This window comes from Moschus berezovskii, chromosome 6 (assembly GCF_049115385.1).
Source record: "Moschus berezovskii isolate FMDL1 chromosome 6, NW_MosBer_1.0, whole genome shotgun sequence".
NCBI lineage: Eukaryota > Metazoa > Chordata > Mammalia > Artiodactyla > Moschidae > Moschus > Moschus berezovskii.
The window spans coordinates 4,797,925-4,927,774 of NC_142465.1; the positions used below are offsets into that span (position 1 = coordinate 4,797,925).

General features: G+C 39.3%; 1 protein-coding gene across 3 annotated transcripts; it reads left to right on the top strand.

Annotated features, from left to right (window-relative positions):
* Positions 1 to 33,820: 33,820 nt before the first annotated feature.
* On the top strand, positions 33,821 to 118,551 carry TBC1D15 (TBC1 domain family member 15). 3 transcript variants are annotated; one of them, XM_088836802.1, is made up of 19 exons: positions 33,851 to 33,927; positions 51,857 to 52,053; positions 59,805 to 59,903; positions 60,489 to 60,563; positions 64,365 to 64,503; positions 69,693 to 69,903; positions 79,738 to 79,840; positions 80,800 to 80,850; positions 81,156 to 81,353; positions 82,798 to 82,926; positions 83,450 to 83,553; positions 84,856 to 84,950; positions 101,067 to 101,183; positions 106,427 to 106,527; positions 110,896 to 110,995; positions 111,844 to 111,941; positions 114,204 to 114,320; positions 115,563 to 115,649; positions 117,238 to 118,551. In XM_088836802.1, the coding sequence occupies exons 2-19, from the start codon at positions 51,994 to 51,996 to the stop codon at positions 117,457 to 117,459; spliced, it is 2,106 nt and encodes a 701-aa protein (XP_088692928.1). In that variant the 5' UTR covers positions 33,851 to 33,927; positions 51,857 to 51,993; the 3' UTR covers positions 117,460 to 118,551. The 3 variants fall into 3 exon arrangements, with proteins under 3 accessions (XP_055250088.2, XP_088692928.1, XP_055250089.2); XM_055394113.2 differs by lacking the exon at positions 51,857 to 52,053 and having other exon boundaries at positions 33,821 to 33,927; XM_055394114.2 differs by lacking the exon at positions 80,800 to 80,850 and having other exon boundaries at positions 33,853 to 33,927.
* Positions 118,552 to 129,850: the final 11,299 nt, after the last annotated feature.

The following is a 129,850-nucleotide window of genomic DNA, read 5'->3' on the forward strand; positions in this document are numbered from 1 at the left end:
ATTGAATACTGTACTAAAAGTGAAAAACAGAATGATTGGGTACAGAAAGGTGGTTGTAAGCTTATCAGTTATTTCCCCTTGTGAGTGTGTGCTGACTGGTAGCTGTGGCTCACCCACTTCCCAAAAGAGAATCACATATAGCTAGTCTGGGAAAAGATCACAGTGCACAATTAGTGTGGTTTCTACTGAACGTGTATAGGTTTTGCACTGTCATAACGTTAAATAATCGTAAGGTGAACCATCCTAAGTTGGGGACTGTCTATTCCAGAAAATAAGAGAACTTAGGTGTATAAACAGATCATTTGCTAAAATACTGAATATTTTTGTAAAGAGACATCTTAAGAATGGGACACGAGATCACAAAGTTAAAAATTAGCAAAGATATGCTGAAATATTTAAGAATCTTTAAAGAATACTTGGGAGTAGGTAGTCTTTGCAGTAAACTTTGAAAAAGGAGAGACATGAATTGAGAGTGAAGTAGATATTTTGAGAGGAATATATGTATAAAGGCATGAAAATGGTAAATGGCAAACTTTAGCAAGCAAATTAATTTGACTGGGGCATTGGGCCTTGGAAGGGAAATAAGAAGAAAAAGTTAGATAAAGGAGGGCTTTGCAGAAGAATTAAGACTAACATAAATGTAATTTCATATGGTTCACTCCAATACCCACCCAATCCAAGGCACATATTTGCCTTCACTTATCTTAACTGGTTGACGGATACCTTTAGTGAGTGCCTGCTCTTCACTCGATCCAGTGCTAGGTGTTGCATGTGTATTTAGCTGTGAACCAAATGGACACGATGACTTTTCTGGTAGAGGTTTTAGTCTAGTGGGCACCTCTGGGCTTCAACAAATGAGCAATCCCATGTTCCCCTTTGTTTCAAAGTTCTGGCTACAGATGCAGTCTAACACTCAAAAACCCTAACCCTTTGCCCATTCCTAAATATAACCATTTCGATAAAGATTCAAACCATTACTCAAACCCCTTGACCTCCAGTCTTCCTCCCCTTTCACACTTATCAGTACAGGTTAGGAATGGAAACCAAAGACTCTGAAGCCAAATGTCTGAGTTTGAAATTTCACTTTACATTTCCCTTTGTGATTTGAGCAGTTAACTTTTTGTTCCCCATCTTCCTCAATTATAAAATAATGATAGTAACAGTATGTACCTTGTAAGGTTGCTGAGAATATTAAATGAGTTATCACATATAAAGTGCTTAGAATATCTATATACATTTAAGTTTTAAATAAATATTAGAAATTATACTATTATTAGTAGACAATCTTGCTTTATCACTTCACCCAAGCCTAATACTTCTCACAAACTGTGTCCCACCGTCATAGATGGTTTCATTTTTCCCATAGAATATTGAACATTCTGGCCCTTTCCCCAGAATTATAAATATGCGCAAGAGCTACCCACCTAAAATCCATCCATAATTGTGAGCATCTTTTCTCTGCTGTTTTGTAATCGAATTTACTGAAAGTTCACATTGGCACATCTTTTCTATTCCTTAACCTATTGCAATCTTGTGCCTGACCCCATCACTCCACAAAATTGCTTTTACCAAGATCAAGCACAACTATTTTTAAGATGCTTCCTGTACATTTTCCCATTGTACCCCATGACCTGCCATCCACCTGAAAATTATCATTTTTTTTTAACACTTCCTATTCCCTCTAATGGGTCTTCCTGAGTGGTAAAAGAAAAAGAAAAATCTGTCTGCCAATACAGGAGATGTGCATTCAATCCCCAGGTCAGGAAGATCCCCCGGAGAAGGAAATGACAACCCATTCCAGTATTCTTGCCTGGGAAATTCCATGGACAGAGGAGCCTGGTGGGCTACAGTCCGTGGGATCACGAAAGAGTTGGACACAACTGAGCAATTAAAACAGCAATCCCCTCTAACATAGTATAATTTTTACTTATTTATTTTGTTTTTATCTGTTTTCCTTGGTTAGATTGGACAATCAGGAAGGACAGGGATTTTGTCTGCTTTGTTTACTGCTACACACCCAGCAGCTAGAATAATGCCAGAATATTACAGGTATTCACTAAATATGCTTTGAATGAATGCACACTGAATTGTGGTGATCTATTAATGGCTTCTGCCATTAATAGATCAGGAGGTACTCTGAATACTGAACTTTTTTTTTTTTTTTAATCTCTTCATTAGCCCTATTAGCTTAGCAACTGACCTATAGGTAACAGTGAGTATAACGAATGTACTGGAATCATTGTGTTACCAATACTTTTGGTAAATGCTTCTGAATGATACTCCAGGGCCTGAAAAAGTAATTTTAAATTCTGCAACCCTAGAGCTCCAATGAGCTAATACTAGGATTTTGTAAACAATGGAAATTTAAGTTGCCTAAAGAAACTATTTAACTTAACATGCAGAGTACATCATGCAAAATACCAGGCTGGATGAATTGCAAGCTGGAATCAAGATTGCAGGGAGAAATATCATCAACCTCAGATATACACACATGATACCACTTTAATGGCAGAAAGTGAAGAGAAACTAAAGAGCTTTTTGATGAGGGTCAAAGGAAAGAGTGCAAAAACTGGCTTAAAACTCAGCATTCAGAAAACAAAGATCGTGGCATCCAGTCCCATCACTTATGGCAAATGGGAAAAAGTGAAGCAGTGACAGATTTTATTTTCTTAAGTTCTAGTATCACTGCAGATGGTGACTGCAGTCATGAAATTTTAAAATGCTTGCTCATTTTGGAAGGAAAGCAATGACAAACCTAGACAGTGTATTAAAAAGTAGAGACATCACTTTGCTGACAAAGGTCCATATTGTCAAAGCTATGATTTTTCCAGTAGTCATGTTTGGATGTGAGAGTTGGTCCATAAAGAAGGCTGAGCGCTGAAGAATTGATGCTTTCAAGTTGTGGTGCTGAGAAGACTCTTGAGAGGCTGCTGGACTGCAAGGAGATCAAACCAGTCCATCCTAAAGGAAATCAACCTGACTATTCACTGGCAGGACTGATGCTAAAGCTCCAGTACTTTGGCCACTGATACAAAGAGCCAACTCATTGGAAAAGACCGTGATGCTGGGAAAGATTGAAGGCAGGAGGCGAAGGGGACGACAGAGGCTGAGATGGTCAGATAACAATGACTCAACGGACTTGAGTTTGAGAAGACTCTCAGTGGAGGACAGAGGAGCCTGGCATTCTACAGTTCATGGGGTTGCAAAGAGCGAACGCAGCTTAGCGACTGAACAACAGCAACAAAGAAACAACGTTCAGCAGCAGCCTCCAGAGAAACAGGACCGATGGGAGATTGTCTGTCTGTGCTCATCTGTTTATTATGAGGGATTGCCTCGTGAGTACGGAGGCGGACAAGATCCACAATCTGCCATCTGGAAGTGGAGACCCAGGAAGGCCAGTGATGTCATTCAGTTTGAGTCTGAAGGCCTGAGAACCAGGAGAGCTGATTAAATACCCGATTCGGAACAGAGGATGAAATGAGAAGTTAAAGCAGTAAGACTGGAGAAAAGAGGAATTCTTCCTTCCTCCACCATTTCGTCTATCCAGGCTACTAATGGCTTGGATGATGCCCAGCTGCCGTGGGCGAGGGCCATCTATTAGTAGTTTACTGAGTCCATCAAAGCAAATGCTGATCTCATCCAGAAACACTCACAGACACACTCGGAAACAGTGTTTTATCCAGGCAACTGACACACAAAATTAACTGTCACGCTCTTTATCCCTTTAATTTGTGTAATTTATTAAGATTCCTGAACTTCCCTGGTGGCACAGTAGATAGGAATCTGCCTGCCAGTGCAGGGGCCACATGTTGCTGCAAAGCAACAAAGCTTGCAAGCCACAACTACTGAAGCCCATGCACTTAGAGCCTGTGCTCCGCAATAAAATAAGCCACTGCAACAAGAAGCCCTTGCTTCACAATGAAGAGGAGCCCCTCTCGCCACAGCTAGAGAGAGTCCTTGGGTGGCAACGAAGACCCATTGCCATCAAAAATCAATAAATTTAAAAAAATTAAAAGCTTTTTGAAAATTCCTTGAAAATTGTTCTGTTGCTAAGGAAGTTTGAAAATGGTAGCTTTCTGTCTACGGCCATACCACCCTGAACGCGCCCGATCTCGTCTGAAAATGGTAGCTTTCAACCAAAGATAGAGTAGAGAAAGAAGTATGAAGGAAGGACAGAGTATATGGTTCTCAAACCTAAATCCCCATTCAGATCACTTGGGGAATTTCTATATTGATTTGGACCCTACTCCCAGAAATACTGATCAGGGCGAGGGACTGAGCATAGACGTATTTTTTAATTCTTCAGATGCTTCTAATGTACAGTCAGGATTGAGAACCGCTGAAATAGGTAATCTATAAGAAATGGGCAAGGCTACCAGGGAAGAAGAATGCCTATTAAGAGAAGCAAAATACCCACGATGATTGCTTAGGGTTCTCTCCAGTAACACTGCGCCAGAGGCAGTCCCTGTCACTGATTTTCTGTGCTTATGACCAGTAATTATATCCAGACACTGGAGGGGATATAAGAGCAAGACCAAGTACTGAACAGTTACTTTATGGGCCACTAACAGCCACTAAAAATTAGAAAAAAAAATCCTTCTTCCTTGAAGTTTTCTAAAAGGTTAATTATACACCAGCTCTTTCAACCTTTAAATTACTTTCCGAGGGTGAATTAGAGGAGCGTGATCCATGGGGTCATAAAGAGTCGGATACAATTTAGCGACTGAGCGCATGTGTGCACGTGCTCACACGCAGAGACACACACACGAATGCCATTAGCAGATTGTGGCACTTTAGATTAATTTTTCTTATTAAATGGTATCTTGTTCATTTTTCACCACAAAGAGGCCAACTTAATCTTTGTTTTGAGCTTGCATATTGAGCCATTCTGGATAATTGTATGTAGGCTGATAACCTTGATAACAAGCACACTTCATTGCATAGGAAAATTCGTTCTTAGAATGCAATTTCAATTTCATAAAGTGGAACTTAGTATCTTGAAAAGGGAGTATATGAGTTTCTTGGTGTCATATTATTCCCAAGGGAAATTTCCAATTATTCTGTGACTCCGTGTAGACTCAGGATAAATATATGCTACAGGCTCCACCTGAGGCATACCCACAAATTAACCACATTTGATTTATTAGCAGGTAAGTATGCTTAAACAAAAGTCATATAATTTTGGCTATGAATATCTTGTTTTTCTTAGTATTCTCTTTATGAAAATACATCTCAATGACAGAAAAACTCTCACTGTAAAGAAGGATAAGTTATAATCCAGTCCTTTGTAAAGAGTAAGTTATTTTCATAAAATACAGTAGAAGTTTTTTCCCTTCAGATTAACTGGTTCTAATGAGTAAATTTGATGAAATAGTTTACCACAAGGATTGCCTTTTACATTCCAAAACAAAACCATTAAATGAAAGTTGACTTTAACAGAAATGGATATTGCACTAATTCTTCCTCAAGTGCCTGTATTTTTTATTTTGTAATGATTTGTATTCCCTGATGTGCTTTATCTTATGCATGACTGATTACAAGTGTGAAGCGGGGTTAAATGTATTTGCTGTTGGCCCTTTAGCATTAATTGTAATGCGCTGTAATCCAAATTACAATCTGTCATTTCCAGTCAAATTGTGAAGCACTGTAATTGTATTTTAGAATTCCTCTGCCATTGATTATAGCTACCTCATTTGTGTTTTAATATACCATGACAAATTTGTGAATGGAAATACAATCTTGTAACAAGGCAGGAAACAAGCATTGTTCTTCCTATTATAGCAGCAGGAAAATGATTTCTTAACAAATGAAAAGAGAAGGAGATGGTAAGAAGTAGAGGATTCAATTAAGGATAAAAAAGACAAAAATGACTTTAATTTTCTAGCCGTGCATAAAATAAGTGAGCCATGGATTTTTAGAAAATACTTTTATACCAAACATTACAAAAATATTCTGTAACATTATTTGTAGAATCTACTCATACTAATACAGATGCTCTAGTTTATTCATATGAATTGCCACACAGCATTCCACAGACATTCTCTCCCTGATGATCATTCAGGGTGTTTAGAGGCTTTTACAACTATAAACAATGCTGCAGTACACATTCTTGTATATGACCCTTCATATACATTGAGGATTCACTAGGAAACATACTTAGAAATTAGATTTCTGGGCTGCAGAGTATGCATAGCCTCTATTTTACTTTGTGTTTATGTATGTGTATGTGGTAACAACACAACATGAGATCAACCCTCTTGATAAATTTTGAAGTATATATTATTGTTGATTATAAGTACAGTGTTGTATAACGACATCTCTAGAACTTATTTCTCTTACTTGACTGAAACTTTTATGCCTGTTGATAATTCCCTGTTTACCCCCACCCCACCAGTCCCTGAAAACCATCATTCTACTCTTTGTTTCTATGCATTTCAGTATTTCTGATACTCATATAAGTAGAACAGTGCGGGATTGGTTTTTCTGTGATAGCTTATTTCACTTAGAATAATGTTCTCAAGGTTCATCCATGCTGTCACATATTTCAGATTTACTTCTTTTTTAACGTTGAATAGTGTTCACTGTATGTATATGCAACATTTTCTTTATTGGCTTATCTATCAATGTACATTTAGGTTGTTTCCATATCTTGCCTATTGTGAGTAGTGCTACAGTGAACATCATGAGAAACACTGGGCTGGAAGAAGCACAAGCTGGAATCAAGATTGCTGGGAGAAATAGCAATAACCTCATATATGCAGATGACACCACCCTTATGGCAGAAAGGGAAGAAGAACTAAAGAGCCTCTTGATGAAAGTGAAAGAGGAGAGTGAAAAAGTTGGCTTAAGCTCAACATTCAGAAAACTAAGATCATGGCATCCGGTCCCATCACTTCATGGCAAATAGATGGAGAAACAGTGGAAAAAGTGGCTGACTTTATTTTGGGGGGCTCCAAAAGCACTGCAGATGGTGATTGAAGCCATGAAATTAAAAGACGCTTATTCCTTGGAAGGAAAGTTTTTTTGTTTGTTTGTTTTTATTGGAGGCTAATTATTTTACAATATTATATTGGTTGGTTTTGCCATACATTGACATGAATCCACCCGGGTGTACATGAGTTCCCCCTCCCGAACCCCCCTCCCACCTCCCTCCTTCCCTTATCCTCCCTTTGGGTCATCCCTGCACACCAGCCCCGAGCATCCTGTAACATGCATCAACCCTGAATTGGCGATTCGTTTCACATATGATAATATACATGTTTCAATGCCACTCTTCCAAATCATCCCACCCTCACCCTCTCCCACAGAGTCCCAAAGACTAACCTGCTGCTGCTGCTAAGTCACTTCAGTCGTGTCCGACTCTGTGTGACCCCATAGACGGCAGCCCATCAGGCTCCCCCGTCCCTGGGATTCTCCAGGCAAGAACACTGGAGTGGGTTGCCATTTCCTTCTCCAATGTGTGAAAGTGAAAAGTGAAAGTGAAGTCGCTCAGTCGTGTCCGACCCTTAGCGACCCCACGGACTGCAGGCTACCAGGCTCCTCCATCCATGGGATTTTCTAGGCAGTAGTACTGGACAGCATATTTAAAAGCAGAGACATTGCTTTGCCAGCAAAGGTCCATCTAGTCAAGGCTATGGTTTTTCCAGTAGTCACACAGGCATGTGGGAGTTGGACTATAAAGAAAGCTGAGTGCAGAAGAATTGATGCTTTTGAACTGTGGTGTTGGAGAAGACTCTTGAGAGTCCCTTGGACTGCAAGGAGATCCAACCAGTTCATCCTAAAGGAAATCAGTACTGGGTGTTCATTGGAAGGACTGATGTTGAAGCTGAAACTCCAATACTTCGGCCACCTGATGCAAAGAGCTGACTCATTTGAAAAGACCCTGATGCTGGGAAAGGTTGAGGGCAGGAGGAGAAGAGGAGGATAGAGGATGAGATGGTTGGATGGCATCACTGACTGAGTGGACATGGGTTTGGATGGACTCCGGGAATTGGTGATGGACAGGGAGACCTGGCGTGCTACAGTCCATGGAGTTGCAAAGAGTCGGATGCGACTGAACTGAACTGAACTGAACACTGGAGTGCCAATATTTATTCAAGATGTTGACTGAAATTCTTTGGATGAATACCCAGTGGTGAGGTTGCCGGGTCATGTGATAATTCTATTTTGACAATTTTGAGGACTGTCCATACTGTTTCCCATAGCAGCTCTACCATTTTGCATTCCCATCAACAGTGTGCACGAGTTCCAATTTCTCCAACAACATTTGTTCCCTTTGATTTTGTTTTGTTTTTGATAGTTTGGAAGTGCTCCCTCTTCTGTTTTCTGGAATTGTTTGAGATATATTGACTTGTTTTTTAAATATTGGTAGAAATCATCATTGGAGCCATGTTGTTCTATGTTTTTCCTTGTTGGGAGGTATTTGATTACTGATTCAGTGTTCTCAGTAGTTATAGATCTGTTCAGAATTTCTATTTCTTCAAGATCTAATCTTGGTAGGTTGTATGTTTCCACGAATTTATTCATTTCTTTTATGTTAAACTATTTTTTGGCATATAGTTGCTTCTAATTGTCTTTTGATCTTTTTATTTGTGGCATCAGCTTTACTGTTTCTTCCTTTTTAATTTTATTTGAGTCTTCTTTTTTCTTAGTTTAGCTAAGAAGTTAGCTATTTTGTTGGTCTTTTCAAAAAACTGTCTCCTTGTCTTGTTCATTTTTTTAATTTTATCTTTATTTTTGCCCTGATACGTTTTTTTCTTTCCTTCTACTAACTTTCAGCTTAATTTGTTTTTCTACAAGAGTCTGATGAAAAAAATTGAACAAGATACAAATAAGTGGAAAGACACACTGTGTTCATAGACTGAAAGAATTAACACTGTTAAAATACCCATACAGCCTAAAGCCACCTATAAATTCAGTGCACTCCCTTTCAAAATCCCAAAAGCATTTTTCACAGAAATAGAAAAAAAAATCCTAAAATTTTTATGTAACCACAAGAGAACCCAAATAGAGAAATTCTGAGAAAGCAGAACAAAGTTAGAACCTTTACACTTCCTGATTACAAACTATAGTCTATGGCCATACCATCCTGCATATTCCTGATCTCATCTGATTACAAACTATAATACAAAACTTTAGACAGCAAGACAGTGTTGAATTGGCATTAAAAACGGACATGTAGACAAATGCAATAGAATCAGAGAGCCCAGAAATAAACCCACACATACACAGTCAACTAGTATTTGATAAGTGAGCCAAGAATACTCAATGGAAAAATGAAGTCTATTTAATAAATGATATTGGGGAAATAGGGTAATTATATGCAAAAGAATAAAACTCACAGAAATTAGCTTGACATGGATTAAATGTGTAAAGATAAGACCTGAAACTATAAAACTAGTAGAAGAAAACAGGGAAAATTCTCCTTGTTATTGGTCTTGGCAAGAATTTTTTTGGTCTGGGTCCAAGAGCACAAGCAACAAAAGCAAGAATAAATAAGTGGAACTATATCAAACTAAAAAGCTTGTGCATAGCAAAGGAAACAATGAACACAATTCCCAACATATAGCATGGGATAAAATATTTGTAAGCTATATATTTCATAGAAGGTAATGCCTCTTGAGAAACCTGTATGCAGGTCAGGAAGCAACAGTTAGAACTGAACATGGAACAACAGACTGCTTCCAAATAGGAAAAGGAGTACGTCAAGGTTGTATATTGTCACCCTGCTTATTTAACTCATATGCAGAGTACATCATGAGGAACGCTGGGCTGGAAGAAGCACAAGTTGGAATCAAGATTGCCGGGAGAAATATCAATAACCTCAGATATGCAGATGACACCACCCTTATGGAAGAAAGTGAAGAGGAACTAAAAAGCCTCTTGAGGAAAGTGAAAGAGGAGAGTGAAAAGTTTGGCTTGAAGTTCAACATTCAGAAAACGAAGATCATGGCATCTGGTCCCATCACTTCATGGGAAATAGATGGGAAAACAGTGGAGACAGTGTCAGACTTTATCTTTTTGGGCTCCAGAATCACTGCAGATGCTGATTGCAGCCACGAAATTAAAAGACGCTTACTCCTTGGAAGGAAAGTTATGACCAACCTAGATAGCATATTAAAAAGCAGAGACATTACTTTGCCAACAAAGGTCCGTCTAGTCAAGGCTATGGTTTTTCCCATGGTCATGTATGGATGTGAGAGTTGGACTGTGAAGAAAGCTGATCACCGAAGAATTGATGCTTTTGAACTGTGGTGCTGGAGAAGACTCTTGAGAGTCCCTTGGACTGCAAGGAGATCCAACCAGTCCATTCTAGAGGAGATCAATCCTGGGTGTTCATTGGAAGGACTGATGCTAAAGCTGAAACTCCCATACTTTGGCCACCTCATGCGACAAGTTGACTCACTGGAAAAGACTCTGATGCTGGGAAGGATTGGGGGCGGGAGGAGAAGGGGACGACAGAGGATGAGATGGCTGGATGGCATCACCAACTCGATGGACATGAGTTTGAGTGAACTCCAGGAGTTGGTGATGGACAGGGAGGCCTGGCGTGCTATGATTCTTGGGGTCGCAAAGAGTCAGATACGACTGAGCGACTGAACTGAACTGAACTGAATACCTAATGTATATAAATAACTCATACAACTCTATAGGGAAAAAAAATTCCAATCTGATTAAAAAATGGGCTGAGGAACTAAATTGACATTTTCCAAAGAAAATAAATACATAGCCAGTAAGTACATGAAAAGATAAACAACATCACTGATCAAAAAATGCTCAACATTAGAGAATAGACTTATGGACATGCGGAGAGGGAAGGAGAGGGTGAGATGTAGAGAAAGAGTAACATGGAAACTCACATTACCATATGTAAAATAGATATCCAATGGGAATTTGCTGTATGACTCAGGAAACTCAAGCTGGGGCTCTGTATCAACCTAGAGGTGTGGGATGAGGAGGGAGATGAGAGGGAAGGTCAAAAGTGAGGGGACTGTTTATACCTATGTCTGATTCATGTTGAGGTTTGACAGAAAACAGCAAAATTCTGTAAAACAATTATCCTTAAAAAATAAATTTAAGAAATGCTCAACATTACTAATCACCAGGAAAATGAAAATCAAAAACACAATGAGATATATACCTCATGCCTGTTAGAATAACTGCCGTCAAAATGATAAGAGATAGCAAGTGTTGTTGAGAATATAGATACAAGAACCCTTGTGCATTGCTATTGAAATGTAAATTGGTACAGCTACTATGGAAAACAGTATGGAGGTTCCTCAAAAAATTAATAATAAGCTACATTTGATCCCAAAGTCCTACTTCTGGGTATATATCCAGAGGAAATTATATTAGTATCTTGAAGAGATATTTGCACTTCCATGGCCAACGCAACATTATTCACAGTAGGTAAAATATGGAAACAACCTAAGTGTCCATCTAGAGATTAATGGATAAAAAAAATGTGGGAAAGTAAATATATATCCTTGAGAAAGAAGGATATGCTGCCATTTGTGACAACATGGATGAAACTTGAAGACATTATGCCTAGTGAAATAAGACATATAGAGACATCCAAATTCTAGATAATATCACTTAAATGTGGAATCTAAAATAGCCACACTCTTAGACAGGAATGATTGTTTCTAGGGGCTGAAAGTTGGGGGAACTGAGGAGATTTTTGGTCAATGGGTACAAAGTGAAAGTGAAAGCTGCTCAGTCGTGTCCAACTCTGCAACCCCACGGACTCTAGGCCGCCAGGCTTCTCTGTCCATGGAATTCTCCAGGCAATAATACTGGAGTGGGTAGCCCTTGCCTTCTCCAGGCGATCTTCCCAATCTAGGGATCAAACCTGGGTCTCCCTCATTGTGGGCAGATTCTTTACCAACAAACTTCCTGTTAAAAGATGAATAAATTCCGGGAATCTAACAGGCAGTGAGGTGATTATAGTTAACAATACAGTTAACTATAGTTAATGGTTTTATATAATTGAAAGTTGCTAAGAAAGTAGATCTTAAATATTTTCACTGCCAAAAAGAAATGGCAATTACACGAAGTGATCAGGTATTAACTACTGCTACTGTGGAATAATTTTGCAATTATATATGTACCAAATCAACATGTACATCTTAAACTTACACATGTTTTATGCCAATTATAGCTAAATAATTAGAAGCTGGAAGAAAATATGAATAAAAATAAAATGCCCAACATTATGAAAATTTTTTAAATTTGCAAAATATATAAAATAATTATGAGTCAAAGAAGAAATCATATTGTAAACTAAAAAAATGAATGAATGATAGAGTTGAATGATAAATGAAAAACTATATAAATACATGTATAGCAAAACTCATGAGATGCAGCAGAAGTGGTTCTTTTGGGAATTTATATATTTAAGGTTTGTGTTAGAAAAGAGAAAAGGCTGAATAGTAATAGGAAAAAGTTTTAACTTAAGAAATTAGAAAAAGAAAAATAGAATAAATCCCAAAGCGGGCAGAAGGAAGGAGATAAAAAATATAAAAACAGAATCCACTGAAGCAAAAACTAAGACACCATAAAGAGAAAAAACAAGTTCAGAAATTAGTTCCATGAAAAGCTTAAAATAGAAAAACTTGGAAATGTTTTAAAGGGAAAAGGAAAGCACACATAGATAATATAATGAAAGAGAAAGGAAAACATAAATATAATTACATTAGAAATATAAAAGATAACAAGATAAAAAATAATTTTATTCCCATAAAGTGGAAATGGATTAAAAATTGAGAATCTGTGACAATATGACTTATATAAGACTATAGACCACCTATGCCAAATTGACTTAGTTATTTGAGGAAATTTTGCCTGGAATGTATATTGCTGTAAACAATAAATAATTTCACTTTAGAAGACCCCACAGATGAATTTATCTGAGACAGTAGACTGATCACTTCTGCAATTAGCTTGCAAGTATTTACAAAAATTTATACTTAATGACAAGTGACAAGAATCACTTCAATATCCTCTCTTCTCTTTGTCCACTAAATTTTGAAGAAATACCACAAATCTGTCTGATTTCAGTCAGCTGCTTGCCTTGAAAGACCCATTTTAAAGCACTCGCACTCAGAATCCAAAGTCCTACAAATATTCTGTTTCTGACTTCTCCTCTTCTGTTGTTGTTTAGCGCTCAGTCGTGTCTGACCATTTTGTGACCCCGTGTACTGTAGCCCCGTGTACTTGACGCCTCTGATTTTGCAGGCAAGAATAATGGAGTGGGGTGCCATTTCTTTCTCTCCCTTCTGAGACACTGCTAAGATTCTGTCAGGGAGTGGTCTCCCTTACTGAAGTGGCCAACAGTCATAACTATGCTTTAGTAACAGGTCTGGTGGTGTTCTGGGGAGCTCAGAAGGAAAGATGTCTCTTTTTGATACTCTAGATACACAAGATGAATTTCGAGTGCTCTTCATCCCTTGGCAAAGCAGGTTGCAAGGACAGCTTGGATTCAAGGGGGTGAGGTAAAATATTCCACCTTTTGATTCAAGGAGCTGTAAAGACACTTTGTAAAGAGACATGCATGCAGGAAGGGATAGATGCATGTGGCTACTTTTGCAGACTAACATAGAGATGGAGAAATCATCTGACTCAGTCCCTGCATTTTACTGTAACCCTTAACTTAGAGATTGGTTGATTTCAAAGGCTACATAGCAGTTAGGGCTTCCCTGGCTGCTCAGTGATAAGGAATCTGCCAGCGGTAAAGAATCTCCAGTGCAGGAGATGTGGGTTCAGTCCCTGAGTTGGGAAGATCCCCTGGAGAAGGAAATAGCAAACCACTCCAGTATTCTTGCCTGGGAAATCCCATGGACAGAGGAGCCTGGCAGGCTACAGTCTAAGGGATTGCAAAAGAGTTGGATACAACTCTTGAGTTTGTTCCCGAATGATTATCTTCAGGGATTCTCCCAGGTGTTCCTGATTCCCATGGCTCCTAGCATGGCATGCTGACTGAATAGCCACTCAGAAAATATGGGCAGTGAACATCAGGAGAAATGAACCAGTTATTTGGACATGTTTACTATGACATCTGTGCTTCAAATAAAATGATAAATTTTTTTGTAGGAAATAAAGGGAGTGTTTAGGGTCTTGAATTTCTTGATTCTCCTCATAAAAAAATATACGACAGAATCACCAGGCACAGTGTCTTTAAAATTCTGATTACCTGCTGATGTTAAAAGTAATTTAGAGCCAGTGTTGTGGAGAGATGGTTTTCTCTGGGTTCCCCCAGTCCCCAGCCCTGTGGGAGACTGGTGGGGTTCTTACAGGGAGTCACGGGAAACCACTGTCTATGTCTACAGCCCCCAGAACCTTCACACTCTGCAACTGGCCCATGTGTGGCCACCAGATTTCTAGTGTGGACTTCTACTGTTTTCTGTGGTGTCTGGTGGCTCTGCTCCAGTTAAGTCGCAAGGCTCCTGACTCATAGGGCCACAAGTTCAACATCTTACATACCTTTGGACTGTAAGATTAAACTACTGACAGGCTGAGGGAACAAACCTCAGAAGATTAAATCACATGCTCAGAGTCATATTGCTGGTAAGGATTTACCTGAAGTTAAGTGGAGTGAAGTTGCTCAGTCGTGTCTGATTCTTTGCGACCCTGTGGACTGTAGCCCACCAGGCTCCTCCGTCCATGGGATTCTCCAGACAAGAGTACTGTAGTGGGTTGCCATTTCCTTCTCCAGGGGATCTTCCTGACCCACAGATCGAACCCAGGTCTCCCGCATTGCAGGCAGACGCTTTAACCTCTGAGCCACCAGGGAATACCCTCTTCCAACAACATAAGAGAAGACTACACTTGGACATCACCAGATGGTCAATACTGAAATCAGATTGATTATATTCTTTGCAGCCAAAGATGGAGAAACTCTATACAGTCAGCAAAAAAAGACCGGGAGCTGACTGTGGCTCAGATCATGAACTCCTTATTGCCAAATTCAGACTTAAATTGAAGAAAGTAGGGAAAACCACTAGACCATTCAGGTATGACCTAAGGTAAGGTCATAACCTTATACCTTACGTCATACCTTACGATTATACAGTGGAAGTGAGAAACAGATTCAAGGGATTAGATCTGATAGAGTGCCTGAAGAGCTATGGACGGAGGTTTGTGACATTGTACAGGAGGCAAGGATCAAGACCATCCCCAAGAAAAAGAAATGCAAAAAGGCAAAACAGTTGTCTGAGGAGGCCTTACAAATAGCTGTGCATAGAAGAGAAACTAAAGGCAAAGGAGAAAAGGAAAGATATACCCATCTGAATACAGAGTTCCAAAGAATAGCAAGGAGAGATAAGAAAGTCTTCCTTAGCAATCAGTGCAAAGAAATAGAGGAAAACAATAGAATGGGAAAGTCTAGATATCTCGTCAAGAAAATTAGAGATACTAAGGGAATTTTCATGCAAGGATGGACACAATAAAGGACAGAAATGGTATGGACCTAACAGAAGCAGAAGGTGTTAAGAAGAGGTGGCAAGAATACACAGAAGAACTGTACAAAAAAGATCTTCATGACACAGACAATCACGATGGTGTGATCACCAACCTAGAGCCAGACATCCTGGAACGTGAAGTCAAGTGGGTCCTGGGAAACATCTCTATGAACAAAGCTAGTGCAGGTGATGCAATTCCAGTTGAGCTACTCCAAATTCTAAAAGATGATGCTATGAAAGTGCTGCAACCAATATGCCAACCAATTTGGAAAACTCAGCAGTGGCCACAGGACTGGAAATGGTCAGTTTTTCATTCCAATCCCAAAGAAAGGCAATGCCAAAGAATGCTCAAACTACTGCATGGTTGCACTTATCTCACACACTAGCAAAGTAATGCTAAAAATTCTCCAAGCCAGGCTTCAACAGTACGTGAACGCTGAAATTCCAGATGTTTAAGCTGGATTTAGAAAAGGCAGAGGAACCAGAGATCAAATTGCCAATATCCATTGGATCATCGAAAAAGCAAGATAGTTCCAGAAAAACATCTACTTCTGCCTTATTGACTATGCCAAAGCTTTTGACTGTGTGGATCACAACAAACTGTGGAAAGTTCTTAAAGTGATGGGAATACCAGACCACCTGACCGGCCTCTTGAGAAACCTGTATGCAGGTCAGGAAGCTACAGTTAGAACTGGACATGGAACAACAGACTGGTTCCAAATAGGAAAAGGAGTACGACAAGGTTGTATATTGTCACCTTGCGTATTTAACTTATATGCAGAATACATCATGAGGAACGCTGGGCTGGAAGAAGCACAAGCTGGAATCAAGATTGCCGGGAGAAATACCAGTAACCTCAGATATGCAGATGACACCACCATTATGGCAGAAAGTGAAGAGGAACTAAAGAGCCTCTTGATGAAAGTGAAAGAGGAAAGTGAAAAAGTTGGCTTGAAGCTCAACATTCAGAAAACAAAGATCATGGCATCTGGTCCCATCGCTTCATGGCAAATAGAAGGGGAAAAAGTGGAAGGAGTGACATTTTATTTTCTTGGGCTCCAAAATCACTGCAGATGGTGACTGCAGCCATGAAATTAAAAGACACTTATTCCTTGGAAGAAAAGTCGTGACCAACCTAGACAGCTTATTAAAAAGCAGAGACATTACTTTGCCAAGAATTTCTGTGTAGTCAAAGCTATGGTTTTTCCAGTAGTCATGTTTGGATGTGAGAGTTGGACTATAAAGCAAGCTGAGTGCCGAAGAATTGATGCTTTTGAACTGTGGTGTTGGAGAAGACTCTTGAGAGTCCCTTGGACTGCAAGGAGATCCAACCAGTCCATCCTAAAGGTAATCAGTCCTTAATATTCATTGGAAGGACTGATGCTGAAGCTGAAGCTCCAAAACTTTGGCCCCCTGATGAGAAGAGTTGACTCATTTGAAAAGATCCTGATGCTGGGAAAGATTGAAGGCAGGAAGAGAAGGGGACGACAGAGGATGAGATGGCTGGATGGCATCACCGACTCTATGGACATGAGTTTGAGTAAACTCTGGGAGTTGGTGATGGACAGGGAGGCCTGGCGTGCTGCGGTCCACAGGGTTGCAATGAGTTGCACACGACTGAGTGACTGAACTGAACTGAACTGACAACAAGGAATCCAGTTTCAGTACAGAACAAGAACTTTCTAACAATGAGGAGGAAAAAGTAAACTGGTTTTTAAAATTTTGGACAATACAAATTGCTCAAAGTAGAAAGTGGAATTCCTCTTACGCTCTCAGGAGTGTGGTGTTTCGTTTAGAATCTACACTGCAGACACTTAGGGCCTTTTGTCTGTTCTCATTCACGCCTTAACAGGTAAGGAAGCCAAATAGTTCATTTAAGTAGTGGGCTTTGAAGCATTCTTAAATGCCAGTAACAGTATTTACTGTTATCTATCAGCTAATGAAATCATGTTCCATGTATACTGTATGTCTTTTCTTAATGTTAATATGGAATCAATTATGCATGCACATGCTCTTTGTAGGGAACATTTGCAATAATGCCTTTCAGCTTTTGTAGAGAAATACATCCCCCAAACTGTGGATGGAGTAGTAGACTGTAGCAACTGTTATTTTCAAGGGTTCAATTTATGCAGATATCTGAATTTGCTAGTTTTGTTTTCCATTAGCTTCATCAGAGTACAAAAGATAAATGCTATAGATTCATACCAATATAATTTAAATTATTATTATGTTCATATTCCTTTTTCTCCCCAAATAGCTTATAAATTTTCTGTTTTCCTCCTCCAATTATAGTTTTTTTAAAAAAACATTTAACAACATAAATCTCCATGACACATTAAAAGAGAGAAAAATGTAAGTGGGTAAGCAATGAAGCTGAGAAGGAAACATTTAATATTGGGAAATATGTGTCTTGATAGGAGAAAACAAGAATACCTCCTCAGGCTTCAACAATAACTCCATTTCTCAGTAGTTAGCAATGTTATTCTTCTGAAATAAATGGAAACATTTTATGAATAATCAGCAGTTTGGAAGGCTATTTTTTATTATTTGCCTAACAGGGGTCTTTCATTTCTAAGCATCATAACATCAGAGAAAAAAATATTGTATGTACAGGCTGCCACTGAGAAACTGTTGAGAGTCAAAAACTCCTTATACATAACCATGCCTCGGGTTTGAAGTTTTTGTTTATTAGTTTTTCAATTGCTCTTTATTGCATTTCTAGCTTACTTTTACAATTCTATTAGTAGAGGTTCCTTTGTCTATCACCACTCTGATGAAGAATTGTGGAGAAGCCTTCCAGGAGAAAGATTGATATCCTGGTTGATTCTTAAAGAATAAGGAGCCATTTCCTAGTGGAAATTTTTAGGTTTGGGAATGGAAAGCAAGAGCATGCCAGGCTGAAGAGGCCACATGAGCAAAGGAAGAAATAGCATAGTGTTCAGAGAACCTAAATAGTTGGGGTCATTAGAGTATCAGGTTCTGCAGGAAATGATGGAAAATAGGCTAAAGGGTCAAGGAAGGGTCCTGAATTTCATTCCATCAATGCTGATGAAAAACTGATGGATGATTTAAGGGATTAATGACATTGTGACTTAAGGGGGGGAAAAGGAAAGATTTCAAAGACTACTGAGCCTCATTGTAGGAAAGGGATTAGAAGGGAAAACATTTTAGGCAGGGAGTAGTTGCTGCACTTATTCATGGGGGTGATAACGGTGTCCTCAGATATAAAGGGTAAGGATAGAGCTATTACTTTTCAATCGTATCAAGGGTTAAACAAAACTTTCAATCCCAGTTTTACATATGGTGTGACAGACATACAGGCTGTCTACCCAGTAACCGGTTTTCCCTTTTTCTTTGCTAACTGCTTTCTGGTATTTAGAACCGCATACTCAGGACCATACTACATTTCCAGAGCCATGCTGATTTAGGAATAAGATGCAATTCTGGCCAGTGGTTTTACAGAAAACCTCCTTTCCGTTAGCCTTAAAAAAGGAACCCAGGAAAGAAACGTTCTCCTGGTCCTTGCATGTTTTTATAGAAGGATGTGATTAATGGGGCTGCTGTAGTCATTTTGAGATTCAGTGGATGGTTTTAGGACCAACATTCTGGAGATGAAGAGGGAGAAATACAGCACAAGGCTGCATCTTTGATGACCTAGTTGGAGTGATGAATTAATCAACCCTGACTATCTTCTGAATTTTTGCTTTGTGAGACAAAACAAAATCCACTATAATACATTTTTGGTGACAATTTAAAAAAAATTGTATTGGAGTATATAGTTGATTTACAATGTTGTGTTAGTTTCAGGTGTACCGTGGATATATCTACCCATCTCTAGATTATTTTCCTGTATAGGCCATTACAGAGTATTGAATAGACACACACCACTATATATAAAATAGGGGCTTCCCAGGTGGCTCTAGTGGTAAAGAACCCTCCTGCCAATGCAGGAGAGGTAAGAGGCAGGGTTCGATCCCTGCGTCAAGAAGATCCCCTGGAGGAGCAAATGGCAACCCATTGCAGTACTCTTGCCTGGAGAATCCTCATGGACAGAGGAGCCTGATGGGTACAGTCTGTGAGGTTGCAGAGTTGGACACGACTGAGCGACTTAGCGCAAGTCACAACTAACAAGGGCCTTACTGTATAGCACAGGAATTGTCACAATTTTGACACAAAGTAGCATAAAGTAATATGATACAGCATAATTTTTCAGCATGACTTTCAAACATTTTGCTCTCTAATCTTTCACTTTTGCCCTCACCTACTGACTCTCTTTGGACTGCAAGGAGATCCAACCAGTCCCTTCTAAAGATCAGTCCTGGGTGTTCATTGGAAGGACTGATGCTGAAGCTGAAACTCCAATACTTTGGCCACCTCATGCGAAGAATTGACTCATTGGAAAAGACCCTGATGCTGGGAGGGATTGGGGGCAGGAGGAGAAGGGGAAGGCAGAGGATGAGATGGCTAGATGGTATCACCGACTCAAGGACATGAGTTTGAATAAACTCCGGGAGTTGGTGATGGACAGGGAGGCCTGGCGTGCTGTGATTCACGGGGTCGCAAAGAGTCGGACACGACTGAGCGACTGAACTGAACTGAACTGACTCTTTTAAGCTTCACCAGCCCTATACTCCACGTGCCTCTGGAGCTGCAGCCTCTGCTCTCAGCTTCCTGCTGGCATAGACGGTGGGGCATCTGCCCTTGTGAAGTGTCACCCCTTTCAACTCTGGACCCACCACCTCTCCTCCCAAAGTACTCTGCCTCTGCAGTTACCCTGTCTGCTTCCAGCATAAGGTTCTCCCAGGCAGTGGTCCTTCTTGGCAGACAGGCCTGCTCAGGAGTCTCCCATCCTGGCTCCATGGCCCTCTGACCTTGCAGCCCCTTCTGAGAGTTCCTTCTCCATACACCCTCTCATGACCTTTGTCTGCACTTGGTGTCTCCAGCTACTCACCAGGTACTTTCTGTCTGACCCATCCTGATCTAACCTCCCCCTTTTTTTTCACATTTGGATTGTTTGCTACTTGCAGCCAAAGTTGGCTATCCTGATACACTTTTAAAAATATATAACCGAATTTCAAATATCTAATACACATAAAAACTTTGGAAATTTGCCAAAAAAAAAAGCATGGGCAATTTCCATATACTTTTCACCCACTTTTTCCCAGTAATAATATTATATACAACTGTAGTACAATACCAAAACCAGGCAATTGACTTTGATACAATCCACAGAATTTACTCAGATTTCACCAGTTTTACATACTCTTATTTGTCTGTGTACGTGAACACTGAGTATAGTATGCAATTTTATCCTGTCGATTTATGTAACTATCACTCTGATCAAGATACAGATCTGTTCCATCACCACAAAATTTCCTTCCCTTTATAGCGACTCCCATCCTTTTCCCCTTCCTCCCTAATCCCTAACCCCTGGAAATAATAATCTGTTTTTAATATCTATAATTTTGCTATCTCAAGACATTATATGAATGGAATCATGTAGCATTAACCATTGTGGAACTGATTTTTTTTCATTCAGCATAATTCTCTTCATCCATTCAAGTTGTCGCATGCATCAATTTTCTTGTTCTTCAGTAAATGAGTCCTGTCCAACTCTTTGCAACCCCATAGACAGCAGCATGCCAGCCTCTCTTGTCCTTCACTATCTCCCATAGAGAGTTCACTCAAATTCTGATTCATTGAATTGGTGATGCTATCTCACCATCTCAGACTCTGCTGGCCCCTTATCCTTTTGCCTTCAATCTTTGCCAGCATCAGGGTCTCTTCGTATCAAGTGATCAAAGTATTGCAGCTTCAGCATCAGTTTTTTCAATGAATGTTCAGGGTAGATTTCTTTTGGGATTGACTGGTTTGATCTCCTTGGAGTCCATAGTCCACAGTCCATAGGGACTTGTGCATAGTTTTCATTTTCCTGGGATAAATGACCAAGAGAACAACTGCTAGATCATATGGTAAGTACATTTTATAAGAAACTGACAAAGTACTTTCCAGAGTGATTGTCTTACTTTATATTCCCACAAGCAATGTATTAGTGATCCAGTTTCTCCATATCCTTAAAAGGTTTGGTGTTACCCATATTTTTTATTTTAGCCATTCTAATAAGTAGGTAGTGATACCTCATTATGGCTTTACTTTGCATTTCCCTAATGACTAATGAACTCTCTTGCTTTCTCCATGATCCAGCGGATGTTGGCAATTTGATCTCTGGTTCCTCTGCCTTTTCTAAAACCTGCTTGAACATCTGGAAGTTCATGGTTCACATATTGCTGAAGCCTGGATTGGAGAATTTTGAGCATGACTTTACTAGCTTGTGAGATGAGTGCAACTGTGCGGTAGTTTGAGCATTCTTTGGCATTGCCTTTCTTTGGGATTGGAATGAAGACTGACCTTTTCCAGTCCTGTGGCCACTGTTGACTTTTCAAAATTTGCTGGCATATTGAGTGCAGCACTTTCACAGCATCATCTTTCAGGATTTAAAGAGCTCAACTGGAATTCCATCACCTCCACTAGCTTTGTTCATAGTGATGCTTTCTAAGGCCCACTTGCCTTCCCATTCCAAGATGTCTAGCTCTAGGTCAGTGATCACACCATTGTGATTATCTTGGTCGTGAAGATCTTTTTTGTACAGTTCTTCTGTGTATTCTTGCCACCTCTTCTTAATATCTTCTGCTTCTGTTAGGTCCACACCATTTCTGTCCTTTATCGAGCCCATCTTTGCATGAAATGTTCCCTTGGTATCTCTAATTTTCTTGAAGAGATCTCTTGTTTTTCCTATTCTGTTGTTTTCCTATATTTCTTTGAATTGATTGCTGAGGAAGGCTTTATTATTTCTCCTTGCATCTATTTCTGCTTCATCGACTATGCCAAAGCCTTTGACTGTGTGGATCACAACAAACTGTGGAAAATTCTGAAAGAGATGGGAATACCAGACCACCTGACCTGCCTCTTGAGAAGCCTGTATGCAGGTCAGGAAGCTACAGTTAGAACTGGACATGGAACAACAGACTGGTTTCAAATAGGAAAAGGAGTCCGTCAAGGCTGTATATTGTCACCCTGCTTATTTAACTTCTATGCAGAGTACATCATGAGGAACGCTGGGCTGGAAGAAGCACGAGCTGGAATCAAGATTGCCGGGAGAAATATCAATAACCTCAGATATGCAGATGACACCACCATATGGCAGAAAGTGAAGAGGAACTAAAGACCCTCTTGATGAAAGTGAAAGAGGAGAGTGAAAAGTTTGACTTGAAGCTCAGCATTCAGAAAACAAAGATCATGGCATCTGGTCCCATCACTTCATGGGAAATAGATGGGAAAACAGTGGAGACAGTGTCAGACTTTATTTTTTTGGGCTCCAAAATCACTGCGGATGCTGATTGCAGCCATGAAATTAAAAGACGCTTACTCCTTGGAAGGAAAATTATGACCAGCCTAGATAGCATATTAAAAAGCAGAGACATTACTTTGCCAACCAAGGTCCGTCTAGTCAAGGCTATGGTTTTTCCAGTGGTCATGTGTGGATGTAAGAGTTGGACTGTGAAGAAAGCTGATCACCGAAGAATTGATGCTTTTGAACTGTGGTGCTGGAGAAGATTCTTGAGAGTCCCTTGGACTGCAAGGAGATCCAACCAGTCCATTCTAAAGGAGATCAATACTGGGTGTTCATTGGAAGCACTGATGCTAAAGCTGAAACTCCAATACTTTGGCCACCTCATGCGACAAGTTGACTCATTGGAAAAGACTGATGCTGGGAAGGATTGGGGGCGAGAGGAGAAGGGGACGACAGAGAATGAGATGGCTGGATGGCATCACCGACTCTGTGGACATGAGTTTGAGTGAACTCCAGGAGTTGGTGATGGACAGGGAGGCCTGGAGTGCTGTGATTCTTGGGGTCGCAAGGAGTCAGTCACGACTGAGCGACTCAACTGAACTGAACTGAATGACTAATGAAGGTGAACATCTTTTGGGGGCTCATTTTGCCGCCTTTATGTCTTCAATGAAATGTGTGTTGATGTGTGTGATAGGAAGAACAATTTCCTACCAAACATATTATGCCACTCTCCCCAGAACCTCAAGAAAATGTTACTTTGCACAGCAAAGTGACTTTGCTGATATGATTAAAGGTACGGACTTTGAGATGGGGAGAGTGTCAGGAAATATCTGGGTGGACTTAATCTAGTCTCATGAGCCCTTACATGGAGAACCTTTCACGTGGAAACGTGAATGAGACAAAAATCATTCACTCTATTGTCCTACATCTTCCCATGCTTTTACTAGCAAGTTCAAATATGTATTTATTCTTGTCCTTTTCTTGCAACATGATATTCTTCCCCAACTGTGCAAGGTTTTACAATCTTCCTTTGATTCTCATTGTCCTGAAATGTTACAATTACATCCGTTGCTGTTAGTCTTTCTGTTACACTATGCTGGGTGCTTAATGTGCTTATTCAGTTTGAAAATACACATCTGATATTTCTGAGAAAATTTTTGAATTATTTTGTTCAATCATTTCCTTTCCTCCATATTTTCTGCTTACTGTCGTTTATTTGGATTTAAGATAAATCCTGTTCTACTCCACTAATTTTCTTAAGTTTTCTGTCTTCATCAGTTCAGTTTAGTTCAGTTCAGTCCCTCAGTCGTGTCCGACTCTTTGTGACCCCATGAATCACAGCACGCCAGGCCTCCCTGTCCATCACCAACTCCCGGAGTTCACTCAAGCTCATGTCCATTGAGTCAGTGATGCCATCCAGCCATCTCATTCTCTGTTGTCCTCTTCTCCTCCCGACCCCAATCCCTCCCAGCATCAGAGTCTTTTCCAGTGAGTCAACTCGTCGCAGGAGGTGGCCAAAGTATTGGAGTTTCAGCTTTAGCATCAGTCCTTCCAGTGATCACCCAGGATTGATCTCCTTTAGAATGGACTGGTTGGATCTCTTTGCAGTCCAAGGGACTCTCAAGAGTCTTCTCCAACACCACAGTTCAAAAGCATCAATTCTTCGGTGATCAGCCTTCTTCATAGCTTTCTCTTTTTGTTCTATTTTCTGGGACATTTCCTCAGATTATCTTTTAATCCATTTATATGGCAGAAAGTGAAGAGGAACTCAAAAGCCTCTTGATGAAAGTGAAAGAGGAGAGTGAAAAGGTTGGCTTGAAGCTCAACATTCAGAAAACAAAGATCATGGCATCTGGTCCCATCACTTCATGGGAAATAGATGGGGAAACAGTGGAAACAGTGTCAGACTTTATTTTTTTGGGCTCCAAAATCACTGCAGATGCTGATTGCAGCCATGAAATTAAAAGACGCTTGCTCCTTGGAAGGAAAGTTATGACCAACCTTGATAGTATGTTAAAAAGCAGAGACGTTACTTTGCCAACCAAGGTCCGTCTAGTCAAGGCAATGGTTTTTCCCGTGGGCATGTATGGATGTGAGAGTTGGACTGTGAAGAAAGCTGATCACCGAAGAATCGATGCTTTTGAACTGTGGTGTTGGAGAAGACTCTTGAGAGTCCCTTATACTGCAAGGAGATCCAACCAGTCCATTCTAAAGGAGATCAATCCTGGATGTTCATTGGAGGGACTGATGCTAAAGCTGAAACTGCAATACTTTGGCCACCTCATGCGGCGAGTTGACTCACTGGAAAAGACTCTGATGCTGGGAAAGGTTGGGGGCGGGAGGAGAAGGGGACGACAGAGAATGAGATGGCTGGATGGCATCACCGACTCTGTGGACATGAGTTTGAGTGTACTCCAGGAGTTGGTGATGGACAGGGAGGCCTGACATGCTGTGATTCATGGGGTCGCGGAGAGTCGGACACGACTGAGCGACTGAACTGAACTCATGGACTTTTGAATTTATGTTAGCATATTTTTAATTTCTAAAAGCTTATTTTGGTTCCCTAAATATTCCTTTAGGAGAAGGCAATGGCACCCCACTCCAGTACTCTTGCCTGGGAAATCCCATGGATGGAGGAGCCTGGTAGGCTACAGTCCATGGGGTCTCGAAGAGTCAGACACGACTGAGCAACTTCACTTTCATTTTTCACTTTCATGCATTGGAGAAGGAAATGGCAACCCACTCCAGTGTTCTTGCGTGGAGAATCCCAGGGACAGAGGAGCCTGGTGGGCTGCCGTCTATGGGGTCACACAGAGTCAGACATGACTGAAGTGACTTCAGTTCAATTCAGTTCAGTTCAGTCTCTCAGTTGTGTCCGACTCTTTGAGACCTCATGAATCACAGCACGCCAGGCCTCCCTGTCCATCACCAACTCATGCTGATTTCAGCCATGAAATTAAAAGACGCTTGCTCCTTGGAAGGAAAGTTATGACCAACCTTGATAGTATATTAAAAAGCAGAGACATTACTTTGCCAACCAAGGCCCGTCTAGTCAAGGCTATGGTTTTTCCCGTGGTCATGTATGGATGTGAGAGTTGGACTGTGAAGAAAGCTGATCACCGAAGAAGTGACTTAGCAGCAGCAAACATTCCTTTACATGGACTTTTATTCTTGTTTCATGGATACGAAGTCTTCTCTCATCTCTTAAAGGAATTTATTACAATTAAAACATTTTCTTCTGGGCATTGCCTGTTTGTCTTGAATTGCTTGTTTGTTGGTTTGTTCATTTTGGTCTCTGCCTTTCTGCTTAAAGATCTTCGTCAAATGTGGAGTGATCCATAATTATCTGTTCATATTTAAGAGACTGGAACCAAAAGCTGATTGGAAGTTTTAGGTATAAAGGTGGGGCCTGTTGGTTTTTGTTTTTCATGGTAGAATGATGTGGTTGGGTCATTTCAGTTGAGATTCCCAACTGTCAGTATTTACAGGTCTGACTTTTTCAGCTGGCCAATTTATCCCAAGAGAACTGCAGAAAGCCCTTGCCAGTCACCAAAATCTAAGCTTTCTTCATGGCACCACCTTGTGTGCATGCGTGCACACTACTCAGTCGCTCAGTCGTGTCTGACCCTTTGTGACCCCATGGTCTGTAGCCTGCCAGGGTCCTCTGTCCATGGGATTTTCAAGGCAAGAATACTGGAGTGGGGCCGCCATTTTCAAATCCAATGAACCTTCCTGACCCAGAGATCGAACCCACTTCTCCTGTATCGGCAGGCAGATTCTTTACCCCCGAGCCATGTGGGAAGCCCACTACCTTGTATAGTTAAGCACTAAAACAAAGTTTTTAGTCTGACTGTTATAAGAATTCAGGCAAGGTAGGGATAAATGAATGGTGGCAACATTGGGGAGATCTTAATACATGATGTGTGACAAGGGATAACCCATGAAAGAAACAGGTCAGTCAAACTGAGGTGCGTGAAAATCAAACTGAACAGTTAATTAAATGTTGTAGTTTAGACAGGGGAGTGATCACTTTCAGATGATAAGTGTAGCACAGCCGACTAAGACACATATCTCTAATGAAGTCTCTAGACAGCCATAAAGTACCTCATGATTTTGGCATACCCTTGAGTCATGGGGTTTGCCAAAGAGCCTTGATTTCTTCAACTGAAAAACCTGGGAGATTCTCTCTAAAGTCCCGCCCAGGTCCAAAGATTCTTTAAGTGCTTCTTAAGACTCTTTTGCATTATATGATTTTTTTGAGTGATAATTTATAACTAGTGAATGGCTATGTAGTTTATGAGACTGAATTCAGAAACTATAAAACTACTCAATTCCATGAAGACAGTAATTATTTTAAGTTACAGGAAACACTGACTTTATTTACATTAAATTTATGAATGTTACTTTTTAAAAAAGCTGTACACTTGTTATACATAAAATTACTATGATTTTTTTCCTTCTACTGTAGTAAAATCCTACAAATGAAATAAATTACATTGAAATTTGACATTCTTTCTTCCCCTTTGCATGTAGACAGAGGATATCATTGAAAATGGTCTCTTTCCTCTTGAATGTAAAGTTTCAGTTCAGTTCAGTCACTCAGTTGTGTCTGACTCTTTGTGACCCCATGGACTGCAGGACGCCATGTTTCCCTGTCCATCACCAACTCCTGGAGTTTACCCAACTCATGTGCATCTAGTCAGTGATGCCATCCAACCATCTCATCCTCTGTCGTCCCCTTCTCCTTCCACCTTAAATCTTTCCCAGGAGCAGGGTCTTTTCAACTGAGTCAGCTCTTCGCATCAGGTGGCCAAAGTACTGGAGTTTCAGCTTCAGCTTCAGCATCCGTCCTTCCAATGAACACCCAGGACTGATTTCCTTTAGGATGGACTGGTTGGATCTCCTTGCAGTCCAAGGAACTCTCAAGACTCTTCTCCAACACCACAGTTCAAAAGCATCAATTCTTTGGCACTCAGCTTTCTTTATAGTCCAACTCTCACATCCAAACATGACTATTAGAAAAATCATAGCTTTGACTACACAGACCTTTCTTGGTAAAGTAATGTCTCTATTTTATAATATGCTATCTAGGTTGGTCATAACCTTTCTTCTAAGGAGCAAGCGTCTTTTAATTTCATGGCTGCAGTCACCATCTGCAGTGATTTTGGAGCCCCCAAAAATAAAGTCACTGTTTCCATTGTTTCCCCATCTATTTGCCATGAAGTGATGGGACCAGATGCCATGATCTTAGTTTTCTGAATGTTGACTTTTAAGCCAACTTTTTCATCAAGAGGCTCTTTAGTTCTTCGCTTTCTGCCATAAGGGTGGTGTCATCTGCATATCTGAGGTTATTGATATTTCTCCCGGCAATCTTGATTCCAGCTTGTGCTTCTTCCAGCCCAGCCTTTCTCATGATGTACTCTGCATATAAGTTAAATGAGCAGGGTGACAATATACAGCCTTGACATACTCCTTTCCCTATTTGGAACCAGTCCAGTTCTAACTGTTGCTTCCTGACCTGCATACAGATTTCTCAAGAGGCAGGTCAGGTGGTCTGGTGTTCCCATCTCTTGAAGAATTTTCCACAGTTTGTTGTGATCCACACAGTCAAAAGCTTTGGCATAGTCAATAAGGCAGAAGTAGATGTTTTTCTGGAACTATCTTGCTTTTTCGATGATCCAACGGATGTTGGCAATTTGATCTCTGGTTCCTCTGCCTTTTCTAAATCCAGCTTGAATATCTGAAATTTCACGGTTCACGTACTGAAGCCTGGCTTGGAGAATTTTGAGTATTACTTTACTAGCGTGTGAGATGAGTGCAATTCTGTGGTAGTTTGAGCATTCTTTGGCATTGCCTTTCTTTGAGATTGGTATGAAAACTGACCTTTTCCAGTCCTGTGGCCACTGCTGAGTTTTCCAAATTTGCTGGCATATTGAGTGCAGCACTTTCACAGCATCATCTTTCAGGATTTGAAATAGCTCAACTGGAATTCCATCACCTCCACTAGCTTTGTTTGTAGTGATGCTTCCTAAGGCCCACTTGACTTCGCATTCCAGGAAGTCTGGCTCTAGGTGAGTGATCACACCACTGTGATTATCTTGGTCGTGAAGATCTTTTTCGTACAGTTCTGTGTATTCTTGCCACCTCTTCTTAATATCTTCTGCTTCTGTTAGGTCCATACTATTTCTGTACTTTATCGAGCCCATCTTTGCATGAAATGTTCCCTTGGTATCTCTAATTATCTTGAAGAGATCTCTAGTCTTTCCCATTCTGTTGTTTTCCTCTATTTCTTTGCATTGATCGCTGAGGAAGGCTTTCTTATCTCTCCTTGCTATTCTTTGGAACTCTGCATTCGAATGGGTATAACTTTCATTTTCTTCTTTGCCTTTCACTTCTCTTTTCACAGCTATTTGTAAGGCCTCCTCAGACTACAGTTTTGCCTTTCTGGATTTCTTTTTCTTGGGGATGGTCTTGATCTCTGCCTCCTGTACAATGTCACGAACCTCTGTCCATAGTTCTTCAGGCAATCTGTCTATCAGATATAATCCCTTGAATCTATTTCTCACTTCCACTATATAATCATAAGTGATTTGATGTAGGTCATACCTGAATGGTCTAGTGGTTTTCCCTACTTTCTTCAATTTAAGTCTGAATTTGGCAACAAGGAGTTCACGATCTGAGCCACAGTCAGCTCCCGGTCTTGCTTTTGCTAACTGTATACAGCTTCTCCATCTTTGGCTGCAAAGAATGTAATCAATATGATTTCAGTATTGACCATCTGGTGATGTTCATGTGTAGAGTCTTCTCTTGTTTTGTTGGAAGAGGGTGTTTGCTATGACCAATGCATTCTCTTGGCAAAACTCTATTAGCCTTTGCCCTGCTTCATTCAGTGCTCCAAGGCCAAATTTGCCTGTTACTCCAGGTGTTTCTTGACTTCCTACTTTTGCATTCCAGTCCCCTATAACAAAAAGGACATCTTTATTGGCTGTTAGAATGTAAAGTATAGCTGTGCCATTTCTAAATGGGGAATTAGTTAATATTAATTTGTTAAGCCTTTATTTAATATCTTCTATGAGTCAGGCATTTGTGCCAGGTGCAGTGGTAACACATAAAAAGCATTGTCCCTGCTTTTCAGTAATTTGTAGCCTAGTAAGGAAAGGAAGGCAGAGAAGGCAGTGGCACCCCACTCCAGTACTCTTGCCTAGAAAATCCCATGGACAGAGGAGCCTGGTGGGCTGCAGTCCGTGGGGTCGCTACTAGTCGGACACGACTGAGCGACTTCACTTTCACTTTTCACTTTCACACATTGGAGAAGGAAATGGCAACCCACTCCAGTGTTCTTGCCTGGAGAATCCCAGGGATGGCGGAGCCTGGTCGGCTGCAGAGAGGGGTCGCGCAGAGTTGGACGCGACTGAATCGACTTAGCAGCAGCAGCAGCAAGGAAAAGAAGGAAGTTCATTAAACTACAAAGTATTTTCCAGCATGACACCATGAAAGTGCAGAAATTGAACCTCTTTAGTTGATCTCTGTTAGCAGTCACTAATTTTTTTCTGGAATTGTTCATGGATTTTCTCTGAGAATTATTCTCCTGCTATTTACGTGTACTTTGACTGGAGCTATGGGTATGTGACTCAAATCTGGCCAATCAGAACATTATATATTTTGGGTCACTGTGATCGGCTCAAGGAAATTCCATGATCCAAACCAAGTCAGTCTGCTACAGTGAGAAGCTATCTTGGGATACAGCATGGAACATTTGAGGAACAAGAGTTATTTGGCTGTGATTTGAGAACTGGGTCTGAGTTGGGAAGGTAAAGCTAAAATGGTAGGCAGCAACAATTTGTGAAGGCACTTCTAGCTATGCTGGAGAATTTGGACTTTTTCCTGAAGAGATAGGGAGCCATTAAGAGATTTTAAGCAGGGAGGTCACATGATCATGTTTATGCTTAGAAAGATTAATCTGGTAGGAATACAAATGATGAGATGTGGTAAGATGAAGATGCCAGAATAGATGTTCAAATGAGAGATCTGAACTGCAGGAGTGGTAGTGGGGATAGGAAGGAGAGACATGATGGGGATGTTTCCAAGAAGATACACCAAAAAGGCATACCATGATAGCAATACTTTCCTGGAGAAACTGGATTCTGACTGCATCTCTACTTCAATAAATGGTAGTAATTTTCAAAGAAGAAAAGCAAAATTTAAGTTTCATTTAAGACCATGTTTCTCAAAGTTTAGTATATACACAAATCACCTGGGGATGTGTTAAAATGCAGATTTTTATTTGGTATGTCTGGGGTGGGACATAGGAGTCTGCATTTCTAACAAGCTCCCAGGATATGATGGTATTGCTTGTCTGCAGACAACACTTTTAGTAGTAAAGATTTAGGATTTTTTAAGGTGTGAGTGGGCCATTCAACTTAAAAGTTCCTGCAGGCAGTATATCTAGGGTCTACATTTTACAAAAGGGAGAGAGACTGGGGTTGAGATATTTGGGAATCATCAACATTTAGGAGGTGATGATATCAGAACATCAAGATAATAGTACAGAATTAGCTTTTGGAAAAATGAAGAAGTCCAATGATAATCCAAGGAAGTCCAAGGTAACATCGTAATTTAAGGGGCAGTCGGAGGATGAGGCTTAAGAACATGAAGTAGCAGATGAACCAAATTTTGCCAAATTTTCTATGAAAAAGTTTATTATATAAATATCAATAATAGCTACCATTTATTGAGTACTGGATTCCGAGAACTGTACTAAGTAAGGGCTTCAGTTTTCTCCAAAACACAGGGCATAAGAGATGTCATTAAAATTTTTCTCTAAGGACACCCCATTACTCCAAGCTGATGGAAAACTTAATCTGTGTCCTGATTAGGGCTCAACATCACACCTAGGATTGCATGAAGTTTCCAGGAGTCACACTTAGTCCAGTACTCTTGGAGAAGGCCCTCAAGTCTTGACTCAATGTTGGTTATTGCTAATATGCTCCTTTCCTCAGCTTGTTCATCCTTTGTGGATGAGCTGTTTTGCCAACTGAATACCAAGCTTGGGCATGGGATCTTGGCCATGGGTGGTATCTCTGATGCAGTCCTCCTTGTACTAGGACTGCATCCCTTCCCATCTAAGGTCTTGTGACCTCCCTCACCCATTAGGTTTCCAATATTCCACTCCAGTGTTCTTGCCTGGAGAATCCCAGGGATGGAGGAACCTGGTGGGCTGCCATCTATGGGGTCGCACAGAGTCAGACATGACTGATGCAACTTAGCAGCAGCAGCATTCCCAGAAGTAGCAACCCCCCTCCTCTGTTATTCCCATTGATTACCACTCACTCAACCAACCTCGAAAGCCTCTAACTCTCTCCACTGTGGGAAGAGAGAAGTACCTCAATGCGCACAGGTGTTTTGTGTACAAAGGGAACTTTTATTCAGTCCAGGGGCAAGGGGAGTCCCGTATTGTGTGCCGGAGAGAGTAGGGGTAGGATCCTATCATTCTCTGACACTTTTCTACAACACTGAGAACAAAACAAATTATTACCCTAATATCTCAACAAATCATCTCACCACATATGCACTGTCCCACGAGATCTTTACAACCACTCCATAAGTAATTCTCATTTTCCATCCTGAAGCTTGGATGAGTTTAAAGACTTGTTTCCAGTCAACTGTGTAGGGGTTATGAGATACTGTGCGCTGGACTCTGGAGCAACGAGGGTTTGGTATTATCGCAGTTCCTATCAAAATACCTTGTTCGTGGTCATATGTCAGTGGCAGTCACCAGACTCAAGGTCAGAAACTACACGAAGGCGAAAAGTCTCCGTGTGTGTGCGCCTCGGATAGAGGGCTGGATTACCGTTAACTTCACTACAATCCGATCTCAATTTTACAAATGAGACTGAGGCTGAAGGTGGAAGTGACTTGCCTATCTTGACAAAGCCAAGATCAGGGTTATTGGGTCCCAGTATGGTGTTCTTTAGCATCAGTCCTTCCAATGAACACCCAGGATTGATCTCCTCTAGAATGGACTGGTTGGATCTCCTTGCAGTCCAAGGGACTCTCAAGAGTCTTCTCCAACACCACAGTTCAAAAGCATCAATTCTTCAGCGATCAGCTTTCTTCACAGTCCAACTCTTACATCCACACATGACCACTGGAAAAACCATAGCCTTGACTAGACGGACCTTGGTTGGCAAAGTAATGTCTCTGCTTTTTGATATGTTATCTAGGTTGGCCATAACTTTCCTTCCAAGGAGTAAGCGTCTTTTAATTTCCTGGCTGCAGTCAGCATCTGCAGTGATTTTGGAGCCCCCAAATATAAAGTCTGACACTGTTTCCACTGTTTTCCCATCTATTTCCCATGAAGTGATGGGACCAGATGCCATGATCTTTGTTTTCTGAATGTTGAGCTTCAAGCCAACCTTTTCACTTCCTCTTTCACTTTCATCAAGAGGCTTTTGAGTTCCTCTTCACACCAGTCCTGGGTGTTCATTGGAACCGACTGATACTAAAGCTGAAACTCCAATACTTTGGCCACCTCATGTGACGAGTTGACTCACTGGAAAAGACTCTGATGCTGGGAGGGATTGGGGGTGGGAGGAGACGGGGACGACAGAGAATGAGGTGGCTGGATGGCATCACCAACTCGATGGTCATGAGTTTGAGTGAACTCCGGGAGCTGGTGATGGACAGGGAGGCCTGGCGTGCCTTCATGGGGTCGCAAAGAGTAGGACACGACTGAGTGACTGAAGTGAACTGATGGTATTCTTTCCATCATGCCAAGCTGAAGAGGTCTGCGAACAGCTCACAGCCTCGCTCCCAGACAAACTCCAAAATATGATCACTTCAACTTCCATACTCGCCAAGGAATATTAAACTAGTACTTGTACCAGAGACTCCACCCAAGTAGCCGCCGAGGCCACTCAGCGCGCATGCGTCAGGCTGCTCCTCCCGCCCCCGCCCCTCACTCCTCCGCCTTCCCGCCTCTCCCCGCCCCTTTCCCGCCCGGATGTCAGTCTAGTTTCGCCGGATGTTGTTGTGAGTCCGGGAGACACGTGAGGCGCTGCTACGTCATCACAGGCACGCGCAGGAAACATGGCGGCGGCGGGTGTTGTGAGCGGGAAGGTAGGTAACGGCCCCGGGGGACACTCCTGTTTTTCTCCGGGTGGGGCTGCTTTTGCTGCTTGGAGGCCGGCTGGGGAGGGATGCGAGGGCCTTTCTGGTTCGGGAACAGCGTGTAGAGGATGTCGGAGAAGACGCCTCGTTGTCAGCTGTTTTCTCGAGAATGCCTGCTCAGCCCGGGAATTGACCCGGCTCCTGCTCCAAGACTAGCTAGGCCTTGGCGCTGTTTGGTCCGCGCTGCCCCAGGGCGAGGGACTTTTATCTGTACTGCCTTTTCTAAGAGACAGGTGGTTGCCCTATTCCGTTCTTTTCCTGGCCCCATTTTCTCTGACTGTCGTTCTTTCTGTCACTCTTCGGACTCCAGGAATTTTTCTGTCTTCCTTTGAGGCGTCACTCTGACTCGCCTCTGCCTTCCTCTGCTTCCCTCTGGTAAGGCATCTTTGTCCTCTTCGGGAGGAGCTGAAAACAGGTGCTTTGCAGCTGTGCACTTAGAAGAGCGCATTGGATCCATTTTACCAGATTGCCGAGTTGATTGGTGATGGTGAGCAGTAGGGATGTTTCCTCTCAGGGAGCTGGAGATTTACAACATCCACGCAAAGAGTCGGACACGACTGAGCGACTGAACTGAACGCTTGTTTAGGAAGGCGTTAGTTAGGTTATTTATTTCGGAGGCAAAGCTGTGATGTTCCCGTGGGAGAACCCACAGTTCTCTGTGGTGCCGTTTTACGGAGTTGGTCATTGACAGCCTCCTTTTTCGTTAGGATTAGGTGCGGAGGATATTTCATCGCATATTGCCTATTCATGTTCCAAGGGAACGTCTTAATGCCTGTTAGTACTACGGTGGCATACTACTGGCAACATTTCCAGTTGCGGGAGTATTTCGTAAACAGTTGGGTGGGGTAATGACTCATCTCATACCAAGGACTATTTACTTTTCGCGGGTAGCTTCCTCTGTTCCTTGATTTCACTCATTTTCTTTACGCTGCCCTCTGCATCCCATTTTGAATTGTGTGACAGCGTTTCTGCTTTAGTGTATGAACTACTAGCCAGAATAACACACTACTTTTACTCTGAATTGTGACCTTGCGAAATTGAGCAAGCATGACTTCTCTGTCCTTCAAGGTCTTTATCTACAGAATGGATATGGTGCTAGCCATTATTTCTTGCACTGGAGTTAAGATTTTATGAAATGATATAAGCATTAAGAAAGTACGTCCTTTTGCATACTATTTGAAATGATGGGTTGGTCATCGTTTTCGAATTTTCTCGGTCTTTGGTTTGTCTGTTTTTGTCTTTAGCGTGGTTGCTGATCTTCTCTTTGACTCATTACATATGGTAAGATTTTCTGTCTGTACTGATCCAATCTAGGAAGGGTTTACAGGAAGGGTTCCTTTCTATTTGAACTACACTTCGCTTTTTCAGGTGTGGATTGGTTTTGATAGAACTCTTGAGACGATGAAGTGGAGTTGTGAAATAGGACTTTTTTCGCCCTTTCCTTCCAGGCACTCACTACCTTACATAATCTGACTGCGTCTTTTACTTAACTCTACTTTATCACTGCATTTATTCTCACATGTTGCAAACTTACACCCATTCTCATCACTGCACCTAAATTATTTTTTCATGCCAAAGGCTGCCCGTCTTTCAAATAATTCTGTTGTGACCAGTGAAACCTTCTTACTCCTCCCTCCGCAAGTTCAGATCTAGTTAATGACGTCATCATTTACTTGGTTGCATGTAAAACAAACTTGGAGATGTCCATTTCTGTAACAGCATTTAATCAATAAGATGGTAGGACTAATCAGATCCTACCAGTTTTACCTTAAAGAGATTTCTTAAATTTGCTGCATCCTCTTCATTCTCAGTGCTTAGTTCATTCAGACATTTAGTTGTGAGTTCTCTGCAGATTTTTCTTCTTTTCTGCAGTCTGTCCGGTCTCCTCTCTACACAACCACTAGAGTTATTTTCTAATGCACGAGTCTGATTGTCTCTTGTTTTAAAAAAACAAACAAAAGCCTTCGTTTTCTTATTGTCACCATTAAAATAATACTCAAGGCTGGTTAACATGGCATTAAAAATCTGTGTTGCCTTTCTGGCTTTATCTTATGCTTTTCTACTTCTCAGTCTTGTTTCTTTGGGAAAAGGGGGATAGGAAAGAAAACACACACGTATATCTGTGAAAGAGTGTGTATATGTGTATCTCTCTATTTATTTATTCCCCATCCCAACCCCAAAGGTTCAGCTAAGACCTGTCTGATTAGAAACCTAGGGCAGTGAATGTTAACCGAGACTTTTAGGAATCACGTGTGATACTTTTAAAACTATGGATGCTGGGTCACAGCCCAATTCCATTGCTTAGAACCTCGTGTTGAGATCTAGGTTGCAGAGTAACTTTCCTACTGAGTCTACTTGCTTGAAACTTTGATTCTAGGAAGTCATGTGGTGAGGAAGTTAATCTCTGTCATATGGAGAAGCAGTGTAAGATAACAGCTAACAGCATGGACTCTGGAGAGCCAAGCCAGTTTCAAAAACTAGCTTTACACTTACTAGTGATGTCAGCCAAATTACTTAACGTCTCTTTGTTTCAGTTTCCTTATCTGTAATACAGGGATGATAATAGTATGTACTTCATGGGATTTTTAGGATTGATAAGGAAATGTATTAGAACAAAGCCTGGCATGTAGTGTATAGATCCTGTGTAGGTGTTACTCATCATCTTGATTTCTCTGCAAGTCAGTGGTTAAGTATGGTAGAATTTTGAAGGTTTAGAATATGGTTTTTGGTATGAGTGTGAAATTCATTTTTGAATTTCTGTTCAGTTGCTCAGTTGTGTCCGACTCTTTGTGACCCCATGGACTGCAGCACACCTGGCTTCCCTGTCCATCACCAACTCTTGGGGCTTGCTCAAACTCATGTCCATCAAGTCCATGATGCCATCCAACTATCTCATCCTCTGTCGTCCCCTTCTCCTCCTGCCTTCAATCTTGCCCAGCATCAGGGTCTTTTCAAATGAGTCAGTTCTTTGCATCAGGTGGCAAAGTTTTGGAGCTTCAGGTTCAGCAGCAGTCCTTCCAGTGAATATTCAGGACTGATTTCCTTTAGGATGGACTGGTTGGATCCAAGGGACTCTCAAGAGTCTTCTCCAGAATCACAGTTCAAAAACATCAATTCTTCAGCGTTCAGCTTTCTTTATAGTCCAACTCTCACATCCAAACATGACTATTGGAAAAATCATAGCCTTGACTACACAGACCTTTCTTGGCAAAGTAATGTCTCTGCTTTTTAATATGCTGTCTAGGTTGGTCATAACTTTTCTTCCAAGGAGCAAGCGTATTAATTTCATGGCTGCAGTCACCATCTGCATTGATTTTAGAGCCCAGAAAAATAAAGTGTCACTGTTTCCACTGTTTCCCCCTCTATTTGCCATGAAGTGATGGGACCAGATGCCATGATCTAAGTTTTTTGAATGTTGAGCTTTAAGGTCTAATTTGCAGTGTTTTTTTAGAATTTGAAAAATAGCTTGTTTTAGAAGTCACAGGGAGTTCTCTGGGGGTCAAGTGGTTAGAACTCTGTGCTTCCTCTGCTGGAGAACTAGGATTCTGTGTGTTGCCTGGTGTTGCCAAACCCCCTCCAAAGTCATGTAGTTTTGATGAACGAAAAATCATCCCAGTAGGGTAGTAGTTAAGGAGACGGAGCCTGACTGCTGGAGTTCAGAACCGGGCTCCACTGCTGTATAGCTGTGGTACTTTGGGCAAATGTCTTAACTTTCTGTGCACCAGTTTTCTCATTTGAGAAATGGGAGCTAATGATTTAATGGGAGCTAATAATGTAGGATGGGAGCTAATGATTATTTTCCATCATGGGGTTGTGGAGAGGATTAAATAAGTTAATATTTGCAAGGCATTTAGAATAGTGCCTGGTATCAGATTAGTGCTAGCTGCTGTTATTGTTAAGGAAGATCTTTCAGACTGTGTTAAAGTTGTAAGGTTATTATTTGTTTGGAAATAGTTGAATGTTTGTTTTTTGCTGTCATTTTCTTCAAAGACATTAAAACTGCCCCCAAATACTAAAGCACTATAGTTATGTAAAATAAATTGGAGGGAAAAAAGGCAAAAGGAAAGAAAGTAAATAATTGACATATCACTATATAAGCTTAAGGTGCACAGCCTGATGGTTTGGTTTATATGTATTGTGAGATGATTACCACAGTAGGTTCAGCTAACTCTTCTTCTCATATAGATCCTTCTTTATGAGGATAGATCTTCTCATGTAGATCATCTTGTGAATTTTTAGGGGAGAAATAAGGCCACTCCCTGCAAAAGCTGTCCTGCAGGAGGACACAAAGGAGGCAGGAGAAAAGAGATAGTTAGAAGTAGGTTTTGGCCTTTATACCCAGAGCCTATGAGGGTTGAAGTTTCCTTTTATTCATTTACAGAATATTTATTAAAAAAACACCTTATTTTTTCCAGGTACTATTCTAGGCATTTGGGATACATTAGATAGTCTTTACCTTGGAAATTACAGATTTCAGTTTTTCAGTAGGAAAATATTCACTAAAATCCGCCCCCTTATCTTGTTTAAATAAATTCAGTGAGTTTCAGGTTTTTGAAGTGGTGCTGTTAGTGGTGATGTTTGTTTTCTTGAGGCCTGTAGACTGGACTCATCCTCATGAGGGCAAGGCCTGAAATGTTTCACCTGTATCTGGTGTAGATGCTGTCACATAGTATGTATTCACTGAGGAGGAAAGCAAGAAAAGGGGGGAAAAATGAAAGGGGGGCTAGAGGAAGAGTGATGGGTTCACTGAAAGCACTCTTGTTTTGGAGTTGAAAAGTCCTGTTTTAGTATATTTGCATTTCTTCTAGGCCTGTGTGTTTTACTGTGATTGTGGTAGAATTTGGTTCTGTTGAAAATAGCTTGAAACAATTGGGAAATCACCTGTTATTTTTTTTTTTTTCCCCAAGTTGTTTTTTTAATGGTTTTCTTAGTAAGAATTTATTTTGTAGCTTAAATTTGGCCCCTTCCAGTTCCTTTTAGATTTGTTTATCGTCCTGTGAAATCCTGTGCTTAAGAAAGATTGATATTCTTGTTATCTGGTAGGTTTTCCTGGAGAATTTTCTTAGACTGTGTTAGTTGCTCAGTCTTGTCTGACTCTTTGCGACCCTACGGACTGTAGCCCGCCAAGCTTCTCTGTCCATGGAATTCCCCAGGCAAGAATACTGGAGTGTATTGCCATACCCTTCTCCAGAGGAACTTCCCAACCCAGGGATCGAACCCTGGTCTCCTGCATCGCAGGCAGATTCTTTACCGTTTGAGCTCAGGCACGTCCTTTTCTTAGACTAGGTCTTATTAAATGGTAGTATCTTCCTGGTGGAGGATACAGTGAATATGTCTTCCTTATTTTTCTGGCATTCTTTAACAAACATTTGAGTACTTTCTGTGTGCTGAGTTCTTTATTCTTGACACAGCACAGTAGTTTGCCATTTTAAGAAGTCATTTCAATGTGTGATTTAATAAAAAGCATGACTTGGGGAAAGAATTTAAATATTGTTTGCTTTGATGGGTCTTAGTTGCTGAGACTAAATGAAAGGAAAGAAATCCATTTGAAATTGGTTTGCTGTTTCTTGCAGTCTGGTTTGTCTGTAGTCATTGGCCTAAGAGAAGCCCTTCATTTAATCCTCCTTATGCCTGCTGTCCTGCCTTCCTGTCTGAGATGGTTTGACACACTGATGCTCTTAAGAAGCAATAGTAGTTCTGCCTGCCCTTTATTGAGAGTTATACCATCCTCAGTGTCTCGCTGTCTTTACTCTCAGAAGTTGTGTGGTTTGTTACTCTTAAAACCACCTGTGTTCTACATTTCTTTGAGTTACACAGTCATTACTGACTGACATGCCCCAAATAAAATTCATTGTTTACATTCTTTCTTCTGTATTCTCTCTCTCAGTGAATAACCACATACTCTCAGTTCTGTCCTTGAGTCTTCTCCCTTCACCTCCCACATCTAATCAGTCATGAAGTCCTGTCATTTTGACCTTGTAATTACCATTCTAAGCCATCCGCCTTTCCTCATCCCACCGCCTTGGTTCAAGCCACCATGAATTGCTTCCTTTCTGGATTATTGCAGCTGTTCTTTCTTGGCTCTGCAGCTGGTGTGTTGGTTTTGAATAGGCAGGTTTGACATGGCATTCCTCTGCTAGAACTTTCTTAGGAATTTTAGTGGTAAATAATTGTCTTCAGGGTTAACTCTGGACTCTCAAATTCCTGAGCATGGTTTAAAAACATTGTAGTCACTGGAGGCTTTCCAGATGGCTCAGATAGTAAACAGTCTGCCTGCAGTGTGGGAGACCTGGGTTCGATCCCTGGGTTGGGAGGATCTCCTGGAGAAGGAAATGGCAGCTGACTCCAGTATTCTTGTCTGGAGAATTCCATGGACAGAGGATCCTGGTGGGCTACAATCGGTGCGGTTGCGAAGAGTCAGACACGGCTGATCGACTGACACACATGATCTGATCTGGTTCCTGCTCTCGTGTCGAAACTGTTAGTCACTGTTTGCTGATGCGGGTTGCAGCCATTCATGGAACTACTCTCTGCATAGAACACATACCCTCTGCCAAGAACATATACCCTCTTTGAGGTAACATTGCCATTCTTCAGGTGTCGGGCTGTATGTCACTCTAGTCAAAGTCTTTCTGATTTCTCATCCTGCCTGACCTTTCACGTAGGGTGGAAGTGTTGGTTGCTCAGTCATGTGTGACTGTAGCCCGCCAGGCTGCTGTGTCTATGGAATTCTCCAGGTGAGAATACTAGAGTAGGTAGCCATTCCCTTTAGGGTCTGCTTTGGCAACTGTTTACATCTTTATTAAATCATATGTTGCTTTTATCTGCTTTCTTGTCCTAACCCCCAGTTAGATCGCTATGAAGGCAGTGATTGAATCTTACCTATTTTTACCTGGAAGCTTGCTCTGTGCCTGGCACAGTGCAGGCATTCACTATACAACTATATAACTGTAATTGACATCTCATACAAGATCCTGTGTACATTTCTATCACATTCTTCTATGATCGTTGATGTATATGACATTACTAGTCAGACACTTTTTATGATGTATGTTTTTCCACCAGCACTTTTTATCTCCAAATCTAGTTGGTGCTGAGTAAATGTGAATGAATAAAGAAACTTAAATCAGGTTAGGTGAAATGCAGATGAGTGGATGTGTTTGGATAAGCTACACTTGTTTCCTTTTGAAGGACTTAGAAGTTGTTTGCAGAGAGAAGGTATGAAAGGGTGTTCTAGGTAGAAGGAGCAGAATGCACACAACGCACAAAGGCACAAGGCTTTGAGGAACAGGGAAGTTCAGAGGGGCCCAAGGCATGCAGTATTGCAGAGTGACAGAAGTAAAGGGTGGAGTCAGAAGAATTTTAAGCTCAGGTGTGGTATGGTGAGATGTACATTTTATAAAGGTCATTTTTGTCATTTATTATACACTATACAGTTTACACAGGTTATTGGAAGGTGACTAAATTGGGGAGGAGTGACCAGAATATTATTCTAGTAACCCAGGCTAAAAATGATGAAGGGTCAGTGTCAGTGGGGAAGGTTTGAGGGATTCTGGGAGGTAGCGTGGGGATGGTGAAAGAGACATTTAGGTACTAGGTGGAGGGGTTGTCTTACAGTTGGGAATCTCAGAGGAGCAGATTTAGGATGAAACACACTGAGTGTAAGATGTCTGTGGGCTGTTCAAGTTGAGACATCAAGTGGGTGCTTACATATTGCTCGTTAGAGTTTCTGGGCTTATTCTGCCATTTCCTGCAGATAAGCAGTTAGAATGCTCTAGTTAGTGTAAAGATTTTACTCTTTTTATAAAATTACCAGGTACATACAGGCAAGGAACTTTTGTCTTGGTTATTCTAATCAAAACTTTAAATTACTTATGTGCTGAATAGTTTTAAAGAAACTGAATTTTGTAACTTTCTTATTGTTAAATTTAGCTTAAAAATTCACAGTTGCTAAAGTTCAGAATGTATGTTGTGTATAGTAGGTGTTGAATTTCCAGTTTTGGACAGAGATTTAGGGCAAGGATTTTTATCACTAAAGCCTAAGAGTAAATTTTAACTATTAGTTGAATGTTTTATCTTTAGTTTTTCAAAATAAAGATTATAATAATACAGATAAAAATCCAATTCCAGTAAGTGTATGAACAAAATGAAACATTATCTGCCGTTGTATTGTGCAACTTTATTCTAATTTCTGCTAAATTAAGAGGTCAGTAAGTTTATTCTAAATAATTTGTTGTGGTTCCCAGAGTACTTTTAATGAGTTGTGTTGGACATGGTTTCTTTGGTAAAGGAAAAAAAAATCTGCAGTTTCTGTTGCAGGCTGTCATTGGAAGTTTTATAAATATAATTACCTAGTCAGTCTTCTTAGCAAATATTTACGACCATTTTATTCCAGATAGAGAACCTTTCTCCTTTTTTTAGTACCTTTACACATTCTTTTTTTTTTTTACACCCTCCCAAGAGGGTGGGAAGTCGTTAGAATGCTCTAGTTTGTGTAAATATTTTACTCTTCTTATAAAATTACCAGGTACATACAGGCAAGGAAGTTTTATCTTGTTTATTTTTTCTGCTCTCCATGGTGTCTGGCACATAATAAGTTCCCAATAAAAGTTTGTTGAATTAAGTTTAGATAATTGATTTATCACCAAGTGGCAAGTCTTTGAATGTGCTTGATAGTTTTTGCTCCCTATGGACACTTAATCCCCAAAGAAAAGTAGAGTGTGATTTTGTAAAAATTTTTTGAGGCAGGATCAACTTCTTTTTTTTTTTTTTCCAGTAGGGTATTTCTAGATTTAAGGGACTAGATCTGTTAGATAGAGTGCCTGATGAACTCTGGACGGAGGTTTGTGACATTGTACAGGAGACAGGGACCAAGACCATCCCCATGGAAAAGAAATGCAAAAAAGCAAAATGGCTATCTGAGGAGGCCTTACAAATAGCTGTGAAAAGAAGAGAAGCGAAAAGCAAAGGAGAAAAGGAAAGACATAAGCATCTGAATGCAGAGTTCCAAAGAATAGCAAGGAAAGATAAGAAAGCCTTCCTCAGCGATCAATGCAAAGAAATAGAGGAAAACAACAGAATAGGAAAGACTGGAGATCTCTTCAAGAAAATTAGAGATTCCAAGGGAATATTTCATGCAAAGCTGGGCTCCATAAAGGACAGGAATGGTATGGACCTAACAGAAGCAGAAGATATTAAGAAGAGGTGGCAAGAATACACAGAAGAACTGTACAATAAAGATCTTCACGACCAAGATAATCACGATAACGTGATCACTGACCTAGAGCCAGACATCTTGGAATGTGAAGTCAAGTGGGTCTTAGAAAGCATGACTACGAACAAAGCTAGTGGAGGTGATGGAATTCCAGTTGAGCTATTTCAAATCTTGAAAGATGATGCTGTGAAAGTGCTGCACTCAATATGCCAGCAGATTTGGAAAACTCAGCAGTGGCCACAGGACTGGAAAAGGTCAGTCTTCATTCCAATCCCAAAGAAAGGCAATGCCAAAGAATGCTCAAACTACCGCACAGTTGCACTCATCTCACACGCTAGTAAAGTCATGCTCAAAATTCTCCAAGCCAGGCTTCAGCAATATGTGAACCGTGAACTCCCAGATGTTCAAGCAGGTTTTAGAAAAGGCAGAGGCACCAGAGATCAAATTGCCAACAACCGCTGGATCATGGAGAAAGCAAGAGAGTTCCAGAAAAACATCTATTTCTGCTTCATTGACTATGCCAAAGCCTTTGACTGTGTGGATCACAATAAACTGTGTAAAATTCTGAAAGAAATGGGAATACCAGACCACCCTACCTGCCTCCTGAGAAACCTGTATGCAGGTCAGGAAGCAACAATCAGAACTGTACATGGAACAACAGACTGGTTCCAAATAGGAAAAGGAGTACGTCAAGGCTGTATATTGTCACCCTGCTTATTTAACTTATATGCAGAGTACATCATGAGGAACGCTGGGCTGGACGAAGCACAAGCTGGAATCAGGATTGCTGGGAGAAATATCAATAACCTCAGATATGCAGATGACACCACCCTTATGGCAGAAAGTGAAGAGGAACTCAAAAGCCTCTTGATGAAAGTGAAAGAGGAGAGTGAAAAGGTTGGCTTGAAGCTCAGCATTCAGAAAACAAAGATCATGGCATCTGGTCCCATCACTTCATGGGAAATAGATGTGAAAACAGTGGAGACAGTGTCAGACTTTATTTTTTGGGGCTCCAAAATCACTGCGGATGCTGATTGCAGCCATGAAATTAAAAGACGCTTACTCCTTGGAAGGAAAGCTATGACCAACCTAGATAGCATATTAAAGAGCAGAGACATTACTTTGCCAACAAAGGTCCGTCTAGTCAAGGCTATGGTTTTTCCCGTGGTCATGTATGGATGTGAGAGTTGGACTGTGAAGAAAGCTGATCACCGAAGAATTGATGCTTTTGAACTGTGGTGCTGGAGAAGACTCTTGAGAGTCCCTTGGACTGCAAGGAGATCCAACCAGTCCATTCTAAAAGATATCAATCGTGGTGTTCATTGGAAGGACTGATGCTAAAGCTGAAACTCTAATACTTTGGCCACTTCATGCGACGAGTTGACTCACTGGAAAAGACTCTGATGCTGGGAAGGATTGGGGGCAGGAGGAGAAGGGGACGACAGAGAGTGAGGTGGCTGGATGGCTTCACTGACTCTGTGGACATGAGTTTGAGTGAACCCCCGGGATTTGGTGATGGACAGGGAGGCCTGGCGTGCTGTGATTCATGGGGTTGCAAAGAGTCGGACATGACTGAGCAACTGAACTGAACTTCTGCCATGTGTTCACTTTTATATAGGGTTTTGCGGTGTCAAATAGACTTTTTCTGTAAGTTTTTTATACAGCTTTATTGAGGTACTAATTGACAAACAGTAGCGCATAGTGGGTATAATTTGATAGCTTTTAATACACTATGGACCCATCAATAAAGTCAAAATAATGACATATCTACCACTCAAAAGTTTCCTTTGACATATTGTAATCTGTCACTACCTTCAACCTGTCCACAGGCAACCACTGAGCTGCTTTTTGTGACTAGATTAGTGTGCATTTTCTGCAGTTTTATATAAATGGAGTTATATGGCTTGTACTCTTACTTTTGGCGTGACTTTCCTTATTCATCATAATTATTTTTAGGTTCATTCATGTCGTTGCATGTATCATTAGTTCAGTTCAGTTCAGTCGCTCAGTCGTGTCTGACTCTTTGTGACCCCATGAATCACAGCATGCCAGGCCTCCCTGTCCATCACCAAATCCCGGAGTTCACTCAAACTCATGTCCATCAAGTTGGTGATGCTATCCAGCCATCTCATTCTCTGTCGTCCCCTTCTCCTCCCGCCCCCAATCCTTCCCAGCATGAGAGTCTTTTCCAGTGAGTCAACTCGTCGCATGAAGTGGCCAAAGTATTGGAGTTTCAGCTTTAGCATCAGTCCTTCCAATGAACACCAGGATTGATCTCCTTTAGAATGGACTGGTTGGATCTCCTTGCAGTCCAAGGGACTCGCAAGAGTCTTCTCCAGCACCACAGTTCAAAAGCATAATTCTTCGGCGCTCAGCTTTCTTCACAGTCCAACTCTCACATCCATACATGACCACGGGAAAAACCATAGCCTTGACTAGACGGACCTTTGTTGGCAAAGTAATGTCTCTGCCTTTTAATATGCTATCTAGGTTGGTCATAATCCTTCCGAGGAGTAAGCGTCTTTTAATTTCATGGCTGCAATCGGCATCCGCAGTGAGTTTGGAGCCCAAAAAAATAAAGTCTGACACTGTCTCCACTGTTTTCCCATCTATTTCCCATGAAGTGATGGGACCAGATGCCATGATCTTTGTTTTCTGAATGTTGAGCTTCAAGCCAACCTTTTCACTCTCCTCTTTCACTTTCATCAAGAGGCTTTTGAGTTCCTCTTCACTTTCTGCCATAAGGGTGGTGTCATCTGCATATCTGAGGTTATTGATATTTCTCCCAGCAATCTTGATTCCAGCTTGTGCTTCTTCCAGCCCAGCGTTCCTCATGATGTACTCTGCATATAAGTTAAATAAGCAGGGTGACAATATACAACCTTGACGTACTCCTTTTCCTATCTGGAACCAGTCTGTTGTTCCATGTCCAATTCTAACTTTTGCTTCCTGACCTGCATACAGGTTTCTCAGGAGGCAGGTCAGGTGGTCTGGTATTCCCATTTCTTTCAGAATTTTCCACAGTTTATTGTGATCCACACAGTCAAAGGCTTTGGCATAGTCAATGAAGCAGAAATAGATGTTTTTCTGGAACTCTTGCTTTCTCCATGGTCCAGCGGATGTTGGCATTAGTTAGTAATTCCTTTTTATTGCCAAGTAGTATCCTGTCATATAGGTATATGTATGTTTATTCATTGATCTATTCATGGACTTTTTTTTTCCCCCCACTTTTGGCTTTTCAAATAAATTTTCTGTGAACATTGATGTATAAGTCTTTGTATGAATATATGCTTTGTGTGTTTTGTCGGGCAAATACCTAGGTGCAGAATAGCTGGATCATAATATTAGTTGCGGGCTTCCCCGATAGCTCAGCAGGCAAAGAATCCACCAGCAGTGCAGGAGACACGGGAGTCGCTAGTTTGATCCTTGGGTCAGTAGGATCCCCTGGAGGAGTAAATGGCGACGCACTCCAGTATTCTTGCCTGGAGAATTCCGTGGACAGAGGAGCCTGGTGGGCTACAGTCCATGTGGTCACATAGAATCAGGCTAAGCACATGGCACAATGTAAATTGGATATTTAGGATTTTAAGAAGCTGCCAAACTGTTTTCCAAACCGTTTTACATTCCCACTGGTGGTGTATAAAGGTTCTAGGTACTCCACATCTTTGTTAACATTTGGCATGTTAGTTTTAAAAATTATAGTCATTTTAATAGATGGTTTCAGTTTGTAGGTTCCCTAATGACTTAGCAACTAAAAACAGCAACAACAATGACCTAAGGTGTTGAGCATTTTTTTCATGTGATTTTATGTCATCCCTGTATTTTCTTTGGTGAAGTGTCTGTTTAAACCTTTTGCCCTTTTTTTAATTTTAAAATATTTTGTTCATTTTCTTGTTACTGGATTTTGAGAGTTATTTTTATGTTCTGGATATAAGTCCTTTATTGCACATACAACATGACTTGCATGTATTTTCTCCACCTGAGCTGTGACTTTTCATTTGCTTAATATCTTTTGAAGAGAAGTTTTCAGTTTGATGATTTTCCAGTCTTTTATGCTTTTGGCATCATTTCTAAATTTTTTTTTTTGTTGAACCCAAGGCCACATAAATTTTCTCCTTAAAGCTTTGTAGTTTTAAGTTTTACATCTAAGTCTTGTCCTTTTTGATTTGTGTATGTAGTGTGATGTATGGGTTGAAGTTTTATTTTTTTGCACATGAGTGAGTAAATTCGCTCAGTCGTGTCTGACTCTGCGACCGCATGGACTGTAGCCTACCAGGCTCCTTCGTCCATGGGATTTTCCAGGCAAGAGTACTGGAGTGGGTTGCCATTTGCACATGGGTATCCATTTATTTGAGCACTGTTAAAAAGACTATAAATTTGGTTTTCTTAATTTATACTGTACTACTCAGAGCAGATTAGCTTTTTCATCTTGTGAGTATTGGTGGCTGTGTCTCTTAAATTTGTTTTAAGTTGTCAAATTCATTAGTATAAATTTTTCATAAATATTATTAGTATCTTTTTTACTTGTGTACATCTGTAGTGATATTAAAGTTCTAATTCCTAATATTGGTAGTTTGTGTTGTTTGTTTTTTCCTCATCTGTCTGGCTAGAGTTTTAACCGGTTATACTTTTTTGTATTTTATTGATTTCTACTCTAATCTTTATTTCTTCCTGCCTTCTTTAGGTTTAATTGGCATTTCTTTTTCTAGTTTCTTAAAGTAGATGCTGAGGTCATTAAATTGAGACATTTTTTCCTTTCTGATAAAGGCATATAACCCTATGTGTTTCCCACTAAGCACTGTTTTAGTGGCATTGCAAAGACCATGCACAGGTTTTAATATGATAAGCTTGCATTTTGATTCAGTTCAAATATTTTCTAATTCCCCTTTGATTTCTTCTTGTCCCTTGGGTATTTAGAAGTATGTTATTTATTTCCAGGTATGTGAGAATGTGCCAGAGATATTTCTATTACTGATTCATAATTTAATTCCATTGTGGTCACAGAATGTACTTGAATTCTTTTAAGTTTATTGATATTTATTTTATGGCTCAATTTTTGATCTGTCTTGGCAAATGTTTTGTGTATATTTGAAAGAATGAGTATTCTTTCAGATATTTGAATGAATACTCAAATGAGTATTGATGGGTGGAATGTTTTGTAAGCATAAATTAGGTCCAGTTGGTTGATGGTGTTATCAAATCTTCTATATTACTACTGATTTTCTTTCTATCATTTAATCAGTTATTGAGAAGGGTTTGAAATTTTGCAGTAATTTTGAACTTGTTTATTTCTTCTTGCAGTCCTGTCACTTTATGCTTCATGTGTTTTGAAAGTCTAATTAGGTGCATAAACATTTAGGATTGTTAGATCATCTTGAACCATTGACCATTTTATCATTAGGAAATTATCTTTCTAACCAGTAATATTTTTGCCCTGAAGTTTATTTTTGTCTGATATTAATATAGCCATTCTAGCTTTTTTCTAGTTAGTGTTAGTATATCTTTTCACCTTTTTCTTTTTAACCTATTTGTGTCTTTATATTTAAAATGCTTTTCTTGCAGGTAGCATAGAATTTGGGCTTACTTTTCAATCTGATAACTTTTTAGTTGGAGTGTTTAGGTAATTTGTATTTAATGAGGTATGGTTAAATTTAAGTCTTAGCATCTTGCTAATTTTTATTGTGCCATCTCTTCTTTGTTCCATTTTCTTTTTCTGCCTTTTTTGTGACTAATCAAGTAGTTTTCATTATTCTAAGTTTTATTTCCTTTGTTGACAATTAGCTATTAACTCTTATTTTAGTGATTGCTTTAAGGCCTATAGTATGCATCTTTAGCTTATGACATTTACCTTCAGGAGTTATCCTGCTTCACAGAAGGTATAAGAACCTAGAATAATATATTTTAATTTCTCTTCTCCCGACTTTTGTGCCATTTTTCTTATTTTACTTTTGCATATAGTGCAAACTCCACAAAAACATGTATTCATTTCTTTTAAAAAATTTTGTTTTCGGCCGTTCTGGGTCTTTGTTGCTGACCATGGACTTTGTCTAGTAGTGATGCCTGGACCTGTCATTGCGGGTGGCGTTTCTTGTGGAGCACGGGCTCGGGCACACATGGGCTTCAAGCGGCTGTGGCTTGTGGGCTCTAGAGTGCAGGCTCAGTAGTTGCAGTGCACAGGCTTAGTTGCCCCACAGTTTATGGAATCTTCTCAGACCAGGGATCAAACCTCTGTCCCCTGCATTGGAAGATGAATTCTTAACCACTGGACTATCAGGGAAGTCACGTGTTTATGAAAGTGAAGTGAAAGTGGCTCAGTTGTGTCGGACTCTTTGTGACCCCACGGACTGAGTATACAGTCCATGGAATTCTCCAGGCCAGAATACTGGCGTGGGTAGCCTTTCCCTTCTCCGGGAGATCTTCCCAGTCCAGGGATCAAACCCAGGTATCCCAAATTGCAGGAGGATTCTCGACCAGCCGAGCCCCTAGGGAAGCCCCCGCATGTATTCACTTATTTATATTTATATATTCATTTATATATTTATATATTCATTTGTATTCAATTATATTTAGACTTTAAACAAAGGGATTTGATTAACAAAAAATATATATATTTATTCACATAGTTACCATTTTTGGTGGCTATCATTTCTGTATGGATCCAGATTTCCTTCTAGTGCAATGTATTCTTCCCAAAAAACTTATTTAAACATTTGTAATGTAGGTCTGTTAGTGATGAAATTTTTTAGCTTTTATATGTCTGAAAAAGTCTTTATCTTTCTTTAATTTTTTTTTTTTAATTTAGTTATGACTGCCTTGGGTCTTTGTTGCACTGGGTCTTCCTCCAAGGAGGAAGGAGGAAGCTTTGGGAGGTGATGGATATGTTTGTGGCTTGATGGTGATAGTCTCATGGGTATATACTTATACACAACTTACCAAGATGTGTGTGTTAAATATGTATAGCTTCTTATATGTCGATCAGTCCTCAGTACAGTGATTTAAAAATAGCATTGCTCCATGTTTTTGATCTCCATTGTTTCTTAAAAGGAATCTTCTATAATCATTATACTTTTTTTCCCTTTGCCTGACTAAGATTTTCTGTGTGTTACTGATTTTGCATAATTTGATTACAGTGTGCCTTTAAATGATTTTCTTTGATTCTTGCTTTCATTTTGGAGTTCATTGGTATTTATATCTATGGGTTTACAGTCTTAGTTAAATTTGAATAAACTTTTGCAATTATTTTATCAAAAAAGACTTTTTTTGTTTCTTAGTCAACTCTTTCAGGTATATCAGTTACGTTAATACAAATACTAGATCAGTTGAAATTTCTCTCCAGCTCACTGATGCATTGTTCACTTTTTTCCTCAGCCCCCTCCCCTTTTGTGTTTTGTTTTATACAGTTATCGCTGTAACTTCATGTTCATTATTCTTCTAAAATATTTCATCTGCCATTATCCCATTAAGTGTATTTTTTATCTCAGACATTGTATTTTTCATCTCTAGAAGTTCAGTTTGGATCTCTTATATTTTTGATGTCTTAGCAAGTTGTAACTTATTTCTAGTGTCCTGAACAGTAGAGAATTCAGTTATAATAATGTTTTAATGTTTTTCCCTATTTTATTAATTGTGTCATATTTAATTGGTTGATTTTCCCCCTTATTGTGAGTCATATCTTTCTGATTGTTTTTTTGGTACCAGTTGCCAAAATGCATCTGGTAGTTTTTTTTTTTTTAATCCAAATGTCAATACTGTGAATTTTATACATATATATATATTTTTTTTTTTCTGTAAAATGTTTTTGAATTTTATCCTAGAAGGCATTTACTTGTGTGGAAACAATTTGATACCTTTGGGACTTGCTTTTAAACTTTGTTAGATGTGATTAGTACAGCTTTTGTTTTTGTTGAAGTATAGTTGATTTCCAGTATTGTGTTAGTTTGTAGTGTACAGCAAAGGGGTTCATTTATATATATTTTTCACATTATTTTTTCATTATGGTTTATTAAAGGATATTGAATATATTTCCCTGTGCTATACAGTAGGACCTTGTTTTTTATCAGCACAGAATTTAATGTAAGGCTAACAGTGGCCCACTGCTGAGGCAAGACTATTCTGAGTATTACCTTGTGCCCTGTGATTTGTTAGGTTTCCTGCACTGATGAGGGGCTTCCCAGGTGGCTCAAATGGTAAAGAATCTGCCTGCAATGCAGAAGACCTGGGTTTGATGCCTGGGTTGGGAAGATCCCCTGGAGAAGGAACTGGCAACCTGCTCCAGTATTCTTGCATGGAGAATTTCATGGACAGAGGAGCTGGCGGGCTACACTCCATGGAGTAACTCTTTGTGAAGAGTTAACGTATGATACCGGAACAGTGTTCACACATGCTAAGCCTTAAATTGATTGTCTTTTCCATTATGTACTCTTTGGACAAATAAAACTTGTCCAAGCAGACCTAAATCTCAACCCCGGAATAATGGAAATTCTTGTTTTTGTTCAGTTGCCAGGTCATGTCCGACTGTTTGCTACCCATGGATGCCAGGGTTCTCTGTCCTTCATTATCTCTTGGAGTTTGCTCAAATTCATGTCCATTGATTGAGTCAGTGATGCTGTCTAACCATCTCATCCTCTGTCACCCTCTTCTCCTTTTGCCTTCTATGTTTCCCAGCATCAGGGTCTTTTCCAGTGAGTCAGCTCTTCTCATCAGGTGGCCAGAGTAGAGTAATGGAAGAACTTTGACCAGATCACTTCTGGGACTTGCCTGGCGGTCCAGGGGTTGGTCTCTGTGCGCCCACTGTGGGCGACATGGGTGTGGCCCCTGGTCTCGGAACTGGGATCCTGCATGCTGCATGGCCAAAAGAAAAGGTTACTTCCTTGCATTTTTTCCCTCAATTGCAAAGTGGAAATGATAACATGTATCTAACAGAATTGTGAGGATCAGATGTGATAATGTAGAAATGCTTTGTAAAGTAATGAATAGTAGAAATATTACATGGCCAATAATTGCATTTGAACCTTTCTTTTTATTTTGCGTTAGAAATTATTAATAAAACCAGAGTAAGGAAATTGGAAGCCTGTTTTGCTAAAAGTATTGAATATTACCTTAGATGAAATTCCTGATATCATAATTGTTCCCTGTTACAAAATAATTTTTCATATCAAACAAGCGTGGAGATAGCTTTTCAAGTGTTAATCGTTGGTAAATGAAGGAAGCAGAATGTCCTGTGGCAGTCTCATCCTCCTCAGGAATCAATTCACTGTGGAGTTTAATGAAGAAATATCATCTTCATGCTATTGTCAGAAGATCAAATTCTTTTTTTTCCCCTCTTTTTTCGACCTCAATACACAACTTGCAGATCTCAGTTTCCCAAACAGAGATTGAACCCAGGCCCCTGTGGTAAAAGGGTGGGGTCCTAATCCTTGGACTGCCAAGGAATTCCCTAAAATGAAATTCTTAATTGGACTTTCGTTTCTGTATTTTGAACTGTTTCAAGTGGTCGATACAACTGTGTTTTATTATATGTGCGTACCCATAAACTGTGGTGATGAACATATATATGCTGTGAATAGAAAATAAGTGAAATCGTGCCCTCAAAAAAAGTAAAGGGCTATCATATTACAACAAATGATTCAAACCAAGATGCTATACCAGGGGCTAAACTTCTCTTGTGAAATGTTTAGGCCTTCAGATGGGGGAGAAATGAAGGGTTTTTGTTTAAGGCCAAACTGTTAAATAGTTAGCTGTTACATTGATCTGTAAATTAAAGGCATTTAAAAATTGTTTTTAGGTAATTTCCTGATGGTTCAGTGATTAGGACTGTGTGCTTTCACTGCTGAGGGCCTGGATTCACTTTCTGGTCGGGGAACGAAGATTCCACAAGCTGAGAAGTGCAACCATAAAAATCTATTTTTGTTTTTAGTCCTTGAAGCAGCATTATTTTCTTCATCTAAGCAGTTTCAGAAATCATCTTCTAAGGAAGCTATGTAGAATTTTTTGGTAGATTCTTGAGATTCATTGAGATTTAATGAGTGAAGGTGCCAGGAAGTCTGAAATCCACTTCTTACTTTGATGTAAAGTCACTTAACAGCTCTGTGTCTCAGTTAATTCTTTAAAAATGTAGGTAATAAGATCTAAATACTATATTTGAAGTAAATTATGTAATAATGTAATGATTATTTATGTTTGTATGCCTTTGAGTCTAATAAGACTTAATGAAGTTTAGTGGACAGGAAGGTAAATTTACAAATTTTATTCCTTCTGCAGAATTAATTTGTATTGGTTAATGTCAGGGAGTGTTTAACAGGAGGATTCCTACATGCTGTTTCTCACAAGTCCTTTGTTTCTTTTCAAGTGGAGTAAGCAAGCTTCTCCCAGGAACCAGGGTCATTGTGTGAGACAGGCTTGGATCTCCTCTAGTAAACGTTCTCTTTATGATAAAACTGCTTAGTCTCTTCCCCCTTTTCCTTGAGATATGGATTGTCTCCTGACCTTGTGACTATTATTAATGCCTTGTTTCCTTGGCAATGGTTGTTGTACCTTTGGTTTTCTGATCTTTATCATTGTTGAAAGAAATTTCTTGTACCACAGTGTTTATATACTCAGAGAGAAATCATTAAAGCACCTTTGCTCCATCAGAGCTTGGGTCCCTGTGTCTGTCTTTCTCTCTCTCTGTCCTCGGCTGATTCCTTAGAGTGCAGAGACCCGTCTTGCCCACTCTCCTGCCCGGGCTTCTACGACTCTCTCGAGAAGGCGCCCTGTGCCTTCACTCCCTCTCGAGAGGGCGCCCGGTGCCTTCGTGGGAGACGCAAGTCCTGTGCCAAGGACTTTATTGGTTTTCTGCGTAAACTAGGGAATATCAGCCTCTTTCTCTCTTTCACTTTCTTATCGTTGTCTCTGGACCACCAGGTCCCAGTTCATTAAAAGATCCCAACAGGTTAAGATCATACTTTTCAAATCAGAAAGCTGAACATAACTGCTTTCTAAAGACAGTACAAGTCAGGGTTTAGAATTGTCGAATTTTGGACATGTAATTTGTCCCTCAGAAAGTGCTAAGAAGTTAAGAACATGAGGTGGGTACAGTTTTGACTTTTTTGATGAGATACTTGGTGCTTTAGTATTTTTAAAATATTTTCCCAACTGAATTTCTTTGGAAACAACTTTTGCTTAAATGAAAAAGAGTAAGGCTACACTTCATTGACATGAGTATGGGAAGGAAAGAGCTGCTTGATGCGCTTCAGTTAGGGGAAGTATTGCATTTGAGTCTTTAGGACTTTTTTATTTCATTGAAGTTCCAGAATCTCTTTAGTATTAATAGTACCACAGAATTTAAGAAGCAATGTAACACTGTTTTTGCACTTTGAAATATTCAAACAAGTCCAGCATTAACATAGAAGGTTACAGTTTCTCTTTCAACCTTTCTCTGTTCCATTCTCCTTTTCAGAATTAACCTTTGCTAGCATTAAAGTGTATCCTTCCAGAGCTTGTTGTTTGTTATTTTACACAAATAAGAGTGAACACTACTGAAGTTACTTAGCGCACAAAGCACACACAGAGACACTTTAAAAAAATATGAATGTCATTATCTTATATGTAGTTGGGAGTTTTTTCCATGTATGCCTCTCAACGTCTGAGTACTGTTCTCCATAGAATGAATATTGCAGATTGTATTTGATAATTTCTTTTTGTGGTCATTTAGGTTCATACCTTCCTTTTCCTCCTTTCAGCTCTACCACCCACCATGTTATAAATAATAGTATTGTGAATATTCTTATGCATATCTTTGTGTACATCTGTAAGTAAATCTCTATGCTTTAAAATTTAATTTTTCATTTCTCTACAAACAGTACAGACTTGTATCCCACCACTCCTTAACTCAGACTGTCCCTAGTCTTTGCCTTCTGCTTAATGTTAGTCTGGTGTTTAACAGCTATTTCATTGAAGACCATGTAAGATTTTTGAGATCAGAACTTCTCTTGTGATCTTGATTACTGAAAGAACTCTTTCTTGACTTGATGTAAGTCTGTGTCAGAAGCAATTAACATAACAGGAGAAATAATAAAAGTAACATGGGAACTTTGTAGTGCAGTGGCTAAGAGAACAGTTCTCTGGTGTCAGACTGCCTGGGTTTCAGACTACACCACTCCTTAACCACTCCTTACTATATGTATCTTCAACCTTAGGCAAGTTATTTAACCTCTTTCAGATTTCTCAGCCTGTAAATGCTCTCCTCATCCTAATGATGTAGTTATAATCATATAGAACATATGATTATTGTAAGGATTAAGCTATAACATGGAATTGTTGGTTCATAAATGTCCTCTGGGGGGTGATAAGGGTGAGCTTTCTTGCTCATCCTACATCCTTGGTCCCTATGCTGTTCAGTCACCCAAAGCCAGGCATTCTGGAGTGCGAAGTCAAGTGGGCCTTAGGAAGCACTGATGCTAATAAAGCTAGTGGACACGATGGATTTGCAGTGTGTGTGTTAGTCGCTCAGTTGTGTCCGCCTCTTTGTGACCCCATGGACTGTAGCCCACCAAGCTCCTCTGTCTGTGGAATTCTCTAAGCAAGAATACTGGAATGGGTTGCTGTTCCCTTCTCCAGGGGATCTTCCCAACCCAGAAGTCAAACCTGGCTCTCCTGTGTTGCAGGCACATTCTTTACCATCTGAGCCACCAGGGAAGCCCAGTAGAATTCCAATAGAGCTGTTAGAAATGATGCCTTTAGGCTTGAAGATGTTGCAGTTAGTATGTCAGCAAATCTGGAAGACCCGTCAGTGGCCACAGGATTGGAAAAGGTCAATCCTCATCCCAGTTCCCATCAAGGGTAGTACTAAAGAATGTACTAATCATTGGACAGTTGCCCTCATCTCCCATGCTAGTAAGGCCATGCTTAAAATCTTGCTTGCTTGGCTTCAGCATTATGCGAACCAAGAACTTGCAGATGTCCCAGCTGGGTTAGAAAAGGAAAAGGAACCAGAGATCAAATTGCCAACCTTCGCTGGATCATAGAGAAGGCAAGGGAATTCCAGAAAGACATCTACCTCTGTTTCGTTGACTGCACTAAAGCCCTTGACTGTGTGGCTCATAACAAACTGTGGAAAGCTCTTAAAGAGATGGGAATACCAGACCTTCTTACTTGTCTCCTGAGAAACCTGTAAGCAGGTCAGGAAGCAACGGTTAAAACCGTGTATGGAACAACTGTTTGGTTCAAGGTTGAGAAAAGAGTACGACGGGGCTGCCTGCTGTCACCCTGTTTGTTTAACCTGTGCGCTGAGCATGTGGTGAAAATGCCAGGCTGGATGAGTTAAGCTGGAGTCAAGACAGGCAGGAGAAACAGCAGCAGCCTCAGACGCGCGGATGGTACTGCTCTGACGGCAGAAACGAAGACCAGCTGAAGAGCCTCTTGATGACGGTGAAGGAGGAGAGTGAAGAGCCGGCGTAAATATTAAAAAAACTAAGGTCATGGCATCTGGCCACATCACTTCATGGCAGATACAAGGGGAAAAGGTGAAAGTGACAGGTTTCCTCCTGGGCTCCAGAAGCACTGCGACAGTGACTGCAGCCATGAAATCTGAAGACGATTGCTTCTTGGCAGGAAAACTGACAAACCTAGACAGTGTGTTGAAAACCAGAGATATTACTCTGCTGACAAAGGTCCGTGTAATCATGACTGTGGCCTTCCCAGTGGTCATGTATAGTTGTAAGAGCTGGACTGTAAAGACAGAACACCAAAGAACTGATGCCTTCAGACCGTGGTGCTGGAAATGACTCCTGAAAATCCCTTGGATAGCAAGGAGATCAAACCAGTCAGTCTTAGGGGAAATCAATTCTGAAAACTTGTTGGAAGGACCAATGCTGAAGCTGGAATTCCAGGATTTTGGTCATCTGATGCAAATAGCCGGCTCATTGGAAAAGTCCCTGAGACTGGGAAAGATTGAGGACAGAAGGAGAAGAGGGTGTCAGAGGATGAGATGGCTGGATGGCATCACCAATGCAATGGACATGAACTTGGGCAAACATCGTTAGATGGTGAGGGACAGGGAATCCTGACGTGCTGCAGTCCATGGGTTTGCAAAGAGTCTGACACAACTGGGTGGCTGAACAACAACAACAAATGCTATTTTGAATAGTATGATTGTGTTGATAAAAGGTCTACATAAATAGAAACTAGACTGTATTCCAGACTTATGTCAAAATTACTTAGGTCTGGGAGTAACTATTCTTTTACTTATTTTTATAATGAAAAATAATTTTTAATGGTTTGAAATGGGTCCCAGAAATAGAATCTTAATGTATCAGATAATGCTTTTAACTAAAAAGATTTAACTTTATAAACATTTCAGTTTACTTAGGAATTAACTGAAGTCTCCCCTATATTCCTGCAGGCCATTGTACTGGGACCGTGTCTTGTGTGTTAGTTGCTCAGTCATGTCCAACTCTTTGCGCCCCCATGGATGTAGCCCACCAGGCTCCTCTGTCCATGGGGATTCTCCAGGCAAGAATACTGGAGTGGATTGCCATGCCTTCCTCCAGGTCATCTTCCCAACCCGGGGATCAAACCCAGGCCTGCATCGTGGGCGGATTCTTGACCTTCTGAGCCACCAGGGAAGCCTGTCATAGTCTTGTAGTTACCTTTTAATATGCTTTTACATACAGAGGCGCTCAGCAAGTGTTTATGAGCTTAAACTGGTTCTGATCATCCCAAGAAGGCCTCATTAATACTTTTTAATATTCCCATATTATTCCATGAGTTTCTAGGCCATTGTGCTACAAAAACACACCAGAATAAACTTACAGTAAAAACATATGCTGTTATAGGAATAGTTAGAAATCATTCATTTCCCATTATATTTCATGTTCTTATTTTTAATATTTTTGGGTTCAAACCAATACTTTGCTTAATGTTTGTTAAAAATATATGTTATGTGAAATTTGCATAAAGTGTCACATAACAATTAGCCTGACATCTTTGTCTGAGGAGAAGATCAAGATTGTGATTACACATCACCAGACCTGCATGTGTAACAAAGCAAGTGCCTTTTTAGTTTATGTTGGAAGTGTTTTTAAGTCTCAGTGCCAGCAAATTTGGAAAACTCAGCAGTGGCCACAGGACTGGAAAAGGTCAGTCTTCATTCCAATCCCAAAGAAAGGCAATGCCAAAGAATGCTCAAACTACCGCACAGTTGCACTCATCTCACACGCTAGTAAAGTCATGCTCAAAATTCTCCAAGCCAGGCTTCAGCAATATGTGAACCGTGAACTCCCAGATGTTCAAGCAGGTTTTAGAAAAGGCAGAGGCACCAGAGATCAAATTGCCAACAACCGCTGGATCATGGAGAAAGCAGGAGAGTTCCAGGAAAATGTCTACTTCTGCTTTATTGACTATACCTAAGCCTTTGACTGTGTGGATCACAATAAACTGTGGAACATTCTGAAAGAGATGGGAATGCCAGACCACCTGACCTGTCTCTTGAGAAACCTGTATGCAGGTCAGGAAGCAACAGTCAGAATTGGACATGGAACAACAGACTGGTTCCAAATAGGAAAAGGAGTACATCAAGGCTGTATATTGTCACCCTGCTTATTTAACTTATATGCAGAGTACATCATGAGGAACACTGGGCTGGACGAAGCACAAGCTGGAATCAAGATTGCTGGGAGAAATATCAATAACCTCAGATATGCAGATGACATTACCCTTATGGCAGAAAGTGAGGAGAAACTCAAAAGCCTCTTGATGAAAGTGAAAGAGGAGAGTGAAAAGGTTGGCTTGAAGCTCAACATTCAGAAAACAAAGATCATGGCATCTGGTCCCATCACTTCATGGGAAATAGATGGGAAAACAGTGGAAACAGTGTCAGACTTTATTTTTTTGGGCTCCAAAATCACTGCGGATGCCGATTGCAGCCATGAAATTAAAAGACGCTTACTCCTTGGAAGGAAAGTTATGACCAACCTAGAGAGCATATTAAAAAGCAGAGACATTACTTTGCCAACCAAGGTCCGTCTAGTCAAGGCTATGGTTTTTCCCGTGGTCATGTATGGATGTGAGAGTTGGACTGTGAAGAAAGCTGATCGCTGAAGAATTGATGCTTTTGAACTGTGGTGTTGGAGAAGACTCTTGAGAGTCCCTTGGACTGCAAGGAGATCCAACCAGTCCATTCTCAAGGAGATCAATGCTGGGTGTTCATTGGAAGGACTGATGCTAAAGCTGAAACTCCAATACTTTGGCCACCTCATACAATGAGTTGACTCACTGGAAAAGAGTCTGGTGCTTGGAAAGCTTGGGAGCAGGAGGAGAAGGGGACGACAGAGCATGAGATGGCTGGATGGCATCACCGACTCTGTGGACATGAGTTTGAGTGAACTCCGGGAGTTGGTGATGGACAGGGAGGCCTGGTGTGCTGTGATTCATGGGGTTGCGGAGAGTCGGACATGACTGAGTAACTGAACTGAATATTTTTAAGATAATACATAATAAGATAATATTTTTAAGGTATGAAATAATCCAAAACTTGGTTCAGGCATTATAGAAAAACATCTCAAATATTTTAAGACAAACGTTGAAATAATACTGCATAAAAATGGTTTGATTAATTTTATTTTTGCTGTTTCAGATTATATATGAACAGGAAGGGGTCTATATTCATTCATCTTTGGGAAAGACCAATGACCAGGACAGCTTGATTTCAGGAATATTGCGTGTTTTAGAAAAGGTATGTTTCTAGTAAATGACTTTATTTAACAATTGTTTGTTTAAATAAATTTTAAAAAATAATTGTTTAAATTAATAATAATTGGGACATTATCAGCAATTTTGAATTTCACATGTAAGATAAAATTATATTATTGAACAGTGGTTGTAAATTTAACATGAAAGTGATGTTAGAAATAAAATTCTTCAGATAAGTCAGTAAAATGGCATGGAATATTTTTAAATTTGTTATGTAAAAGTTGAAGTAATATAATTTTTTATAATGAAAATTGGAATTTAGAAATCTGCATATTGTTTGTTGTCAGATAGTGGTTGTTTTCATATGATATGCATATTAAGGTGCTAATAAATTTAAGAGGTTCACAATTCCTTTTGGGGGCTTCCCTGGTAGTCCAGTAGTTAAGAATCCGAGCTTCCACTGCAGAGGGCACAGGTTCAATCCCTGGTCAGGGAACTAAGGTCCTGCATGCCTTGTGGTGCAGCGCCCCCCGAAAGAATTTCACTTTCGGTTCAGGGAATTAACTATAGGTGACTGGAAATAAGATATTGCTGAAGATTAAATACGGTTAATAATTTCTTTTTCTAGGATGCTGAAGTAATAGTGGACTGGAGACCATTGGATGACGCATTAGATTCTTCTAGTATTCTCTATGCTGGAAAGGTATTTAAGGAAGAAATAATATGACTAAAGGAATGACATTTTTAAATAAAAGCTTTATTAAGATATAATTCATATACCATAAAGTTCACTCTTTTAAAGGACATAATTCAGTTTCTTTAGTATATTTACAGAATTGTATAACCATCACCAATAACCAACTTTAAAACATTTCTATTCCAAAAAAGCAGTCACCTCTCATTACCACTTAGCTCCAGTACTCTTCACTCATTAATTTACTGTCTCTGAGGATTTGCTTATTGTGGACATTTTATCTGAATGGAATCTTATAATATGTAGTTTTATGTGATTGGCTGCTTTCACGTAGCATAATGCTTTCAAGGTTCATGCATGTTCTAGCACTTACCTGTTCTTCCCTTTTTTTTTCTTTTTGCTGAATAATACTGCGTTTATGGATATGTGCCATATTTTGTTTATTCATTCATCAGTTGATGAACATTTGGGTTGTTTTCATCTTCAGGCTAATATAAATAGTGCTACTGTGCATGATCAGGTTCAAATTTCTGTGTGGACATATTTTCCGTGAAAACCTAGGAACGGGATAGTTGGATTAATTTATGTTTACCGTGTCTAACGTGTTGAGTTCTCACTATGGAAGGTAGGGATTTAGCTCTGTCTTATCTCTAACTCACCTTGAAACTGTGGCTCAGTTGTCCACATTTCTTCTCAAAGTATTAATCACATAGACGATCTAATTTCATCTTCTTAGAGACATTTCTTGCAGAATTTTCTTCCCACTTCCTTCTGAACTGGCTGTTCTCTTGGTTTGCGGTGCAGCAGTTGTCCTGGGGGTTCCTTCTGCCTCTTGCCTGTGTTTTCATCGCTGTCTCCTGTGCTGTCTTCTCTTTTGGTTTACTCTCTGGTTTATTACCCCCGTATTTTTGGAAGTTACTATCTTTACATTTCACTTATTTCCTTTTTTGATGTTAAGTCTAATGTATTCGAATCCTGATCCTTGCTATATTTTTTTCCTGTTTAGAAGCTTCTAGAACTACCTTTTTGTTTCTAGTATTCTAGATGTCCCGGAAATGTGCCCTTGTGGTCCTTTTTATCCTCTGTGTGGGTGCTTGATAGGCCTCTTTAATGTGAAAACTTGTGTCTTTTAGTTCTTTAGAAAATGTTCTTGAATTGTTTTATTGGTGGTTTCTTCTTCCTGTCCATTTTCCACTTTCATTTTTTCTGGAACCCTCTACATGTTTTTTATTGGTCCTGTAGTTTTTTAATACTTTACTGTTTTCTAATTCTTTGTATATGTGTATGTTGTTTTCTAGGAAATCTCTTTAGTCTTATGTTTCAATTCTTCTGGAACCATTTTCATCTTTGCTGTTTTTTAAATTTTGAATGCATCTTGTTATGTGTCCCCTTTCCCCTTAAAAGAAAAATTGTATCCTGTTCTTCATGGATGTTACTCATCCATGATTCCCTTGTTTCTATGGAATTTAAGGATAATTTTTTAGATGTCTTCATTTGTGTATATAGTCCACTTTCTCTAATTCACTATATTTTCCCCTGTTTCATTTATACTTTTACCATTTATGTAGACACTTGCCTTTGTTTGGTGATCTTTGTATTGTGGTGCTGATGAACAGCACATAAGAAAAACTGATGATACTCTCAGTGTATGGATAGGTTTGTTCGTAGTTGGGACTCAGGGTGAGCTGGCTAGGCTGTTTCCTTGGGGAATCCCTGATGTTGAAACCTGGGTCTTTTTTCTTGGGCTGGTCGTTTGTCAGAGAAGAGTCTGCCGATCTCTGCCTGAAGAGGGAAACTGGATTCTGCTGTTCTGAGTGGAGGAAGAGAGCTGGGAGCCTTGCCGCTCATTTGATGAACGTTCGATTCATTCCTCTGTTTTCAGTGTATTGTCTCTGCTCAGTGTCCCTGGTTTCTTGTAATCCGGAGAGAATCTCTTTTACCTTTTCCAATGAATAAAGCTCCAGCCTTCTGGACTTTTGTTAGTAGTCCATTTTTCAGCTTGACTTTTATCCTAGTTTCCAGAAGTACCCTATTCACCAGGTCCAAGCCTTCGGGTGGGGTTGGAGTCTGTAAATGCTGCTTAGCTTTCCTCTTTATTGGTAGTGATGGTGGTAAAGGTTGCATTTTTTAAATCGGGCGAGCAAGGAGGACTCCCCGAGACGTGACATTGTGGAAGGCCTCTGAGGAAAAAGCACTCCACTTTATAATTTCATTCATTCGGGTTTTTTCCGTCCTATTCTTCAGTCTGTTTCTGTTTCTTGCTAATTTCCTTTGTTTCTTTATAATGTATTCCTGTTCCTCTAAAATCTTTTTCCATTTTTGAAAAGAATGACACTAGTAATCCACATTGTGAAGATTCGAATAATGGAAAGTTGAAGCCCTCCTTGACTGGAGCCCCGTCCCTCGTCTGTCCCTGCGTGCTGTCTCTTTCCAGACCGCCATCAGTACACGTCTCCGCCCTTATCTGTGCAGCTGTCGGCGTCCATTCACCCTGTCACCGCTGGTTTTCTCCAGGGTTTCTCACTGTGTGTGTCCCATGCAGTTGTTACACTGCATTGTTGTTTCAGGATTGCCTTTTCTTTACTTTTACATACTGAACATAAATACACATGAACAGATGGCAATCTTTAACCTTCTGCCTAGCATTTTATTGGCTACCCCTAGTTTATTTACTTATTCTTTCATTGATGGATAATAAGATATTTTCAGCTTTTCACTTTTACAAGCAATGTTATGATGAGAACTCCTATATCTGCCTCTTTGTATACATCTGTATTTCTCTAATGCAGATAGTTATTGTGAAATATGCATATTTTAAATTTTAATAAATATGACTCAATTTTCATTTCAGTCAGTACTAATTATCCCTGTTATCAGCAGTGTGAGATAGCATTTCCTCACACTGTCTTCTATATTTTTATTTTTTAACTGAAGGGGGCATAAAAGCTGAAGTTCATCTTGGTTTTGTTTCCGAAGTTGGACTTCTTTTTTTGTCACTTCATGTTTCTTCTTTGATTTGCTTGTTCGTGCCATTTCCTTTTCTCTTTTGATATTTGTTGATTTCTAAGTAAGTTGGTAGGGGTTATTTTATATTCTGGATGTTTTTCTGTCATCCTTTGTGTATTTTAGAAAGATTTCACAAGTTTTGCTTATCGTTAACTTATGTGTAGTATCTTTTGTTGACTAGAAGTTAAATTTTTTTGTTTAGTCAAATTTTTAATGTTGCATTTTAGACTTTTTTTTTAGGTTTTTGGTTTTTTTTGTTTTAGTCTCTTTTTAGTCTTTAGGACTAAACATGTAGAATGTTGTTTGTAGCTTTTAGGTAATTTTGATTAAGAGAAATATAACAACCAATGATGATGACTTCAATAAGTGGCTACTGTTGGCTGTTTTCCTCAAATAACCAGGAGTCTGGAGGTTTGGAGTTCTTTGCAGTGTTTTTCTTGCTTTTTCTCTGTGGTTGTAAGGTGGCTGTTATATTTTTAGCAACATAGCTGCATCGAAAGCAGGAAGTAGGGGCAAAGGGATAAGGCTTTTATTAGGAAAATCAAAGCATTCCCAAGGCCTACTGTTGACTTAGCTTATATTTCACTGATAACTCTATCTGCAGGAGAGTCTGGACATGCTTTTCTTTTTTTGTTAACTTGAACAAGGGAGAAAGGATAGGAAATAGTGTTCAGTTTTCCCACCAGTGATGTCTGCCACAACTGCCTGGAAACTTAATTTATATAGAAGCTGAGAAGACGTTATTGATTGAAATGAAATTCTAGTCTTTGTCCCTAAATATTTTATATGTGATAATTATTTTAGGACTCCAGCTCAGTTGTAGAATGGACCCAGGCCCCAAAAGAAAGAGCTCATCGAGTAGCGGAACATCTGAACAGTTACGAAGCAGAGTGGGACATGGTTAATACAGTTTCATTTAAAAAGAAACCACGTACTAATGGAGGTATGACTTCAGTCTTTTGAAATCTTAAACTGATTTGCTATAGTGTAAACAGAAGTGCAAAGACAGTGGTTTTATGCTTCTTAGAGGAAGGATGATTTGGTGCTTTGATTAATATGTATAACTCTTATGTTTTTATTCCTTTATCATCTTTTTGTTGCCTTGGTTGTGACTTCATAAAGTACTTGTTCTGTTTGAAGTTATTAATGGCATAAAATAGAAACATTTTAAAAATTGCTTTGGTCGTCTCTCATGTACATTTTTCATAATCCTGTAGAATTAAAAAAAGTCATGTTATTTCATCCTAAAGCACCAGGGGGAGATGGAGTATACCACTATCTAATTTCAGTGTTTACTGGGATCATCACAGCTCATTGCAGTCTCCCCTTTATATATGTGTTCAGTGACTATTCTTTATATATAAATTTATGTTTGCTGTGTGGTGACTCTCTATATGTAGATAACAAGAAAGAGCCAAGCCAGCAATCTGGTAGAACACGTACGTATACTATCCCAGATATGAGCTAGCTAGCCTGTCTGTGATGTGGCCAACTTACTGGTGATCTCTTTAAAAAATATTAAACACTCTAAAGAGTTACATTTTTTGTTTTGATTTCTTTGTATTTTATAAATAATAGGATATTTGATCTTTTAATGATTTTGGTCTGAATTTAGGATTTATTGGCATTTTACCATAGTCAAAAAGGCTAGCTCAATTTTACAAGAATATGTTTTGCTGTGTTTAATATGTATTGCTGTGTTTACAAGAATATATATTGCTGTGTTTAATACATGTATTGCTATGTTAATATAAGTAAAATTGATTTTCACGTATGGCCTGGGGAATCATTCTCATATACAGTAGTTACACTTTGTACTGTATCATTTCTTGGGAATAGTAGCAATTAAGAAACAAATAGTAAATCACCAGCTCTTTTTACAATCAGCTCATGCATATATTAGGCAAATAAAAAATAGCAATTCACATAAACCAAACCTGAAGGTCTAATCTAGAGAAATTAAAAATCCCTCACATGCTAAATATACTAAAATCCTGTGGTTTTCTTTTCATAACATTTTTACATTGTTCTGATAAGAACCTTCCCTGTAGAATAGGAATGCCAAAAAAAAAGAGAGCATATATGCATGGTGGTTTAGACACTAAGGCGTGTCCTATATTTGTGACCCCATGGACTGTAGCCTGCCAGGCTCCTCTGTCCATGGGATTCTTCAGACAAGAATACTGGAGTCGGTTGCCATTTTCTTCTCCAGGGGATCCTCCCAACCCAGGGATCGAACCCACTTCTCTTACATCTCCTGCATTGGCAGGCAGGTTCTTTACCACCAGCGCCACATGGGAAGCCTATGAGCTAGGGCTAGCTTTCTCTTACAGAAATGCAGTAGTCCAACCTCAAGAAAGAGCCTAGTTATGAAAAGAAAACCACAGAATTTTAGTATATTTAGCATTTGAGGGATTTTTAACTTCTCTAGATCAGACTTGCAGAATTGGTTTATGTGAATTGCTATTTTTTCGCTGCCTAATATTATTGCTAAATCCTTGAAAATGAAAATGTTACAGAAATGAGCAAAATGAGTGAATTTTCAGAATTTCATACAGGAAGCATTACATGTTTGAGAAAAGTATCTGACAGTAAACATCTTTTTAGATTAATGGTTTTTAACTTTGGCTGTGCATTGAAATCACATGGGGAAGTTAAGCTTTTAAAAAAAGTACCAGTTGGGACTTCCCTAGTGGTTCAGTAGTTGGAAGAATCCGAACTCCCACTGCAGGGCACAGGTTTGATCCCTGGGTGGGGAACTATCCTGCATGCTGTGCTGCATGGCAGAAAACCAAAAATCCAGAAAGTACCAGTGCTTGGGTTTCAGCCAGCAAATTAAATCATCCTCTGGAGATGGAGCCTAGGCACCTGTATTTTTCAGAAGTTCTCCCGGTGATTTTAGTGTTTAGAGTTGAGAAAGTCTGTGTAACAGCGCACTGTGTAGCTTAGCAAGAAACAGACATAAATACTGCTTGTATATCTTGGCACTGTATGATGGCTTGTAGAGAGCCTTTATTTAGCAATGTAAACCCGGGGCGAATTCATGTCAATGTATGGCAAAACCAACCAATATAATATTGTAAAATAATTTGCCTCCAATAAAAAATAAATTAATTACCAAAAAAATAAAAATAAAAGTTAAGGACACATTTTTTTTTTTTCTCTTTTTTCTCTACTACTTAAATTTTATGATAGCAGTAAGAAATATGTTGCACAGTATGGCCCAGTGTGCAAACACATGTACCTGTTTAATAGAACAAGGAGTTAATGAAGTGCATGTATTCCATTTCATCCCATTCCATCTCATCCTATCCTCGACTTAATCTCATCCAGTCATGTTTCATAAAAACTGCTTCTTAAGACATTTTCTAATCTTAATGTTTCAGAATTAAAAATTAGGCCATTAAATTTTTGTTCATTTTTGAAAAGCAGTTTTTCAAATAAAATTTTTAATTTTATTATTATAACCTTCACATTTTTTACTTTTTTGTGTGATTTACAGAGGAAAAGCTGGGGCAAACCTTAAAAAAGTTGACTATTGAAAACTTTTTTTAAGTTTATATTTCTTAGGAAATATACTGCTAAGTCTTTGTTTTTATATTCTAGATCAAATGTTTTGAAAATACATCTTTCCAGAACAACAGACTGCCATGATGTTCTGGAAACCTATTCAAGTAAAATGTCATGAGCTTCATGTTAATTCTGTTTAAGACATGCGGAGACTTACTATTTTATTCACTTTTCTGCTGTTGTAGCCAGTTTTCCCATGTCAGTGTGTTGGAGGTATGTTTTACATGTATTTGGTAACATGGTAAGTTCATCAGAACTAATTAGTTTTATTTACCTTTCTCTAAGGAGAAAGAAGGAAATTTTGGGTAACTCTTGGATTCTTTAGTTTTCCTCTGTGACAATTTCTAGTTTGGCTAGCTTGCATTGGTAGACCAGATTGCACATTACTTTTCTGTTGACTCGGTACTAGGTTGTTATTCTATTTTTAACACACCTTTGAATACCTACTGTGTGCTAGTCACTTTTTTACAAACTGGGCATATAGCTGTGAACAGAATTAAGTTTTTGTTTTTAGGAAACTTACACTCTAGTGAAGGGACTTCTAGAATTGACTTGTAATGTTTCTCTCATCATTTATCAGAGCTTTAAATGAGGAAATGTGTGAGGCATTTTCTGTTGTATTTATCATGTAATGTGTTTCTCTTCCATTAACAAGAGAAAAATCTGTATAAAATTTTTACTTTGGGAATGTGCACAAACTTCTGATAGTTTGTATAGTCTGCATATATTATTTAATATTCTTCATATGATTTTCTTGCATTACTTTGGATTAAATACTTTTTGTGTAATTTAAGAACTTAATTTAAAAATTGTATCTAGTTTCTCACTGTTGTTTTGCTGTGAAAATACTTTTGTCTCTGTTGATAGTCTAGTAGTGTGAATCCTTTATAGGTAGTCCAAATACATTCATATGTCGGTGACGCATGTTGGAATTCTAGAATTGTTCTCACTCTACTGTTCGTTTGTAATGGTATTATGAGCCCTGTAATATAAATTCCAGTGAAACATGATGTGTAGTAAAGTGGGCACATAGTACTAAATCTGTTATCAGCCTTGGATATGAGTTCACCATCTGAACAGGAAGTTGACAGGTCACTGCATAGATAAGCTACTTTAGCCTTTCTGGACTTTCTTTCAAGTGATACTTGTTAAAGGTGTCACTTGATCACATGTCCATGAAAGAGTGATGGTGTCTGCATTCCCTGCAAGTAGAGGTTTCTGTAAGGTGTAGATTCCTCTGTGTCAATTTAGGAGATCTTGTTGGAGGTGATGGAGCCGTAATGTTCCTGACTATATAGGAAGGTGACATACACTCAGGTCAGTACCGACTGATCTACCCTTTAATTATTTTATGTACTGTAAGCAAATATTATCTATGTAGTTTATCTTTTAGGAATTGATAGTGTTGGGAAAGAATTAGTGACAATTTTCAATAACAGTATAGTATGACACTTCTTATGAAATAACATTCAAGAAAGGGTTTTTTAAGATTTCAGAAGCTTTCCTGCTTAAGGTCTGAGTTAAAATGTTAAAATGACATTTTTAGATGAGAAATTAATTATAGGTATTGGATAGAATTTTTTCCTTTGTTCTTTACATTTTTATTTAAATAGATAATCTTTAAATTGCTTGTTATCCATTATGGTATTATTCACAAACCTAGGATTTTAAGCCTCTCTAAAGAGCCTTAGGAAATGCTTTAGCTTAGTTACTAGGAAATGCTTTATTTTACATAGCTATAGTTTGATTTGAACTGAGGTCTTAATTTAGTAAAAGGTTGATTTTAGCAGTGATATTGAATGTATTCATTCTTTTTGAAGCATTCACAACTTGATTACTTTTTCATCCTCAATCTCCCACTGTTTTGTGGGTTTTTGCAAATGTTAGTCTGTGTATTCACTCCAGTGTTACTTTTTATATTGGCATACTTTTACCTTCACTCAATGTAGTCTGCTAAAAATAATTGCAAAAGGTTGTGAGGAATAAAGGTTGGTTTTTGTTTTAAATGCACTGTTGAAGTGCATCATTTGATTTGTTTTTGAGGGAAGTGTAGAGGATGAATATTTATTATTTGCTATATACTTGACACCATAGTAATTAGTTGACAAGTGTTATCTTTTTAATTCTTAGAATAACATTGGGAGGTAAGTATAATTATCTCCATTATACAGATGAAGAAACTAAGGCTCAGAGAGATTCAATTATTTGCCCCAAATTATTCAGTTAGTAAGATGGTGGTGTTGCAGTTTGAATCCAATCTACCTGCTTCTAAAGCCACTATCATTTTGGGGCAAAGCTGTTATTTTAAATAAGGATAGCATTTTTTTCAGTTTGAAGTGACTTAGCAGCAGCAGCAGCATGCAGTAAGATAATTATTTTAAAGACTGTTTTTTAAAGAAAATGTTTATTGCCATTTCTAATACAGGTGGAAGCCATGGTAATAGGAATGCTGCAGTCATTCCCTAGGTTCAACACATTTCCGTTAGGCAGTCGTGAAGAGTGCTGTCAGTACCTTTTAAAAAGGTGAACAAAAATATTTTGCCCCACTTTCTTGTTTTTAAGATGCTTCAAGTCATAGAAATGGGAAAAGCAAATGGTCATTCCTGTTCAGTTTGACAGACCTGAAATCAATCAAGCAAAACAAAGAGGGTATGGGCTGGTCATATTTGGTATTCTGTCTAAAGGATGACGTCGTTCTCCCTGCTCTGCACTTTCATCAAGGAGACAGCAAACTACTGATTGACTCTCTTGAAAAATATGTGGTATTATGTGAGTAAGTATCAAATTATTTTCTACTTTCTGAAACTGGATTGTTGTGTTGGTCCCAAGGCAAACTATTTTCACTTGTTGTTGGGTATCACTGACCCATGTGCATCTTAGGGGACAAGCTGCTTTGTTCTTTCTGGAATGCTGACTATTTTGGATGAATGAATAACATTTTGCCAGTTTAGTAATTTGGGTCTGCAGTGTATCACCTTATTACTGTTTTAAGAAAAAAATGGTCCACTATTTTTAATACACATTTAAATGAATCACAGCACGCCAGGCCTCCCTGTCCATCACCAACTCCTGGAGTTCACTCAAACTCAATGTCCATTGAGTCGGTGATGCCATCCAGCCATCTCATTCTCTGTCGTCCCCTTCTCCTCCTTCCCCTAATCCCTCCCAGCATCAGAGTGTTTTCTAGTGAGTCAACTGTTCGCATGAGGTGGCCAAAGTATTGGAGCTTCAGCATCAGTCCTTCCAATGAACACCCAGGACTGATCTCCTTTAGAATGGACTGGTTGGATCTCCTTGCAGTCCCCGGGACTCTCAAGAGTCTTCTCCAACACCACAGTTCAAAAGTATCAATTCTTGACTGAGCGACTGAACTGAACTAAACTTAAATGAATGATGATACATCAATAGTTAATGGGTTATATATTTACCAATTTTACCTTTTACGTAGTTTCTCTTAAATGTAGAGTTTCGTTTGTAATGTTACAGATTTAAGTCAGGCAAATTTAAGGCCTTTATAAAATAATTCTAAGTGTAGAAGTTAGGGCGTTCTCACTTTCCAAAAACCTTGTGTCTTAAATTTATGCAGGTGTGCTTGTGCACACAATTTTTCTCGCTTTCACTCTCCACAGTTTTGATCTCTGCTGTGTTCTGAGCACTGTGCTGGTTGTTTGATATTTAGAAGTGAACAAACCAGGCGTGTTCCTGGATATCTGCGAGTTTATGGTCTAGAGAAGGTGGCTGATCAGTAAATAGCAGCAGGTCGAAACCTGACAAATGAGTGAACATTAGCACGAAAGGGAAGGAGATACTTAGAGCAGAGAAGTTTTAGATAGAGGGAAGAACATACAACATGCTGTAATCATGGAACACAGTAGTTCAGTATCACAGGTCTGCATGGGAGAAGGGAGGACACCAGATACAAACGTGAGGTCAGAGAGGTGAGTAAAGGCCATAAACTGAAGGATCTTGTCAATCATGTTAGCAGGTTGTTCCAGTCATCTAGAGGAGTTAATAGTGGCGTGAACTAGGAGAACGATAGGAAAGACGTATTGGAGGAATATTTAGTGTTAGAGTTTGCGATTGATTGGCTATGTGGAGGTGAAAGAAGGGAGAAGTTGAGATTTTTAGTTTGGGAAGCTGTAGGATGATTGCTGCTGCTACTGCTGCTGCTAAGTCACTTCAGTCGTGTCCGACTCTGTGCGAGCCCATAGACGGAAGCCCACCAGGCTCCCCCATCCCTGGGATTCTCCAGGCAAGAACACTGGAGTGGATTGCCATTTCCTTCTCCAATGTGTGAAAGTGAAAAGTGAAAGTGAAGTCGCTCAGTCGTGTCTGACCCTTAGCGACCCCATGGACTACAGCCCACCAGGCTCCTCCATCCGTGGGATTTTCTAGGCAATAGTACTGGAGTGGCTTGCCATTGCCTTCTCTGAGGATGATTGCTAACTTTATTAATATTAATGCTCTCACTTTAATAGAGAGACATCATGCCTAAATGTAGATTATATAAAGCTAGGAGCGATCCGGAAGCTGAGAGATATTGACTGTTTTTGGCATGGAGTTCTCCTCCCTTGCATGTTGACCACCTTTGGCTGTCTCTGGGCATGCTGATGAGTACCTGTAACCATGAGAAAGTCAAATCTGTTTGGTGGAATGTGGGTCTTGGATCTTGAACTGAAAAACTGTGAATAGGCTACCACCCATGAGGTTAAGTGAATTTCAGAAGGAGCATGGTCATAACTGGGGCAGAAGGCTTGGCTCTTTGGGGGTTTTAGCATCATAGCAAGCTCCTTTTGCTTACTTTTTCTCACTGTTGGGATGTAACTGTTAAGAGTTAGGTTGATGCATACTCCCTACAGTGAAGTGGTAGTCCCTCCTTATCCTAGTAAGCTCGTATTTTGGAGAAGAGGTGGCAAGAATACACAGAAGAACTGTACAAAAAAGATCTTCACGACCAAGATAATCACGATGGTGTGATCACTCACCTAGAGCCAGACATCTTGGAATGTGAAGTCAAGTGGGCCTTAGAAAGCATCACAATGAACAAAGCTAGTGGAGGTGATGGAATTCCAGTGGAGCTCTTTCAAATCCTGAAAGATGATGCTGTGAAAGTGCTGCACTCAATATGCGAGCAAATTTGGAAAACTCAGCAGTGGCCACAGGACTGCAAAAGGTCAATTTTTTATTCCAGTCCCAAAGAAAGGCAATGCCAAAGAATGTTCAAACTACTGCACAATTACACTCATCTCACACGCTAATAAAGTCATGCTCAAAATTCTCCAAGCCAGGCTTCAGCAATATGTGAACCGTGAACTTCCAGATGTTCAAGCTAGTTTCAGAAAAGGTAGAGGAACCAGAGGTCAAATTGCCAACATCCGCTGGATCATGGAAAAAGCAAGAGAGTTCCAGAAAAACATCTATTTCTGCTTCATTGACTATGCCAAAGCCTTTGACTGTGTGGATCACAATAAATTGTGGAAAATTCTGAAAGAGATGGGAATACCAGACCACCTTACCTGCTTCTTGAGAAACCTATATGCAGGTCAGGAAGCAGCAGTTAGAACTGGACGTGGAACAACAGAGTGGTTCCAAATAGAAGAAGGAGTACGTCAAGGCTGTATATTGTCACCCTGCTTATTTAACTTCTATGCAGAGTACATCATGAGGAACACTGGGCTGGAAGAAGCACAAGCTGGAATCAAGATTGCTGGGAGAAATATCAATAACCTCAGATATGCAGATGACACCACCCTTATGGCAGAAAGTGAAGAACAACTAAAAAGCTGCTTGATGAAAGTGAAAGAGGAGAGTGCAAAGGTTGGCTTGAAGCTCAACATTCAGAAAATTAAGATCATGGCATCTGGTCCCATCACGTTACGGCAAATAGGTGGGGAAACAGTGGAAACAGTGTCAGACTTTATTTTTTTGGGCTCCAAAATCACTGCAGATGCTGATTGCAGCCATGAAATTAAAAGACGCTTGCTCCTTGGAAGGAAAGTTATGACCAGCCTAGACAGCATATTAAAAAGCAGAGACATTACTTTGCGAACCAAGGTCCGTCTAGTCAAGGCTATGGTTTTTCCCGTGGTCATGTATGGATGTGAGAGTTGGACTGTGAAGAAAGCTGATCGCCGAAGAATTGATGCTTTTGAACTGTGGTGCTGGAGAAGACTCTTGAGAGTCCCTTGGACCGCAAGGAGATCCAACTAGTCCATTCTAAAGGAGATCAATCCTGGGTGTTCATTGGAAGGACTGATGCTAAAGCTGAAGCTCCCATACTTTGGCCACCTCATGCGACGAGTTGACTCACTGGAAAAGACTGATGCTGGGAGAGATTGGGGGCAGGAGGAGAAGGGGACGACAGAGAATGAGATGGCTGGATGGCGTCACTGACTCGATGGACATGAGTTTGAGTGAACTCCAGGAGTTGGTGATGGACAGGGAGGCCTGAGGTGTTGTGATTCATGGGGTCACAAAGAGTCGGAGACGACTGAGCGACTGAACTGAACTGAACTATACTAAATGGAAAAGATGACTAGTATAATGAGAGGGGTGAAAATGGTATCATGAAAAGCACTAGAAGGATGTGGGGATTTAACTTAAAGAAGAAGAGTTTAATGCTGTACCATTAAATAAAACCCAGGCTTCTTACTATGCTTAGTGACCTGCCCTGTCTTAGCTCTGCTTATTTCTTAATCCTCAATTCATGGTATTCTCTTCTATATTCTAGTCACATGGTTTTCTCTCAGTTCCCGAAATGCCTTAAACTCTTTCTTAAGTCCTGTATGTATTTCTGTATGTGTTTCTTTTGCTTAGATTCTTCTTCTCTCTTTCTTATCCCTGAGGTCTCAGTTTAATGTCACTTCTTTAGAGGGACTTTTTTGGGTCTTAGTCTCCTGTTTAATGTAGGTTCCCACTCTTGTGCCTTTTTGCTTTCTCATTCCTTTATTTGCTTCCTTCATAGCCCTTAGCAGAATGAAATAATTTTGTCTATTTACTTCTGTTATATTCTACTCTAGATATAAGCCCTTAAAGGGAGGGATTGTATCTATCTTGTTTACATTTTGTCCTGAATTCCTAACCAGAGTCCCTGGCATGTAGTATTTGTGCAGTAAATCTTAGTTGCATGAATAAATGGCATGGTACTTAACCAGTTCTATGAATAATTTTGAAAGCATTGTTAAATAAACTGGACTCCAAAGATAAATAGATAAATTAGAAGGGAATAGCTCAAGACAGAATTTTTGCCCTGGATGAGTTCAAGGATAGACTCAACAATCACTTAGGTGCTTAAAAGAGAATATGTACCTTAAATATGTGTTCTTGATGTTTTAATGAAGGTTGTAAGTGAAACTATGTTTCCTTCTCTGTAAACAAGAGAGAAGTAAATATAAAAATCAGACAGATGGTGATAAAAATATCATTATTGGTGAGACTTGGATATGTAGCCTTATAATAATTCAATCCAGATCATCGTTGAATTCATCCAGCTGCCACTTTTGGGCAGTCACAGCTCTCCCTAGTGAGGGCAGACCATTTAGGATACGAATGAGAGCAGGCTGGAAGCCACCTTCTTCCTTGGCAGGCGATCCAAGAGGTAAAACGAGAGCCTGGAAGGGGCCATGCCACACATGCACCTTCCTCTTTTCTGACCGCAGCAGTCAGATATGTCTTTACTAGATGTGTGTGCATCCACCTGGAAACAGGAAGCCATGGGAATGGTGCTCCCCTCTGTATTTTTCCTTCAGCAGGTTTTTTTGTTTGTTTTTACTGAGGACCCATCGTATCCTAGACATCATACGAAGCGGCAGAGAGAAGCACTTAGTCAGAAAGACGTGGTCTCTGTCTTCATGGGGTTTGTACTGTTTGCAGGAAAGACAAACGTTGCTTATACAGAGAAATGTGAATTTTCAGCTGTTAAAGTGCTATGAATGAGAAATTTAGCACAGTGAAATATAGCACATAATAGGATAATATGTAAGTTTGTGTGTGTGTGTGTTACTAGTGATCAAAGCGTTGAGAGAGAATGAGATTAACTAAGGAGAGGATAAAATGGGACAGAATGTGAGCTTAAGTGATTAACTATAGCCTTTAATGACCTGGTCAAAGAGAAGACCCTAGCAGAGGAGTCTGACTGCCTACACTTTGTTTTCTCTCTTCCCACCAGGGTTTATCACATTTATGGTCAACCAAGGATGTGACTGTTTCTAGGGGAGGAGATAGCAGTATAAAATGAGTCCTTTAAAAGCTACATCCCTAATATCAGCCACTTCTCTATCGTGTATTCTCCTGTGACACTGGGGGCCAGTTTATTCTTTGCCCCTGAATAGCTTGAAATGTACATCAAATATTTTATCCCCAAGGCTCCTCTGTACCCCATGCAGAAAATAAGCACCCCCTGATCTCTTTCCCATCATAAATTGTGCCCAATTACATTTTGTCATGTAGGTTACCAGAGATCGTATGCCGAGTCCAGGTGGTAGGATATTAGAAATTCCAGATAAACAGTCACCAGTATAAAAATAAGTCACACATTTGTATAAGCTATCTCGTCTTATCAGATTCTTAGGGAGATACTAAGGTTCTTATTTTTTATGTTCATAACTTAGGATCCAAATAATTGGAATTTCCAATTAAGTCCAAAGAAATGAAAATTCCCAACTATCCCCCATTTTTTACTTTATTAGGTGTCATTTCCTGTCTCTGGAGCAGTAATGGTGTTTTCAGAGTCATGTTCCTATGGTCACAAATTGTTGTAGAGACCAGAAGAATGAGAGTAGGCCAGGAAAAGCTTGGTTTCAGCAGTTTTACTGAGATCCTGGCCGCTGTGTTCCCAGCTCATCCTTGTCTTTGAGTTCAAAACATCAGTAGAGGTAGAATCAGACTACGTTATCTTTTTTCTCTGATTAACCTAAATTAAGGAATGTGGCTTACATCTTTGGCTGTGATGTCTTCGTAGTTCTCCCTGTAGTAAATTAAGGACCTTAACCATACAGAAGAAAGGAAATTACAGATTTGCTAGTGAGATAAAGACTGAGGCAGCTATGCACATTTCCTTCTTTCAGTTTTATCGAGTGGATCAGTCAGCACAAAATAGGCCAGCTTCTTGAGACTTAACTAGTTTCTCAACTAGTTTTCTTAACTATTGGGAAAAACAAATTGTCTTTTTCGTTGATGTTCTTTACTGTCTGACTTATCAACATTTAAAACATGGTATATAGTGGGATCAAAGAATGAGCCACAGAAACTTTTTTGTTATTTTTCTGGAACCAAGTTGGTTGCTAGGATGTCAGTGAAGGTTATTGGTTTTGTTAAAATTATTTTATATATTGGGACATTTAAAAATTAACACATAAATAAAATATCCAAGCAGTGAAATATTTCCTTAAAAAGCCAAATTGGTTGTATCATAACACCAGCCATTTACGAGATTATGTTCTTGACCATCATATATTCTCTTTGTGAGATACATTTATGTGTGTGTGTGTGTGTGTATATTCATACATACATACATACACATTTGTTTAGTTGCTGTTGTGTCCGACTTTTGCGACTCCATGGACTGTAGCCCACCAGTCTCCTCTGTCCGTAGGATTTCTCAGGGAAGAATACTGGAGTGGGTTGCCATTTCCTTCTCCAGGGGATCTTCCTCACCCAAGGATTGAACTGCGCCTTCTGCATTAGCAGGCATATTTTCTGCCACTGAGCCCTCAGAGAAGCCTGTATATAAATTACATAAATATGATTAAACTATATAGTTTTGCTTTAAATATTCTGTACCTTTATATTAACCTTTTCTGCTTTGTATCTTTTGCAATGTTATTATTTATTTAGCTTTCCATATTGATCTCAGTAGCAATATAAAATAGTTACTGTTACATCTCAGTGTGCAAACATTCTTCAGCTGTTGTAATTTCTGAATTCTGAAGTCTTTGAGAGAGGCTCACTTCAAAGTACTTCTGAATTTTCAGTAATTATACATCTATAGTTATGATGTTAGTGGTTTTCTTTAAGCCCTTTAGTAGGATCTAATGTCATGTATGGATGTGAGAGTTGGACTGTGAAGAAAGCTGATCGCCGAAGAATCGATGCTTTTGAAGTGTGGTGTTGGAGAAGACTCTTGAGAGTCCCTTATACTGCAAGGAGATTCAACCAGTCCATTCTAAAGGAGATCAGTCCTGGATGTTCATTGGAGGGACTAATGCTAAAGCTGAAACTGCAATACTTTGGCCACCTCATGTGAAGAGTTGACTCACTGGAAAAGACTCTGATGCTGGGAAAGGTTGGGTGTGGGAGGAGAAGGGGACGACGGAGAATGAGATGGCTGGATGGCATCACCGACTCTGTGGACATGAGTTTGAGTGAACTCCGGGAGTTGATGATGGACAGGGAGGCCTGGTGTGCTGTAATTCACGGGGTCGCGGAGAGTCGGACACGACTGAGCGACTGAACTGAACTGAACTGAATAGAATTGCTGATGTTAGCATCATTAAAAGTTCTATCTTACTGCTACAGTGAGGTTTTGAAAGTCTTGAATAACATTGTTATGAGTGAGCAACTTCCGAGAATCTATAATACCCCAGAATATGTAAATATAATCATTAATCTTCCCAGATTCAATCAATATGGTATCTGGTAGGTGGAAGTGTGACAGTATTCTGGAATGCCAGACCTCCGTCTGGTGAGCTCTGCAGTTGCTTAACAGCATATCACCTGTCCTCTTACTGATGTGCTTGAAAAAAATGCTTTGTTGATTTCTTTAGGGGCAAACAAGTATAATGTGACTTCCTCTAGCCCCTTACCACAGAACATTAGTTATTAAAAAAATAGATTCTTCCTTTTATAACAGTATCTGTGGTTGGTTGTTGGTTGAGCAGTCATTTCTTCTTCACATCTCCGGTCTTGTGACCATAGTTTTATATCTGGAGCCAAATAGTTGGCTGGGCACAGATAACTGAAGGTTGCGTATGTATTCCCCTTCAACATGCAGAAACCAGTGTTTTGACTTTCATGATCACTTATTTGTAGTTAAAAAAAATTGATTTAAACTATTTTTAGAAACAAATAACCATAGCGCAAGCACCACTGTGTTAGGAAAAAATAAATTCCTGTATTAATTATTTTCTTTTTCTGATGCTACATTTACAAGTTGACCTGTTACTTAGAAATGCCTTGTGAGAACCTGTAGGTCTTCATGTTAAGCATGAACTGTGCCGCCCAACCCCCACCCCCAGGAGATATTCAGAAAACTGGTTAATGAAAATTGAATATTTAAAAGTTATTTTTTTCCTACTTCAAATGACTCAACCCTAACTTTTTTAAAAATCCAAGGGGCTTATTAAGCTGTCATTGTCTCTGAGGAGTGAGTTCTGAGTAAGAGGAAAGTCTGTTTTGGATTTCATGTCCCCCATCATTGCTGTTGCATCCTCTTATGTAAGAATTGAGAAGAGATAACTGATACTGAAGTTCTTATCTCAAGTTTTCATAATAAACTAGAAGTAGACAGCAGCAAAACAATGCATTTAATGTTTGTTTTTAAACACAAAAGTTGTGGATTTATTACAGCTGGCTTACTAACTTATAAAACTTTTGAATAGAAAAAAGACCGGATAATTCATTTGTTTACTTCAAATTAGGTCTCTTTTTGGAAAACATTTTGTTTATTCTGTAGTTACTAGGAAATGTGAAGAAAAACTTGTATCCAGAGCTTAATAAGCAAGAACTAAACATATACTCAGAGAAGGCAATGGCAAGCCACTCCGGTACTCTTGCCTGGAAAATCCCATGGATGGAGGAGCCTGGTGGGCTGCAGTCCGTGGGGTCGCTAAGGGTCGGACACGACTGAGCGACTTCACTTTCACTTTTCACTTTCACACATTGGAGAAGGAAATGGCAACCCACTCCAGTGTTCTTGCCTGGAGAATCCCAGGGACGGGGGAGCCTGGTGGGCTGCCATCTATGGGGTCACACAGAGTCGGACACGACTGAAGTGATTTAACAGCAGCAGCAGCAAACATATACTGTTTGTTATGTGAACTGTACGTTACAGCCATGTGTGTTTTAATAATGATTTGCATAATTAATGATCTTTGACAGGTAATCTTTTGTATCTTGTATTTTTAACATCTTATATTGAAATACTCCCAAGCTGTGACGTGTCCATTTCAAAATAGGATGTTTTTCTATAGTGTACATATTACATATACCAATGAATCCTGAAGTGTGTTTCAACTTTCTTTATAAGAGAAAATATATTCTTATAATAAGGGAAGATATATTTGTAAGGATTTTCTACTATATTCTAAACAAGAGTTTGGGTTTGGGTTCATTATAATTTAGTTCTCTTGGAATAAAATAAAATAGAAATACACTTCATCCTTTTTTGTTAATTTAGTAGTTTTGTGTAGTTTTGGAACTCACTTAAGATAGTTACTAAGTACTTGCCAATACTGTATTGATGGGAAACTGTCCTGGAACGGGACATTTAAGGTCTTTTTTGTTGTTGTTGTTAAGGAAAAATAACTATGCATTAGTAATTATTCAGGTATCACTAATACATTGTGCTACTGTTTTCTACAAAGCCCTTTTTTTTTTTTTTTAATTACAGATCTCCACAGGACAAAAGAACACTTCTTGTGAATTGTCAGAATAAGAGTCTTTCACAGTCTTTTGAAAATCTTCTTGATGAACCAGCATATGGTATAATACAAGTAAGCTTCTTAAGTCTCAGTTCAGTTCAGTCGCTCAGTTGTGTCCGACACAACTCTTTGTGACCCCATGAATCGCAGCACGCCAGGCCTCCTTGTCCATCACCAACTCCTGGAGTTTACCCAACTCACGTCCATCAAGTCGGCGATGCCATCAAGCCATCATCCTCTATTTTGTATTAATCTGTTAGTCTGACCCCATTATTTTATATACATGCTACCTCTTACTTTCTTAGAGATTATACAGAGTGAGGCACTTTGTGTGTAAACTTTGTGGAACTATTCTCTGTAATTTTATAAAATAGTATGTGTCATACTATAGAAATAGTATGTGTCATCTGGTTTGAATTTTTATTTTCCATTTAAGTAGGTTCATTTGGGGTCAGCTTAGTCTAATTCCTCTTCAAGTATTTGAGTATATTCTTGAATTTGGCTAAAAAGCACAGGCAGAACTAAAGATAATTTTTCACTCAGATTTCTCTGTAAACTTAATGGCATTTTTGTTGACTCATTCGCTTCTTCACTTATTCATTCAACAAATGTTTGAGTGCTTGCTTTGTGCTAGATATTCTTCTCTTGGTTCTGACGATAAAGTGGGGACTTTTTAGGAAGGAGGACAGGAGAGCTCTTGAACGCTGATTAAAAAGTGAGCGAACAGTTTTTCTTATTATGAAAAATAATCATTTTAAAGATAGACCTTTAAGAAGTAGCTGTTTTTGCTAAATATGAATAAGCAGGCAGTTTGGGGTTTAGAAATAACTTCAGCAGTAGAAAAACGGTTTTTTACTGTTTTCTAGGATAGCACTGTCCAGAACAAATTACTCTTACTGTCCTGAGTTACCTGTATATAATTATGTCAGCTAATATTTAAATATTGTGAGTGTTTAAACTTAGCTGTCAGATATTTTGTGTTACATTAGTGTGGTACTGCACACTTTAAGAAATATTTTTTTTTTGTGAAGGCAGGACTACTAGACAGAAGAAAGCTGTTGTGGGCCATTCATCAGTGGAAAGTAAGCACTGCATATGTTTCTGGTGTATGCAGATTGAATGAAGCCTACAAATCATTTGTTTATCTGCAATTCAATCAGTAGCATTAGCTTGTCATTTAATATGCTATTTTAACCAAATGAAAAAATTGGCTTAGAAAATTTAAATTTTTCTTCCCAGAAAGAAACAAAATTTTAAAATAATCGTAGAATACTGTTTTAGTTCTGATTCCCCCCCCTTTAAAAAACTTTACCCTTATGCTTATCATGAGGTATTTTTATCGTTTATTTGAATTAATTGTGCCAATATTTTTCTTCCTACCACATAGAAAATTAAAAAGGATCCTTATACAGCAACTATGGTAGGATTTTCCAAAGTCACAAACTACATTTTTGATAGTTTAAGAGGCAGTGATCCTTCTGTACATCAGCGACCACCTTCAGAGATGGCAGATTTTCTTAGTGATGCTATTCCAGGTTTAAAGATAAATCAACAAGAAGAACCGGGATTTGAAGTCATCACAAAGGTGAGTGGAGTTTATGTTAATATAGCTCTTATATTTTAGCAGGAAAAAATGCTTTTTAATGCTACAGAAATGCATTTCTATAGAAATATAGAAATTAAATGATAAATAGAAACTCAGTTTTGGTCATACCTGGCTTCTTTCTCACAATCCTTTCTTATAACTTTTTGCTAACAGATAATAATTCAGGCTTGTCCTGCCACCAGATTCTTGGTTGTTTCTTCACCAACTGTACTGCTTTCCTTTTCTGTTCATCAGTGTTAGATCTCTTTTCTTTGATTACTTTCTGATAATAATGAATAGGTTGTTCGTTTCGTTGAGTGCATAGTGAAGTCGCTCAGTCGTGTCTGACTCTCTGTGACCCCATGGACTGTAGCCTACCAGGCTCCTCCATCCATGGGATTTTCCAAGCAGGAATACTGGAGTGGGTTGCTGTTTCCTTCTTCAGGAGATCTTCCCAACGTAGGGATTGAACCTGGGTCTCCTGTGTTGTAGGCAGACGCTTTACCATCTGAGCCACCAGGGAAGTCCATTGAGTGCATAGGAGTGAGTAAATAGTAAGCCTTGCAATGTTGCCCATAGTTCTGTTGCAGATTTTTGTTTTCCCAGGTCCTCTACGTGGGCAGCTAGTCAGAACACTACTCTTGGGCTTTCATTCTTATGTGAATATTTTCTTTTTAAGTAAGATGGATTTTGGCTTTGAATTATATCAGATCTTTACATATACTCAATAAGACTTTTGAATTTGTTACAATTCTAGGCTTCACACAGAACATTATGAAATATCTAAATTATAGTACTTAATGGAGAAGGAAATGGCAACCCACTCCAGTACTCTTGTGTGGAGAATCCCATGGTCAGAGGAGCCTGGCAGGCTACAATCCATGGGGTTGCAAAGAGTTGGATACAACTGAGCAACTAACACACACACACACACACACACACTCTTAAAGAACTTATCTGACAAATGGCATTTAAAAATTACCAACATTAATTGAATAAAAGACTGTATAAAATGCAGCATGAAGCTAATGAATCATGAATCAAATTCTGAGAGCTACCTACTTTAGTTTGGAAGAAAAGTTAATTTTAGAATATGAATGGAATAGTACTCTCTTTTTTAAAAATAATATAGCATGCCATTTAGTTTGAAGATTGTTTTAGAATTTATGTGTTGAATGTTCTATACTTATGTAATTGAAACCCAAAGTAGCAAATGTTTTTCTGTTTCTGAATTTATAACTCAAGTATTTGTGTGTTTAGTAGGAGGGAAAAATGTATGGAGTGTTATTGCAGTTTATAAACTAAACATTGGAAACTAAGGGAATATATTAGAAATGTTAGAACTTAGGCGTGAATAATAGTATTTTAGTTTTAGTTGCTATATACTTTGATTTCATTTCACTTGTTAAAGGTGGACTTCTTTTTGCTTATCTTCTTATTTTAGATTGATTTGGGCGAAAGACCTGTTGTTCAAAGGAGAGAGCCAGTATCATTGGAAGAATGGACTAAGAATGTTGATTCTGAAGGAAGAATTTTAAATGTAGATAATATGAAGCAGATGATATTTCGAGGGGTAATTACTTTAGTATTTTAAATTGTTGGTATTCTAATTTTCTTTTTCCTTAGAGATGTTGGAGAGATGATCTCCATTTTGATGAATGATATCTTCAAATCCCTGTAGTACAGAGTGAGGTGCTTGTGGTGTCCTTTTGAGGGATGGGTTGGAGGGATATACTGTTAAGCCTGTGGAAAGGCAGTCGTTTTTACTTGGAAGTTCTGTGGGTGATATGAAGGAGGTGTTGTGTTTCTCTGTGGCAGCTGCCTTTTCCAGTAAGATTTGGGTTTAGAAAGACTAATCAGTTCCACTGTCAGCTATTATAGTCTCCGTGTACTCTTCATTGTTTATATTTTCTGGCAACTGCTTACATCTTCAGAATCTCAAAGTCAAAAACAAGGTAGTATTCACTGAATTGAGCTATTTTCATATATATAAGTATCTTGGAGATATTGTGGGTTTGGTTCTAGACTGGTGCAGTAAAGTGAATATTGTAGATAAGTCACTCAATAAGTGTGTTTAATATGCATATTTTCTTCAGGGACTTAGTCATGTATTGAGAAAACAAGCATGGAAATTTCTTCTGGGTTATTTTCCTTGGGACAGTACCAAAGAGGAAAGAACTCAGTTACAAAAACAAAAGACGTAAGTAATGGTCTTTTGTATGTTTACTAAAGTAACTTACCCATATAAAGTATAATATACTGGGATATTTGAGTATGTTCTTATTTTCATCTTTTTAATTTAAACATTATGGGTGCAGTGCTGCTGCTGCTGCAAAGTCTCTTCAGTCGTGTCTGACTCTGTGCGACCCCATAGTTGGCAGCCCACCAGGTTCCCCCTGGTTCCCTGGGATTCTCCAGACAAGAACACTGGAGTGGGTTGCCATTTCCTTCTCCAGTGCAGGAAAGTGAAAAGGGAAAGTGAAGTCGCTCAGTTGTGTCTGCCTCTTTGTGACCCCATGGACTGCAGCCTACCAGTCTCCTCTGTCCATGGGATTTTCCAGGCAAGAGTACCGCAGTGGGGTGCCATAGCCTTCTCCGTTATGAGTGCAGTAGTTCATTTCAAACCAGAAATGCTTATTAGAGAGATTTTATTGCAATTACATTGGTGAATATATTGAAAGATGGTTAAGAAAATTCTAGTTCCTTTGTATCTACATTTTAAACATACTCAAATATAGATTTTTAAATATATGTCATTTATCTTGATTCATTTTTATAGTTTGTGGTGAAATTATAAAAATGGTTCATCAGTATATTTGCTATTTAGGTTAATTGCCTTTAAATTATTTTCCTGGTGCTGTTATAAACTGGTCTTTGATTCTTTCTTTTTTTTGGGAAGTGTGTTTCTGTTTTTAAGTAATTAATTAGACTTAAAAAGAAACAGACCAGCTGTCCAGTTTTACTTATTCCCAGTTCGTCAGTCTAAACTTTCAGTCATTATGTATATATTCAAACTCACACAGTCCTTTCTCATCTCAATATGTTTGCCAGATCTTCTTAGACATTTTCACATCAATAAATTTCTGCAATAAACTGGTTGGAAAATGGCACTCCTGTTACATTAAAGAAAAAAGAATTTTTTTTCCCTTAGGTTATTATATTGGGTTGGCCAAACAAACTTTTTGGCCAACCCAATATTTGGCATTATTCAAAAACTCTAGTGGTTAAAGTATTTAATGACAGGAATATGTTTAGGTCTGATATTAAGGATTTAAATAAATGTTTCCTTAAAATCACACGTAAATTATTCACGTAGTTTAAACAAAGTTTATGACATAAGGTTATTTTATTTTTCGTTTTTACTAATTTATCATAACTTTAAACATTTCACTGTCATTTGTAAATTTATATCTCACTAGCATCATAAATGCTTTGATACATTAAATTTTTTTTTTTAGCTGTTCAAGTAACTTTTTTTTTGGTGTAAAATTGTATTTTATAGTGATGAATACTTCAGAATGAAACTGCAGTGGAAATCTATCAGCGAGGAACAAGAGAAAAGAAATTCGAGGTTAAGAGATTACAGAAGTCTTATCGGTAATTTTTTCTTGATTTTGGAAATGTTTGAAAGGGTTGCGTGGAAGTTTTGATGGGATTTAAGAAATGAAGATGTATAGTAAGAGTTAGGGCCCAAATAAGAAATCAGAGGCTTATGGCAAAGATTCTTACCATGAAAATACCTCAAACCTCCTAGGACAGTCTTTGGAGTATGATTTAGGTGCTCTTTCTGGCTGCAAGCCTCTCTCTGGCTATCTAGCCCTCTGAGGAAACTAACATTGTTGTGAACTTGGGCCAGATAATAAGGTCATAAAGCTGTGTCTGTGTCTCAGAGAGACAAGATGGAGTAGAGGATGCAAAACTTGCCTTTTCTCCTAAACACATCAAAAATCTACACGTGGAACAATTTTCACTGGAAACTAGCTGGAGACTGGCGAAGAGACTCCTGCACAGTCAAAGCTGAGAGAAAGATACACATGATATTGAATAGGAAGGGAAGACAGGTGATGAGGTTGGGACTTGTGTTGCTGGGAGACTCAGAAATTACATGGGTCGAGGTCCTCCTTGGGGAGTGAGTAGATTGAGCCACATTCTGGGTACTACAGTCATGGGGTCCAGCACATGAAAAGTGAGCCCCCTTGGCTGGTTGGAGGACGAGTGGGCCTAACAGGAGGCCTGTAGGAAGCCTGACCTCTGCCCTTGAGGAGGGCGCGCATACTTATCTGAGGCGGGGTAGAGAGGAGGGTGGATTGAAAGCTGCAGGAGTGGCTGGTTGGCTTCCTATAACCACCATTGCATGTCCTGGCCTGAGCACTCTATAACAGACACTCTATAGTCCTGCTTGGGAGACAGGCTGTGAGATACAGAAGTAACTCAGACCTGAAGCAGCATATGAGCAGGGTGGGGGCACCCATTCCACACAGAATATCAGAGGCAGTCTGGATCTGTGACCTCTGTGGCACCCGTAGCCCATGCCCCCACACTTGGAGTGCCCACACCAGCCCCTCTTGTTCTAGCACTGCTCCCCCTGGGAGGGGCGTGTAGGGTACACACTCAGAGGGAAGAGCACTCGCTCAGACTGACCCCTGGACCTGTGCTCCAGGAATGTGAGTCCTGACCCTGTCCCTGAAAGGGAGGTGACAGCAGAGGGTCAGACAGCCAGCTCATACCCGGCTCCTGCCCTAGCCCCTCCATCTCGAGCCACACCTCCTACCAAGGTGATAGCTGCCATCATGCTCTCAGGGAAAACGTGACCTGTGTTCAGGATGAATCCAGCTCTCCCTCCAAAGCCATGGGGACATACTGACTGTATAGGGATTTCCCCACATAATGACACCTATAAGCTATTCCTCTATGAAATTAGGTAAAAGTTAAACAAAACAAGAAGACAGAGGAATTTGTTTCAATTAAAAGAGTAGGAGAAAACCTCTGAAAAAAACAGCTAATGAAACAGAAATAAACAATTTACCAGGTAAAGAATTCAAAGTGTTTTTATGAGTAATAATACAGAAAATAGAAAAAAGAATCAGAACTGAAAAATACAGACAGAAATGAAAAACACACTATAAGGACTGGATGATACAGAGCACATAAATGGTCTGGAAGATAGGATAATGGAAATCATCTTATCAGAACAGCAAAAAGAAAAACAAAAAAAATGAACAGTACAAGGGACCACTGGGACATGAACTAATCACCATTTGCATTATGGGAGTCCCAGAAAGGAGAAGGAGAGAGTTGGAAATGTATGACATTTTCCGCAGAACTAGAACAGATAATCTTAAAATTAGTAATGTAACTGCAGAAGACCCCTAAAATGCCAAAATAATCTTGAGACAAAAAAAAAAGCTGGAGGTATTATGCTGTCTTGACTTCAGACTATACTACAAAGCTACAGTTATGGAAACAGCATGGTACTGAAACAAAAACATACATACGTCCCAATGGGACAGGATAGAGAGCCCAGAAACAAACTCACTTACTTACAGTTAGTTAATATACAACAAAGGAGGAAAGAATACATAATGGAGAAAAGATAGTCTCTTCATTAAATGGTGCTGGGAAAATCTGAAGAGCTGTGTATAAAACAGAACATTTCCTCACACTGTATGTAAAAGTGTAAACTAAAAATGGATTAAATACCTAAATGTGAGGTGTGAAACCATAAAATTCCTAGAAGAGAACATAGGCAGAGTACTCTTTGACGTAAATCATAGCATTATTTTTTTTGGATTTGTCTCCTAAGGCAAAGAAAACTAAAGCAAAAGTAACCAAATAGAACTAATAAAAACTTAAAAGCTATTGCACGACAAAAGAAATCATTGACAAAATGAAAGACAGCCTGCTTGCTGGATGGGAGAAAATATTTGTAAATGATAAGACCTTTAAGTGGTTAACACCCAAAAATACATAAACGGCTCAAAAAAAATCAATGAACAAATGGACAGAAGACCTGAATAGATCCTTTCCAATGAAGACATCCATCTGGCCAACAGGCACATGAGAAGACGCTCAGCAGTGCTAACCAGTAGAGAAATGTACATCAAAACCAGAGACACTGCCTCATACTTGACAGAAGGCTATCGTTTAAAAAGACAACACATAACTAATGTTGGTGATGAGATTAAAAAAGAATCCTTGTACACTGTTGATGGGAAATGTAAGTTGGTGCAGCCACTATAGAAAGCAGTATGGAGGGCCTTCAAGAAACTAAAAATAGAAGTATTGTATGATCCAGCAGTTCCACTCCTAGGTATATATCTGAAGAAAACGAGAACAATGTGCACCCCAATGTTCATAGCAGCATTATTTACAATTGCCAAGGTATGGAAGGAACCCATCTCCATCAACAAGAAGTGAATTGGTTAAGAAGTTGTGGCATGTGTACACACACACACACACACACACTGGAATATTACTCAACCATAAAAATAATGAAATTCTCCCATTTCCAACAGTGTGGGTGGACCTAGAGAGTATTATGGTGAAATAAGAGAAAGATGAAAGATGAATAATCTGTTATCAGTTATATATGAAATATAAAAAAATACAATGAACCAAATGTATATGAGAAAACAGAAACGGAATAATACATGTAGAAAACAAACTAGTGGTTATCAGTGGGAAGAGGGAAGAGGGATGGGCCAAGATAGGGGTAGGGTGTTAAGAGATACACACTACTATGTGCAAGACAGATAAGCAAAGGACATATTGTACAGCACAGAGAAATGCAGCTGTTATTCTGCAGTAACTTTAAATGGAGTATAACATATAAAAACATTATCACTATGTTACATACCTGAAACTAATGAAATATTGTAAGTCAACTATAGTTTTAAAAAAGTGAAATCAGAATGGAAAATATATTAAAATGTGTGTTTAATATTCTTTGTTGTCTCTCTTCCAATAGGAATATGAGTGCAGCCAGTATAAGTACTAATATGTTTCGAGTTCCAGAACATGAATTAAAGAAATGTTTAACTTTATTTGCTTGTTAGTTTCATTAAAAAATGATCATATTCCTCATTACAGAAATACCTTGTTTATTATAGGAAAGGTCTTGTAGGTCTTCATAGAACCGTTCAACTTCAGCTTCTTTAGCATTACTGGTTGGGGCATAGACTTGGATTACTGTAATGTTGAATGTTTTGCCTTGGAAATGAACAGAAATCAATCATTCTGTCATTTTTGAGATTGTATCCAAGTACTGCATTTCAGACTTGTTCAGACTTTCATGTTGACTATGATGGCTACTTCATTTCTTCTAAGGGATTCCTGTCCACAGCAGTAGATAAATAAACTGTGGAAAATTCTGCAAGAGATGGGAATACCAGACCACCTGACCTGCCTCTTGAGAAACCTGTATGCAGGTCAGGAAGCAGCAGTTAGAACTGGACATGGAACAACAGACTGGTTCCAAACAGGAAAAGGAGTACGTCAAGGCTGTATATTGTGACCCTGCTTATTTAACTTATATGCAGAGTACATCATGAGGAACACTGGGCTGGAAGAAGCACAAGCTGGAATCAAGATTGCTGGGAGAAATATCAATAACCTCAGATATGCAGATGACACCACCCTTATGGCAGAAAGTGAAGAGGAACTAAACAGCCTCTTGATGAAAGTGAAAGAGAAGAGTGAAAAAGTTGGCTTGAAGCTCAACATTCAGAAAACTAAGATCATGGCATCTGGTCCCATCACTTCATGGCAAATAGATGGGGAATCAGTGGAAACAGTGTCAGACTTTATTTTTCTGGGCTCCAAAATCACTGCAGATGGTGATTGCAGCCATGAAATTAAAAGAGCTTACTCCTTGGAAGGAAAGTTATGACCAACCTAGATAGCATATTAAAAAGCGGAGACATTGCTTTGCCAACAAAGGTCTGTCTAGTCAAGGCTATGGTTTTTCCAGTGGTCATTTATGGATGTGAGAGTTGGACTGTGAGGAAAGCTGAGCGCCGAAGAATTGATGCTTTTGAACTGTGGTGTTGAAGAACACTCTTGGGAGTCCCTTGGACTGCAAGGAGATCCAACCAGTCCATTCTAAAGGAGATCAGTCCTGGGTGTTCATTGGAAGGACTGATGCTAAAGCTGAAACTCCAGTGCTTTGGCCACCTCATGTGAAGAGTTGACTTACTGGAAAAGACTCTGATGCTGGGAGGGATTGAGGGCAGGAGGAGAAGGGGATGACAGAGAATGAGGTGGCTGGATGGCATCACTGACTCGGTGGACGTGAGTTTGAGTGAACTCTGGGAGTTGGTGATGGACAGGGAGGCCTGGCATGCTGTGATTCATGGGGTCGCAAAGAGTTGGACACGACTGAGTGACTGAACTGAACTGATTATAGAAAAATTAGAAACTATAGATGAGCCTAAGAGAATGAAATAAAAATCTTGTTTCTGTTATTCAAAGAAAACAGCAATGGTTGAGAAGCTTTGGTTTATATATTTCAAGACCTTCTTTAAATATACATATATTTTATTTTTTAATCAAATAATTGACTCCAGATAGTAAATCTTTATCAGTATTTAAGAACGGAATAACTTCATCTGGGAATATTTATTCTCTGAAGAAGAGATACTTGATAGAATTTTACATTAAAAGAATTAACTTGAACCAAATAGTTACTGGATTGTCTGGCTCTTATGATAAAGGCCAGGTTGGTATAAGTTACTGAAGGTGTGCATAGTTACTTCTGTACATGTTTACCTGACAAGTTCAGTTCATAACTTCCATTTTACAAGTAAGAAAACTGAAGCATTTAGAACATAAATGACTTGTCCAAAGTCATATAGTTAATAAGAGCAGTAGTCAGTTTTAATGCTTACTGTTTGTTGCATGGCCTCTATGTAATTTTAGGATAGTTTTTGGTAGTAGTGAAACTTACTTGTAAAATTCTTACATTTGGTTTCGTGTATCTGTAGCTTTATAAATAAAGATTTGAGGATTGCTTTTGACCACCATGATCATCACTATCATCCCATGAAAGAAAAATTTCTCTAAATCATAGTTAGGAACCCCAGCATAACAGACTGATTTGGCAGCTTTTGTAGACATAAAGACAAATGCTGAGATCTTTGATTGATTGGAAAAAAACTTTATTTTCCTGAAAAATAAATTGGACCAGAGGAAACCACATCTTTCCTCTGGTTAAGGCAAAAGTTTGGAGATCTTGAGGAATAGGGTTATGTGAAGTTTCCACCTGAAGCCTCCTGCTATTTTCTGTTTTAGTAGGGAAAATGATAATGTACTGTTCCTTCCCACTTAGAAATATTGGGAGTGAAAGGGATCTTAGAGAAAAACGAACCCAGTGTTTTAAGCCCTTTCCTTCCGCATGCCGCCCTTTCTTTCCTTTATCAAGCAATAGCAGTGATGACTGATCTCACTCTTTCTTGTGTCTTGTTTTCACTCTTTCCATGAAATTGAAAGAAAAATTTAGATGTTTTAAATGCCTGTTACGTAATTTGAATTGAGACAAAGTTTAGTGTAATTTTCTCATTTTTAGCAGATAATGAAATAAAATTGAAGCTCAGAAAAGGTTAGTAAATTATCTTAAGTCATCTGTCTGGATCGTTCCATAGCATAGACTGTTTCATAATCACATTTAATTCTTAAGTGGCCTTTCAACTATACTGTACTTTTTGCTAATACAAGTATATAATGCATTTGTTTAAAAGCATTTTTTTTTCCTGTCATACTTTTTCCCAAAAATATTCCTTAGGACTTTAGGAAAAATTACCAAAAGTTCTTTGCTGTTGTTTGGTATAAATTCTCTGTAACTGTTATTTTTAAATTATTTATTTCTGTCACACTGGGTCTTCGGTGCTGCGCGTGGGCCTTCTCTAGTTGTGGAGTGGGGACTCTTCTTTGTTGTGCTGTGCGGGCTCCTCACTGTGGTGGCCGGTCTGGTTGCCGAGTACAGACTCACGGTGGGCAGGCTTCAGCAGTTGCGGCTCTCGGGCTTTAGAGCGTGTACTCGGTAGATGTGGCACAGGGCTCAGCTGCTGTGCAGCATGTGCGATCCTCCTGGACCAGAGATGGAACCTGTGTTCCTGCGAACCTGTGTGCCTGAATTGGAAAGCAGATTCATAACCACTGGACCACGAGGGAAGCCCTGAATTCTCTGTATTAAAAAAAAAAAAGGCAGATAAGCTGTAGGCCTTGTGTCATGCCACGAAGGTGACTTTTATTTTAAATATGAAGAGGAACTGTTGAAGTATTTGAAGTAAAATCCTATTTATATTTTAAAGTCATTTTTTCTGCTGTATGTGAATTGGATTGAATCAAGATAAGAGTAGGAACAGAGAGACCACTTGGTAGAAATGACTCCAAAACAAGAGATGGTGGTGGAGATGCAGAGAGCTAGATTGATGCAGGTTATGTTTTGTGATAGAATTGGTAAGACTCTGTGGGGAATTGGGGATGGGACTACGTTTCTTGGCTTGAGAAGTTGATCATTTGGTGGTGCTACTGAGAGGCATGGAGTATCAGTTCAGCTCAGTCACTCAGTGGGTTTTGACACTGTGACCCCATGGACTACAGCGCGCCAGGCCTCCCTGTCCATCACCAACTCCCAGAGCTCACTCAAAGTCATGTCCATTGAGTTGGTGATGCCATCCAACCGTCTCATCCTTTGTCTTCCCTTTCTCCTCGCACCATCAATCTTTCCCAGTGTCAGGGTCTTTTCAAATGAGTCAGCTCTTCGCATCAGGTGGCCAGAGTATTGGAGTTTCAGCTTCAGCATCAGTCCTTCCAATGAACACCCAGGACTGATCTCCTTTAGGATGGACTGGTTGGATCTCCTTGCAGTCCACGGGACTCTCAAGAGTCTTCTCCAACACCACAGTTCTTCTGCATGCAGCTTTCTTTATAGTCCAACCCTCACATCCATACCTGACTACTGGAAAAGCAATAGCTTTGACTAGACGGACCTTTGTTGGCAAAGTATAGTCTTGTTGTTGACATGGAGTATAGTGAAATTGAATTAGATGTTACGTATATATCTTAAGGTGGGACATACAAATGGAACGTCAAGTGGCAGTAATCTGGAGTAGTCTGGGTAGGTTATATAAATGTGGTTATTATTAATGTAAATATCCATGGTAATAGATGATATCACCTAGGGGAAAAAGAGAGGCAAGAATCCGAGTCTATAGAGCATTGTTTCCTAACTTTGACTGCATGTTAGAATCACCAGAGGTCTTTTAGAAATCATATTGATTATTTTAAGCAATCATATATTCATTCATTCATTTATTAAATATTTACTTAGTGCCTATTACTAGCGTGTGGGATGAGTGCAGTTATGCGGTAGTTGGAGCATTCTTTGGCATTGCCTTTCTTTGGGATTGGAATGGAAACTGACCATTTCAGTCCTGTGGCCACTGCTGAGTTTTCCAAATTTGCTGACATATTGAGTGCAGCATCATCTTTTAGGATTTGAAATAGCTCAACTGGAATTTCGTCACCTCCACTAGCTTTGTTCGTAGTGATGCTTCCTAAGGCCCATTTGACTTCACATTCCAGGATGTCTGACTCTAGGTTGGTGATCACACCATCGTGATTATCTTTGTCGTGAAGATCTTTTTTGTACAGTTCTTCTGTGTATTCTTGCCACCTCTTCTTAATATCTTCTGCTTCTGTTAGGTCCGTACCATTTCTGTCCTTTATTGAGCCCATCTTTGCATGAAATGTTCCCTTGGTATTTCTGATTTTCTTGAAGAGATCTCTAGTCTTTCCCATTCTGTTGTTTTCCTCTATTTCTTTAAATTGATTGCTGAGGAAGGCTTTCTTATCTCTCCTTGCTATCTTTGGAACTCTGCATTCAGACGGGTATATCTTTCCTTTTCTCCTTTGCTTTTTGCTTTTCTTCTTCTCACAGCTATTTGTAAGGCCTCCTCAGACAGCCATTTTGCCTTTTTTCATTTCTTTTCCTTGGAGATAGTCTTGATCCCTGTCTCCTGTACAGTGTTACAAACCTCCGTCCATAGTTCATCAGGCACTCTGTCTATGAGATCTAGTCCCTTAAATCTATTTCTCACTTCCACTGTATAATCATAAGGGATTTGATGTAGGTCATACCTGAATGGTCTAGTGGTTTTCCCTACTTTCTCAATTTAAGTCTGAATTTGGCAATAAGGAGTTCCAGTCAGCTCCCAGAGTTGTTTTTGCTGACTGCACAGAGCTTCTCCATCTTTGGCTGCAAAGAATATAGTCAATCTGATTTCGGTCTTGGCCATCTGGTGACATCCATGTGTAGAGTTGTGGCAGAAAGTGGAGAAGAACTAAAGAGCCTCTTGATGAAAGTGAAAGAGGAGAGTGAAAAAGCTGGCTTAAAACTCAACATTCAGTAAACTAAGATCATGGCATCCAGTCCCATCACTTCATGGCAAATAGATGGGGAAACAGTGGAAGCAGTGGCTGACTTTTATCTTTTTGGGCTCCAAAATCACCGCAGATGGTGATTGCAGCTATGAAACTAAAAGATGCATACTCCTTGGAAGGAAAGTTATGACTAACCTAGACAGCATATTAAAAAGCAGAGATGTTACTTTGTCGACAAAGGTGCGTCCAGTCAAAGCTATAGTTTTTCCAGTAGTCATGTATGGATGTGAGAGTTGTATTATAAAGAAAGCTGAGTGCAGAATAATTGATGCTTTTGAACTGTGGTGCTGGAGAAGACTTTTGAGAGTCCCTTGGACTGCAAGGAGATCCAACCAGTCCATCCTACAGGAGATCAGTTCTGGGTGTTCATTGGAAGGACTGATGTTGAAGCTGAAACTCCAATACTTTGGCCACCTGATGTGAAGATCTGACTCATTTGAAAAGACCCTGATGCTGGGAAAGATTGAGGGCAGGAGGAGAAGGGGACGACAGAGGATGAGATGGTTGGATGGCATCACTGACTAAATGGACATGGGTTTGGGTGAACTCCGAGAGTTGGTGATGGACAGGGAGGCTGGGCTTGCTGTGATTCATGGGGTCTCAAAGAGTCGGACACGACTGAACTGAACTGAGTGGCTATTACATATACGAGGCTTTCCTCCAGGCTCTGGGAATTCACCAGTGAACAAAACAGACAAAATTCCTGTGGGGAAGAGCAGACAGTAAACAAGATAAGCAAGTAATATATGTTGTTATTAGTGATAAGTGCTGAAGAGAAAAACAAGGCAGGGAAGATGAAATTTAAGGTGTGATGTCACTGGTTTAACTTGGGTGACGAGAGAAGGGTTTTACTGAGGATGTTATATTTGAATAGAAACTTGAAAGGGGAAATCAGTGAGCCATGCACATATCTAGGTAATGGGCATTCCAAGCGGAAAGGAATGACTGGTGGTAGACTTGTTTATGTTCCAGGATCTCTGCATGTGTGAAGTACAGCTGGGAGATGTGGTCAGAGTGAGCTGAGGTTTAGAAATTGATGAGGTCACAGTAGAAATGTTGGAGGTGTTGGTACAGATCACATAGAGCCTCACAGTACTTTGTGAAGACTTGGACTTTTACTATGAGGGAAATGGGAATCCAGTGGAAGATTTTGAGCAGAAGGGTAATGTGATTTGACTTGTTTTAACAAATCACTCTGGCTTCTATCTGGAGAATAGCTTTGAGGGACAGGGTGCAAGTAGGCAGGCCATTTTGAGGCTGTTGCTATAATTTGGATGAGGGAGAATGGTCATTTGCGCCAGGTGCCCAGTGTTTGAGTGAGGCTTGAATAGAGGCTGATAAGAGCCCTGAAGCACTTTAACTTGTAGTGAAAGTCTCTCAGTCGTGTCTGACTGTTTGCTACCCCATGGACTCTACAGTTGTGTAGAATCTTACCAAGACTGCCTCTTGTTAAGTACATGATTGAAGAAAAGTGACCGAGTTAGTTGCTCAGTTCTGTCTGACTTTCTGCCATCCCATGGACTGTAGCCTGCCAGGCTCCTCTCTCCATGCAGTTCTCCAGCCCAGAGTACTGGAGTGGGTAGCCATTCCCTTCTCCAGGGGATCTTTTCAACCCAGGGATCAAACCCAGTTCTCCCGAATTGCAGGCGGGTTCTTTACCAGCAGAGCCACCAGGGAACAATTAGGAGAAATCAGCAAAAGAGGGTGAGAACACAACCAGAGGGAAAGGAGAGAAGACATGAGAATTTGTCCTGACGTCTGCTGAAAGCGTTTCAAGGAGTGACTGGGATGTTAAGTAAGGTGAACACTTGGAGTGACTGTTGAGCAGACTGATAAAGAGATTACTAAAAATTTTGATGGAAAAGGGGTTTTGGTGGAGTGGTGGGTGTGACAACCTGATTGTAGTGAGTTCGAGAGGAAATGGGAAGAGAGGACATGGAGACAATATGTACAGTTCTTTGAGGAAGTTTTGCTGTAACCGGAAAAAATGGGGCCGCAATTAGAGGGAAGAGTGAGGTTAAGAAAGATTTTTATGATGATAGAAGGAATTGTATGGTTGAATGCTGGTTGAAACTAGAGAACCAAGGAAGAACTAACTGGGACCCTATCTTTGAGTAGCCAATAGGGCATGGTTTTTATGCACAAGTGAAGTCTTCCCTGGTGGCTCAGAGGGTAAAGCGTCTGCTGCAATGCGGGAGACCCAGGTTCAATCCCTGGGTTGGGAAGATCCCTTGGAGAAGGAAATGGCCACCCACTCCAGTATTCTTGCCTGGAAAATCGCACGGACTGAGGAGCCCAGTAGACTATAGGCTATTGGGTCGCGAAGAGTCGGACACGACTGAGCGACTTCACTTTCACTTTATGCACAAGAGGAGGGATTTGGTTGTGGCTACAATCGTGGAAGCTTTGTAGCAATACGATAGAGGAGGAAGACTAGAGGTACAGAGGCTGCTGTGTGGTTAAAGTAGTAGGAATCTATGGAGTTCTCTTCGGATAACTTTCATTTTCTCAGAGATAGAAAGCAAGATCGTCAGAGGTAAGGTGCGGGGGGAAGATAACGTACTGGATGCTTGGGAGAGGAGAAGATGTAAAATAACAGGAAAAGAAAGGGAGCGCGTGAGGGAAATGGAACACGATTGCCAGGCAGGGTCCACTCGCGTTAGTAATGGTGAATGTGAAACGGATCAGTCTGCGTAGTTGTGCTTTTCTTCAGTCTTCGCTACATCAAGTTAGAGAGTTGAATTTAATGAGGACTTAAAAAAATTTGATTGATTGAGGTCATATCTGAATGGTCTAGTGGTTTTCCCTACTTTCTTCAATTTAAGTCTGAATTTGGCAATAAGGAGTTCATGATCTGAGCCACAGTCAGCTCCTGGTCTTGTTTTCGCTAACTGTATACAGCTTCTCCATCTTTAGTTGCAAAGAATATAATCAGTCTGATTTCGGTGTTGACCATCTGGTGATGTCCACGTGTAGAGTCTTCTCTTGTGGTGTTGGAAGAGGGTGTTTGCTATGACCAGTGCGTTCTCTTGACAAAACTCTATTAGCCTTTGCCCTGCTTCATTCCGTGCTCCAAGACCAAATTTGCCAGTTACTCCAGGTGTTTCTTGACTTCCTACTTTTGTATTCCATTCCCCTATAATGAAAAGGACATCTTTTTGGGTGTTAGTTCTAAAAGGTCTTGTAGGTCTTCGTAGAACCGGTTAACTTCGGCTTCTTCAGCATTACTGGTTGGGGCATAGGCCTGGATTACTATAATATTGAATGGTTTGCCTTGGAAACGAACAGAAATCATTCTTTCGTTTTTAAGATTGCATCCAAGTACTGCATTTCGGACTCTTTTGTTGACCATGATGGCTACTCCATTTCTTCGAAGGGATTCCTGCCCACAGTAGTAGATATAATGGTCATCCGAGTTAAATTCACCCATTCCAGTCCATTTTAATTCACTGATTCCTAGAATGTCTATGTTCACTCTTGCCATCTCCTGTTTGACCACTTCCAATTTGCCTTGATTCATGGACCTAACATTCCAGGTTCCTATGCAATATTGCTCTTTATAGCACTGGACCTTGCTTCTATCACTGGTCACATCCACAACTGGGTATTGGTTTTGCTTTTGCTCCATCCCTTTATTCCTTCTATAGTTATTTCTCCACTGAGCTCCAGTAGCATACTGGGCACCTACCGACCTGGGGAATTCCTCATTCAGAATCCCATTATTTTGCCCTTTGTTACTGTTCATGGGGTTCTCAAGGCAAGTATACTGAAGTGGTTTGCCATTCCCTTCTCCAGCGGACCATATTCGGCTGTGGTCCATGTGATCAGATCGGCTAGTTTCCTGTGATTATGATTTCAGTGTGTCTGCCCTCTGATGCCCCCTCACAATAGATTTAAGGGACTAGATCTGATTGATAGAGTGCCTGACGAACTCTGGGCGGAGGTTCGTGACATTGTACAGGAGACAGGGACCAAGACCATCCCCATGGAAAAGAAATGCAAAAGAGCGAAATGGCTGTCTGAGGAGGCCTTACAAATAGCTGTGAAAAGAAGAGAGGCGAAAAGCAAAGGAGAAAAGGAAAGATGTAAGCATCTGAATGCAGAGTTCCAAAGAATAGCAAGGAGAGATAAGAAAGACTTCCTCAGTGATCAATGCAAAGAAATAGAGGAAAACAACAGAATAGGAAAAACAAGAGACCTCTTCAAGAAAATTAGAGATTCCAAGGGAACATTTCATGCAAAGATGGGCTCGATAAAGGACAGAAATGGTATGGACCTAACGGAAGCAGAAGATATTAAGAAGAGGTGGCAGGAATACACAGAAGAACTGTACAAAAAAGATCTTCACGACCAAGATAGTCACGATAACGTGATCACTGACCTAGAGCCAGACATCTTGGAATGTGAAGTCAAGTGGGCCTTAGAAAGCATCACTACTAACAAAGCTAGTGGAGGTGATGGAATTCCAGTTGAGCTATTTCAAGTCTTGAAAGATGATGCTGTGAAAGTGCTGCACTCAATATGCCAGCAGATTTGGAAAACTCAGCAGTGGCCACAGGACTGGAAGAGGTCAGTCTTCATTCCAATCCCAAAGAAAGGCAATGCCAAAGAATGCTCAAACTACCGCACAATTGCACTCATCTCACACGCTAGTAAAGTCATGCTCAAAATTCTCCAAGCCAGGCTTCAGCAGTATGTAAACCGTGAACTCCCAGATGTTCAAGCAGGTTTTAGAAAAGGCAGAGGCACCAGAGATCAAATTGCCAACAACCGCTGGATCATGGAGAAAGCAAGAGAGTTTCAGAAAAACATCTATTTCTGCTTCATTGACTATGCCAAAGCCTTTGACTGTGTCGATCACAATAAACTGTGGAACATTCTGAAGGAGATGGGAATCCCAGACCACCTGACCTGCCTCTTGAGAAACCTGTATGCAGGTCAGGAAGCACCAGTTAGAACTGGACATGGAACAACAGACTGGTTCCAAATAGGAAAAGGTGTACGTCAAGGTTGTATATTGTCACCTTGCTTATTTAACTTCTATGCAGAGTACATCATGAGGAACGCTGGGCTGGAAGAAGCACAAGCTGGAATCAAGATTCCTGGGAGAAATATCAATAACCTCAGATATGCAGATGACACCACCCTTATGGCAGAAAGTGAAGAGGAACGCAAAAGCCTCTTGATGAAAGTGAAAGAGGAGAGTGAAAAGGTTGGCTTGAAGCTCAGCATTCAGAAAACAAAGATCATGGCATCTGGTCCCATCACTTCATGGGAAATAGATGGAAAAACAGTGGAAACAGTGTCAGACTTTATTTTTTTGGGCTCCAAAATCACTGCAGATGCTGATTGCAGCCATGAAATTAAAAGACGCTTGCTCCTTGGAAGGAAAGTTATGACCAACCTTGATAGTATATTAAAAAGCAGAGACATTACTTTGCCAACCAAGGTCCGTCTAGTCAAGGCAATAGTTTTTCCCGTGGTCACGTATGGATGTGAGAGTTGGACTGTGAAGAAAGCTGATCGCCGAAGGATCGATGCTTTTGAACTGTGGTGCTGGAGAAGACTCTTGAGAGTCCCTTATACTGCAAGGAGATCCAACCAGTCCATTCTAGAGGAGATCAATCCTGGATGTTCATTGGAGGGACTGATGCTAAAGCTGAAGCTGCAATACTTTGGCCACCTCATGCGACGAGTTGACTCACTGGAAAAGACTCTGATGCTGGGAAAGGTTGGGGGCGGGAGGAGAAGGGGACGACCGAGAATGAGATGGCTGGATGGCATCACCGACTCTGTGGACATGAGTTTGAGTGTACTCCGGGAGTTGGTGATGGACAGGGAGGCCTGGCGTGCTGTGATTCATGGGGTCGCGGAGAGTCGGACACGACTGAGCGACTGAACTGAACTAAAAAAAATTTAGTGCTCGTTTTCTTTCTGGAAACACTTCCCTTGTATCATTTTTGATACCTTTTTGTTTTCTGCCTGGCATGTCTACTGAATACACAAGAGGAAAGAAATACAGATAGTTCTTGAGGGCACAAATAATTTTTTACTGTGTTTAAAAACCTGTAAGGGAAGAAATTCTATGTTGGTATTATGACTATGTAAATTGAACTTGAGTTAATAAAAATAACTTACCATGTACCTCTTTATCAACCATGATATGAGAATGAAAGATGTTTTTAAATGAAATTTGACATTTATAGCATGATTTGTTTGGTGTTGCTTTTCCTTGTTTGAAAATGTATTCAGTGTTCTGTAGATAGGTGCTTACATTTATTGAATCAAGTATAGTATCTTTTAGCAGAAAGCTAGACTATTGTCCTTATGATTTTTTAAACACTCTTACAGAATCTAAATTCATGCTATGTTAGATTCTGCTTTGCTTTAAAATACCTCCTCATCTTTTCACAGCAGTTAATTGAGAATGTTTTCAGATTATTCTGTTTACTAGGGCAGGGATGGGGAAGAGAACAGTTATAACTTTTAAACAAAACTGACTATAGAGTAGGTTAATCACTTTAAATTTCTTTACGTTATTTTTTCTTAATTTATTGAGGGATTCAAGTTTGAGGAATGCCTTTTTAATGGTAAGGTCTTTCACAGCAATATGCATCTAGTAGGTACCAGTTGAGATACACTCCTGGTGATGTTTCCAGATTTTTTTTTAGTGTCTTAAAATCATTTCCAGAAAAATGTGGATTTTCATTTTTTCAGAATTAAGTAGATTGCTTATATAAACTGAATAATGTATATATGAGAATACGGAAGTAATTTGTCCTGAAGATGATTACGGAACATGACAAATTGATAATACTTCTTATAATGAATGAAGCAATTACAAAAACAAATCTCTTTGATTATACTTGACTGAAGATTAACTTTTTTCATTACTGTTTTCACATACTACTGCCTATCACATGTATTCATGATTGGCATTTTTATTGCTAACTAATGTGAAGTATTATTACTTGGTGTTGGTTTTAATTAATTAAAGATATTTCCTACTATTCAATTGAAAGTTTCTGTTTAGATAAAAATTGAAAAATATTTTAAAATATACCCAAGAGGAGGTGGACTGACTTTGGAAAAAATTTCAAAATGTTAGCTTTATTACCTATCTAAAATGGAATTTGATGAACTTTTTCATTAAGTAAAACCTTAGTAAGAGAGTAAAATTAATAACAAGAAAAATAACTATACTTGTAAGATACGAGCTTTATAAAAATCTATCATTCTAAAAGTTTTCAAATATGTGATTTTCTTTCTCAGAAAAAGATGTTAACAGAACAGATCGAACAAACAAGTTTTATGAAGGCCAAGATAATCCAGGGTTGATTTTGCTTCATGACATTTTGATGACCTATTGTATGTATGATTTTGATTTAGGTAAGTTCTCCTCTAATACCCTCATTTAAAGATGTATGTTTAATTTAGAATTTAGATTTCTTAAGCTGCTAGATGTATATAAACAGCTCTGTGACCTAGTTTTTATAGGGATTGCTCTACTGGGGACTGGAAATTTAGAAGGCTGTGGTTCCCAGATCGTGCTCCAGAGAGCACTGGGTCGCTGCAGCAAGCTGATGGGCCCAGCATCGAATAGTTTAAGTATTTAAGGGAAGCAGAGGGACATCTGTAGGACACTGCCCTTACTACTAGCTGGAGGCATTCAGGGTTTCAGCGTTAGGTCACCACATTCCTTCCTCCTGATGAAGTTACGTTTACAAGCCAGAGTTTTTTACTTTGCTGTGATAAGCACGCACTGTGAGAAAATAGATGAGGATGGTGGTATTCAATTGGATTCCAAAGTTTGAGAAGTAGGGTGGTGCCCAGCAGGTCCTAAAGTTCATAGGATATAAATATTTATTAAGTTGTTTGGATATGTTTAATAAATGGAAATGTTATTAATATTTTTGAACCTGGAATGCCTTGGAAAAAAATTCCTGAGTTGAACTGTGACCTGAGAAAGTTTGGAAACCTTTTTTTGATAGGCTTTCTCCCTTGTGAAGAAAAATGCTGATTTGATATCATAGATAAGAGGTGCAGATAATTATCTAGGGCTTGTGACACTTTACTCTTTTTTCTTGGTTAGTCTGCTTTCTACCAGGAATGGGTTGGAAAGACTGGGGCTGGAGGTTGGATTGGGGGGTTGCATGGGAAAGTGATGCTAAGGGCTAGAAGACCTGAGGAAACAGTATTTTAAGGGAGAAGAGGACTTGAGCTGTTTCTTTAAGGGACCGACAAACTCCCTAAGCATCCACCTTTAAGTGAGTATAAAGAGTGGACAAGTTTCTGAGTTACCTGCTGATGTTAGTGACTCCCAAGTAGAGGATAGTGAGGGTAGATATTTCCAGATTACCTTAATAGAACTTAAAACTTTCTTTTGGAGAAGGCAATTGGGTATTTGTCGTATTAAACCCAAATGAACCTTGAACTGCGAGTATATTTTCTTCACTGTTTGTATCTATGAAACAAGAATTCTTGGCTTCTTATATGTGGGTTAGGGAAAGATGTAAACTCTTGAGGATCTTGCAGCATCAGCCTCTTATGACAGTAAGTGAATATCATAGATTTCTCTTTAAAATGTGAAATGTGCCTAGTCCTGTTGGGTCACATCTATAATGAACCTCAAATTGGATCACTGAAAATACTAGGGACTGGAGTGCTTCTCAGGTTACCGAGTGTTGTCCTGCTCAGTTTTGATTGTATTAGCAGCCTCTTTTAAGAAGTGGATTAATAATCCCAATTGTCTGAATAAAGTTATATTGATTTAGAGAATGACTCAGTGCCGCATAAGTAGTAAATACTGGACTGGGGGTAGAGGCCCAGCTCTTTATTTCAGGCTGGCATTTTAAAAAATATTTTTATTTACTTATTTGGCTGTTGTGGCATATGGGATCTAGTTAGCTGACCATGGATTGAACCCTGCTTTGGGAGCACAGAGTCTTAGCCCCTGGACCACCAGGGCATTTTCCAGGCTGGCATTCTTACCTCTACACGTTTGGCACCCTGACCCATTGCCATCTCCGTTTCTGTTAACCACTGTTGGAAATAGGGCTTTTATCGTGGAGAATAAAAGGCATCCTCTCCAAAGGTAATTGTGAGGTAGGAATTAATGTATATTCTCAGAAGTCATTCCTGAATGCTCAGTTTTTCCAGGCATTGAGTCCCAGACGAGCTATTTGGATAAATTGCTGTTTCCATTTGTCTATATTAACCCCACATTCTTTCTGGTCAGATACTTAAGTTATCTGAAACATACCCAGGGATTTTATTAAGAATTCTGGCATTGAAAGAAACCAGGGTAGTTTTTGTAAAGCCCTGGACCAAATTGCTTGCTGTTTGACATGGATTTGAAGTAGCAGACAGTGACGTCTGACTCTTTGCAACTCCATGGATTGTAGCCTGCCAGATTGCTCTGTCCATGGGATTTTTTAGGCAGGAATAATGGAGAAGGTTGCCATTTCCTCATCAAGGGGTCTTCCTGACCCAGGGATTTAACCTGCATCTCTTGCCTCTCATGCATTGAGCAGGTGGATTCTTTACCAGTTCCCCCACCTTCTTGTCCTGTTTACTCAAAGTAAAGTAACCTGGGCTGTAAATTTACTCTTGTAGTTGATTTTGTCCTATTGAGTTGTTTGGCTTCTTAGCCCACAGATGAGGTATCAGTGTGTTTGCATTTAATACAGTCTCATTAGTAGTGAGGAGAAAGGCAAAAACCATCAAAAGCAGAGAGAAAACAAACATTACCAAAAGCAGATAGAAGAACTCAAGAAAGAGTAACTTACTTAGTGCAGACGGTACACCTTGCAGAAGGTTAAATTATACTCAGAATACTGTATGTAAGAAGGCAGGAGTGTGTCTAGTAAAAAAAAAAAAAAAGATTTCCAACGCTTAAGATTTTTTAAAAATTTTATTCTCTACTGAGTAAGCTTCATTTAACCTGGAAAATTGACCTATGTAAAGATGAAATCTTTCTTTTCTCTTTAAGAATGTGTACATTAGGATGATGAGTTCATTTCTAACACCTCCCAACTGAAACAACTTTGTTATGAAAATAATTTAGGGGAACTTCTTCAGACATTAAGATGTACATCAGTCAGCACTAATGTAGAATCTGAACATCACTGAATGCTAATTTAAACAGCTTTAATCTTTCTTTAATTAAAAGGAATTTGTACATTAATTCCACCCCCATAACTCATGACATACCCCAAAGAACATCATGTATACAACAAAATAGATTAAAAGCAACAAGAGTATGAAGAATAATTTGACTAATCGATTTAACTAAAACGTACAGAAGAAATACAGTACTGATCTGGTATGAAAGCTGAAGACTTAAAGGATTAAATTAGTTTCTTAGAAATTTTTATTCATTATAACTTTATAATAAAACTCATTTTCTTCCAAAAGAAAGGTGCTTTATAAATCTTTGACTGGCACACTTTGAAATAGTTCTATTGTAGACTGTAGGTCATCAGACCCAGTAAAGTGGTACCCTTTTGCACTCTGTTGAACTCAGATAAACCCCCTTCATGCTTTGATTGGTTTAGCCTTTATGCTTGTCATTGCTTTCTCTGTGTCGATGCCATGTAGGAGAGCTTTGATGACAACAGTCTAGTCTTCCTTCTGACCTGCTTCTTTTCTTATTAGCCAGGGAGAGAAAGAAAGAAAAAAGGACTGCTTATAAGATATTGGCTTATGTAATTATGGAGACTAAAAGGTCGACAGTCTGCCATCTATAAGGTGGAGACCCAGGAAAGCTAGTGGTGTAGTTTAATGCCTTCTGAGAGCAGGAGAGCCTTGATATAGGTCTCATTGCTAAGTCTGAAGGTATGAGAACCAGGAGCACGGAAGGCAGATAGATGTCTCAGGTCAGGCAACCAGGCAGAGAGCAAATTCAGTCTTCCTCCATTTTTGGTTCTATTCAGGCCCTCAGTGAATTGGATGATGCCCACTCGCATTTCTGAAAGCCATCTGCTTTAATCAGTTCACCAATTCAAGTGCTAATCTATTCTAGAAAAACCTTTGCAGATACTCCCAGAAATAATGTTTAACCAGATATCTGGGCAACCACTCAAGTTGACAGGCAAGATTCACCATCACAAGTGTGTATTATTTTTTAAAAAAGCATCTGCAGTAAATTTGTTTAAATGCTTACATTTAGGTATCATGTCATATGCCGTTTTTTCTAGCTCTTTTCTCTAAATGTCTTGGTAGCTCCATTGTTTGGCACTGTAATAGGGGATCCCAAGTCTGTGTGTGTGTGCGTGCGTGTGCACTAATGTGCGTGGAGCCATACTTTCCCACGGGGTGTAGTGTAGACACAGTGAGGTTGATCGGGATCAGGCACAGCAGTAGCTGACAGGGTAGAGGCTGACAGCAGATAGAACTAGACTTGTGTTTGTAAGGAGATCCTGAAGTGAACCGGGTGTCTTGATTACACTTTTATCCCAAATTTTCTTAAGAGACTTTGGCTCTCCTGCTTCCTGGGGTCATTTTTTAAAGCTTTCTTCCAAAATAGGAAGAATGATGTAAAATTATGTATAATTTGTTCAGAAAATATGCATACTGTTTTAAATGACTTAAGTGCACATAGATTTTGGTGAATGATAAGAATGTAAGTTTTGGTTCTGCAAATGAAAGCCTATTTTCCTTAGACTATCATTGGGGGAAAAACTTCTCTGTGTAACTTTAACAAATACACAAGTTACCGAAGTTGAATGATAATATGTATGTGAAAAGGCTTTGTAAGAGCTCTTGTCCCTTGGTTCATTCAGGTCTCTGTATTTTAAATTTGAAATCTAATTGTAAAATAGTTAAGAAAATTGAGGATTTTTAAGACTTTTGACGTGGTCTGGTGAAAAGCAAAACTAAAACTTTCTGATTTTTTAATGGAGAGACCTGATTTCTTTAACTTTCTAATTTTTCTTTTAATCAAGGGCTTTAAATTAGTGTCATGATTGAGAAATTGTAAGAGCATCAAGAGGAAGATGGTTGAAATGGTACTTTTAGATACAAAATATTGATTGGATTAAGTCCATTTGCTAGCATTGGTTGGCTTAGAGTGACAGCAAAAGGAAAAAAGAGAGGAATTAAGAGAGGTGATTTTGCTGTGGTCACTTTTGTGTGGATTACCAGTGTCTGGTCGCTACGTCAGTTGGACCCTTGTTCTTACTCCACTTGGCTTATTCATGGCAGTTTGGTGACCCTGCAACTTCCTTCCCCTGGCTGTTCCAGCACTCTCCTCCCTTGCTTCCTGCACCTTTCCTCCGACGGTCCTTTCACAAGCCGTCTCTGGCTGTGCTCTTTTCAGTTTGATGTTCCTCTGGGTTTCCCGTCACCCCTCTTTATCACAGTGCTTCTGCACATAGTTGTTTCGCATTTCCTCCCCTGATGGTGACACCTACACCGAGACACAGCACTGCATATCCGCTTGGCCTCTCACGCGCCCCCCATTCCTTGCCTGGTTGCTAGGTCTCCTCCTCACTGTCTAAGAACATCAGCGTACACGAGCTGGTGAAATCTGAGAGAGATGTAATTTTAAGTGAGTTGGTGGTGATATGCATAGATGGATACAGAAAGTTTAGGTTTTTAGAGGTATGATTAGTTTTTCTTGTTTTTTTAAGGCTATGTGCAAGGAATGAGTGACTTACTTTCACCTCTTTTATATGTGATGGAAAATGAAGTGGATGCCTTTTGGTGCTTTGCCTCCTACATGGACCAAATGGTAAGAACAGAGATTCCTTCTTTTAATGAAACTAATTTTGAATGTTTTAGTTATATAATAATCTTATTATATAAGAAGGATATTTATATTTAGCCAGTCATGTTAGAACTTTAAAAAAATTGCCCTGTTGTTTGTTTCTTTTCAAGAGGCTTGGAATGCTGGTACTATTTTTAATATAAAAAGTAGATGGTAAGTGCCTATAGAATAGGAATAATCAGGATTTAATATTGGTAAATGCTTATGATTTGCAGAACGGTAATGAGTCATAGACCATTGATGAAGTAGGTGATTCAGTTCTTGTGAGGTAGTTTCATTTCATCTGTTTCAGAGATAAAGCTTAGTCATGCCAAGTAATATCCTTACCTTTTGTGAACATTTTAGATTTTATCATTATAGTGACTGATTTTTCTCCAGATGTTTTTGAACTGTTTGTAACATTGACACTTTCTTAGTTTTTTCATAAACATGAGATTATTAGAGTTGAACTGTCTATATACATATTATTACAAAGAACATTTTATCTATTATCACTGATATTTCTTAGAGACAAAGTTCTAGGACAATAGTACAGAGAGAGTATTAACAGGAAAATAAAATAGAACGGTCTTCTCAAGTAATCTTTAGAAAGTGTAAGGGGAAAAAAAAGGGGCTAAGAGCAGATAAAAGCATATGAAATCCAAAGACCTGACTACATAGGTCTCTGTACTTGTTTCAAAATAAAATTAATATACTTGATGCTGGCCCTTGATTGTTGGATACTGAAATGGCTTGCTTGTAAGGGGATAAAGATTTCAAATATGTAATCATATGAGATGATTCCTTGTAATATAGAGTCTGGGATACAGATGTGAAAGTTTTTGATTGCTTCTGTTTTTTGATGACTTCTGTTCTTCCCCGCTTGCTTGCTTATTTTTATTTCCCCTTCTAATTTGTCTTAGTTTTATCTGTTTTCTCAAGTCTCTTCTCCATGGTTCCAACTCATCGTCACTTCGCCTAGTTCTTTTCCATACTTAATAAGATTTGATGTTTTAAAATATTTTTTTACTATTAAAGTAATAAATATTCAAATTATATAGTCCTTTACCATGAATTAATGTTTTTGTATTATTTAGATTAATATCATAGTTTGTCTTCCTTACCTTTTTGATTGGTTGATTTTTACCTGCCTTCTTAGTTCCATATACTTAGTTCCATAAGCGCTCTAGAAACCTGAGGCATTTGTTATAAAGGTCTGTACAACTGGTAATAATTGCATAAAAACTGTTGTTTGTTTTCCTTGTGTTTTTGTTGTTTATCCTCTTTTCCCTAGGGCTAGTGTGATAAAGAGGCCATGTCTCTGTTTAACTCATTCTGTGATATGCTTCCAGAATTTTCCTGATGCTTGACATGAGGTGTTTGTTCAACAGATTTTTGTAAAATAAATACATGAGTATTTCCCCAGTGCTTAGTTTGCTGCTGCTGCTGCTAAGTCACTTCAGTCGTGTCCGACTCTGTGTGACCCCATAGACGGAAGCCCACCAGGCTCCCCCGTCCCTGGGATTCTCCAGGCAAGAACACTGGAGTGGGTTGCCATTTCCTTCTCCAATGTGTGAAAGTGAAAATTGAAAGTGAAGTCACTCAGTGGTGTCCAACCCTTAGCGACCCCATGGACTACAGCCTACCAGGCTCCTCCGTCCGTGGGATTTTCTAGGCAATAGTACTGGAGTGGCTTGCCATTGCCTTCTCCGACAAACGTATGGCATTTGCTTTTTCTGTTGTTCAGCCGCTCAGTCGTGTCTGACTCTGTGACCCGATGGACTGTAGCACTTGATTCCTTCGGCTCCTGGCGTTTGCTCAGATGCACGTCCATTGAGCCAGTGACGCTCTCTGACCATCTCTTTACAGTAGTAGTTTCCATGAGCGCTAATACTGGCACGTTCAAGTATATTATCCTGTGCGCCAGATATGTATGTACATGCATGTGTGTGCATGTATTCAGGCCTCAGATGTAAAGACCACTTTCTGAACATCTTTAATACGCATTTCACAGTCTATTTGTCATTTTTGTGTATGGAGGTTCAAGTTCTTTGTTCTGTCTTTTTCACAGTATATGTTCTCTGTTTTCCTTTTCCATTAACAATGGTCTGGGATATTTCTAGTCTATTCTAAAAGGATTTCTTAATGTCTACTAACATCTTTTGCTTCATAATATGAAACATAACATGAAACATTTCATAATATAAAAGGGCAGTAAGTTACAATCAGAATAGTCTGCACAATTATTTCCACTGCATTGTTATTGTTTTCGTGTCCTTGAATCTGTTCTGCTGTTTGATTCCGTCTTTTTGTTTTACAGCTTTATTTCATGTAAGTTTTTACTACTTTATGGAGGCTGAATCCATTGTCTGTAGATTCACTTTTGTTGATATTTACTCACATCTAGTGTTGGTCTAGGCATAGACTTCTGTTATCACCGTATTATAGAAACAACTGCAAAATGATCTAATAAACTTCCTTATAGCCAGCATTCATTTTGCCGTATAGTTTTAGCTGCCTTTCCTTCTTACCCCCTCCATATACATATGTGTGTATACACATGCACATGCCTGTATATATGTACATATACATATATGTATTATGCACACATGTACATACATATGTGATGAATATACACATTTATTTATAGTTAGACTTGAAGCCCTTTGTGTGTCCATTGTCAACTCCTTTTCCTTTTTGCGGGAGTAGCTGCTTCTCTGCGGTTAGCTTCTGTCATTTTGGGAGTGCTACTTTTTATAGCAGAGTGGGTAGTAGTGGCCGTGCCATGTTGGTACTTCCAAAACAATGGAAGCTTTTGGCCATGTCACAGCGAAAATGATACTGTTAATCAAAGAGTTAGTCTTGCCTTTCCCTTTTATTTTCCTGTGGGAAACGTGAAGAAACTGTATCCCAAAAACTTGTGTTCATCTATTAAAGCATTTCATTCACTAATTAAACTATTCAGATCACTAAAGAGAAACCAGTTTATTGAGAATCAGTAGCCTTAATTTTTTTTTAACCAACTAATCTGATAGATACTTCTAATAAAGCACTATTATTGTCTCAAAAACTAAAAGAGAAATGTGAGGGGAAAGGGGTGTTATTCTTAGGCTTTTCACAAAGATTAGGGCATTATTTCACCATAAAGGGGTTAGAACATGAGGTTAAAGGGATCATAATCATAAGAAACCTTTCATTTATTTTGGTGCCCTCCCCATCCGAAAACCTTGACTGAAATTTTGGTAGCGAATGTACTCAGTTTCAGAGATTAAAACATTTAAACCACAGTAGTTCTTAAACTTTATGATCTCAGGATCTCTTCACACTCTTAAATATTATTGCAGATTCTAAGAGCTTTTGTTTATGTGGGTTATATCTGTTGATGTTTGTCATGAAAAGTTCTAGGAAATTTATAAATATCTTGTTGTTTAGTTGCTAAGTTGTATCCAACTCTTGCAACCCTGTGGACTATAGCCCACCAGGCTCATCTGTCCGTGGGATTTCCCAGGCAAGAATACTGGAGTGGGTTGCCATTTCCTTCACCAGAAGATCTTTCCAACCCAGGGATGGAACCTGTATCTCTCTACATTGGCAGGTGGATTCTTTACCACTGGGATTCTTTACCACTTTACCTGGGAAGCACAGATATTTATTTATTTATTCATTTAAAGATAACAGTAAACCTTCTGAAATTTTACATACATTTTTTAAAAGTAAAAAATAACTTTCCAAAACAGAATTTACTGAAAAGAGGGATTATCTTCCAGTTTTCATTTTCTTTTAATGTTTAGTATTTAGTTTAATAGGAGACAGCTGACTTTCACATCTGCTCCTGTATGCAGTCTATTGCAGTATATAGCCTTCTTATAGCCTTTACAATTATGGGAGAATTTAAAGTGCAAAATACATAGATTGTTTTAGTATTGCTGTTGTCATGAAAATGGTTTTGACTTCATAGATTCCTTAATGTCATCAAATCATAAGAAATAATTAGCTAATTCTTTAACACTGGACACATATTAAAGCTAAAATTAATTTTATTTCCTATGTTAATTTGAAGAAATATTTAGCAGTAAAGTGATTTGAGGAAAGTCTGTATCCCAAATGTGTGTTCCTTTCACCAGGTTTCTTATTTAAGAATAGTAGTCAGTCTACAGCTGCTGTTTTCTGCATTATTCTTTATCCTAAAAAATTGAATAGTGGGAAAAAATAATCTTTAAGCATTTTAGTTGTGATTTTAAAATACAAGCAGTATGGTGTAAGTCCAACATTTGTCCTTATTTTAATGGCACAGTTATCAGTGGTTATGTACTGTAAAATATTTATTGAATATTACTTAATTTTTTTTTAAAGCATCAAAATTTCGAAGAGCAGATGCAAGGCATGAAGACCCAGCTTATTCAGCTCAGTACCTTACTTCGGTTGTTGGACAGTGGATTTTGCAGTTACTTAGGTAAGTTGAGTGAAACAAAGCTATACTCAGCAAATTGTAGGGTAATACGCAGAGAGAAAAAAATGTTTAAAAATTGTATAATCCACCAGTGTTGCCTGGGTTCCTCTGAGGAATAAAACTGTGGGACCAAACTGTCCCCCTTGTACAATTTGGCCTTAAAACAGTTTATTTATACTATGAAATACGAGTCATCTCTCATTTGTGAGGACTGCCCCTGGGTTGGGAAGATCTTTTTGAGGAAGAAATGGCAACCCACTACAGTATTCTTACCTGAAAAATTCCATAGACAGGAGCCTGATGGGCTACGGTCCAGAGTTGAAAAGAGGTGGACATGACTAAGTGACTGAACACACATACACTCTCACACCCATATAAAAATCTGAGGAGACTCAAGTCCCTTACATAAAATGGCATAGTATTTGCATATAGCCTATGCACATCCTCCTGTATACTTTAGATCATCTCTAGATTATTTATTAAACCTCACACAACATAATTGCTGTGTAAATAGTTGTAAATATAATGTAAATCCTTTTTAAATAGTTGGCCAGGTGCAGCAAATTCAAGTTTTGCTTTTTGGAACTTCCTGGAATTTTTTTTTCCCCCAAATATTTTCCATTCACGATTGATTGAATCCACAGACACAGACCTGAAGAGATATGGAAAGTCAGCTGTTATTTGGTGGTTGTTAGCCTGCAATTCTGAATCATTTCCTTGAATTAGTAGAAGACAATTAAATTTATAGGACTTTTAATAGCCTAAGATGAACAGAAAAATTCGAGTTTGAAATAGATACCCTATTCTGAGATAGTGTAAGAGGAAGTAAGGTTTTTGTTTTTTTTTTGTAGAATCCCAGGACTCTGGATACCTTTATTTTTGCTTCAGGTGGCTTTTAATCAGATTTAAAAGGGAATTTAGTTTTCTAGATATTCTTCGATTATGGGAGGTAAGTTCTTTAATTATTGTAAAAATGTAACACTTTTTATGGAAATAACCATTTTGTTTCTATAGAGTATAAATGGATTATAATATCCTGACTGAAATTTCTAAAGCAGTTCTGAAATTCTGATGTTTTTGATATTTCCTTAAAAACTATGTTGAACTGAATGTGTGGTCTTGGGAACTTTTTTCTGTAGATCACATCCTTGTGAGACTGGGGGCCAGGAGGTTTCCCAGAACCAGTTCTGTAGACCATTTGACCTTGGGATACTTTATGTGAGACTGCTGAATTTGGGTGTAGATTTAAATATAGTTAAGGAAGTTTTGACTGGAGAAGGCAATGGCACCCCACTCCAGTACTCTTGCCTGGGGAATCCCATGGGAGGAGCCTGGTAGGCTACAGTCCATGGGGTTGTTAAGAGTTGGACACGACTGAGTGACTTCACTTTCCCTTTTCACTTTCATGCATTGGAGAAGGAAATGGCAACCCACTCCACTGTTCTTGCCTGGAGAATCCCAGGGACGGGGGAGCCTGGTGGGCTCCCGTCTGTGGGTTGCACAGAGTCGGACATGACTGAAGCAACTTAGCAGCAGCAGCAAGGGAGTTTTGGCAGGCCAGTCAGTTGAGATGGTACTTTGTTTGTAGTCTGGAGTATTGGGAGGGAACTGACTTTTGTTTTGCTTTTTTTTTAGTATATGTGTTGCCGAAGCGAGCACTGTTTTGCTTTTTTTAAAGAAATTTAAGTTAGACCAAAATACTAAGAATAATGTAACAAATATGCTACTATCTGCAGTCAATATATGTAATAATTTTGCCTTATTTACTTCTATGGAGTTGGCCAAAAAGTTTGTTCAAACGAACTTTTTGGCCAATCCAATAGTTTTTTCTCTTTCTTTCCAAGGCAAAAAATATTGAAAGATATAGCTTAGATCTTTAATCACCACCCCAAGCCCCATTACCCTTTTCCTCACTCTGGAGAGTATTCATGATCATGTTTTTGGTTTATATCTTTTTATTCCATCTTACACCCAGGGCAACCCTTGATGAAAAACAGAAAAGTATTATTTTCTTCTCATATATCTGTTAATTGTTAACAGATAGTAGTGCTTTCAAAATAGACTATTGGTATAATGACCGTCCCCTACCTTATCTTTGTAAGAGTAAAGGTAACAGAAACTTTCCCAAGGAAAGAATGGGGGAAATACTCTGTTTGAATAATAAGTAAACTTAATATACAGTGAGTATCCTGAGGCTTTTACACCTGGAGGTTGATTCCTATACTTTTGGAGGCTGTGCTCCCATCAGAGAAGGTGATGCACTAACTGAAGGATCCCTGCTTTGTGGAGGAGCACTTTTTTGTTTGAAATTAGAAGGAAAACTTACAAGTTCTTGACCTAGAATCGTACTTTAAAGTTTATCAATTTCATTAAATTAGTATCTCAGCTTCTTTTTAAAAGTTTTCAATAATTGTAATAGCTCCTTAATCTGTGCTTACCAAATAAATTAGGACTTTTAATGAAATCTTTGAGGTTAATTGCATTATAATTAAACTTTCAAAAATGGATTTAGTCTGAAAATGATTCTACTTGGTTTATTTTTAGTAAAAGAAATAAAAACATTTCTGGTATGCTTTAATAATATTGTTTACATGAGTCTTTGATCTTTCTAAAAAAGATATTAAGTACATTAACCAGAGGAAATTAAGACTTAAGTTTTAGGACATTTATTAGGAAGAAGTGATCAAATGTTGTACACATTTGGGTATAAATTTTGGGTGGTTGATTCAGTTTTTGTCACAATCAGAGATATTCTGATTTATTATATAATATGTTGTTTAGAATGTAAAGCTACCTTTGGGTGTTTTTAATTCCATGCAGTGTATAACTGCATTTTTATTCCTGTGATGTAGCTTTTCCCCCCAGCCCCAGAGACTGAAGATTTAAAGGTAAAAAACTATAAAGGTTCAGAAAAATATTGAAAATACCTCTAACCTTTACACCTTAGCCATTTATCGTATTGATTAGGCTCAGTGCTAACTGTAGTCACCTAAATAGAGATATGTTTGAAATTCATCGTAATTAATTTATTGTTTGTGGGTAATAAGACTTTCATTTCCCACACCTCATTTCTTAACTAGAAAAAGAATGGACTACTCCATCTAGGCAACTTTTACTTTGCATAGAAGTCATTCAGAATTGAGCATCATATCTATGAAGAAATATTTTAGAATTGATAGAGTTTACTAAATATGTGTTCTGTTTTCTACAGGTAATGTGGACTGAACTACCATGTAAAAATTTTCATCTTCTTCTCTGTTGTGCTATTCTGGAGTCAGAAAAACAACAAATAATGGAAAAACATTATGGCTTTAATGAAATACTTAAGGTAGTTATTCTTTTAATTTAGATTTTAATATTTTGACTCTTTCCTCTTTTTGTTGGAAAACAATCATTTCCTTGGAGTGTAATTGAATCTCTTGAGTGACTTAAAGTTTTATCAGTAGTAGTCAATACTAGGACCAGTTCTCTGAGAATAACAATTCAGCAAGTTGAACATATTGGCTAGTTATTTTTTCTCCTAGCTAATTAGAAAGAGAAGCAAATTCAACAAATGCTCTTTTATGTTGTTTACTTTTCTAAAAAAAGTAATTCTTTTGCTTATAACTTTGAGATGGTAGACTTGGGACAACTGCTGGATTTAATGTTCCATAAGCTTATTATTAATAGCTGTTCTTTAGCTTTAAAACTTGAAATGATCTAATGAGGGATATTCTACAGTGTAATGTAACTAGTATGACACCACCGTTATGGAAGAAAGCTAAGAAGAACTAAAGAGCCTCTTGATGAAAGTAAAAGAGGAGAGTGAAAAAGTTGGCTAAAATTCAACATTCAGAAAACTAAGATCATGGCATCTGGTCCTATCACTTCATGGCAAATAGATGGGGAAACAGTGAGTGACTTTAATTTTTTGGGCTCGAAAATCACTACAGATGGTGACTGCAGCCATGAAATTAAAAGACACTTACTCCTTGGAAGGAAAGTTATGACCAACCTAGACAGCTTATTAAAAAGCAGAGACATTACTTTGCCAACAAAGGCCCGTCTAGTCAAAGCTATGGTTTTTCCTTTAGTCATGTATGGATGTGAGAGTTGGACTATAAAGAAAGCTGAGTGCCGAAGAATTGCTGCTTTTGAACTGTGGTGTTGGAGAAGACTCTTGAGAGTCCCTTGGACAGCAAGGACATCCAACCAGTTTATCCTAAAGGGAATCAGTCCTGAATATTCATCGGGAGGACTGATGTTGAAGTTGAAACTCCAGTACTTTGGCCACCTGATGTGAAGTACTGACTCATTAGAAAAGACCCTGATGCTGGAAGATTAAAGGCGGGAGGAGAAGGGGACGACAGAGAATGAGATGTTTGGATGGCATCACCGACTCAATGGACATGAGTTTGAGTAAACTCCGGAAGTTGGTGATGGACAGGGAAGCCTGGCATGCTGTAGTTCAGGGAGTCGCAAAGAGTTGGACATGACTGAGCAACTGAACTGACTGAATATAACTAGTAATAAATTGTGTAATAGAGTATAATAGTGTTTCAGTTTCAATTATTTTATTGATTTATTCTAGCATATCAATGAATTGTCCATGAAAATTGATGTGGAAGATGTACTATGCAAGGCAGAAGCAATTTCACTACAGATGGTAAAATGCAAGGTATACAGTATTTTAAGTAATCGATTTTTTGTCTGTATGATTTTGGTGGATTGAGGTCACAAAACTTTTCTTTTTAGAAGTTAAATTAGTAAGTTGATGGCAGACACAAAGCATTGACTAACATTTGTTTACCATTATAGATTTACAGCACTTAATTGAAAACAATTGAATAATTATTCTAGGAGACAAATAGTAATAAGACAGAATGATAAAAGTAATGAAAACACTTTGGCTAAAACAAGAGAGGCTATAGAAACATTGATATATTATCAAATTAGTGAACACAGAACAGGACCTCATATTAAATATATAGTGTCTTCAAGTAAAGACAGATGCTAATCAGAAATAATTAAATGAATATTATTTGGTCAGTGTCATTACATTTATATCAGTCACGCTGTTAATTATCTCTAAAAACAAGGCAAATTTGAGGTGTTATGTCCTGAATTTAAACCAAAGTGCAATGGCAAGCCACTCCAGTACTCTTGCCTAGAAAATCCCATGGATGGAGGAGCCTGGTAGGCTGCAGTCCGTGGGGTCGCTAAGGGTCGGACACGACTGAGCGACTTCACTTTCACTTTTCACTTTCACACATTGGAGAAGGAAATGGCAACCCACTCCAGTGTTCTTGCCTGGAGAATCCCAGGGACGGGGGAGCCTGGTGGGCTTCCGTCTATGGGGTCACACAGAGTCGGACACGACTGAAGTGACTTAGCAGCAGTAGCAGCAGCATTATACTTTTGGTGTATTTGGTTTTCAGATTTTTAAGAGAATTCTTATTTAGTCTTTGTGTCATTTGTTCATGGTTCCAAATATTTTTTTCGGCTCAATTTTTCTCTTTACAATTTTACATATTTATATACTTACGGCTGCACCGGGACTTCATTGCTGCCTGGGCTTTTCTGGTTGAGGACAGTGGGGGCTGCTCTTCCTTGTGTCTCGCAGGCTCCTCCCTGCAGGGGCTCCTCTGCTTGGGGAGCTCAGGCTCTCGGACTTCTGTGGCTGCAGCACATGGGCTCGGTAATTGAGTCTCCCAGGCTCAGTACTTGAGGTGCACAGGCTTAGTTGCTCCACGGCATCCAGATCAGGGATCGAATCCGTGTCTTCTACATTGGCAGGTGGATTCTTTACCACTGAACCAGCAGGGAAGCCCTATTTTAGTTCAGTTTTACACATATTTATTTGATGGCTATTCTGTTCAAAACTTGTCAGTGATACTTTTCAAGTTTAACTGAACTGAATTCTGTTAAAACTTGTCGGTGATACTTTTCAAGTTTAAGGAACATTTGTGTATTGAGGGAAAAAATTGCGTAAATAAAGAGAATGAAATAAATGCAAAATGTTAGAAAACAGTATGTGGGAGTGGTAGGGTGGGGAGTGGCTAATTCAGAATAGAAGATCAGAAAATCACTTATTAAAAAGAGTGGTTTGGATTTCATTTCGAGTGGAGAAGGAAGGTCTGAGAAGGTGCATAACAATTGCACTGTTAGAATAAATGTTTGATGTTATCTTAAATTGTAAGTGTTAATTTGTGATTACTTTTCCTCTCTGGTGAATGATGATTTTATATTTGGTTCTTCTTATTCAGGAGTTGCCACAAGCAGTTTGTGAGATCCTGGGGCTTCAGGATAGTGAAGTTACCACGCCGGATTCAGACAATGGGGAAGATGAAAATGTTAGCATGACTATTTGTCCTGCATCTGCATTTCAGAGTAACTCATTGCCTGTCCTTACTGCCAGTGGAGGCAGAGATGACAACCCAACAGAGATATCCATGTCCCCAAATGTCAGCAGATTAACACCTGCATGATCATTCTTTGAAGAGACACTTTGTTACAACTTTTTTTCAAGTACTTGAAAGGTGAAAATTTGAAATCTTGGTATCGATCATGCTTTAAGGTTTATGGAAAGAATGTGTACTGATGTTCTTACATTAAAGCTTTACAAAGATTTAAACTAATTATTTTTGTAGTTACTTCTACCAAATAGCCTTTCCTTTTCAATAACATTCCTTGGTATTTTTTTATAGCTAAGTACATTTTATTTTCTTGCTGATGAACTGGAATTGAAAAAATAGTACAAGTGGATGAGTTGGAAATTATGCACTTTGAAAACATTCACTTTGTTTACTCCAAGTTTAGCAGGTTTGGATTTGATTAAATGCTGAGCCTTTCTATAGCTTTCTAAGCTGAGAAGTAGGTGGTGGCCCAGTGATGAAAGAATTTATTTTTCTCTCTTGTTTACAAAAGTACTCAGCTTAAATATTTACGCTGGTTGAATGTGATTTAAATTGGACATTTTCATCAATGCAGTTTAATGTGTAGATAAAGAGCTATTTCAACCATAATAAGTGGATTGGCAGTATATTTTTTACATTGAACTTTTCTTCACTTGTATATAATGACTGTATAAGTACTTATTTATGAGTATAAGAAAGGATAGGCATATTTTCTTTAACTGAATAAACTTGACTATTGATTTATATAACCTGATTTCACAAAGTTAATGCATAGCTTCAATATGAGATCTTTTTCACAGCTATTTTCTTAACCAAACATTTATTTCAGGAGACCACATTCAATCCCATACCTGGTGTAATTTTCAAGTTAATTGCTTATAGTCTCATTTTACTAATGTTTACTATCTTTCCTAATAGTGCATTAACTGATTAATCAGGTCTTTAAATTTTTATGAAATACTCTTTGCCAAAAGCTTACGTCAAAAATTTCATTATACTATCACGAGTCTCAAAATAATGCTCTTTTGTATATGAATGAAGCTGTTGTTTTTACCATGCAGTGTTGCATGATTTTAAGTTATGTGTAATGAACATAACTGATTCCATTTTAATTGTAATTTGTTTACTTCTGTACATATCATTAAAATAAATTTGAAGTTGAAATGGTGTTTTCAGTTAAATTGCACTTGGAAATAATCTGCTGGTTCTTCATCAGCAGAAGAAAACCCTAAGATGGACCCCAGTGCATCTTGTATTTTCATATCATTGAAACAGTCATTTGAATGAGTTGTGGAAAGAAGTGAGAAAGAAACATGACTCTTTTATAAAGAAACTTTTTATTAGCATGAAATTGGGTATAGTATTACCTTGGAGGATATAATTATCTGAATCAGTAAAGCAACTTCCTACAAGTGATGTTAATAATGTAAAATAAAAGTTACATAGTTCTAAAATGGTCCACTAGATAGATTCCAAGCACCCTGACCTCCCCCCATCCCTGAACTAGGGAACCAAATGAACTTTTTCTTACTTGAGCTTTAACTGACAATCATGACAGTAGAACCATTAGATTGTAGTTTTTAATATCATATGTGTGTTATCTTTCATCAGTTAATAATGAGTAAGTCTATTCAGGAAAAAAAAGTAAACTGATCAAAACTCAGTATCTCCAGCCTTTCATTTCCTGCTGTTCAGGAAATTGCTGAGAACATCTTGATGTCCTTCTTGTTCTTCCTGGACAGGGACTTTTGGGGAGATTTTTTTCCCCCTAACTATGTAGTATAATGTCTACTTCAGAGTTTTAAAAAATCTTAAGACATTTAGTAAGTTTAACTTTTGTGAAGTTTTATTTTTAAAACTACTTCTTAAAAACATTTTTATAAACATGTAATATTTGGCCCATTTTTTATATGTAAATAATGATTATACAGTGCTAAGTAAAGTCTGACTTAATCCTACTCCTCAAAACCAGCTAGCAAATAACCATGTAAACTTGAACTGTTGATATTGCTAAGATAGATACAGTTCAGGTAAGTGTCTTAGTCTGACTTTTAAAAGAATTGTTTTAATTTTCACAAGGTGCTCTGTCCTTGCTGATAACACATAAAATATTGAAAGTGAAAGTGCAAGTCACTCAGTCGTGTCCAACTCTTTGCAACCCCATGAAAGTCCTTGGAATTCTCCAGGCCAGAATATTGGAATGGGTAGCCTTTCACTTCTCCAGGGGATTTTCCCAACCCAGGAATTGAACCCAGGTCTCCTCCATTGCAAGCAGATTCTTTACCAGCTGAGCCACGAGGGAAGCCCAAGAATACTGGAGTGGGTAGCCTATCCCTCGGAGAAGGCAATGGCACTCCTCTCCAGTACTCTTGTCTGGAAAATCCCATGGATGGAGGATCCTGGTAGGCTGCAATCCATGGGGTCGCTAAGAGTCAGACACTACTGAGCGACTTCACTTTCACTTTCCTGCATTGGAGAAAGAAATGGCAACCTACTCCAGTATTCTTGCCTGGAGAATCCCAGGGACAGGGGAGCCTGGTGGGCTACCGTCTGTGGGGTCGCACAGAGTTGGACACGACTGAATCAACTTAGCAGCAGCCTATCCCTTCTCCAGCGGATCTTCCCAACACAGGAATTGAATCAGGGTCTCCTGAATTGCAGGAGGATTCTTTAGTGGCTGAGCTATATTATGTGCTGTAAAAAGTGTTTTCAATTCTGATAGGAGTCTATGGGCAACCTTTTTGCATTGGAAATTTAGAGAATTGCCATTGTATATTGTATTGCTTGGCTTAAATTTTGACTTACAGTTAGGTAGACAGGTCCTTAAGTTTTTGTTTTTGTTTTTTTTAAAGTAGTTCCTTGATTTTCTAAGGTAGGTTTGCCCTAGTTCTGGTCATCATTTTTAGTAAAAAGTGATGACAGTCAACTTTTGACTATTTTATTTAGGTTCCTCCTCTGTTCTTACATTTTGAAGAGAAACGTTCAGTGTCATTTTATTTCTGAACATGAAACAGGGTTAAATTTGAGATGAATCTGAAAGTTGTTTTAATCAGTATCTAATGCAAGGAGGTCAAACCAGTCCATTCTAAAGGAGATCAATCCTGGGTGTTCATTGGAAGGACTGATGCTAAAGCTGAAACTCCAATACTTTGGCCGCCTCATGCGACGAGTTGACTCACTGGAAAAGAGTCTGATGCTAGGAGGGATTGGGGGTGGGAGGAGATGGGGACGACAGAGAATGAGATGGCTGGATGGCATCACTGACTCGATGGACATGAGCTTGAGTGAACTCCGGGAGTTGGTGATGGACAGGGAGGCCTGGTGTGCTGTGATTCATGGGTTTGCAAAGAGTTGGACACGACTGAGCGACTGAACTGAACTGAATGTCATTGTCTTGACAGTAAACGTCTGTACCTACTGTACTGAGTTGCCCAAAACGTTCGTTAGGGTTTTCTGGTAACATCTTAGGGAAAAACCTGAAAGAACTTTTTGGTCAACTCAATGATTTTAACATGAATACTGCCACTTAAATGATTACAGTGTATTTGGCCTGTCCTCCCTTTGGGTCCTTATAATATGGGAGCTTTTGAAGTTGTAGATATTTGAGGATTGCTCTGATTACAAACATTTTTATCTTAGGTCTTTTAAGTAGATTCCTATTTTTCAGGCTGTCTTGACTTAGGGAAAAGAGTGTGTCATCCTTAGATGCAAAGAAGGGTGGGGGTGGGGCAGTGTGATTGGACATACTTCTGTAAGTTCTGGGGTATCCAGAGCACTCTTGGCCCATGGGAAATTGCATTGTTAATAAACTCACTGTAAAGAAAAACAGATCGTAATCCAAATCTCTTTCTAAGAACCATCAGGAATCAGAAATGCTGTATTTACCTAAGGTAGTTCAATCCCTTGAGTTAGAATTGGAATAATAGAATAATAGAGTGAGTGCTTCCTCAGTCTTGTCTGACTCTGGGATTCCATGGACTTTAGCCCACCAGGCTCCTCTGGGATTTTCCAGGCAGGAATTCTGGAGTAGGTTGCCATTTTCTAGAGAATCTTCCCCAGAGGGATCAAGCTTGTGTCCCCTGTCTCCTGCCTTGGCAGGCGGTTTCTTTACCACTGAGCCACCTGGGAAGCCCTGGAACAAACAAGTCAGCTGTTAAACACGCTTCTCCTGAGAGATCTTTCTGGTGTGTTGGTCTTCACATCTCTATGTCCTAAAGTAGACAGAATGGAAAGAACAAATTCCAGTAAGCTTTGCTGTGATCAATGAACAGGCCTTTCAGGTTTTTTTAATTAAGAAGATGTATTAACTTCAGAAATGGGCTTTTGCTGTGACATTCAATAATACATATTTTCGATACCACACTAGTCTGGAGGCACCAGACCCAATGAGCTGGCCAACTGCTATAAAAACACAACGAAAGCTGTTCTTAAGATTGCTTTAGATGTTTTATGGCCTGATTGTACCTTGCGTTTTTTCATGAGTGTCACAGGATCATTTTGTAAGGCAAATTCTCCAGCGCAGAAACCGTCAAGGTGTACTTGTGAGTGGTTAATATTAAGACTGCATGCCACTGTGCCTGTGAAGCATGGAAAACAGGATACATTCAGAGAAAATCTGAGTCACATGCTTTTTGTTAACTGAATCAGATGTTAAATAGGCCATATGGAGTATCTGCTGACCAGGAAGTCATTAACAATGAATAGCATCTAACCGAAATAGATAATGTAAAGACCTAAATTGTTTTCTGAGTGGAATTGTTTATTTTTTTATACTCTTAATAGAAGTAATGCTATTATAAACACACACGTGTGCTCCTATTTCTGCCTTCCCCACTTCCAAAATTCACAATAAGTTCTTTCACACACATCAGGGTGTAAAGAAGTTAACCCGAAAAACAGTATTGTTAAATTCCTCAATTTAAATGCAATTTCTGAATAAATTAGGGGCAAATATTTTATTCTCTACTGGCTTACAGAGCTTTTAAGAATTCTATATGTAGGCTAATGAGGGGAAACCCAGTCTGATGTTTCTAGCTTCCTTCATATCCTATTAAGTTTTCCAGACCAGCCTTTTAACTTTTTGTTTAATATGACTTATCCCAAAATTTCATTGATTGGTGAAGATCGGGGGGAAAAGAATCAGTTTCATTGATATTTCATACCTAAGAAGAGTGACAAAAAAGCCCTTGCTGCTTAAACTACAACTTACAGAATGGGTAGGGTTATTTTTTTTTTTTTTATCTTTCAATTTTTTATTCTGTATTGGGGTATAGCTGATTAACTATGTTGTGACAATTTCAGGTGAACAGCAAAGGGACTCAGCCATACATACACAGGTAATGGATGCGTTAGTCTTGACAGGTACATCTTAGGGAAGGAATTTAAGGAATAGGAATGTTTCAACTGTAGTCCGGTGAGTTGAGTTCAGGTGGCAGAATCCTGGCGCCATCTGCCTCAGCAGAATCATTTTTTCCTAACCTATTCCCTTGTTCCTGACAGGACTATAAGTGAATCATTCCAGCCATGAGAATCCATACCCCACCAGACTCCTTTTTTTTTTTTTTGAACACTTGTGGAAAAGGAAATGTTTTACCACAGCAATTCCCATTTTCTTTTGGTCACTCTCAGTTTGATTTTGTGATGCTTCTCACATGCCTGGGCTGCTGAATTTTCCGTATTTTCAACTCTTCAGAATTAGAAGTTATGTTTAGAAGAGTGGCTCAGTGGTGGTGAAGAATCCACCTGCCAATGTAGGAGACTCAGGAAACGGGTTCAATCCCTGGGTTGGGCAGGCTCCCCAAAGGAGGAAATGGCAGCCCCCTCCAGGATCCCTGCGGGGAAAATCCAACAGAGAAGCCTGGTGGGCTACAGCCCGTGGGGTTGCAAAGAGTTGGACACGACTGAGCAGCTGAGCACACCTCCCTCCCCCCATGAGTTTATTCTGCAAGAAGAGTTGAATAATTGTGAGCATTTTATTTGTTAGCTTTACAGTGTGGAGTGAGTCCATGAGAGTCCTGGCCTCGGTCTAGGGGGTCCCTCTTTAATCTCATTCCATAGTTTCCTAAGTTATTCTTAAGGACTCACATTGTCTGAGAGCACCATTATGGCTTTTTTTTTTTTTTTAAATACAGGAGCTTTTCCTGCGAAAACATAGTATCCAACAGGTAAGGCCTGGGGGCACCATTTGATTTGTTTTCATTGAGGTCATTTTGATTTTAAATCTGAACTGTGTTCTGGTTTCATCTGAGCCATTGCCTCACTGACCCCAGAATAAATCACTATTCCTTTTCTGCTTTAGTTTTATTCTTTTCAAATTGGTTTAAATGTGCTTGCCTTTTATGAGCCTCCCTTTATGAAAGTTGTCATAAAAATATGAAAATGAGAACACAAATGTAAGACAGATTTCATATTTTGCTTATTAATAAAGAGAAGTCTCTAGTCAACCATCTTGGTCAATATAGAAAATTATAAAAAATAAAAATCACCCGGCTTGTCTGCACTAAGTATTTTAGTGGTAAGGGAAATTATAGTGTCTACTTGATAGTCAAAGGTCTGTCTAGTCAAAGCTATGGCTTTTCCAGTAGTCGTATATGGATGTGAGAGTTGGACTATAAAGAAAACTGAGCACCGAAGAATTGATGGCTTTTGGTGGTGTTGGAGAAGACTCGAGAGTCCCTTGGACTGCAAGGAGATCCAACCAGTCCATCCTAAAGGAAATCAGTCCTGAATGTTCACTGGAAGGACTGATGTTGAAGCTGAAACTCCAATACTGTGGCCACTTGATGGGAAGAACTGACTTATTGGAAACGACCCTGATGCCAGGAAAGATTGAGGGCAGGAGGAGAAGGGGACGACCGGGATGAGGTGGTTGGGTGGCATCACCGACTTGATGGACATGAGCCTGAGCAAGCTTTGGGAGTTGTTGATGGATAAGAAAGCCTCGCATGCTGCAGTCCATGGGGTTGCAGAGTCGGACATGACTGAGCGACTGAACTGAACTGATAGTCATGTGAACATTTTATCAGAAAAATGATTTCTAAGGCTGTCGCAACTGTTTTTGGTTATGATTCCACATTAGGTCAGTTCAGTCAGACTCTTGATACCAAATTACCCTTATCCTTCATGACTTAATTCAGATTATATTGTCTGGATGTCTGGCTGGTTGACAGAACGTCCTTGCAAAATTTAAATGTATCTATCTTTGTTGAAATTTTTTTTCTCAAAATGATAGTTTCTATAGTCTTTGGGCGTGTTCCACAGGAATAAATTATTTCCATTGAGTCTGCACACTTTCATGTATGAGTGGACGTAGTGGAGGCCACTTGAGTTGCTATTGTTTGGGGATTTTCTTCCTGTGAGCACAAGTGCATACCTCATACTGACTATGAGTGTGTGCTCAGTCATGTCTAACTCTGTGGCCCCATAAACTGTAGCCCTCCAGGCTCTTCTGTCCATGGAATTTTCCAGGCAAGAAATAGTGGAGCAGGTCACCATTTCCTACTCCAGGCAATCTTCTCAACCCAGGGATCGAACCTGCATCTCTTGTGTCTCCTGCATTGGTAGGAAGATTCTTTACCACTCGTGCCACCTGGGAAGCCCCATACTGACAATCACAACATAATCAGTTTTATGAAGACTTCCCATTCAAAGAGTGGCATCTCCTAAGATCTCATGTGAGCCTAAGACTTTTTTCCCATACTGCTGCTTTAAAAAAAAAAAAAATCCATTCATAGATACTTAAAGTACCAGGATATGGTTCTAGTGGTAAAGAACCTGCCTGTCAATGCAGGAGATCTAAGGGACGCAGGTTTGATTCCTGGGTCGGGAAGCTGCCCTGGAGGAGGGCGTGATAACCCACTCCAGTACTGTTGCCTGGAGAATCCTATGGACAGAGGAACCAGGAAGGCTATTGTCCATAGGGTCACAAAGAATCAGACATGACTGATGCAACTTAGCACACATGCAGAGTACTAGAATAGATGACAACTTCATTAACTATGTATATGACAGTTGGTTTGTGAATATGTTGAAAATAGTGTTATGTAAATACCTGCTTGAGTTTCTTAAAAGTCATGGCAGGTGTGTTTCATTTCTTTGCTGATAAATTACTATGCTACTAAGTTAAGGAAATACTTTAGCTATGGCATAAGTTTATTTTGGTATGGTATTCATGTGGTTAGGTTGGAGGAATTAGGAATGAATGATATAATAGTGAACAATTCCTGTCACAGAACCAAAAATGTACCCTGTAAACCCTAGGAGTCAGATGTCAATGGAAAAAAAAAAATCCAACCAAAGTGATCGTTAGGTTGACTGGTTTTATGCCCTGAAGTTAAGCCCTTTCTCTTGCCTTATTCAATGTGGTTTAGGCACAGCAGGCATACATATCACATTTGCTTGTGACACGAACTGGGGAGGCTGAAACAATGGCTCACAACCAGGAAGACTTAAGGGGAGGAGATCAGACTTGGTTGATTCCCAGTCTCAAAATAACCTCTCATGATTATGTTTCAGGTACCTCCATACTCTGACAGCCCATGTCTGCCCTTTAGTAACTGCACTCGCCTTCCCCATTCATCTCGGGGAGGGACCAGGGAAATTTTTTCTTCTCGTCAGCATATTTCCTTTTATCCTTCCCCCGAACATATTTCTTTACATCTCTGAAAATTCACTTTGATAACATTGTAATCTCAGTTGGATTTTTTTTGGCCGTGCCATGTGGCTTGTGGGATCTTGGTTCTCCGACCAGGAGTCATTTATTTACTCCCTCTCCCCTCAGTCCCCACTGTACACATGCCCCCTTCTTCATGGCTCCATCTTCCGATATAGTTGATGTAGTATCAGTTTGTCCTTGTTTAGTTGCTAAATTGTGTCCGACTCTCTTGTGACCCCCATGGCCTGCAACCCACTGGACTTCTTTGTCCATGGGATTTCCCAGGCAACGAATGCTGGAATGGGTTGCCATTTCCTTCTTCTCCATGGGATCTTCCTGACCCAGGAATCAAACCTGTGTCTCCTGAATCTCCTGCATTGGCAGGCAGATTCTTCACCACTGAGCTACCAGGGAAAGTCATTATATTGGTTAGGGCAATGCAGTTCTTAGCTGAGACATGTCTGTCTTCGACCCTTTAATTTTACTTTGGGAGTCAATTCTTATTGAGGGTTTCTTTTGTTTGTTTGCTTTTTACATAATTGTCACTAATCCAATCTACCATATGTTTCAGTCGGGGCTTGCCAATGATGGGGGCTCTACCGTAGGGTAATCTGATTGCTCTATTTTGTTCAGAGCTCTCAATGTCTTTTCAGGTTTTTCTTTCTTTCCTGGTCAGAGTCTCCAACCGTTTCCCCATGACCTGGCTGCAGGGTAAATGCCTGGCCTCCTGTGGTTGGAGTCTCAGTGTTCAGTGCACGTGTTCCTTTAATCACTTTACTTTCAGGGGAATGCTGTTCTCAAGTGTGTCTAGTGCCCTTCTGTCCAGAGGTCCTCTGTTTTACAGTTTCCAGAAAATAAGCTCCATTCATCCCCCTGGGGGTAGGAAGGGAAGTGGATTGGCTATGTAGAATAGAAGAGGGGAATATAGAGTTTTAACTGCCTTTAAACAAAATAACAGTTTTATTAGGATAAACTTCATGTGCCATGAAATGCACTCTTTTAGAGTGTGCCGGTCGCTGATTTTTAATATACTCACAGTCGTGTGAGTACTCCAGCATTTAGAGTATTTCCGTAACTGTCGGAAGAAACCCGGTTCTCATAGTAGTCATTCCTGCCTTCCCACTCCCTCCCCACCCGACAGCCCTTAATCTGCTGTCTGTCCATCTGTCTCCTCTGCCCCACCCCTTTCCTTGTTTGTTTTCACCTCTTCACCACATTTCATATAAATGGAATCATGCACTATGTGATCTTTTGTGACTGGCTTCTTTCAGTATGATGTTTTCAAGATTACTTTCTTCCTTTATGTTACTGTTTCTGGACACACCATATTTTGTTTTGTCTTTTCATTAGTTGATATCTGCGTTGTTATGAATTTGGGGTTTTTTTTGTTATGAATAAGACTGCTATAAACATTCATGTGTAAGTTTTTCTGTGGCATACGTTTTCATTTTTCTTAGGTGTATACCAAAGAGTGGAGCTGCTGTTATATGGTAATTCTAGGGTTAACTTTTTGAGGAGCTGCCAAACATTTTTCCAAAATGACTGCTGCTGCTGCTGCTAAGTCACGTCAGTCGTGTCCGACTCTGTGTGACCCCATAGACGGCAGCCCACCAGGCTCCCCCGTCCCTGGGGTTCTCCAGGCAAGAACACTGGAGTGGGTTGCCATTTCCTTCTCCAATGTGTGAAAGTGAAAAGTGAAAGTGAAGTCCCTCAGTCACTGCATTGTAATATATACCTAGAGGTAAAATTGTTGGGTCACATGGTAACTTTGTAGTTAATATTTTGAAAGACTACCAAACTTTTCCAAAGTGACTCTTACCATTTTTCAATCCTATCAACAATGTATGAGGCTTGCTATTTTTCCACTTTCTTCCAATATTTGTCTTTTTTATTTTAGCCATTCTAGTGGTTTATAAAGTAGTATCTTTCTGTGTGTTTTGATTTGTATTTCTCTAATGACTAATGTTGGGGGTGGGAGGAGACGGGGACGACAGAGAATGAGATGGCTGGATGGCATCACCAACTCTGTGGACATGAATTTGAGTGAACTACGGGAGTTGGTGATGGACAGGGAGGCCTGGCGTGCTGTGATTCATGGGGTCGTGGAGAGTCGGACACGACTGAGCGACTGAACTGAACTGAATGACTAATGTTGAACATCTTTTCATATACCCATTGGTCATATATTCTTTGGACAAATGTCAATTCAAATCCTTTGTCCATTTCAAAATTGGTTTACTTGTTTTTTCAATGTCAGCTTGTAAAAGATCCTTCTATATCCTGGTTACTGTCTTCTATGAGATACATGATTTATACTGTGGGTTGTCTTTTCATTTTCTTCATGATGTCCTTTGAGGCACAAAGTGTTTAATTTTGATGAGATCATATTTATATTTTCTTTGATTGCTTATGGTTTTGTTATCATACCTAAGAAAAAAATTGCCTAATCCATGGTCATGAAGATATAATCCTATGTTTTCTGCTGACTGTTATAGTTTTAGCTTTTAATTTAGATCAGTGATCCATTTTGAGTTAAGTTTTATGTCTGAAGTAAGGTGTTCATTGAACACCTGTTCATTGAATGAACAGTGTTCATTGTTTTTCACGTGGATATCCAAAGTTGTTCTTTGCTATTGAACAGTTTTAGCACACTTGTTGAAAATTAGAAGACCATAAATAGTCAAAACTTGTGTTGAACTCTAAATTCTATTCCATTTGTGTGTCTCTTGTCTTATGGGCTTCCCAGGTGGCACTAGTGGTAAAGGACCTGCCTGCCAATGTGGGAGACATAAAAGACTTGCATGGGGAAGACCCCCTGGGGGGAGGCCATGTCAAACCACTCCAGTGTTCTTGCCTGGAGAATCCCTATAGACAGAGGAGCCTAGCAGCCTATAGTCCAAAGGGTTGCAAAGAGTCAGACGCAACTTAAGTGACTTGACACATTGTCTTATAGTGCCACACTGGTTTCATTACTTTGTTAAATTTTGAAATTGTTTAATGACTTCTGCAAGAGAGTTCCAGAAAAACATCTATTTCTGCTTTATTGACTATGCCAAACCCTTTGACTGTGTGGATCAAAATAAACTGTGGAAAATTCTGAAAGAGATGGGAATACCAGACCACCTGACCTGCCTCTTGAGAAACCTGTATGCAGGTCAGGAAGCAAAAGTTAGAATTGGACATGGAACAACAGACTGGTTCCAGATAGGAAAAGGAGTACATCAAGGTTGTATATTGTCACCCTGCTTATTTAACTTATATGCAGAGTACATCATGAGGAACACTGGGCTGGAAGAAGCACAAGCTGGAATCAAGATTGCCGGGAGAAATATCAATAACCTCAGATATGCAGATGACACCACCCTTATGGCAGAAAGTGAAGAGGAACTAAAAAGCCTCTTGATGAAAGTGAAAGAGGAGAGTGAAAAAGTTGGCTTGAAGCCCAACATTCAGAAAACGAAGATCATGGCATCTGGTCCCATCACTTCATGGGAAATAGATGGAAAAACAGTGGAAACAGTGTCAGACTTTGTTTTTTTGGGCTCCAAAATCACTGCGGATGCTGATTGCACCCATGAAATTAAAAGCCGCTTACTCCTTGGAAGGAAAGTTATGACCAACCTAGATAGCATATTAAAAAGCAGAGACATTACTTTGCCAACCAAGGTCCGTCTAGTCAAGGCTATGGTTTTTCCTGTGGTCAGGTATGGATGTGAGAGTTGGGCTGTGAAGAAAGCTGATCGCCGAAGAATTGATGCTTTTGAACTGTGGTGCTGGAGAAGACTCTTGAGAGTCCCTTGGACTGCGAGG

Coding starts and splice junctions, on each gene's coding strand:
- TBC1D15 (XM_088836802.1), top strand. CDS start 51,994: ATGGGTGTGGCCCCTGGTCTCGGAACTGGGATCCTGCATGCTGCATGG. Junction 52,054..59,804: donor CTGCATGGCCAAAAGAAAAG/GTTACTTCCTTG, acceptor TTGCTGTTTCAG/ATTATATATGAACAGGAAGG. Junction 64,504..69,692: donor GAAACCACGTACTAATGGAG/GTATGACTTCAG, acceptor CTTGTTTTTAAG/ATGCTTCAAGTCATAGAAAT.